The sequence below is a fragment of the Eleutherodactylus coqui genome, chromosome 12 (genome assembly GCF_035609145.1).
Source record: "Eleutherodactylus coqui strain aEleCoq1 chromosome 12, aEleCoq1.hap1, whole genome shotgun sequence".
Taxonomy (NCBI): domain Eukaryota; kingdom Metazoa; phylum Chordata; class Amphibia; order Anura; family Eleutherodactylidae; genus Eleutherodactylus; species Eleutherodactylus coqui.
In genome coordinates, this window is record NC_089848.1 from 110,360,200 (window position 1) to 110,482,095 (window position 121,896).

Here is a 121,896-nt window from a genome sequence, read left to right on the forward strand (position 1 = left end):
AAAAGGTTCAAGTTTGTGGGCGTTTGCTTGTCACACCCAGTCCTTGGGATATGCCATAGTTGGTCAGCAGGGGGACTCTTCTTAGAATCCCAATTGCTCCTGCAGCTGCTGTCCATACAGAAAGGCTTAGTTCCCACAGGTTGAGCTATGCCTTCCAACCCTCTTTTGGCTCAGACCACCAATGCTGCTCAGCTCTGCTGCACAACAGCAAGTGGCAGGCTCAATGCAGATTCGGAGGCACGGACCCCTGCCGATCAACATTGACGAGTCATCAGTAGTAAATGCCAGGAACCTCCTCATCTGGCCGAAAGCAGTTTCAGCCTCGTACATGTGTATTTCTTAACGCCTCTCCTGGCAGCGGGCCACCAACCTCCACATGTCCAAGCCTTATCCCCGCTACAAACACAAAAATGAACACCACTTTTAATCCCAATTTAAAGAGAAAAGACATCCAGTCCTCTTGAATGCAGCCCTTCTTGCTTCCCTTTCCCTGCCAACTTCATTGAAACTTCTAGACCCTCTTGTTCCCCTGCAATGTCCCCCATTAGGTACGAGCCTGAGTGGACTAACATTGGACGACCATCACGCCGCTGCTTCACCCAGGAGTTATCGATCAGCAAGTAGCGGCGACGCACAATGAAGGGCTTCCAGCTGCCCCTTCTATTCACTGTCAGCAGATTTTCGTAGATGGACTGCCAGTTTACACAGTGAGAAGCCACTTGTTAGTGAGCCGAAGTGACGCGACTACCGAGCGATTGCTCAAGTAAAGGTTTCAGCCATTAAAGCAGCCCCCATGCAAGAGCACCCAACATTAGTGTACCGTGAAACAGGGCGCTCTCCAGAACTCCGCGTCAATGGCTGATGTCACTTTTGACTTATGGTGGAGACTAGACGAGCTCCTCCTGTAACCGGTACCATCAAACAGTTGGAATTAGAATAAATCTCAGCAGGTTCTATTTTTTGAGCAGATTGTGAGGATGGCTTCGATTGAAGTCAATGCAAGTCGTCTAACCCACGGCCCTTCCACAATTATTACAGAAAGATTGCGGTTCCCACAGCATCGCTAGGCTATGACAGGAAAAGCAGGAGTTTAATAGATAAAAATCTGTACTGTGTACATCTGCGAGAGAAAGACCGGTATGCGCAGATGCCGCTAATGCCAGGGTTAGGTTCCACTGGGGGATTCCACATGAGGAATCAGCCTCTGCCATATGCAGGCGGCCTAAAGGATACGCTGCCCGTTCCACTTTTTAGAGGACCTTCAGAAAAATGAACCTACAACTTTTGGTTGCAAATAGTTCATTATATAGTAACAATCCCCTAAACCAGTGTTCCCCCAACAGGTCATGTTTTCAGGATTTCCTCAGTATTGCACAGGTGATGTAATTGTCAGTGCCTCAGACATTGTCACTGGTGGTCTTACTATAGGATATCCTGAAAACATGACCTGTTGGGGGTCCGTGAGAACTAGAGTTGGGGACCCCTGCCCTAAACTACACAAGTGTGAAGGGCTTCCAGCTACACATCAACCCAGCAGCTGCTACAGGATCTTTACAGCTTGAGCAAGGAATATTCATGGTCACAACTAGACGTTATCCCTCTGGTCTGCTCCATGGACCCCCAGATGGCAACACTCGGTGGTCCATGCTTCCATAGCAGGTTTTCCTTCTCAGTCAACAAAATGCTCACTATATTGGCAACAGTTACAGAAATTAGACAGTTTCTTACAGATGTGACAAGTTATTTCAGCAGGTGGGATATAATTTAGCACTCGGTGTATTGATTCTTCCTTCTGCAGTTTTAGGGTGCCAAGAGTGGATACAGTCCAGATCTTCTGGGGAAACCTCAGCATACTACAGGAGTAACAACCAGTAAACAGGATTATGGGAATTTGTTCATAAGATCCACAGACCAAGATGGCTGACAACATGGACTTTAAATGCTCAGCATGTTGATTTATGTCACTGACTTCACCTCTGGTGCAGATCTGCAGTGCAGTCACTATATGCGAGTGTAGCCTTGAGGGTTGTATTGTTCTGCGGGCTGGAGAGTGGGGACCCCACAAACACGTCACACTGCCAGGAGAGATCAGCCACTGGACCCTCATAAGGGCTTGTTCTCATCTGCTTTAGGACATACTGTAGGTTTTTTGTATTTCTGGAGCGGAGCAGAATTTTAAAAAAATTCATCCCCACCCCATTGATGTCTGTTTCTGCTGCAGATTTAATGGAACAAAGCTGAAGCCAACTGAAAGACCTTCATTTTTTGGAAACATTAAAATCAGTTTTTCTGCTCCCAAACCAGGAGAGAATGAATTGAAATCCTAATAACGATGTGACTGAACCCTAAATCCAATATCTAAGGGATGAAAAGTGGGACAGGGGTCTCCGAACAGTCAAGAGAATAGTTAGTGTTAACGGGGTTGTCCCAATTGTAGCTGTTTTCAGACAGCGCTGTCTACTCCACAGTGGCCCAGATTGGTACTGCAGGCCAAGTCCTATTAGCGTCCAGAGAGTTCAGCCTGCAGTAGCAAGCCTGGGCCACCGCACAATGTACAGAGCTGTCTGATACAACGAGAAGAGGGACAACCCTTTAAGGACCCTTGACATCACTGCCTATTTTCACAGAACATTTCTCTAATGCCCTTCAGTCTAGCACAGATCTATAGGTCTTCCTGGTATATACAATGAAGACCCTCCTACAGAAACCCTTCTGAGCAAGAGGAGCACAGAAATTAAGTCACATCAATAAGATTTCAGACAAAAAAATATATATATTTAAAAAACCTTCTTTACATTAAACATAGAAACATGTACATCGTACAGTTCATTCGATTACCAATATTAGCTCCCTAAACTTAAGAAAACATTGGTGACAGTGTACAACTTCTAAGAATACAGATCGTCCTCCGCGCCGCCCTTGTGCAAATAAAACATCTTTTGGAATCTTTCACAAGTAACATCGGACGTTCTCCGCGCCCCAAGACTCCATCTTCCTCCTCTTAGGATGAAAGTCTATGTAAAAGATAAAGTGCTTCTATCCAGCAAGTAAGGCCAAGTCTACTGGATCTTCATCCTCCTCCTCCATGTGGTCATACAAACTCCAGCTTCCCATGGCCGCTATACATCCCCCAATGAACCAAGGATATGATTTTGTCGTTGCCGAGGTCCGTATGCCTCATTTTATCACATGTTAGGCAGCAGTTTTCATGGCCCGTTACCGGCACCATGCACTCTAAGTCTAGCTTGGCCACTTGGCCCTTCTTCGAGTGGTGTCCGTGAAAGCTGTAGTGCAGTCTGGAGAGCATCTGCTGCCTCTGGTCCGCAAGTCTTTTATTCTCGCTGCGGAGCATCCGGAGGGCCAGCATTATAAGCAGCACCAATATCAATCCACCGGCTATCGGCACAGCGATGACCGCCGCTCTGAACCACAGTTCTTTGGACGAGGTAAGCTCTTGGACCTTCGTGATGAGGTTCCTTGTGCTTTCGTGTTGGTATCTGCTACCACCACCTGGAAAGGAAAGAAGAGATAGGCTTTAGTTTAGGCAGTAGTACATCAACTATTTGCCAACAAACAATCAAGGCTGGCTGTCCACGGGCGATAGTTCATAGCGTGAACTGCAGCGATAAATCACACACCAATTGCCTTGAAATGCTTTCCATAGGATAACTATGCCAAGGGCAGCCCGATGTACACAAGCAGGAAAGCCATCGCGATTTGCTGCATGTGTCTAAAAATTGCAGCATGCCAAGATAAAGCCATCGTAATGATAGGTTCATCACAGAAAGTCGCGGTGACTTTAAATGATCTCCCACGGCGGGAAGCCACTCATGAGAATCCACCCTGCCTGTGAACAGGCAGCCTAAAGAAAAGCTCTTTTGGAGTGGTGGGGAGAGGGGTGTTCAGAATCACTCCTACAATTCAAGGTAGTAACATTTCAGAAAATTTCTGCTATCTACTAGCTTGTGTCAGTCTCATCATTTCTGTAATATACTTGCATTTAAAACTTTGTTGCATTACCCTTTGTAAATCATGTTTGATGTGGCTGTCACTAGGGGTCTCTCTTACAACCTCTTTGTACCCAAGAGTGGATTGCAGAGTACAGGTGAGAGGGGCCGTCTTCACCTGCAGCTCCCCAACACTCACAGGCTGACAGATCTGCAGACACTGTGATAAAGCTCTCCAGTCTCTGCTTCCAATCCTGTTACAGCCTGTGGGTCTGTGCTCACATTTTAGGTTTACTAACCATTTGGCCAAAATGCTTAAATTGTTGTGGAAAAGTAGATACAGGGATTCGGCTATTGCCTTCCTGCTGCTTGGACCAGAGAGTGTGCAATGTAGCATGGGAAGGGAAAGGAAGTCAGGACAGTGAACTACTGGCAGAATGCCAAGTTCTCTACATACCCTCTGCATGAAAGTGGATGGCCAACGACAGAATATAAAAATGGAGATGACTACCTGAAAAATCAGAACTTTAACATGAGAACATGCTGTGTTGTAGAATATGTAGAACTCTGGGCACAAAGATAAAAACTAAAGCCAGCTGGCATTTAGTGACAGATTTCTCTGGTGCCATGGAGGCTTGACAAGTTCTACCTCGAAGGACCCGCACCCATCTTCCCCCCAGTCCATCCATATGCACACAATAGCTGGGAGTCACAAAAATAGCAGCAAATAGAAGTTATGAGAACAGTTAACCCAGCCACACTCGACAGGGCCACCTTGTAGATAGCAGTGTTTCCATTATGTTCATGCACAATGGGGACAGCCCTTTAAACATCTACCACCACTTTACAGGTGGTCTTGTTTAGAAAACTCATTTTCAAAGGTCTTATGAGGCTTTGAGTTGGAGGTTTTGCATTAAGGAGCTAAAGTGGAGGAGCGGTGAGTCTCACTCTGGAGGACCTGGCCTGACCATATTGACTTCAATGTAATGCTTTGTTTCTCCTGCGGAGGTGCTGCATTGTGTGTTAACATCCTGTAAATCAGACTGGGAAACCCTTTTAAGAAGCAGCACAAAACCCCTTTAAATTGGATTAAGGTTTAACAATCTAATGTGAACCTACAAGTCGAGGCTTTTAAAAAGGGGTTGCACCAAGTTTGCAATTAACCCCCATTCATAGGATATCCAGTGAGACCCCCGCTAATCTGCAGAATGGGATTTCCATGTCCCACTCTGCCACTGCAGGGGTCACTCTGCAGAATGAGTAAAGCGCTGTCCGAGCATGTGCATCAGCACGCCATTCATGGCACAGACAGAAATACCCAACTGGATGCCACTCAGCCGTCTCTGGAGTCCCACTGAAAGTGAATGGAGCGTTGATGCACTTGTGGGCAGCAGGTTATCCCATCCTGTGGAGGAGGTCCTTTGCAGTTGTAGTACAACTTATAAAGTCTTGCAATCTCATCTGAACCTAGAAGCTAGCTGGGCCTTTTAAAGTAATGGGAAGCCAAACTGAAACAAACTAAGGTTTTCGGGTCTCTTGATGGTCTGTTTGACAGATCTGACCAAAAATAGAACCATTGGCCTCCACTTGTGTCAGTTTGTCATCCGTTTTAACAGATCTGTTTGGTGCATTTGGGTGCGATCCCACATAGCAGAAAATGGTGCAAGCTTCCCACAATGGGAAATCTACACAAATAGTGTTGAAGAAAATGCAACATCCTCACCATTGCTGCAGTTTTTTAATGCAGATTCATAGCAGATTTTACCCTCAACTGAGCAGGTGAGTCTGCTGTGCAGCCACATCAAGAACGGGGCAATCTGCACTAATTGAGTGGATTTTAAGGCTTTTTTTGGTTGCAGTTTTGAAGCAGATTTTCAGCAATCTGCACCTTCTGCCGCTGTTTGTAAACTGAACACAAGTGGGGTTTTTTGCTAGTTTCCTTCTGAGCATCTGAAGACGGGAACCATCCCTTAAACAGGAACAAAGCGAAGGTTCTTGTAGCAGCCATTCTCCATTGACAAAGATGGGGGGATATGGAAGGCCGCTTGCCATGTGCGTTCCTGTATTTCGGTACCTTTGACGCAACAGGAACCCAGAAGGCAGATGTGACGTGACACTAGCACTTTTTCAACGGATCCAGTTTATTAGGGCAGAAATCATAAAGTGGAAGTGAAATAGAAAAAGGAGGAGGTGCCGCACCTGTCGGTGAATTGGTGCAGTCCTTCGCTCTATTACCTTGCAGTGCTGTAGTCAAGTCTCATCAAGAACAACTTTCAGAACCTTCATCCAGACATCACCCTGGAACCCTGAACCCCACCACTGCAAGGCAACAGAGCCATGGACTGAGCCACCATGCTTGTTCTTCCTTCTCAGTCCTTAGCACTATTGCCCAGCAGTGCTGGAGTTGTCGGTCGCAGTCTGACCATGGGTGATGTCTGGATGGAGTTTAGCAAAGTTGAGGTTACCCTTCCTTGAGACTTGAACCTAGGACCCCAGCACTGCAAGACAACAGTGCTAGCCACATTCATGGAAGAGCCACCACCACTTAATGGATAGTCATCCAGTTCTATCCACCTCCATGGAGAACAATGCAGTAAAAATTGGAGTTTTTAGTCAGTTTCCAAAACTGGAAAGAAAAGTGCTGCAATCGGCTGTTTTGATACATTGTAAAGAGCGAAATTGACAGAAAATACAGAAATGGGTTGAGACTGAAGACCTTCCGTCTCAATAAATTTTCTATGGGCTGGAAAAGGAGATTTGCAAAGGGGGGGGGGGGGGGGGGAAGTTTCCCAGGATGGAACAGAAAACCGGTGTGAATTTATCCCAACGTTTCTAAATATCCGCAGGACGGACGGCTTGTCACCCAACGCTCTAATATTAAAGCTACTAATGCTGAATGATACATAGTAGATACACAGGATGATATGGATACACTCATACGCCGCAGCGCTGACAGCTGCCCTTTAGCTTTGAACAGAGACTTCCCAGTCTGGGAGACCGCTACATAAAAGCAAAAGAACTGCAACATTGTCACAAATGGAACATTCTTCCAAACACTGGAAAAAAGGCACTAAAAGCCAGACAGGAGCCAAGCGAGCAGACAGACATCAAAGCTACCTCACAGAAATACATCTTTAACGCTCGCCATGCTTTTCCCACCGGTATCTCTAATTACATTAACAACAAAATCAATACCAGACACACAGGCCTCTGGCAGCCATCGCCTATACATCAAGGAAAAAGGGATTTACTCTTGAAAATTGCCCTCCGTACCTGATGTTTCACTCTTGGGGTGGGAGAGGACATCGTGAAGACCTCTGTAATTGCACATATCCTCGTGGCAACAGTCCAGTTTGGGCACAGTGGCGCCGCTTTTCTCTTCCGCGGTGGCTTTGCACATCTCGGTTGTCTTTGCCATAGAGTCCAGGCAGCCGTGTGTGAGAGGAGAGTTGCTGTTCTGCGGGTCAAGTAGCCGGGAAAAGCAGGCGTTCAGCTCCGACTTACACATGTATCCAGTTGCAACGCAGTGCGGCGCGTCACAGTAGCATCTGATTTCTCCTGCAAGAAAGAAAAGAATCATCATGAGCTGCAGATCTTCTATACCGCCATGTAGGCAGAAGCTACATGGCGACCCTTGTGCGATAAAGTCTCTGGAAAGTCATGTAACCAAGAATCTTTGCAACATTGTGTCAGGCAACTGTTTAAAAGCTGCAGTTTAGCTGCTAGAAGGCCCAACTGCAGACAGGTTGCAGGTAAGATGGTCACTTGTGACTCACATTGCAGGCTATGAGAAAGGGATTGTCCAGTTGCAAACTACTGATTGCCTACAGAATAAGTTATAAAAGCAGAGCAGAAGCGGTCCTAGGCAATGGATTCTGCCAACCAGCATGCTTTGCACAGAGCAGATTTCTGCAGGAAGCAGACAGCTCCGTTCTTACTGCAGTGGTCAGCCTTGGTATTGCAGGCAAAATTCCCATTCATTCCAATGGCTGCAATAAAGCCTGGCCACTGCAGTAAGAACAGAGCTGTCTGCTTCCTGCAATTCTGTTCTAATTTACTGGCCTAGCAAACAGCTGATTGGCAAAAAGCCTTGGCAACAAACTCTTCAATCTGTTGTGGATGATTTCTCCTAAGGACAGGCCATCAGTAGTTTACAACTGTACAAACCCCCTTTTTTTAAAGTCACGTGCTACTTGCAACAAGAAATCTAAGAGTTTGGGATTTTTTGCGTCAGTCACATTGCTACCCCTATTTATCATTAAATGTGGCATCCAATGTCACCCCATGGATTGAGAAAGTCCATCAGGCACTACTATTCAGGGGTCCTAAAAAGTTGGGGTACAGCCCATGATTGCTGCTAGATGCACCTTCATGTAGGAGGAACGTACATAAGAGAAGTGTAAACATGCATTTTAGGCTGAAGTCACACAGGCGAGTGCAACGTTGGTCCGAAAAACGTAATAATCATGCTTGTAAAAGGGAGATTTTCTCTGCAAGGGCAACGCGATAAGATCACAGCGCTGAACCTGCGCTTCTCATGTGTCAGTCGCAGGGTTATTCAATTTTTTAAAATGCTATCGCTCTTGCATGAAACTCTCGCCCATAGCAAATCGGCACATTTTCCAAAATCTCAACGAAAAATACGACACGCTGCGTTTTTTCCTTTTTCACTCAAATGCACAAGTAGACCTATTGAAAACAATGTGCTTTATTTCAGAGCGCTCGTAACCCCTGTGGCAGTGAAGAGGTTAACTGCAGACTGTCGGCTCATTTTGTGCACTCGGACAAGGTTATAAACCAGGAATCGTGCGGCTCACAATAAGTGCGGCTTTGCCAAAGTCAATTCCTTTCAGCTCAAATGGAAAGCCATAAAAACGGGTAAAACTACGATGCTGAAGCCACAACCCTCAACGCACGCGATCAGCGGGGACGGAGCCGCAAGACAAACAAAAGTTCAGCTTGTTTAAAAAAATAAACCCCAAAATGTTTACATCAAAACCAGATAAAGGCTAAATTATAAAAAGGAAAAGGTTCTCTCGAATGTCTTTAATTCAGTAGTCTGGACATGGAATATGGGGCGGCCATCTTGTCCGAGCTGCAGCCCCACTGGCCAGACACAACGGACAGGAGGGAACCAATGACTTTGTATGGGAGACTGTTTTATGCATGTGGTCCTTTGCAGGGAGGGGAGGAGGTGAGCTGTGACTATTGTGAATGGTGGTCCTATGTTATATAGAGGTCTATCAGTGTAATCCTGCCTGTGATGATAATGAGATGATGCCTGAGAAGTTCTCTACAGAACAGGAAGTGTCAGGCCATTATGAGGCCTAGTGGTCAGTGTGAGAACTGCAGGGTTTTAGGAGGATATATATAGATATACTTTGTCACAATCTGTATTTGTAACTATAAACTATGTATTTGATACAACACATCATATGATTACACAGAAAAGCAGTTTCTAGAAGCTCCAGCGGAAGCAAAAAATGCAGAACCAGAGAGTTCCCTGAAACACGACGTCTGTGTATAAAGCCTTCTATTCTATAGCATGTACATATGCAGCAGTTCCCTGCAGTCCTATGTAAAACCATATATCAAACTCCTGTCTGCTACATCTATGCATTCCCAACAACCTGCACAATTCCCCACAGCAGACAATCAGAGCCCCCAATGTTTGTCCACCTCAGATCACAAGGATTTGGCCCATCAGCATTATCAGACTAGACAATCCCCCCCTGAGATGTTGCAGCGCAGCCCACCTTGAGATCAGGTTTCACCTCTGAGCGCCAGGCTCCTTTAATAGCCTGGTTAATGGAAGTCAAATGACAGGGGGGCCGGAGGCATTGCATTAGCACCAGCAGATCTCAGAGGCCAAAGTGCTTCAAGGGAAAGAAGTCAACTTGTGCCCTCCAGCGGGGGCCAATCCAGAAAGATAGATCCATTAGACGCATTTCTGCAAGAAGCCCCTGAAATCCACGACCCCCTCAAGGAGATTCTCGCTTTCCCCCCCATTTCTGTGAAGTTTCTTCCACTATTTACTACGGAGCCAAAATGGTCCAGAAGTGTGAACAATGCCGAGTCTGTTCTCCCTCCATTAACCAGAAATGTCGCTTCTAGTCCGGATGGCTGCAAGAGACGCTGTAGAGACCCCTGCAACCACCAAGTCAGCAGCAGCCAGAAGTATGTGAACCCCTTAATTAGGTCATTACCAGGCACCAAGCTCCCAGATCTCAGGACTCCCAGCAGTCACTCCCTGATCTTTCCCGATGGGCCAGGGGGTTCTCTTAGGGACCTTTCACACGTGACGGAAGAGGCCGCAGCACGCACCGCAAGCCGCCGCAGATTCCACGCCAAAATCTGTAGGGCTAACTGCAGATTCTGATGTGGAATTCCGCAGATGCAGTTTGGTTGCGTCCCACTATCCGTGTGAAAGGTCCCTCGGGCCGCCTGCACACACCAAGTCCGGGCTGTGGAAGTTCTGCAGTTGATGAGCGTTGCGGAATTAGCTGCACTTTATGTTGCAAGTTTTGCATATGAACTTGCGTGTTTTGGTGATGCAGTAGTTCCTGCGCCGCTGAGGCCACACCAGCTAACTAGTTTAAAACATCCACAACTGCGGATTCAAGTAGATTTAGTTCATTTCTGCAGCGGAAAACCAGCAAAAAACTGCAACAAAATCACATTTGTAGATTCTGCTTCCGTTTTTATGTTCACCGATCCCCATGATGAAGATCCGCTGCATCGCCACAACAAAACTAAACGTGCCGCAGAGTCGGAATCTGCAGCCGGCTTCGAGTTTTTTTTGCGAATCCACAGCAGGAAAAAAAATCTGCAACGTGCGGAGATTTATAAGATCTCATTCACATCTTGTACTGGTAATGTCGCAGCGTTCCCTACCGGTGTGACGGCAGCGCAGGATCTGACAGATTGCAGTAAGTCAGACATAGCGTGAAGAGTACACATTAAATTGTTTATTGACGAGCGTTATTCTGCGGATTGATGATCCAGGATAGAAAAATCACAGCAGGTCTAGTTTTTTTTTTGGAGGGGGGCTGGGGTCCTTAAACCTGGCATTTCCAATAGGAGCTGGAAAAAGTTTGCATTCACAAAGAAAACTAAACTTTTACAAGTGTTATGTCTGTTTCAGTTGTCGCACGTGCCTTTTAAATACGGCCTAACGTGCAACACGATTTTTTGCCATTTTAACTACTGGCAGCACGCATGCAGGGAGGCGAGGAGTTTCTTGTAAAATGCATTGCAATCTCTGGCAAAAAGTTGCAGGTCTAAGAGTGCAAGAGAAGCGCAGAGCGACATCACACTCGCCCATGTGAGCACAGAAGCAGCAGGGGCCCAGAAAGTAGTCACAGACATAAACCTGCAGAACAGCCCAAAAAACCCAAGTTACGTGTTATTTATCATATATATGGATTAGTATATTCAAGTAAAGCCCCCGATCTGAGGATACACCCCCCCCCTCCCATTTCGCTACAATGTATCCACAATGTATCCCGCAGTCTCAGCCTTCAGCGCAGCGTCCTCTAGCGGCGGCTCTCACGGGACCGACAGTTCCTACAACTTGCATTAGTTTGCAGGCGGCCCCGGGAGAGCGTGCAGCCACTGATGCTGCGGGCGTACTGGGACTTGCAGTTCTCCCCGCTACATACCTTTGGTGAGCAGGACGGCCACCGCGCAGAGCTCCAGTTGCAGCCAGATGGAGAGGAGGCTAGCCTGGCGATCCATTTACAAGCCCCGTCCTCCTCCTCCCGGCTCTGCTCGTCTTCAAGGGGTCGTGCACAGAAAGAGTCACCATCCAAGAGCGCGGACATGCGGCTCCTGCGATCCCGGCCCTCCCCACAACACGGCGATAATCCCGGGCAGAGCCAATAATCCAGCCGCCGCACTGCGATCCGCACAGCACTGAGCGCCCCGCCGCCCGCACCGGCCATAAGAACCCGCAGCGCAGGCCACGCCCACCTGCCCTCTGATAGGCTGAGACATCGCAGGCACCGCCCGCACCCGCTGGGTCTCAGTGCCGCTGGGTTGTTGGGGTGTCAATCATCGAGCTCACCTCCGGCAAACTGCAGCAGTAATAGGACAGGAGTGATGGAGGAGCATGATGGGAGGAGTATGATAGGACTGATGGAGGAGGAGAAGAGGATAGGAGAAGTAGTAGGACAGGTCTGATGGAAGAAAGGATGATAGGAGTAGGACAGGACTGAGGTTTGCACCTATTGATGGAAGAGGGGAGAAGAAGATGATAGGAGTAGTAGTAGTGCTCATAGCACAATGTATAACACTGTCCATGCTAATCATCGTCATCACAAGATCCACAGTGACACTGCTGATCATATAGTCAACCGTCATTATAGCATAGCAGTATCTGCACTGACCATATTATAGTTGTGCTATCACTAATACTACTAGAAGAGTAATAAGTCATAATGCCAACAGTAATAATAGGGGCGGTGGTGATATTAGGACTAATATATGGAGAGCAGCAGCTGGATCACCTCTGTCTCTACCCCTACCGATGCAAGCAATTCGGATCTTCTTCTCCTCCGTCTGGAGCAGTAAGGAATATCATCACTACTACTAATAATAAAGATGTATCTACTAGAAGTAGTATTAATAATACTGATGCTACTGCTAATAATGGGATACATTCATTGTGGTGGTAGGAGCAAAAGCATCATGATTAGTAGCAGCAGCACTACTACTACTCCCATCATTCTTACTACTAACGATCATATATATGTAGTAGTATTACTCATAGTAATAGCGCAGCCACTACTACTCCCATCATTCTTACTAGTAACGATCATATATATGTAGTAGTATTATTACTACTGTTACTTATAGTAATAGCGCAGCCACTACTACTGCCATCATTCTTACTAGTAACGATCATATATATGTAGTAGTATTATTACTACTGTTACTTATAGCGCAGCCACTACTACTTTCATCATTCTTACAACTAACGATCATATATATGTAGTAGTATTATTACTACTGTTACTTATAGTAATAGCGCAGCCACTACTACTGCCATCATTTTTACTAGTAACGATCATATATATGTAGTAGTATTATTACTACTGTTACTTATAGTAATAGCGCAGCCACTACTACTCCCATCATTCTTACTAGTAACGATCATATATATGTAGTAGTATTATTACTACTGTTACTTATAGCGCAGCCACTACTACTTTCATCATTCTTACAACTAACGATCATATATATGTAGTAGTATTATTACTACTGTTACTTATAGTAATAGCGCAGCCACTACTACTGCCATCATTTTTACTAGTAACGATCATATATATGTAGTAGTATTATTACTACTGTTACTTATAGTAATAGCGCAGCCACTACTACTTTCATCATTCTTACAACTAACGATCATATATATGTAGTAGTATTATTACTACTGTTACTTATAGCGCAGCCACTACTACTCCCATCATTTTTACTAGTAACGATCATATATATGTAGTAGTATTATTACTACTGTTACTTATAGTAATAGCGCAGCCACTACTACTTTCATCATTCTTACAACTAACGATCATATATATGTAGTAGTATTATTACTACTGTTACTTATAGCGCAGCCACTACTACTCCCATCATTCTTACTAGTAACGATCATATATATGTAGTAGTATTATTACTACTGTTACTTATAGTAATAGCGCAGCCACTACTACTGCCATCATTCTTACAACTAACGATCATATATATGTAGTAGTATTATTACTACTGTTACTTATAGCGCAGCCACTACTACTCCCATCATTTTTACTAGTAACGATCATATATATGTAGTAGTATTATTACTACTGTTACTTATAGTAATAGCGCAGCCACTACTACTTCTGCTAGTAATAATGCTTGCACTACTCTGACTACTGACAATCATATAAGTAGTACTACTGATAGTAATATCCACTACTGATACTAATACTATTCATTGCAGTACTAATACTAAGATTGTATCCCTACCAGAGCAGTACAGTGCAGTAGGCTGCAGTGTATATCAGGAGGGTGGTGGCAGCAGAGCATGTATGTAGCAGCACTGGCAGGGTATATGTGTCATCAGTAGTGGGAGCACAGGGCAGAGGATATATACCATGGTACAGTGTGTTCACAGGCAGAACATGTATATAGCAGCAGGATGTAGGTGCATATATTATCAGTAGTTTGATCATAGGGCAGAATGTGTATATACAAGTACAGGCATGATATACAGTATATACCAGTACTAACGGTATATAGCAGTACTAGCAGGGTATACAGCAGTACTGGCAGGGTATATAGCGGTATAAAGCAATATATAGCAGTACTGGCAGGGTATACAGCAGTATATAGTACAGTATATAGCAGTACTAGCAGGGTATACAGCAGTATATAGCAGTACTGGCAGGGTATATAGCGGTATACAGCAATATATAGCAGTACTGGCAGGGTATACAGCAGTATATAGTACAGTATATAGCAGTACTAGCAAGGAATACGGCTGTATATAACAGTACTGGCAGGATATACAGTATAAAGCACTACTAGTAGGGTATACCACAGTATATAGCAGTAGTGGCAGGGTATACAGTAGTATATAACAGTACTAGTAGGGTATATAGCAGTACTGCCAGGATATACACTATATAGCACTACTAGCAGAGTATACAGCAGTATATAGCAGTACTAGTAGGGTATACAGCAGTATATAGCACTACTAGCAGGGTATACAGTAGTATATAGCAGTACTGACAGGGGGTATACAGCAGTATATAGCACTACTAGCAGGGTATATAGCAGTACTGACAGGGTATACAGAAGTATATAGCAGTACTAGTAGGGTGTACAGCAGTATATAGCAGTCCTAGTAGGGAATACAGCAGTATATATCACTACTAGCAGGGTATACAGCAGTATATAGCACTACTAGCAGGGTATACAATAGTATATAGCAGTACTGACAGGGGGTATACAGCAGTATATAGCACTTACAGCAGGGTATATAGCACTACTAGCAGGGTATATAGCAGTACTGACAGGGTATACAGAAGTATATAGCAGTACTAGTAGGGTGTACAGCAGTATATAGCACTACTAGCAGGGTATACAGTAGTATATAGCAGTACTGACAGGGTATACAGCAGTATATAGCATTTACAGCAGAGTATACAGCAGTATATAGCAGTACTGACAGGGGGTATACAGCAGTATATAGCACCTAAAGCAGGGTATATAGCACTACGAGCAGGGTATATGGCAGTACTGACAGGGTATACAGCAGTATATAGCATTACTGGCAGGGTATACAGCAGTATATAGCAGTACTATTAGGGAATACAGCAGTATATATCACTACTAGCAGGGTATACAGCAGTATATAGCAGTACTAGTAGGGTGTACAGCAGTATATAGCACTACTAGCAGGGTATACAGTAGTATATAGTAGTACTGTCAGGGTATACAGCAGTATATAGCATTTACAGCAGAGTATACAGCAGTATATAGCAGTACTGACAGGGGGTATACAGCAGTATATAGCACTTAAAGCAGGGTATATAGCACTACGAGCAGGGTATATGGCAGTACTGACAGGGTATACAGCAGTATATAGCAGTACTGACAGGGTATATAGCAGTACTGACAGGGTATACAGCAGTATATAGCAGTACTGACAGGGTATACAGCAGTATATAGCATTACTAGCAGGGTATACAGCAGTATATAGCAGTACTGACAGGGTATACAGCAGTATATAGCAGTACTAGTAGGGAATACAGCACTATATATCACTACTAGCAGGGTATACAGTAGTATATAGCAGTACTGACAGGTTATACAGCAGTATATAGCAGTACTGACAGGGTATACAGCAGTGAAGCTCACAGGAGGCAGCAGGACGGACTGGGAGTCTCCGGCAGACGCTTATAGTAAAATTAGCAATCCAAAAACTCCCTGGCGCCACAGCGGCGACCCAGACAGCCGGCCGCTCAATTACCCCGACAATAGCTGCATGCTGATCAATATCACAGCCGCTGATCTCTGCTGATATGCTGATCACTGGCCGGGGGCTCTGCCACCCTCAAAGGGTTAAACAAGTTGCCAAAACAGAGGAAGAACAACTGTGTGAGGGTGGATGGAGGTGCACCTCCTCCCCTGTCCTGTGCCTGGAGACACCTGGGAGGTTGGGGGACCCAACTGTCTACCTGGCAGCTACATAGTGTAACACTATCTGACAAGGTAAATACAAGCAAAAGTCTCAAAATCACCGTCAGGGCTTAAACAGATGGGCGGGAATTTGTCCCAATATGTGGCCATGAAAATCACGCCCGCAAAACGGGTAAAAATGATCCGGATTCTCACTATGGCAGTTATCGCGCGTTAATACCATGCGTGACAAAAGATTGGTCCTGCGCTCTCAAAACTCGTGTGAAATCGCATGAATCCCAATAGTGACAACTGAACCAGTGAAATCAATGGCTTCACTATGTGCCATTTTGTGTCCGTGATTTTCACGGCCGCCAAACGGGACAAAAACACGTCCACGTGCAGTACGTTGGGAAAATCGCTGCATGTTCGATTTTTTGGGTGATGTCGCCCATTACTTCCTGTTGGAGGCAAAATTTGCATCTTCATGCAAGTGCAAAACAATTTTTTCCTCCCATAGACAATAATTGGCGAGAGCGCCCAAAAAATAGCGCATACTGCAACTTTTTTACCTCCCAGCATCACTGCAGGAGATAAATGACTCCTGTGATTCCCCGCATTGTACATCGCGGCTTCGGTTTTCGTGCAAGTTTTGTGCATGAAGTGCATGTTGTACCAATAGTGAAATAGAGAAAATCGCATCCCACTTGCATGCGGCCCACATTTACATGCGAGTGCGATTTTTTTTACCCAACAGGAAATAATAGCTGATATTTGAACAGAATCACCCCAAAATAGGACATGCTGCGATTTTTTAATCTCGCACGATCGGCGCAGGTGAAAAGTCACTCGTGTGAATGGAAGTTATTTGGTCATTTCCAGGGCTGATATCGGACGGTATTGCAGTTGGTCAGATATTGCGCATGAAAATCACCTGCGTGAAAGCACGAAAACGTGAAACGTAATACGCTCGCTCCTGCGTAGGTTTCTTGCACAGTGAACAAGTGTATTTCACGCTCATGCCTGTGCAAACACCGGGCATATTTGTGCAGCTCTGCTTGTTTGCACGGGCAGGGGAATCACCCCGCCATGATTTAAAAGGCTGTTTTGCCTAGCAAGGCACCGGTGATCACGGGTATGCGCTGCGTTTAACACATATCCATGCGGGCAGATGGATATGTTTGTGCACCTCCCATGAACCTCTATGGAGGTCGTTGGTGCGCAAAACACATAAGGATAGGTCAACAGGCGCAAAAAAAGTGAGAATGAACCCATTGAAATCAATGGTTTCTATTCTCCACGTTGTAAGCGCGCCAGAATCTTGCGCACATTCATCTGCAGAAACCCTGAGCCTGTATTTACACGGATGACTCTCATGTGTGAGTTTCGTGCGTTGTGAGACGGACAGAACTTGCAAGTGACTAGAACCAATCATTTTTAAAGGGGTGGGGCTTCAACAGATGAACGCATTCGCTAATAGGCTTGCCGCTATGGAGCGTTTTAGCGCATGAATCAGGGCCTTTCGAATATTCAAACACCGCGCTGTTGTGTGCGAATTTGAAAAAAACCCGGTGAGAACAGAAAACTTTGTGCAATAAAGACGGGGAAGTCCTGTGTTTTCTTGCGCATAGTATTCATTCGCAAGAATTCCGCTAGTCAAAATGAAACCAGTGAAATCAAAGGTTTTTCATGGCCACAAAACGGGACAAAAGTGCGCCAATCTGTTTAAGCCCTTAATTTACACCAGCAATTTCCCTCTCACAGTGAGAGCAGCCTCAGACGAGCGTATGCGCAAATACGCTAGCCTCAACGCCATGTATCTGCGCAGTGAACAAGGTTAATGAGGTGGATTTGTGCGCGTGTCTGCGCATGGTACCGTACTTATTGCGCTAGTAGGGCCAGTTCACACGACCGCGTGGTTTAAAAGGCTATGTGGCCTAATGAGGTCCAGATGGTTTATTTCCCCGCGCTTTTGCGCAGTGCTTCACACATCCCCTGCGTATTTGCGCACCTCCCATAGATTTCTATGGTGCCCTTGTTGTGCAATTACACAGGAAAATAGCGCAGCTCCTAACTTTTTGCACACGCACAAAATGTGCGCAAAACATGCTATTGAGAATAAACCTATGACGTGTCAGTGGGTTCTATGCTCTGTGAATTGTGCCCGTATATTTGACTGCCTGTCAAGAAACCCTAATAGTGCAAGATCGAAAAATTCGCAGCTGGTCCAATTTTGCGTCGATTTCACCTATGGAGCGTGAAAAAAAAAATCGCATTGCACTTGCTATGCAATTCACATGAAGTGGAATGTGTTTTTACCTATTTCAGCTACTGGGACAACATGCGTTTTTTTCAAACACATGAGAACACTTGGCACAGCGAGGCGAATCACACGGTTTTAACACCATAGCGCAGCGCAGAAGCTTGAAAATCGCTTCCATGCTACATCAAGAAGCGACAGAGCGAGAAATAAAAAAAAAAAGTCAGACTGCGCATGCGAGCTCGCAGGAGATATGCCGTCATACACAGCCAAAAATCGCTGCCATATGCCGGCCAATACAGCCGTAAAATGGTGCGTTATACACGCAGCGCTTTACAACGTGCCGGTGTGAGCGCGGCTCTGGGGGAGCTGCATGCTTGCATTAAAAAAAATGGTCCGTGTTACGGCCACAAAAAATGGATGTTTTTGTTATACAAGTACGATCCCATGTGATCTCTGTATTCGGTCTGTGTGTCCGTTTTTCTCTGTATGCCAGCACATGGACTGTGATATCTGTTCCCTTTTATCTCCTCATTGGCTTGAATGGATGAGTCCCATAGGACCAGAATAGTCAGAGCCTGTGTGATAAAACTCAGTAGCGCATCACAGAATAACATGGGTGTCTGTAGGGAGTTTGATTTTTACGGACTGCACATGGATCAAAAAAATGCTAGTGCATCGGGGGCCTAAGTAAATTAGGTAGTTGGAAGATTTGCGCTAAATTCATAGGTGCGTGTCTCTTAAATAGTAATCAGATTTTGAGACAACTTTCACTTATCTGATAGCTGGCATGATAACTAGCAAAAGTGCAAATCACTTTATTTACCTAAAATTATTTTTTTATGTTGAAAAATTCCTATAAAGTGCTGACCACTAGGGGGCTCCCTTCAGAGCCTTGTGTGGCACAGAGGGTTAAGGTAGCAGAAATGCAGCCCTAAGCCCTCGCTCACAACCTGAAGGTTTAATCCCCACTTGGTTCAGGTAGCCTTCAAGGTTGACTCATCCTTCCAAGGAGTACCCAGCTTGGCGGGGGGTGGGTGGGGGGGGGGGGGGGGGGGGGGTAAAGAGATGTGCGGTTTATAGATAGCAGCAGTCTCCACCCACTAGCTCAGAAAAAACTGGAGATGGAGAAGGAGGCTGGTGATAAATGCAGGATCCAATCCATCTAATGGCCAGATATAGTGTTACTCCTCATCTACACAGAGCGGCTTATTCCCAGCAGCATCACCTGCGGGGGAACTTCATTAAATTTGGCACATTTTTACTTGTCCAACAGTCAGAAAATCCAATCTACACTAACAATGAGCAACAATGTACCAAAATTAGTGCCATCTCTACCTATTCTTGTAAACATGACCTGAAGCGCATCCTAAATGGCTTCATAAATGTGCTCATTGGGGACATGTTGGGCCAGGACTCCGCTGGTTGTGCTTTTCTTTTTGGCGCAAATTAACTTAGACAGATTTACTATTGCTTTACATCAAAAAGACCAGAAATTTCACCTCTCATCCCACTTTTCAAGTATCTAGAGAGGAGGGGGATGGGTGGAGGTTTTTAAGGCTTGTTCACATAAGCAGTTTGATTTCCATATTGAACAGATCCCTTTTTTTAATGGAGCGGAGACCAAAACAGAATTCGCGTGGAAACCGTAGTTCCTGGTTTTACGAATCCGGTAGATGAATCCATTAAAAAGAATCTGACGGTCTCTATCGGTTTGTTTCTCTTTGCCTCATCTCACATCCATTTACATCCTTTTTTATTCTTTTGTCTTTCTTAGCTTTTGCGCACGCTCATTTAAAAACTGTTTTGTTAAATCAATATCAAATGGAAACCTTTCTGCTCAGTTCTGACACCCATTCACTACAATGTAAGGAAAACCAGATCCGTTTGTTTCCCGTTTTTTAAACAGACATAATAGCGCAAAACTGCTGCGCCATTGTTTATTGAGATCAATGGAAATCAATGGAAACAGAATCAGAGATATCTCCCCCCCCCCCCCCCCCAATCTAACCCCCACCCCCCCACCTTCCTGCAATCAGTTACTTGAGAAGAGCGATGCTCGCTCATCTCTAATCATAATAGAAGCTCGGAAAATCTTATTGGAATCCATAGGACTTTTCATGGAACTGATTTTTTTTCCATTTTGCAGCTCCTCAGATGGAAATGGAACAGAGAAATCAAAAATAGTGACCTGAACCCAAAGTGAATCCTGACCAAACAGCACTTTTGGTCCGAGTAACTGGTAGCCCCCCACCCCCACCCCTCCCTCTGCAGGACAGACATGAATGGGGAGTAAAATACGCCGTAAAAAAGCAAAACAATTATAAATTTGGTTCTGTGACTTTTTAAGAAAGTTATTAGGTTTGTCGCAGTCTGACTGCTAGCGAGCGGACACACAGATCTCCACATCACTAGACACATGTGAGGATACAATGAATATGTGAACACTGCAACATTTGATATATTTGTCACATTTTAACTCTTTAATGATCATGCCACCCTTTTTTTCTCTATTTTCAGTCTTTCCTCCCCAATTAAAAAAAAATCCTAACTCTATTTATCCATCGACGGCGCTGCCTGACGGCTCGTTGCTTTTTGCAGGATGAGTTGTATTTTTCAATGGTAATATTTAATGTACTGAAAAACTTAAAAAAAAATCGTAATGGGGAGTGAAATGAAAAGATGGGTGGGGTTTGTTTCTACGGCGAACACACTGCTGCAAAAATGACTTAACGTTATTCTGCGGGTCGGTACGATTACTGCAACGCCAAATTTATAGTTTTTATTTATTTTTTGCTGTACTACTCTTCAAGAATAAAAAATATCTATGGGAAAAAATAAGATTATTTTCTGCCGCCATGGCTTTTTTAGTTTTCTGGTAACATAGTTGTGCAGCGGCTCATTTTCGGCAGGACGTCCTGTGGTTTCTATTGGCACCATTTTGGAGAACATACTATTTTTTGTTCCCTTTTTATTAAAATTTAAAAATATTTGGATACAATTGTGGCATTGTGATTTTTTTTTCTTCTGACGTTCACCTTGCGAGATAAATAATGTGTTACTGTGAAAGATCAAAATATGGTTCTGTTTTTTTTTTTTTTTAATTTTGATATTTTATTATAGATATGGGAAAATATGAAAACATTTATTACCTTTTATTCTTTTAATAAAACTTGGTTATTTAACTTATTTTGACTGTTTTAGTCCCCATAGGGGAATTGAACTGGCCAGTTTTACCTGGCAGGAAGTATATCAAGCCACAAACAGCCATGGCTTCATAGGCAATCTGCAATGGTAGCCCTGCAGCGGGTTTCATGTTTTTGCGCTCATTTTTGTGCGTGCGATTATATACGTGAGATGCTCTAATTTTGTGTGTATTTGGGCATCCAGAGCAGCATAGGAATTCCCATATGCAGTAAACTGTACGATTTAGTGGGGTTAATTGATAACACCGGCGACTAATTAGGCTCCACAGCGTGTGCAATCACGGTGTGGGTGTGTCCCGCGCTGATGTGAATCGGCCTGGCAGCGCAGGAAAGTACAGTACAATGTGCAGATAGCGCGCCCTTCACAGTGTATTTACATTGCGCTATCACAAGCGTATCTACGCCTACGTCCGTCTACAGGAGCTCTTACGCTGGGTTCACACGGGTTAGAATGCCGCAGGAAATCTTACAGTTTTGCTGCAGTAAAAAAAACGCAAGATTTCCGCCTGGAAAGCGCAGCGTCAAAACCTTAGCACTTAGGTGCGGGTTTTGGAGCATCTTGGCCGCATGCTTTTCCGTTGCGCCTGGATCTCCCATAGAGAGGAGCGCGGTGCAAAGGAAAAAAAATAGACATGCTGCAGCTGGGGAAACTGTGCCCCCGCCCTGGCTAACGCTGGCTTTGCCGCAATGGATTGACCGTCCAGTGTGAACGATATTTTTGACAAATCTCGTCCACATGGCTGCTAAACCCGGGATTAGCGTCCGCAGGTGGATTTTCCACATGGAATTTCTGCGACAAATCCGCCCTGTGTGAACCCAGCTTTATTGTTTGTCATTCGCTTTCTGCACGCAGTGTAAACAAACAATCGGCCCGAGTAAACAGACTGCCTGCTTACTGTGAATGGAGGAGGCTGGAAGGATCTCCGACCGCGCCACATCCATTCATCAGTGATGACCGTTCCTGTGTAAAAGCCCAGGAGTGATTATTGCTGGGACGACTGATGGGCATCTGGACAGTCGTACCGTGTAAAAGGGCCTCTGATGTCCTATAAGGCTGGGTTCACATTGGGCGGATTTGCCGCGGAAATTCCATGCGGAATTTCGCAGTGGCAAATCCGCATGCGGTCGCCAATCCCAGGATTAGCCACCCATGTGGATGAGATTTCTCAGAAATCTTGTCCACACGGGACGGCAAATCCGCTGCTGCTAAGCCGGCAGAAGCTGCGCCTGCGGCGCTGATTTGCCGACCGCAGCATGTCCATTCTTTTTTCCCGCTGCAGCCGCGCTCTCCTCTATGGGAGCGCCGGCCGCAGCGGAAGAGCGAGCGGCCGGGCCGCTTCAAAGCCGTGGTTCTCCTGGCGGAAATCTCACAGTTTTTCGCTGCGGCCAAACCGCGAGATTTCCGCCGAGAATCCACCCTGTGAGAACCCAGCCTCAATGTCTCAGTGACGGAGTCTAGCTCCTTTATCATGGGTGGGTGAATGGTTGGTATCAGCACAACATTGTACAAACTCAAGGTGATCCGGAGGACAAACACAATCTGATCAGGGATATATTCGTTTTTGTTTAGAATACAACAAAAACAAAAAGTTAAATCAAATATTCTGTATCAGGTTTCATGGCAACATAAAAAATAAACAAAATAATACAATAAACAAAGTTCAAGGTCCACATTTGGCATTGGTGCAGCTGTGACGTCTATTTTCCAGCAGTGAATATGTTGGATTTTCTTTTTAAGTAAAATGTATTGAGCAAGAATGGATTGTTACAATGTCACAATATTAAAGAATGATACAAAGTCTCATCAGAAGATTAAAAAAACCTCAGAAACACAACAAGATAATCTGGTGGATGTTTAACCTGCTATTCTGTTGTACATAAATGTGAGCTTTTACTCTATACTTTAGCACAACTCTATATACTACATACAGAATGCTGAAAAGTATTAGACAAACATAGAAGTGATGAAGTTGGATTTTACTCCCATTTTCCATGCGGTGTTGGGCCGCCTTTGGCCTCAATGACTGCAGTAATCCTCCTCAGCCGATCTATACTTCCCTTAGATGTGTGGAGGGATTTGCCTCCATTCCTGGAGGAGCTTTAGATAGTGATGGGGATGATGGGCATGTTGGGCGCTCACAGATACGGCGTTCTAGTTTATCCCAAAGATGCTCGATGGGATTGAGGTCCGGACTTTGGGCGGCCAATGAAGTTTGCAGACGTTCTGCTCCTCCACACTCCGTGCCGTATGACATGGCGCTCGGTCATGTTGGTGGAGACACGGAGCTGTACTAGAATATTACCACAGGGGAGGCGATGCCACATTGTCTGAGATGTCTCTGTACCCATTGGTGGTGAGGGTGGACCTCACTATAACCAATGGCCCCAGTCCTTCCCAGCCCTCCCCCTCCCCCCCACACACACCATAACAGAACCTCCTCCAAACTTCAGTGTTGGGACAATGCCGTCACGTAGAAACCGCTCTCCAGACAACCACCACACCCAAGTGCCGCCATCCGATCGGAAGATGGTGTACTGTGATTTATCTGTCCAGAACACTTACAGTCCGTCACTCCAAGCCCCATCGCAGGCGCTGCTGTGCGTTCACTGTTGTGATGTAGTGTGCCGCCGCTCATCCATGGTAACCCTTCGCATGCAGTTCCCTTATGGAACTAATGAATGTTCCAATGGCCTGTGAGACCCCCTGAGAGAGAGAAGACAATGTGTGTGATGTCTTCACAGCTCCTACAAGGCTTTGTTGTCTGCATTCTGTAAGTTTACAAGGTCTCCCTGAACGTGGCAGCACTGTACACACTGGATGCCCCCCCCCCCCACACACACACACACCACCACCACCAGACCCCATTGTCAGCTCTACACCTGGTGACATTCCCCACCAGATCCCATTGTCAGCTCTACACCTGGTGACATCCCACCACCAGACCCCATTGTCAGCTCTACACCTGGTGACATCCCCCACCAGATCCCATTGTCAGCTCTACACCTGGTGACATCCCACCACCAGACCCCATTGTCAGCTCTACACCTGGTAACATCCCACCACCAGACCCCGTTGTCAGCTCTACACCTAGTGACAGTCCCCCACCAGACCCCATTGTCAGCTCTACACCTAGTGACAGTCCCCCACCAGACCCCATTGTCAGCTCTACACCTGGTGACATCCCACCACCAGACCCCGTTGTCAGCTCTACACCTGGTGACATCCCCCCACCAGATCCCATTGTCAGCTCTACACCTGGTGACATCCCACCACCAGACCCCATTGTCAGCTCTACACCTGGTGACATCCCCCACCAGATCCCATTGTCAGCTCTACACCTGGTGACATCCCACCACCAGACCCCATTGTCAGCTCTACACCTGGTAACATCCCACCACCAGACCCCGTTGTCAGCTCTACACCTAGTGACAGTCCCCCACCAGACCCCATTGTCAGCTCTACACCTAGTGACAGTCCCCCACCAGACCCCATTGTCAGCTCTACACCTGGTGACATCCCACCACCAGACCCCGTTGTCAGCTCTACACCTGGTGACATCCCACCGCCAGACCCCGTTGTCAGCTCTACACCTGGTGACATCCCACCACCAGACTCCGTTGTCAGCTCTACACCTGGTGACATCCCACCAGACCCCGTTGTCAGCTCTACACCTGGTGACATCCAACCACCAGACCCCGTTGTCAGCTCTACACCTAGTGACATCCCCCCCCCCACCAGACCCCATTGTCAGCTCTACACCTGGTGACATCCCCCCCCCACCAGACCCCATTGTCAGCTCTACACCTGGTGACATCCCTCCCCACCAGATGCCGGTGTCAGCTCTACACCTGGTGACATCCAACCACCAGACCCCGTTGTCAGCTCTACACCTGGTGACATCCAACCACCAGACCCCTTGTCAGCTCTACACCTGGTGACATCCAACCACCAGACCCCATTGTCAGCTCTACACCTAGTGACATCCCCCCACCAGACCCCGTTGTCAGCTCTACACCTGGTGACATCCCACCACCAGACCCCGTTGTCAGCTCTACACCTGGTGACAGTCCCCCACCAGACAGTATTCCAAATCCCAGAACAGCAGTAAATATACAAGATTAGGGTTGTAACACATGGACATGTTTTAGTCCCATAATGCAGCTGTGATAATCATATCACACATTAATATAGAACATATCTGCCCCATTCCATACACGTAACTATAGGGGATGCAGTTGCACACGGACCTACGAACCTTAGGGGGCCCATAAAGCCTTTCTTTTCCATATAGGGAGCCCAGTACTATGAATAAAGCAATATATTTGGGGGCCTCGTTACAGGCTTTGCATTGGGGTCCAGGAGCTTCATGTTACGCCTCTGATTCCATCTACTAGTTCTAAAGATAATTGTAATGGAGCAAAATTAAGGTACATTCATGTTTGCCCTCCTGAAAAGCTCTCATACATATTAGATCTCTACCGGCCGCTTTAACTTTCACCCATGTCTGGGGCAGAAGGATTGGGATTCGACTGATGATTGATGCTGTAAGACGGCTGTGAGGTGTGAATGGAGCTTTCTATGTGGTTGTCAGAGTTGTTTCTTCCCTGTAGTGCTGATATGTTAGTACATAAGGAGGCATTTACACATCAGCGGAGGCTGCAGTGTCATGCTAATCTACGGCCACATACAGGAGGGGCCGCTGCAGACCTCCATTATAAAGAGCAATTACTAAGAACAGTGCTCCCTGTCTGGAGTCGCTGCAGTTTATCAGTCATGTCCGGTGGTTTTGGCTTGAGGCTCGTTTACTCCAAACAATTATTACAATTTGTTATTCCCCCTATATGATTCTGGTCCAATCAATTAGCCAGGTAAAGCCCTATTTAGATGGGACGACCATTGGGTAAATGATGCCCGTCACTCGTGCCCACATGTCCCCCTCACATGCTGTTATACAAGTTGACTATCGGGGCGGCTGCAGGAGATTTCTCTCCTCTCGCTTCCCTGCCCCTCTCCATTCGTTTAACACAGCTGCCGTTCAGTACTGACCAACTGCTGTTTACACCGTGCGATCAGCTGATCGTCCATCTTTTAGGTTGAATAAAACTCTGAGCGATGATCGTTCAGTGTAAATAGCAGCTGCTCAGTACTGAACGGCCGCTGTGTTAAGTGAATGGAGAGGGGCGGGGAGCGAGGGGAGAAATCTTCTGCAGCCGCCCCGCTGTGAAGCAATAATACCCCCTCCTGTGCAACAACACGTGAGCTAGTACATGCGGGTGCAAGTGTCGGGCAGTGTTTGCCCGACAGTCGTCCTGTCTACATGGGGCTTTAGAGAGGACCGGCGCTGTGGATCATTCTGTTGGGAATGTCCATCGGCCCTTGTTGCACGACTTGTCAAGCCAACAATTGTGCACATAAAGGGGCGGTCTTGGTGTATCGGACTCTACTAAGTGGTTCCCTGTTAAGTGGCAATACTATATAAGATGGGTACACAAACTAGTCTATAGCGATGCCCACTAGGCACTCGGCCCATCCCTTTGGAGCCCTTTAAATTCTAAGTACAACCTTGAAAGATGTCTCATGAGTAGAGATGAGCGAGTAGTGCTTTAGCCGAGTAGCCTCCCGCTCGTCTCTAAAGATTCGGGGGACGGCGGGGAGCGGGGAGCGGCGAGGAAGAGAAGGGAGGAACGGGGGGGGAAATCTTTCTCTCCCTCTCTCCGCCCCACTCCCCCCCTGCTTACCGCCGCAACTCACCTCTCACCCGCGCCGGCAGCCGAATCTTTACAGACGAGCCGGAGGATACTCGGCTAAGGCACTACTCGCTCGAGTAGTTAGCCTTAGCGAGTATACTCGCTCATCTCTACTCATGAGTCATGATAATGGTCTCTAATCACTCCAAGCATGTAAAATAGGAGCTCTGCTAGTTCTGACATTGTCATCAGGACTGACTTCAGGTTTACATGGGCTCTTGGGTGACAGCATCACAGTGGGCCCCCTTAGTAATTTATATAATTTCACAGGAGCAGGTAAGTCTATAGTATTTACAAATTGGGCCCTTCACAGTTATAGACTAAAATAATAATTTTTATTAGATCCTTTTTAAAAAACAATTATGGGCTATAGAAACTCACAAAACAAAAACACAAAGGGGTGTGACATTACCCCTTCCACACAACGAATCGTATAGTCAAGAGAACCCACTGAAATTAGGAATAGTGGGAATATCCCATAGACTTATTATACAATAAGGGTGATCAAATAGGTCTGATCAAAGGATGGATAGACCATATGATTAGGACTCAGACCCCCTTGATTTAGTCTAGGGAATACCAGTCCGAGCTCGTATTTAGGCTCGATTTGGGTTCTCTTGACCAATGGTGCATATGATTGGGCAGATATGGTCAGAAATTCGATAGACCCATCTGATTAGACTCAGAACCCTATCATGTGGTCTGAGGAATAGGAATGAGTCTATCAGTGTGAGCTCAAGTTCTGGCTCAATTCGGGCTCGACGCGTTTCCCCACAGGTGCGTGGTTCATCAGGAGCAGAGCCTATATTGGGCTGTTTACTTATGTATAGATGCACACTTTTTTGTTGTGTGACAAATAGAAATCGTTTTCTCAACCACTGATACTGGATAATTTTTGCATATGATATGCAGACCTCTCGGCGGTATATGCTGTTTCTCTAATCGACCTACAAAGAACAGAGAAGGGCTAGATAACCTCTCCCTTTCTTAGGTGAGACCTAGTTGGTCTTAAAGTATATCTTTAGAGATGTGAGCAGAAGACTGATGGCTGAACGCGTAATAGCGATCACCTACATGAATTATCAAGAGGTGCAAAAATCAGCGATCATGTCTGTATGGCTCATAACAAATCCAAAGCATATTCAGAACTGCAAGTTCTGAATATTTGCTATTAGGACCAATGTATGCGCCTCCGAGAGAAATAAATTCTCATAGGAAAACAGTCTATAACAGACGCACCGCATCCATTAACCCAAGAGTTGTAGCTTGGATTGGATGCAAGGTCAATAATAGCATAGATGGAAGTCAGCCTCAATAAGATATAAATAAAGCTGAACTTTTTAAGCTAGTGCTAGAGAAAGTTAGGTTGCAAGATACGCCAGAAGTTCTGATGCCTAGCGATATTTTTCAGAGTATCAGGGTTTGAAAAGAATAAAGAAATAATAAAAAAATAAAAATAAAAAAGATGCAGCGCCTGTAGCATCTTTTTTATTTTTATTTATTATTTCTTGCTTGGATTTGTTATGAGCCATACAGACATGATCGCTGATTTTTGCACCTCTTGATAATTCATGTAGGTGATCGCTATTACACGTTCAGCCATCAGTCTTCTGCTCACATCTCTAAAGATATACTTTAAGACCAACTAGGTCTCACCTAAGAAAGGGAGAGGTTATCTAGCCCTTCTCTGTTCTTTGTAGGTCGATTAGAGAAACAGCATATACCGCCGAGAGGTCTGCATATCATATGCAATAATTTGTTATGAGCCATACAGACATGATCGCTGATTTCTGCACCTCTTGATAATCCATGCAGGTGATCGCTATTACGCGCTCAGCCATCAGTCTTCTGCTCACGTGTCGGAATATATGCTATAAGACCAACTAGGTCTGACATAAGAAAGGGAGAGGTTATTTAGCCCTTCTCTGTCCTTCGTAGGTCAATTAGAGAAACAGCATATACCGCCGAGAGGTCTGCATATCATATGCAAAAATTATCCAGTATCAGTGGTTGAGAAAACGATTTCTATTTGTCACACAACAAAAAAGTGTGCATCTATACATAAGTAAACAGCCCAATATAGGCTCTGCTCCTGATGAACCACGCACCTGTGCGGAAACGCGTCGAGCCCGAATTGAGCCAGAACTTGAGCTCACACTGATAGACTCATTCCTATTCCTCAGACCACATGATAGGGTTCTGAGTCTAATCAGATGGGTCTATCGAATTTCTGACCATATCTGCCCAATCATATGCACCATTGGTCAAGAGAACCCAAATCGAGCCTAAATACGAGCTCGGACTGGTATTCCCTAGACTAAATCAAGGGGGTCTGAGTCCTAATCATATGGTCTATCCATCCTTTGATCAGACCTATTTGATCACCCTTATTGTATAATAAGTCTATGGGATATTCCCACTATTCCTAATTTCAGTGGGTTCTCTTGACTATACGATTCGTTGTGTGGAAGGGGTAATGTCACACCCCTTTGTGTTTTTGTTTTGTGAGTTTCTATAGCCCATAATTGTTTTTTAAAAAGGATTCAATAAAAATTATTATTTTAGTCTATAACTGTGAAGGGTCCTTAATAATGTATAGGTCCTGCTGTGCTCCCTTAGTTATTTAAAAGTTTTGCTGTGCCACTTTAATAAATTATGGGCCCCGCTCACCCTTTAGTAATTTATAGACTTCACTGTGACATATTAGTAGTTTATAGGCTCCACTGTGTTCCTTTAGTAATTTATAGATCTCACTGTCAACTTTAGTAATTTATAGGGCCCAGTGTGCCCCCTTAGTAATTTATAGGGCCCAGTGTGCCCCCTTAGTAATTTATAGGGCCCAGTGTGCCCCCTTAGTAATTTATAGGGCCCAGTGTGCCCCCTTAGTAATTTATGCATTCCACTCCACACCTTTAGTAATTTATGAGCTCTGTTCTGCGCCCTTAGTAATTTCTAGGCCCCGCTGTGTTCCCTGAGTCTGCTGTTGCTGGAGTGTGTCCACGCCGCTTCTCAAGCAGCTGATCCTCAGCCTGTGGATGATTTGCATGGGACTACAGGAGCACTTGGGGAATATCCCTGATGTATTTTTTAAGAATGTTATATACATTAAAAATCCATTGAAGAGTCGCAGGCTTGTGTGCTTCTTGTATACTGACCCACTGTGCAGAACAATAATAAGCTCACTCACCTCCATCATGCTCTCATGATGTCCACCATCCCTGCCTCTTCTAGCCAGAATAATGTGGAATGACATAGGCAGCGTAATGACATCACCGTGCCGCCAGGGTGACAGAGAAGGTGTCAGGAAGCGTTCAGCTTTCGGCAGTGCCGCTCTCATAGTCCTTGAATCCATCATCACGCAGATACAATTGATTTCAAAGAACACGGACCGGACTGATGACACCCCTGAGTGGCCCCACCAGGCTCAGTGGGCCCTGGCACCTACGCGGGCTTGCCATGTACTAAACCCCGCCTGTCATAGAGGAGCTGCAGAATTCTCAATTTAGAGATTCACAGAATATCACATTGGAGACGATACAGCCGATATATAGCTGACAGTATATAGCTGAGACTATACAGCCGATATATAGCTGAGACTATACAGCCGATATATAGCTGAGACTATACAGCCGATATATAGCTGACAGTATATAGCTGAGACTATACAGCCGATATATAGCTGAGACTATACAGCCGATATATAGCTGAGACTATACAGCCGATATATAGCTGACAGTATATAGCTGAGACTATACAGCCGATATAAGGCTGAGACTATACAGCCGATATATAGCTGAGACTATACAGCCGATATATAGCTGAGACTATACAGCCGATATATACCTGAGACTATACAGCCGATATATAGCTGACAGTATATAGCTGAGACTATGCAGCCGATATATAGCTGACAGTATATAGCTGAGACTATGCAGCCGATATATAGCTGAGACTATACAGCCGATATATAGCTGAGACTATACAGCCGATATATACCTGAGACTATACAGCCGATATATAGCTGACAGTATATAGCTGAGACTATGCAGCCGATATATAGCTGACAGTATATAGCTGAGACTATGCAGCCGATATATAGCTGAGACTATACAGCCGATATATAGCTGACAGTATATAGCTGAGACTATGCAGCCGATATATAGCTAAGACTATACAACCGATTTATAGCTGAGAGTATATAGCTGAGACTATACAGCCGATATATAGCTGACAGTATATAGCTGAGACTATACAGCCGATATATAGCTGAGACTATACAGCTGATATATAGCCGACACTATACAGCCGATATATAGCTGACAGTATATAGCTGAGACTATACAGCCGATATATAGCTAAGACTATACAACCGATTTATAGCTGAGAGTATATAGCTGAGACTATACAGCCGATATATAGCTGACAGTATATAGCTGAGACTATACAGCCGATATATAGCTGAGACTATACAACCGATATATAGCTGAGACTATACAGCCGATATATAGCTGAGACTATACAGCCGATATATAGCTGAGACTATACAACCGATATATAGCTGAGACTATACAGCTGATATATAGCTGACAGTATATAGCTGAGACTATGCAGCCGATATATAGCTAAGACTATACAACCGATTTATAGCTGAGAGTATATAGCTGAGACTATACAGCCGATATATAACCGAGACTATACAGTCAATATATAGATGAAACTATATAGCTGAGAGTATACAGCTGATATATAGCTGAGACTATACAGCCGATATATAGCCGAGACTGTATAGCCAATATATAGCTGAGACTATACAGCCAATATATAGATGAGACTATATAGCTGAGAGTATACAGCTGATATATAGCTGAGAGTATACAGCCGATATATAACCGAGACTATACAGCCAATATATAGATGAGACTATACAGCTGATATATAGCTGAGACTATACAGCCGATATATAGCTGAGACTATACAGTAGATATAGAGCTGAGACTATACAGCCGATATATAGCTGAGACTATATAGCCGATATAAGGCTGAGACTATACAGCCGATATATAGCTGAGACTATACAGCCGATATATAGCTGAGACTATATAGCCGATATAAGGCTGAGACTATACAGCCGATATATAGCTGAGACTATACAGCCGATATATAGCTGAGACTATACAGCCGATATATATAGCCGGGACTATACAGCCGAAATATATGCAAGACTATACAGCTGATATACATAGCCGGGACTATACAGCTGATATATAGGCGAGACTATACAGCCAATATATAGCTGAGACTATAAAGCCGATGTATAGCTGAGACTATACAGCTGATATATAGCCGAGACTATACAGCCGATATATAGCTGACACTATACAGCCGATATATAGCTGAGACTATACAGCCGATATATAGCTGACACTATACAGCCGATATATAGCTGAGACTATACAGCCGATATATAGCTGAGACTATACAGCCGATATATAGCTGAGACTATACAGCCGATATATAGCTGAGACTATACAGCCGATATATAGCTGAGACTATACAGCCGATATATAGCTGAGACTATACAGCCGATATATAGCTGAGACTATACAGCCGATACATAGCTGAGACTATACAGCCGATATATAGCTGAGACTATACAGCCGATATATAGCTGAGACTATACAGCCGATATATAGCTGAGACTATACAGCCGATATATAGCTGAGACTTTACAGCCGATATATAGCTGAGACTTTACAGCCAATGTATAGCTGAGACTATACAGCCGATATATAGCTGAGACTATACAGCCGATATATAGCTGAGACTATACAGCCGATATATAGCTGAGACTATACAGCCGATATATAGCTGAGACTATACAGCCGATATATAGCTGAGACTATACAGCCGATATATAGCTGAGACTATACAGCCGATATATAGCTGAGACTATACAGCCGATATATAGCTGAGACTTTACAGCCAATGTATAGCTGAGACTATACAGCCGATATATAGCTGAGACTATACAGCCGATATATAGCTGAGACTATACAGCCGATATATAGCTGAGACTATACAGCCGATATATAGCTGAGACTATACAGCCGATATATAGCTGAGACTATACAGCCGATATATAGCTGAGACTATACAGCCGATATATAGCTGAGACTATACAGCCGATATATAGCTGAGACTATACAGCCGATATATAGCTGAGACTATACAGCCGATATATAGCTGAGACTATACAGCCGATATATACCTGAGACTATACAGCTGATATATATAGCTTAGACTATACAGCCGATGTATAGCTGAGACTATACAGCCGATATATAGCTGAGACTATACAGCCGATATATAGCTGAGACTATAAAGCCGATATATAGCTGAGACTATACAGCCGATATATACCTGAGACTATACAGCCGATATATAGCTGAGACTATACAGCCGATATATACCTGAGACTATACAGCTGATATATATAGCCGAGACTATAAAGCCGCTCACCTCCTGGAAGACACAAATCAAAAATGTCATTAGCGGTTTTAAGGCCCATTTAGACACAACGATTATTACTCAAAATTCACTCAAAAGCCATCTATTGAGCGATAATTGTTGTGTCTAAATGTGCCCATCTTTAAGTTTTTTGCCGAGGAACGGTGCTCAGTTCTGCTTGAAAACCATCCTTTGGCAGAACAGCTAATAAGCAGGAGCGCACGCTGTGTCTGCTGTCCAAGGTGCTGAAATCTTCACGGTGAGCTAGAGATTGCATTGTTTTCTCTTAGCAGCCCATGGCTGAACAATGGAGCTAATTACTGAGCTCAGGCCTCCTGCTTAGTTCTGTAAAGGTGGGTTTACACGAGACGAATTTCAGGCAAACAATGCCTGACACTCATCCCTGTGTGCCCTCGCTCCCATGCTCTAGTAGTGCTCGCTCGCTCACAGAGCAGCCAGCAGGGGGTGGGACAGCTGCAGGAGATTTCTCTCTTTGCTCTTCCCCATTTCTCGCCAATGACATAATGGCCGCTATTTACACAGAATGATGAGCGAAGCAGCATAAATGATGGTCGGTGAGCTGATCTCTGATCGTTCAGTGTAATAGCAGCCTTCAGTACTGAACGACTGCTCTGTTATGTCAATGGAGAGGGGCAGGGAGGAGAGAGGAGAGAAATCTTCTCCTGCCGCATCACTGTGAGCCATCAATACTAGCTCCTGTAAGGTGCACAGGATGAGTGTTGGGCGTCATTTGCCTGACATTCGTCCCGTCTAAAAGGGCCCTAACAGCTCCCAGAAGCTCATTTGAATGCAAATGAAGCTGATAAGGTACTAATAGCAATCAGTGTCTATTAGTACTTTATGCAAAACGATCACTGATCTTTCAATCTTTTGAAAGATTATCTGTGTGTGTAAATGGGCCTTTAAAAAGGTTTCATCCCTGTGATAAATACGGTTCACGTCACCTGAGAGATTTGCATTAGAGCACCCTGCAGCTGATTTTCGGAGCAAAGAAGAAGGAGACATGAAGTCTGATGGGTGATTTCTGCTTTGCATAGAGCATGTGCTTTCTGTTGACCCCCCCCCCCCCACACACACACACACACACACCCTCAGACACTGACTCTGCAGTGGGGGTCATTCAGTGAGGGAAAAGATAGTATGTAACAGATAGCATCATTTACAGATGGTATCATGGAGACAGAATATCATACACATTGATAACCAGGTCCCATTATATTCTGGTTTATAATACTCCTCTCCCTGCATACAAAAGAGCTGACAATTGCCAGCATGTTATTTGGTGTGTTTAGAAATCAGATGGCTGCTATCAATTTGCCTTGAAACTGATATACAATATATTTTACTTAGATAAACCAGGAATCCCAGGGATTAAGTATTAGCTAATGATTGCATTATTAAAAGGGAGACCTGCACAGTGGTGCCTATAAATTACTAAGGGGAACAGTGGGGCCTATAAGTTACTAAGGGAGACAATGGGGCCTATAAATTACTAAGGGGAACAGTGGGGCCTATAAATTACTAAGGAAGATAGTGGAGCCTATAAATTACTAAAGGGGACAGTGGGGCCTACACATTTCTAAGGCAGACAGTGGAGCCTATATGTTACTAAAAGGGACAGTGCGGCTATAAATTACTAAGGGAGACAGTCAGACCTATAAATGACTAAGGGAGCACAGTGAGGCTTATAAATTACTAAGGCAGACAGTGGGGCCTATAAATTACTAAGAGGGACAGTGGGGCCTATACATTTCTAAGGCAGACAGTGGGGTCTATATGCTACTTAAAAGAAGACTGCGGCCTATAAATTACTAAGGGGGCACAGTGAGACCTATAAATGACTAAGACAGACAGTGGGGCCTCTAAATGACTAAGGAGGACAGTGGGGCCTATATAAATTAATGGGGCACAGTGGGGCCTATAAATTAGTAAGCTTTTTTGTGAGGTTTGAACAGAAACATCAATGAATACTTATAACATCTTCATGCACTAATAGGCTCTGTATTTGCGCACAGGCTCGTCTGTTTAAGCCCTAAACGTTATTTTCTCTGTTATGAAGGGTATGAATAGCGCCGAGGTCTCTGCACGCGTCCAAGTGCTCTACTGAAGGTTTGCAGCGGTTAGACGCCATCATGTTGATGAGGACTTCCTTCACTATGCCTAGACAATTCCCAGATCCCTTTATCACCCCCTTATCTTGTATTTCCCGGCTTGCTTCTGCTTATTGCACATTGTCACATCATTTAGGTTTCCTGTCTCTTTAAAGACTCTCGTACGGCCTGATGTTCTTAGGCTAAATTCTCATCCATTAGGCCGCTTCACACGGAAATCCTGTATGCAGTTTTAAAAGTGAGACTAAGCAGCAAAGTGGATGAGATTTGCAAAAAAGTGACAGGAGGCGCGGAATTCCGCGACGTGTCAATTTTGGCGCCATTTCCGCTGCGGACTTTCTTCTCTCTATGAAGACAGATTTCCGCAGCAGAATACAGGCTGAAAAGCTGCTTCAAAACCCGCGCCAAATGGCATAGGTTTTGGTGCAGCATTTCCGCTGTGGAAATCTCATGGAATTTCCGTGTGGTTCTGCTGCAGACATTCCGCAAGATTTCCACCCCATGGGAACCCAGCCTTATGGGAGCAGGAAATCGAAATCCCCTGGATAAGCGGATCCATCTCCAAACTGTGCTCAATGGACCCCATTGACTATAATTGTGTCCGTTCGGTTCTGCACCAGTCCAGTATTTTTACCGGATGACGAAGTTTTGCATGCACGACTTTTCCGTACGCCGTTCCACGCCAGATCTGTGCCGGAGGCTCTGAACGAAGACCCCGACACAGTTGTGATTAGAGCCTTATCTGTTGCTGCACAAACACTGTGTTCCGGCAATGACCCCGCGGCTCCACATACAATCTCACTTCTGAAAGCTCAAGGACCTGTAATCCGTTATCTTGCGCCACCGTCCGCGACTCCCACATTTCATGTCTTTTGGTTTGAAAGGTCTAATTCTTGTAATAAAATGGTTTTTAAGTCTAACAATGTGCTGGTTGTGAGGAGCGGCCGCCATGCCTGTCAGCGGCACCTACTATCAAGGGTCGTGCGGGTTATCAATCAGGGGGGATCTGCTAACGATCTAACATTCATGAAGGCATTGCCTGACCCATGCAGACTTGCTGCCACGCTGGGCACATTAGATCGGCCATGTTAGATCTCACTAGATGGCTCTATTATTTCCTGAACCCCCCATATTACCGGCACTAGAACTGCGCAAAACCCTTAATGGGATGGAGTGCATGTCAATGGAGAGTCAGGGGTATTAATTGCCAACTTTCTGACAATTCCTGCGGATACTGAGCTTCCCATACACTTCTCAGAGCTGTCAACTGACAGCCCTTTTTCCCGATGTCCGATTCACATGCAGACTTGGCTGAGAGGGGAATATGGTTGGCAGGACTCTTTAGATATCTGTCGGGTGTACACTTGTTCAACCGATAGCCATTCCTCCAAGACATCCATACACATGCTAACTCTATTCATCAGGCCTTTTCCGCTGGTGCTTGGTACTGAGGTATGCAGGAAGCAGACAGCTCCGTTCCCACTGCAGTGGTCAGGCTTGGTATTACAGGTCAAGTTCCTATTGAAGTGAATGGCCTGCAATACCAGACCTGGCCACTATAGCAGGAATGGAGCTGTGTGCATCCTGCAGAAATCAACCCTTGCACAAACATACCAGCCCAGCAAACAGCTGATCAGCGGGTGTATAAAACTCCCCACGAAAAACTAGAGCTCATACAGGTATGTCAATGGAAAAATAAAATGATTTTTTTTCAAAGTGGGAAGGCGGCAGCAAAATACAAAAATGAAAAAAAAAAAAAAAAATGGCTGCTCCCTACGGGGCTGATCTAAAGATTTTCTATAGAATGTACTCCAATAAAGGTTGTGTACTACAGCACCCATCATCCGTTACATTGGGCTGCTGTCCGCTATATGCTTTTCTGTTGCAGAAAAACATGACATTTGATAAACGGTTTTGAAATCTGCAGCTCGTCTATTTCTGCTGCGGATCATCTTCGCAGAGACCAATGGAAGAGATAAAATAGAGTTTTGCCGCAGATTGTGAGGCGCTCGTGCTGCGGGAACTTGAAACTGCTTGAAAATCTGCATTCGTGGATATTTGAAAATTAGGTTTGCCGATGCGACCGCGACGCCGAAACAACCATATCACACAAACACAACACATCCAGCGGCGGAAAAACCACATAGAAAAATGCAACTCCGTATACAAAATCCGCAACAAAACCGCAGTCAGTTCCGCAAAATTTGTTAACCCCGGCCATCTGCAGAAATGCAACAGAAATTCCGCAGCTCAGCTGTCGTGTGTGAAGGCGGCCGGAAGGCAGATTCACAAGGGCGCATTTGTGCACGCAGCATGTAGAGAACAGAACCCATTGATTTCAGTGGGGGAGCTCAACTCCCTTTTTGCACACGCAGAAAAGAATGGCGCATGCTCTATTTTTCTGCGCATTTGCGCACCAAAGGTCCCCATAGACGTCTATGGGGGAATGCGCAAATGTGCGTACGATACGCAAGGAGGTGCGCAATTCCACTGGTACAAGAACACATCTGAAATTCATTAGGCTAGATGGCCATTTAAATCAGGGCGTGTCCCGTGCGCAAAAAAACATGCCCTGCGGGCGCAAAACGTGCTGTCATTACATCGATATATGTACAAAAAGGCATTGTTCATAGCGCAAATACATTGCGCTGAGTTATGCACAGTTGCGCATACTCCCGTGTGAGGGATGTATACATAAAACAGTAATGCGTACATAAAAGCATGGCGGTAGGTGTTGTGTTCCATGCATAGCGCTGTACGCACAGGCGGAATATAACCCGCATTGTCTAGGACACATCACGGGGAGGGTATATGTATTTTAATGAAGCGATTGTTTTTCGTGTCGCCGCGGTTTAACAAGGTATTCATTTGGACAAATCCCTCTGTACTTTCAAAGGCATTCTGGCCTAATTATAAGTTGAGCCGGTTTGCAGATAACCAGTAATAACATTTCTCTTTGTTGGGATCCCTCTAGGCTTCAGCGCTGCACTTTAATTAGCCGCCTCGCGCTCTAACGGCGCAGCCGGATTTGGTTATCATCATTTAAAAACAACAATTTATATCAGAACCGAACTGAGAAAATGAAAGAAACAATCTAAGACTTTATGAAGACAACATGCTGCGAGTCCTCGGGGCGTCTACACGCCATCACACAGGAAACGCTCCGCGCACGCTCCCCACTTCTCTGTTTGCTGCAGTAACAAGTGTCATTAACCCCTTGGATGCCACCTGGATCAGAGCGGTTAGAATGACATGTCTGATCCCAGCCAACCCAAACACTCATCTCTGAACGAACCCTTGGATGGGAACGTTTCTGCCGGCGACCTACAAGCCATTATACATTACTGCACCCATCAGTGCTGCGAAGCCGAATCTTTGCTACAGAATTCATGATCGGATTTCAAGTATTTTTTACTTGAGTGCTGAAGTCAGGACCGATGCCAGTACACTGCAAGGAAAGGTGCCAGGGCCCACTGTGTATGTGGGGCCTATGGTGCACAGGGCCCCAGAAGGGGAAGGGAATGTGGCGGCTGGGTCAGGTGCAGCAGTCGGCCTCCATCAATACAATGTCTCATTAATAAAATAAAAATATACTCACCTCTTCTGGCGCTCCCCATCAGCTGTAGTCAGCACCACTGTCCCCCGGTGTAGTCAGCACCATTGTCCCACGGTGTAGTCAGCACCACTGTCCCCCGGTGTAGTCAGCACCATTGTCCCACGGTGTAGTCAGCACCACTGTCCCCTGCTGTAGTCAATGTTAAGGACCGTTACACATGACCGGTCACATTAACCTTTCAAGCCTTGGGTTCCAAATTAGTTCATACCTGGATGCATCAGAGAGGCCAAAAACTCAGCGCAGAGAGAATAATCATTTGAAGGACATTTCACATATTTATTCTCACTGCGCTGATTGTTCAACAAAGCACAATTCTTGATGTTTTTTCTAACCCAATAAGATTAACCTCGTGACTAATGACGTATTGCTTTCAACTGTATTAAGAACTATACTCAGTCAATAAAGATTCAGTGTGTACGCGCCTTAAGCAGGGTGGGCTGAATACTTGCCGCGGCTCATCTCTACATATCTGTGAGAGCTAATTACTATAAATCATATAGTTTTTGGCCTCTCTGATGCATCCAGGTATGAACTAATTTAGAACCCAAGGCTTGAAAGGTTAATGTGACCGGTCATGTGTAACGGTCCTTAACAACTGGCGAGCCAGCCAGGAGTCGAACTTAGAATCTTCTGATAGCGGATCAGCGCAGTGAGAATAAATATGTGAAATGTCCTTCAAATGATTATTCTCTCTTGTGAGTTTGGATGATCGCAGCGTCTTATCAGCACGATTTGCTCTTTTCCCAAAGCTCAGGACATGGGGGAGTTTTTTCTGATAGCGGCTGTACCAGGCAAATGTTCTCGGATGAATAGAAAGAAAAAAAACATCATTAGACAGTGCACCGAATACCCTGCTGTAAAGTTATTTTTGCAAATTTATTGTTTCACTACACACAAGCTTATTTACATCTTATAATGCTCCATTTTGTATCTAGCGGCCATTTTGAGACAGATTCTTCCATTTTATGGACCTGTACCTTCTCAAATCCCCCTAGAAACTGTCTCAAAATAAACAATACCTTATAACTTCTACTGGGCGCGGTAAGGTTTGCTTTCCCTATCTCTAGTTTATTATCTATGCCCTACCTATCATTGTTGGTCAGCTGTCCAAGGGCTAATCCCTTCCCCGACAACTAATCCTAGCTAACTAAACACGAAGACCTAGTAGACACAGAAGGGATCTACAACACACATGCTACTCTATTCTAATGGCTGGGAGACTAGAGTGGTCACCCCTGCTTCTGCTGAGACAGCTCCACAAGGGGACAAATCGCTCTGTTGTATCATAGGCATGTAGCCTGGGGTCTCTACATTTACGTATACGGGGGCGACAGGTACCATCTGATCTGTAAGCTTAGCACAGGAGCGTCTTATGTAGGGCACAATACAGATAGAAAGTAGCAGGAGTATGATAAGAGTAACCAGAATCAATATTCCTATCTGCATCAAGAATTGTTTCCATTGTCCGGTCCATGCAAACCACTCATCCCAGGGGTTAGTTATCCCAGAATTACGCTTCAGCTCTTCTGACAATGTGGCCAATTTCTTTATTGCGATAGTCACTTTACCTGAGGGCCCCGTGTTATCTGGAATACATGTACAGCAAGTTTCACCAATCATTTTACAAACACCACCTTTCTCGGCTAGCATCATATCCAGAGCCACTCGGTTCCGGAAAGCCATGGTGGCCGTGGGGCCCAACTGATCAGCAAGCCCCTAAAGTGCATCTCTTGTATAGCTCACGAACCCCTGCTGGTTGTAATATATATATACAAACATTCTTATTGATGGTTACTATTCCAAACAGGGACTCAAATCCGGCCTTAACTTGATCCCTGGCTTTAAACTCATCTGGCACCCCCCTTTGGCACTCTGATTGCATCTATATATATATATATATATATATACATGTGGATCAAACCTGCCACCTGGTTTCAGATTGTGACGCTCGTCTGTGGGACCTGAGAGAGAAGCAGAGACCACAGAATGCGTTATTGACAATTCCTTGTAGAGACCTATGAGAAAATTAACAAGAGAATCATTTCCCAAACTTGGCTACTGTGGCATGTATCCTCCGGAGAAAAAGAAAAACTAATGGAAGACACTCAATTCAAGATTTACCCGTTTCCTTCATTGCCCATGGATCTACTTTCCCACTACTCTGTGGACGGTAGGGTGTGTGAAAAGCCTGGAATATACCCAAAGCAGACATGATGTATTGCATTATTTCACCTGTGACATTTGTACCTTTGTTAGACTCAATCACTTACGGTACTCCATATCTGCGGATTACCTCATTCATGAGCTTCTGTGCGGTTACCTGCTTATTTACTTTGGTAACAGGGTAGGTCTCTCCAACCTGAAAAGAAATCAACAACAAGCACGTATTCATACTTCCCAACAAGTGGGAGCTGAGTGTAGCCAATTTGCAATCCCTGAAATGGGTAGAGTGGTCTAGGCAAGTGTTATGTGGCAAATTTACTTCTGCCCTGTTGCTTACGGCAAAGATCATGCAAAATTGGACAAATGATACAGCAGCTACAGAAAACCCAGGAGCCACCCGTCCTCGTTCAAGCATTGACATCATTGCTGCTTTGAACGGGGTGTTGGATGAGGCGAGCATCGCCACCATGCTGAAGGAGGTGCTGGAAGGCCTGGATTACCTGCATAAGAACGGCCAGATACTCAGGGATGTTAAGGCTGGAAACATCCCCCTGGGTGAAGACGGCTCAGTGCAGATCGCAGATTTTGGCGTCAGCGCATTTCTAGCCACAGAAGGCGACATCACCAGGAATAAAGTCAGAAAGACCTTTGTGGGCACGCCATGTCGGATGGCACCAGAGGCGACGGAGCAGACCAGAGGACACGACCTCAAGGCGGACATCTAGACCCCCGGTAGGTGTGTCTTTCCGTGCATCAGCTGGGCCATCATGGGGAACAGGGACCATGGTAGGTAACTTCTGTTGACTGTCCGCCATACACCGTCCCATTTCTGCTGCTTGTAACTGTAAAGTCTTTAGCATATCAAAGTCCAAAGTTTGTATCAAAGTCCAAGTTCATATCAAAGTCCAAAATTATTGTTAAATTCCTCTTTTCTTCTTTTCTTCTACGGCTTAATGGCCGCTGCCTTTGCTGTGTGATCTGTGATGGCGTTGCCTCTTGTTTCTCTGCTGTAGGAATTGGTGTGAGCTTTCCACTTTGTCACCGCTGCACCATTCTTACAAACTGTCTGGCCTTCCATGTTAGGCCGTTGTCATGAGCTATGCCAAATGCATACCGGGAGTCAGAAGTGGGATCATAACCTTGTTGTAAAAAGAAAAAGAAAAAAAAAAAATTTAAAAATAGCTTTGGACTTCCCCTGCTGTAGTCAGCACCACTGTCCACTGGTGTAGTCAGCACCACTGTCCCCCGGTGTAGTCAGCACCACTGTCCCCTGCTGTAGTCAGCACCACTGTTCCCTGCTGTAGTCAGCACCACTGTCCCCCGGTGTAGTCAGCACCATTGTCCCACGGTGTAGTCAGCACCACTGTCCCCCGGTGTAGTCAGCACCATTGTCCCACGGTGTAGTCAGCACCACTGTCCCCTGCTGTAGTCAATGTTAAGGACCGTTACACATGACCGGTCACATTAACCTTTCAAGCCTTGGGTTCCAAATTAGTTCATACCTGGATGCATCAGAGAGGCCAAAAACTATATGATTTATAGTAATTAGCTCTCACAGATATGTAGAGATGAGCAGCGGCAAGTATTCAGCCCACCTGAATACTCTGCTGTAGGAATTGGTGTGAGCTTTCCACTTTGTCACCGCTGCACCATTCTTACAAACTGTCTGGCCTTCCATGTTAGGCCGTAGTCATGAGCTATGCCAAATGCATACCGGGAGTCAGAAGTGGGATCATAACCTTGTCGTAAAAAGAAAAAGAAAAAAAAAAAATTTAAAAATAGCTTTGGACTTCCCCTGCTGTAGTCAGCACCACTGTCCACTGGTGTAGTCAGCACCACTGTCCACCGGTGTAGTCAGCACCACTGTCCCCTGCTGTAGTCAGCACCACTGTCCCCGCTGTAGTCAGCACCACTGTCCACCGGTGTAGTCAGCACCACTGTCCCCTGCTGTAGTCAACACCACTGTCCCCTGCTGTAGTCAGCACCACTATCCACAGCTGTAGTCAGCACCACTGTCCCCTGCTGTAGTCAGCACCAATGTCCCCTGCTGTAGTCAACACCACTGTTCCCTGCTGTAGTCAGCACCACTGTCCACAGCTGTAGTCAGCACCACTGTTCCCTGCTGTAGTCAGCACCACTGTCCCCTGCTGTAGTCAGCACCACTGTTCCCTGCTGTAGTCAGCACCACTGTCCACCGGTGTAGTCAGCACCACTGTCCCCTGCTGTAGTCAGCACCACTGTCCCCGCTGTAGTCAGCACCACTGTCCACCGGTGTAGTCAGCACCACTGTCCCCTGCTGTAGTCAACACCACTGTCCCCTGCTGTAGTCAGCACCACTGTCCACAGCTGTAGTCAGCACCACTGTCCCCTGCTGTAGTCAGCACCAATGTCCCCTGCTGTAGTCAACACCACTGTTCCCTGCTGTAGTGAGCACCACTGTCCACAGCTGTAGTCAGCACCACTGTTCCCTGCTGTAGTCAGCACCATTGCCCCCTGCTGTAGTCAGCACCACTGTCCCCTGCTGTAGTCAGCACCACTGTCCCCTGCTGTAGTCAACACCACTGTTCCCTGCTGTAGTCAGCACCACTGTCCCCGCTGTAGTCAGTACCACTGTTCCCTGCTGTAGTCAGCACCACTGTCCCCCGGTGTAGTCAGCACCATTGTCCCACGGTGTAGTCAGCACCACTGTCCCCCGGTGTAGTCAGCACCGTTGTCCCACGGTGTAGTCAGCACCACTGTCCCCCGGTGTAGTCAGCACCATTGTCCCCCGCTGTAGTCAACACCACTGTCCCCCGCTGTAGTCAGCACCACTGTCCACTGGTGTAGTCAGCACCACTGTCCCCCGGTGTAGTCAGCACCACTGTCCCCTGCTGTAGTCAGCACCACTGTTCCCTGCTGTAGTCAGCACCACTGTCCACCGGTGTAGTCAGCACCACTGTCCCCTGCTGTAGTCAGCACCACTGTCCCCGCTGTAGTCAGCACCACTGTCCACCGGTGTAGTCAGCACCACTGTCCCCTGCTGTAGTCAACACCACTGTCCCCTGCTGTAGTCAGCACCACTGTCCACAGCTGTAGTCAGCACCACTGTCCACAGCTGTAGTCAGCACCACTGTCCCCTGCTGTAGTCAGCACCAATGTCCCCTGCTGTAGTCAACACCACTGTCCCCTGCTGTAGTCAGCACCACTGTCCACAGCTGTAGTCAGCACCACTGTCCCCTGCTGTAGTCAGCACCAATGTCCCCTGCTGTAGTCAATACCACTGTTCCCTGCTGTAGTCAGCACCACTGTCCCCTGCTGTAGTCAGCACCACTGTCCCCTGCTGTAGTCAGCACCACTGTCCCCGCTGTAGTCAGTACCACTGTTCCCTGCTGTAGTCAGCACCACTGTCCCCCGGTGTAGTCAGCACCTTTGTCCCACGGTGTAGTCAGCACCACTGTCCCCCGGTGTAGTCAGCACCATTGTCCCACGGTGTAGTCAGCACCACTGTCCCCCGGTGTAGTCAGCACCATTGTCCGCCGCTGTAGTCAACACCACTGTCCCCTGCTGTAGTCAGCACCACTGTCCCCTGCTGTAGTCAGCACCACTGTCCACTGGTGTAGTCAGCACCACTGTCCCCCGGTGTAGTCAGCACCACTGTCCCCTGCTGTAGTCAGCACCACTGTTCCCTGCTGTAGTCAGCACCACTGTCCACCGGTGTAGTCAGCACCACTGTCCCCTGCTGTAGTCAGCACCACTGTCCCCGCTGTAGTCAGCACCACTGTCCACCGGTGTAGTCAGCACCACTGTCCCCTGCTGTAGTCAACACCACTGTCCCCTGCTGTAGTCAGCACCACTGTCCACAGCTGTAGTCAACACCACTGTCCCCTGCTGTAGTCAGCACCAATGTCCCCTGCTGTAGTCAACACCACTGTTCCATGCTGCAGTCAGCACCACTGTCCCCGCTGTAGTCAGCACCACTGTTCCCTGCTGTAGTCAGCACCATTGCCCCCTGCTGTAGTCAGCACCACTGTTCCCTGCTGTAGTCAGCACCACTGTCCCCTGCTGTAGTCAACACCACTGTTCCCTGCTGTAGTCAGCACCACTGTCCCCGCTGTAGTCAGTACCACTGTTCCCTGCTGTAGTCAGCACCACTGTCCCTCGCTGTAGTCAGCACCACTGTTCCCTGTTGTAGTCAGCACCACTGTCCCCCGCTGTAGTCAGCACCACTGTCCCCCGCTGTAGTCAGCACCACTGTCCCCTGCTGTAGTCAGCACCACTGTCCACAGCTGTAGTCAACACCACTGTCCCCTGCTGTAGTCAGCACCAATGTCCCCTGCTGTAGTCAACACCACTGTTCCATGCTGCAGTCAGCACCACTGTCCCCGCTGTAGTCAGCACCACTGTTCCCTGCTGTAGTCAGCACCATTGCCCCCTGCTGTAGTCAGCACCACTGTTCCCTGCTGTAGTCAGCACCACTGTCCCCTGCTGTAGTCAACACCACTGTTCCCTGCTGTAGTCAGCACCACTGTCCCCGCTGTAGTCAGTACCACTGTTCCCTGCTGTAGTCAGCACCACTGTCCCTCGCTGTAGTCAGCACCACTGTTCCCTGTTGTAGTCAGCACCACTGTCCCCCGCTGTAGTCAGCACCACTGTCCCCCGCTGTAGTCAGCACCACTGTCCCCTGCTGTAGTCAGCACCACTGTCCCTTTCTGTAGTCAACACCACTGTCCACAGCTGTAGTCAGCACCAATGTCCCCCGCTGTAGTCAGCACCACTGTCCCCTGTTGTAGTCAACACCACCGTCCCCTGCTGTAGTCAACACCACTGTCCCTGCTGTAGTCAGCACCACTGTCCCTGCTGTAGTCAGCACCACTGTCCACAGCTGTAGTCAGCACCACTGTCCCCTGCTGTAGTCAGCACCAATGTCCCCTGCTGTAGTCAGCACCACTGTCCCTTGCTGTAGTCAACACCACTGTCCCTTTCTGTAGTCAGCACCACTGTCCACAGCTGTAGTCAGCACCACTGTCCCCTGCTGTAGTCAGCACCACTGTCCCCTGCTGTAGTCAGCACCACTGTCCATGCTGTAGTCAGGTCAGCACCACTGTCCCCTGTTGTAGTCAGCACCACTGTCCCCGCTGTAGTCAGCACCACTGTCCCCGCTGTAGTCAGCACCACTGTCCCCGAACACAGCTGTCGGGGAGGGACAGAGGAGACGAGTATAGACTGTCTTTATTAATTAGCATATACATGTATAAGGGGTAAAAGGTGGCATATCTAAAAGCAGGCAAGAGGAGACATTATATTTAAAGGGCGTAGAAGTGTGTTATATCTAAAAGGGACAAAAAGGGACATTATTTCTAAAAGGGGGCAAGAGAAGGTATTACTGACGGGCATAACGAGCATTAATAGAAAGAGGGGTCCACTGAGACTGTATCACCCGAGGACCCGCATGAATCTGGTGCCGGTCAGGACTTCTTTTGCCACTGATCTATTCAAGCCTTATAGATTTTTCTAGCGACTCTGCTCACATTATATGGCCAAAATACATGAGTCTGAGTCTGGTCATCTTGTCCTCTGCGATCCTAAGCCCGGCCATTTTGTCCTCCGTGAGTCGTACTCTGGTCATCTTGTCCTCCAGTGAGTCTGAGTCCGACCATCTTACCCCCCAGTGATATATCGGGTCTTATGATTCAGGATATTATTATTGTTCCTCTCGCCATCCAGGGTATAGACAACAGCTTTCCTCAGCAGCTCCAACGCATCAATCCTCCTTCTCTCGGCCTCCCTCGCAGTCCAGCTCTCACATCCATACACGGCTCTGGTGAAATGGTTTGCACTATCCTGCATTTAGTTGCTATACCGATATCCCTACTTTTCCAGATTTTGTCCATGTTTAGCATCACGCTTCACCCCAATGCTAGCCTACGTTTTATCTCTGGCATGGATTCTCCAGCCGGGTCAATATTCGCACCAAGGAAGATGGAGTCTCCCACGCATTGTACGGCCCCGTTGTTCAGGCCCATTTTTTCACTTACCTATCAGCTGCTTTAGACCAGTCATTTGCGAAACGGAGATTGTTGATGTTTCTGCCACCTATTTTCACCCCGATTTCCAATCTGTTTCAGTCCATTTTCCACATGATCACTTCCGCACATTGGTTAAACAAGAAGGGTGAGAGGATGCAGCCCTTTCAGACGACTTTGCTGAACCCAAACCAATCTGTGACCCCATACTGTATTCTCACAGCGGCCTCTTGATTGGTATAAAGTGATTTTATCAGCTTGACTAGATGTGCCGATACGCCCGGCTCTGGTAGGGGGCGGCATAGGTTGTCATGGTCGATGCAGTCAAAGGCCTTGCTGTAGCCGATGAAGCACATGTAGATATTCTTTTGGTATTCTCGAGCTTTTTGCATGGTCCATCACTAGTTTGCAATATAGTTGCGGGTGCCGCGTGCTCGCTGGAATCCTGCCTGCGAATCAGGGAGTGTTAAATTAGTAAGTCTCCTAAATTGCTCAGAAACGTGCAGATTTTTTCAAATGCGCTGTGGATGTGCCGGCTTGCGTGCCGCCACTCATGTGCATTGCAGAGCCGTCGAGCCAGCGATGACGTGGATCTGCAGTGACTTGCCCCGAAATGGCCGGCTTTGACGGCAATGGAAGTAGTCTGTGCGAGCCTGTGCAAGGCTCACATTAGAATAGGACATACTGCGATTTTCCCCTTGCGAGCAGAAAATCGCAGTTGATTTCCGCTCGTGGGCATGAAAAAGCGTTTTGCTTAGCATGTCCTATGCACAGTATTAACTGTGGGATCCGGAAGCGATCGCTCGCTCTGGATCCCGCAATGGAAATACGCCGTGTGCATTGGAAGTTATTTTTATAGAAAGAGAATGTGCCGCCTTTGCCTTGGGCTATCATCATTGTGCCATCCTGAACCTGTGTCGCACTGCCACCCGCGACCAGTTGCACCCACCCCATTTCTGACTGATAGTCAACTTACCGCTGTTAACTCCTTACATGCCATCATCAATGTTGATGGCGGTATGTAAAGAGTTTCATTGGCTCTCCACCATGTAATCACGAAAAACTGATGGGTCGCCATAGCAACCGGGTGCCAGTCAATGGCGTCTTGGTCTGCCATGGCCTGTGATCACTATGATTAACGATAATGCATTGCGGTACAGACATACGGTAATGTATTATCCCAGCAATTATAGCATCGCAGGTTCCAGTCCCCTCTAGGGATTTAAAAAAATGTAAAAAAAATAGTGTAAAAAGTTTTTAACATACTTTCACCTTTTGGCTTAAGAAAATTAAAACCCCCACGTTTGGTATTGTTGCATCCATAACGACCGTACAATAAATTAAACACAATTTTTATCCTGCGTGGCAAACACTGCAAAAAAAGCTAAAAAATGGAGCCAATTTTTTTTTTATTGTTCATTTCGCCTCCCAAAAACACAATAAAAGTGATCAAAAAAGTTATATGTACCCCAAAATGGAGCCAATAAAAGTTACAGCTCGTCACACAACAAGCAAGCCCTCATACGGCCGCATCGATGGAGAAATAAAAAAAGTGATGGCTTTTGCAAAGTGGAGATGAAAATCCCCCCAAAATCGTCTCGTCTTTAGGACCAAAATAGGCGGCGGCACTAAGGGGTTAATCCTGAAGAAGCGATATGAAGGCTTGTTATCTTACAACCATATTCAGACCTGCAGCCAAAACAAACCACATTTGATCCGACATTAAATTTCACCTTTAGAACTGTGTAAGTCATTGTTAGTAGAAGGAAATGAAGCGTCGCTGCCGGCTCTCCCGTCGCCAGCGCTTCCAACAAATTGTAACAAACCCGTCGGTTTACAGACATCGCAGCCAACTCTACCTCATCCAACAAGTAGGGAGTGCAGGAGGGTAGAGAATAGCAGAAGTATCCCGGCTCCTTACGTAACACAAGTTGCTGATGTTCTGCTGACCTTCTTCAGGCATTTCCTTGCCGTTTTGTTGCTGCATGCAGAATATGAGGCCACGCATAGATACATTACAAGGGTCTGATAGGGGGGTCTCACCTCTTCCAACCCGCCAGAAGTCATGGTAACCCCCCACTAGGCAGTCCAAAGTGGCGGACGAAGGGAAGATCAATTACAGTCTATAGGAGTTTTGGAAACAGCCACACCACTCTGATGGCCAGTGGGGAAATTGGGATGACTTTTGCAGAATTGGATGGGATCGGCCCAACCTTTGTTTTAATGAAAGTTGCTGATAAATTAGTTTTCACTTAAAGGAGTTGTCCAGCCGTGACAAATGTATGTATAGACTTCTGTATGGCCATTACAAAGCAGTTTGTAGTATAGTGTGTGCTTTGTAAATAAGCCATACAGAAGTTATATATTCTTACCTAACGTTTCCCCCCCCCACCCCCCCGCTGTTTTTAGGGTGTCTGTTGTTCTTGGATATGACAAATTCTGCAGACATTTTTCTTATTTTGTCGCGCAAGCACAGGCTACTCATAAACGAGCGTCTGATCCGTCACGCATGCACAGTCCATTGACATCCTGGTTGCGGCTTCAGCATTGTCTGCCTGCTCCCACTGACAGTCCGGAGCTGAAGCCGATCCACAACAGTGGCCACCAGGCTGATGGAAGGGTAAGTGGGGGAGTCACTATTTCTACTGGGGGCAGTATCGACGGCCACTATTACTCGTCCTGCCATGGAAGGGGGGACGAGTCAGGTGCGGGGGTGGGTCGTGTCACTATTACTACTGGGGCAACTATTAGGAGTCACTGTTACTACTGGGGCAACTATTGGGGGTCACTTACTACTGGGGCAACTGTTGAGGGTCACTATTACTACTGGCGCAACTGTTGGGGGTCACTATTAATACTGGGGCAACTATTGGGGGTCACTATTACTGCTGGAGCAACTATTGGGGGTCACTATTACTGCTGGGGCAACTATAGGGGGTCACTATTACTGCTGAGGCTAGTATTGGGGGTCGCTATTAGTGCTGGGGCAGCTATTTAGGGTCACTATAAGTGCTGTGGCAACTATTGGGGGTCACTATTAGTGCTGGAACAACTATAAGGGGTCACTACTAGTGCTGGGGCAACTATAGGGGGTCACTATTACTACTGGGGCAACTATAGGGGGTCACTATTAGTTGTGGAGAGACTATTGGGGGTTACTTTTACTACTGGGGCAATTATTGGGGGGTCACTATTACTATTTGGGCAACTGTTGGGTGGTCAGGGCAGGTAGCAGGCAATAACGAAGTCTGGGACCAATTACTTAGGCATCCACCATGTAGCAGGAAGTGGCTGGTGGTTGGTGGGGGAAATGATAGAAGTGCTGCACTGGCCCTTTAAGTAATTGTTCTGTTGACTAACCTGTTTTTTGTGTCTGGCTCTCTGAGAGATTTGGACCCCCCATCATAAAAATGTCTGCACCCTTTACCCACCCCTAATACCATGATGCACTTGGTTTGGGATTATTAATTACATTTCAGGTTCAGTTATTATTAGAGGAGTTTTCTGGGACTTAACAGTTGGTGACCTATAGCATCTGACCACCACATTTTGAAGTGGCAGACCCCCGCTGATCAATAGTTAAAGGGGTATTCTGGGCATTTAACCCCTTAGCACTGGTATCCTATCCTCTGGATAGATTATCAGTAGTTGATTGGTGTTGGTCCGCCTCTCGGGACCCCCAGCGATCACCTGATCCCAGCCCCCATGCTCACTACAGCTGGTCAGAGCTGGAAGTGCCATAGAAGGCATAGCTCCCATTGATTTCAATTGATTTCTTCTATTACACTTCTGGGGACGGAAGTGAAGGGGCATAAGTGTGCACGCACCCAACGGGTGCCAGTGGTAGAGCAGACATGGCATGTAGGATGACGGCATCTAACCCGGTAGCAGGTGAGCCAGGGGAGCAGCAGCCACTCCCATGACACAATCCCTTTAAAGGAGTTGCCATGGGTTAGAAAAAAAAAATGTTTTTTTTCTAAACACAGTGCCACTCTTGGCCTTGGGTTGTGTCTGGTATTGCAGTTCAGCTCCCATTCACTTCAATAGAACTGAGTTGTAATAGCACACAGAACCCACGGACTAGGGTGGTGCTGTGTTTGGAAGAAATCTGCCGTTTTTCTAAGCCTGGACAACCCCTTTAAGTTTTATTAATGGTCTTTAAAATGCTGTAACTATACTGTACACCACTTTCTGGGATATCGTTTTTCCATTTAAGGAACTCGAATTTACCCTACTTTGTCCAATAAAGCAACTACCAAGCTTAACATTATGGGGGTCAAAGGGGTATTCCAGTACTCTTTAACTGATGCTCTATCCCCCGGATAGGTCACCAGTAGTTGATGGACGGGGGGTCCCTATTAAACAGCTGATCGTCTAGCCTGCTGCCGTCATCAGGGGTCAGAGGAAGTATGGGGGAGTGCCGGCTTCACTCCTGTTGAAATCAATGGGAGCTCCTGCACTTCTAGCTCAAGACGTCCTGACCATGAAAGGAGCATGCGCTGCGCTTCCGTGGATTTCAATGGGAGTGAACTTGGTGCTCCCCCTGCTTCCTCTGACCATTCATGACAGCAGGCTGGACGATCAGCTGATAGACAAGGATCCAAAGTGGCGGACCCCCAGCCATCAACTACTCATCACCTATTCAGGGGAAAGCTTACCAGTTTACAAAGCCCAGAATATCCCTTTAACTTGTTTATCTGGGCATTATTAAAAGGGTTTTCTGAGACTAGAATAAAAGAGATTTGCAGTTTTGTCCCACAAACAGCGCCACTCTCTTCCATGGGTCGTATCTAGTATTGAAGGTCATCCCAAATCACTTGAATAAAACTGAGCTGCAATACCAGACACAACCCATTAACCAGGGTGGCGCTGTTATTGGAAGAAAACCATGCAGACCTTCTGTTTCTGGGCTTGTAGAATCCTATAAAGGGTAAACCAGCAGCATCGGATTCTTCCCCCTCTATAGTAATTGGTATTAAAGCTGACAAGCGAGGCCCGGCCTCTAAACAGCGACTAATAGCAGCCCTCCCTGCGACAGCGGGTGACAATACGACGTTTGTTCCGCCCTTCCCCACAGCCTTTATTCACCATAATTACAATGATTCAGAGAGTAAAATATCGGGCAATCTTCTGCAAGGCTTTGATTCCTTTTTTTATTGTCTTTTACGATCGCCATCCCTTCATTACAATAAACGGAACGCTCCCTGTTCGCGGCGCTCGCTGTATAATTTTCTGTCTGGCAGTGAATTAATTTCAGGGCAGCTTAATGCAGGCAAATGTTCAGACCCTCGAGTAGAAAAAATTACATGTTCCTCTTCCAGAGTCAGACGTTGGAGGAAAATGAGTGGAATGGCTAAAAATCACACGGTCGGCGTGGAGACAGTCACCGGATTCCCAGGCAGCGCCTCGGGCCGTCTGTCATGGACGCCACAGACAGTAACAATTTAAAGAGGGAGGAGAGTTACAAAGTCTCCTTGGCATGAAAGGGCTGTAAATTCAGCGTGTCTCCACGTACAGGTAGATAATAAGTACTTTCACGGCGCAGCGGCTAGTAAACACTTAATAACAGCCCTCGTAACGCAAGAAGCAGAGCGAACGCCTCGCAGGTGCAGAGCTGCCCGGGAAGGCGCTCGGACTGCGCATATAACTGTGAATATGGCGAGCGGCAGTATACAGCGCCGAGGGACGACTCCTTGACCATAAGACATGTCATGTGCGCTCAGCCGAACGGTAACGTTTACACGTAGCGAGAAATTGTTCGCCCTTATGGGTGCGTTCACACCTTGCGGAAACGCTGCCGATTCTCAGCCGCAAAATCCACAGGAGTCAAATTCCGCATCATTGGTCTGCTGCTGACTTCAGCCCGCCGCTCCTCTCATTTGGTAGCTCCTCCTTGCCCTCAGATCCCTCACCTGGCAAGAGCTACTCAGCGCCGTGGTCGCCGCACCCACTTCCGCATCCCCTGACTAGCGGGCGCAGTACTTAGTAGCGGTGGCCAGATGAGGGCTGCTCCATGCTGAAGGTCATCAGTACTAACAGGGGATAAATGGCCGGAATCTCCTGTTAAGGGCGGTTTCAGACGGCCGTATGCACAATTAAACTCGATCTTACGAAGCATAGCTGCGCATGAACAAGGTTTTTTTTTTTGATCGGCCGTTCAAACTCCAACCCATAACGCAGCGAGGAGATAGGTCCGCCCGATCATTCCCGCACGCAGTTAATCCTATATTTAGGGCAGGTCCCATCTTTTATCGCCCGTACAATTAATGATAGTGAAAAGAAATCTCTGAAATCAATGGTTTTGTTTCATCCCGTTATGCAGCCGTGATTATCACGGTCGTATAACGGGACAAAAGCGCGTTCCTCCGCTCACGCCTTCAGGCTGTAACCACATGGGTGCGTTTTGTTTTATCGTGAAAAACCGATCCATTTTTTCACGCAATTTCCTTGTATTTTTGCCGTCTTCGTGCGCAGCCTCCATCCATTTTGCATCTGTTTTTCATACGCCTAAAAGATGCATGAATGTTCTGTCTCTCATGTTTTTATGGTCTCCATGGTTACACGCATTACTAACGGATCCTGGGAGCGCAATCTGTATTGTTTCTTTCTTTAGAGAATTGCACAAAAATAAAACAAGCTGCGGTTTTTAACCTCGGACTGTTCCGTGATTACCGCCATCTATTTCTGTGCAACTTCGTATCTGTTTTTTTGTATGAAAATTGGATGTAAAAGTCGCGGGTGTGAACGTACGCTCGCTCGGCCTTGTAAATGCCCTTTCAATCACAGGGAATGTTGGCGGCCATCGGCCGGAGCTGTAGGTCCTTCCTGCTCTCCTCTTGTTCCTCGCTCCTGCGCTCCTCTCGTTCCTGCGCTCCTCTCGTTCCTGCGCTCCTCTCGTTCCTGCGCTCCTCTCGTTCCTGCGCTCCTCTCGTTCCTGCACTCCTCTTGTTCCTCGCTCCTCTCGTTCCTGCACTCCTCTTGTTCCTCGCTCCTCTCGTTCCTGCACTCCTCTTGTTCCTCGCTCCTCTCGCTCCTGCGCTCCTCTCGTTCCTGCGCTCCTCTCGTTCCTGCGCTCCTCTCGTTCCTGCGCTCCTCTCGTTCCTCGGTACTCTCATTCCTCGCTACTATCGTTCCTGCGCTCCTCTCGTTCCTTCGCTCCCTTCGTTCCTCTTGTTCCTGCGCTCCTCTTGTTCCTCGGTCCTCTCGTTCCTGCGCTCCTCTCGTTCCTCGGTCCTCTTGTTCCTCGGTCCTCTCTCCTCTCATTCCTCTCTCCTCTCATTCCTCTCTCCTCTCATTCCTGCGCGCCTCTCGTTCCTCGCTCCTCTCGCTCCTGCACTCCTCTTGTTCCTCGGGCCTCTCGTTCCTGCGCTCCTCTCGTTCCTCAGTCCTCTCGTCCTCAGTCCTCTCGTTCCTCTCTCCTCTCGTTCCTGCGCTCCTCTCATTCCTCAGTCCTCTCGTCCTCAGTCCTCTCGTCCTCAGTCCTCTCGTTCCTCTCTCCTCTCGTTCCTGCGCTCCTCTCGTCCTCAGTCCTCTCGTCCTCAGTCCTCTCGTTCCTCTCTCCTCTCGTTACTCTCCTCCTCGTTCCTGCGCTCCTCTCATTTTTCGGTCCTCTCTTTTCTCACCTGACGTTTCCTTTTGTGATCTCTGTGAAGTTGTTACAGGCGGATAAATCATGGAAGGGGAGCGTCTAATGAAGGCTATACACAGGGTGAAATTGCAGTAATGGAGCCACTCGACTTTTTTTTTTAACCTTTGACCTCAAGTTCCTAATGCTGCCTGAGATTAGAGCGTGACTGATTTAGTAGAGCCAGTGGCCACCTAAAAGGATGTGAGTTAATTACCCTGGGACAATAGTGTAATAATGATACTGTAGATGGGAAGATGGAGCAATGCCTCTACAGCGCCACCTATTGGACAGCAGCTTTCCTGAAAGTCAATGTCAGATCTTTAAACAAGCCTGGTAAAAATGACTGGGAATACGAGCCAAAGCCAGAGTCTTCATGCATGGGGATTAGAGATGAGCGAATATACTCGTTTCGAGTAATTACTCGATCAAGCACCGCAATTTTCGAGTACTTCCGTACTCGGGTGAAAAGATTCGTGGGGGGCCCGTGGCGGAGCAGGGGTTAGCAGCGGGGAGCAGGGGGGAGCCCTCTCTCTCTCCCTCTCCCCCCCCCCCCCCACTCACCCACGGCGCCCCCCGAATCTTTTTGCCCGAGTACGGAAGTACTCGAAAATCGCGTCGCTCGGGCGAAAAAGGGGCGTGGCCGAGTAGGTTCGCTCATCTCTAATGGGGATCTTTTCCTTCTGGAGAAGACTCTGGCTTTGGCTAATATTCCCAGTCATTGTTACCAGGCTTGTTTAAAGATCTGACATCAACTTACAGGAATACTGCCTTCCAGTAGGTGGCGCTGTAGAGGTATTATTCCATCTTCACATTTGCATATTTCCCAGAGAAGCATGCATCGCCTTATAAGTGTCCTCACACCTTCTAGGTGCTCTCTAGGGTGACTACCCACTAGCGTTTTTTTTCACTGCGAAATTTGCAGCGTTTTTTTTTTCTGCAGGGGATCTATGGGACTTGTAATGTTAAAATCACACAAAATCGTGATTTACCGCAAAATCGCGATTTTAGCTTTACAAGTCCCATAGCCCAAAGACCCCTGCAGAAAAAAAAAACGCTGAGAATTTCGCAGTAAAAAAAACGCTAGTGGGTAGTCACCCTAAGGGCTCCAACTCACTTGCGTTTTTTCACGCGTTATAGCTTGCTTTTATTTCATGCTATATGGGCTCCTGCACACTTGCCTTTTTTTCATGCTATATTGCTGCTTTTTTTTCCACGCAATTGTCAATGGGACTTTCTAATGCTAAAAACGCACCAACTTGCGATGAGTTTTTAACATTAGAAAGTCCCATTGACAATCGCGTGAAAAAAAAGCAGCGATATAGCATGAAAAAAAGGCAAGTGTGCAGGAGCCCATATAGCATGAAAAAAGGCAAGCTATAACACGTGAAAAAAACGCAAGTGTGCAGGAGCCCTAAGGCCTCATGTCCACGGGGAAAATCGGGCCCGCTACGGATTCTACATGTAGAATCTGCAGCGGGTCCCTCCTGCCCCGCGGACATGAGCGCTGAAAATACGAATAAAAAGGAATTTACCTATCCGTAGCGGGCGGCGAAGCTCTGCTCTTCCTCACGGTCGGATCTTCTTTTTCGGCCGGCAGATGAATTCCTGACGCCGGCGGCACATCGCCGGCACGTCGTCGACGTGCCGCGCGCATGCGCCGGGCACATCCGCCGAGCCGAAGCAAGGGAGATGCGGCCGTGAGGAAGAGAAGAGCTTCCCGGCCCGCTGCGGGTGAGTAAATCCTTGAAATTCCTATTTTAGGTCTCCCGCGGATCCGGACGGCTTCCATAGGCTTCAATAGAAGCCCGCGGGAGCCGTCCCCGCGGGAGACCCGCATGAAAATGGAGCATGGTCCAGATTTTTTCATGCTCCATTTTTTTTTAAATCCCTTTTATTGACGATCCGCGGGTATTTATCTACCCGTGGGTGGTCAATGCATCCCTATGGGGTGCGGATCCGCACGCGGGAGATCCGCTGCGGATTTTAAATCTCATTTTGCCCGTGGACATGAGCCCTAAAGGAAAGATGATACCCTGCCTGACCAATGATGCTGGAATAGGTTTAAAAGGAAACTTTTACCTCCCAGACTTCCCTTTGGATTATTCTTTGTCATTAAGACTTTCAATACTTTTTTCTTGCATAGATGACAGAAGGCTGAGCAGTTTTATCCCACCCATATATGATATCTGCCCCTCAAGTCTTCCCACCTTCAATTACCACAATGTAGATCATCAGACCAAAGAGTATATTAGTCTTCATGGAGGGGGAGCAGCTGCCAGCCCCTATAGTCAGAGAAGACTCAAATATATAGAAAACATGGCAGATTTGTAGATCCCTAGACTGTAGATGCCAGGGGGTGTCTGACCGCCTCACCCTTGTGAGATCTCCAGCATAGCAACAACAATGTATGGAAGTTGCCAAACACTGAGCTGCCCATCCACTGCCCAACTGCCCCACCCTCTCCCTGACTGCCCCATCCTCTACCCGACTGCCCCATCCTCTGCCCAACTACCCAACCCTCTGCCCAACTGCCCCACCCTCTCCCTGACTGCCCCATCCTCTGCCCGACTGCCCCATCCTTTGCCAAAACTGCCCCATTCTCTGCCCGACTGCCTAAACTACCCCACCCTCTGCCCGACTGCCCCATCGCCTGCAAAGTGCAATCTGAGCAACAGAATCCTTGATTTCGTCTTCAGTGCAGCTGCAGAAAAAAATCGGAACAGCGGCTGTTCGGAATACAGCTGATTACTGGTGATCCAGGCAGTAGGGCACCCTATGATCAAGGCTCACATGATGGCGTGGCGATGACAGGCGGAGGCGGAACACGTTTTTCCACAAAATAACTTTTACTGAAACATATGATTCGCTCCCTAAGATTCTTCAGATATTTAAATGTTGCGTAATAACTTGTCATAGCATCATACCAGGGGCGTGGCTAAAGGCTCACGGCCCATGTGCAAAAGTTTATCTTGGGGCCCTCTAAACTTCCCTTAACCCCTTAACGCAAAGGTGTAACTTGAAGCTTCTGGGCCCCAATGCAAATCCTGTAACAGGGCCCCTAACTATAATGCTTAATTCATAGTACTGGGCTCCCTATATGGAGAGGAGAAGCCTTATGGGGCCCCTAAGGCTCCTGGGCCCGGGTGCAACTGCATCCCTTATAATTACGTTAGTGCATCATATGTTATTATTCTTGAAGCGACAGTAGCTATTATCTATTATGTGTTCTATGTGTCCACGGGAACCCAGCATAACACACCAGTACTGACACCAGCTTCACAGCTCCCCCTACTGGCAGCGGCAAAACACCGGACAATTTACATGAATTTGTGGCATAACCGTTACTTGCGTGTGCTATTCCGTAGGCTCAGACCTCTCACGTTCTGTAGAGCTACATCCGTAGAAACTGAACGCTACCACATTGTAGACACAATCTTACAGATATGTCTTACAATAATGTCCTACCTTAAGTGCCTTGCTGCTCCATTACACCCTTTGTATTAAACATTCTGTATAATATCATACATCCTGTGTCATAACTTTTGTAGCATTGCCACAAGATGCAAGACCTTGCATTTACCCCATTAACCATGGTGCCAAACTCAGTCACATATGCTAGTGTTAACACAGTCCCGGAGGGAAGATACTCCTGCAGTCCACATCCCCCACCATGGCCAGGGATTTTACGTTGTCCTGGGGAATAAGTGCACTTAAGCAGACACTGCTCTGAACCTCTGCCATTGTCATCCCCTTCAGCCCCCAAGTCATCAGGGCTCACTGATTTGGCAGCTTCATCTTCTTATCCTGCCCCTGGGTCATAAAGGCTTGTTGATGGTCTCTCTCGATCCAGGGGCCTTGTTGCTCAGGCCCTCTTCTTGGAGCTCCCCAACATGAGGAGACTGTCTGTTGCACTGGACTGGGGTAGGCCTCCGCCACTTTAAGAGTCTTTGTTGATGGCTGCTGCTTTGACTCTGCTCCACATTGCTGCTCTCTGATGTCTTTCTGGCTGACCACACTGTGATCCAGCCCCTTCCCATATATAACAGGAGCCTAAGAATGTACCTGCAGATTCAAGAAGGTGGGCGGGGACTAGCCCTGTTCTCTGTTCCCTGACAGTGATTTAATCTGGGGGTGGAGCTAAAGGTTCTTTCAGTCCCCAGCTACAAAACTCACAGTGAATAAAATCATGTGACCTCTCAATGAAGGTCCTTGAACATACACAAGTCCATGCATGTACAAACAGGCACATCAAAGGGGTTTAACCCCCTTACACTGCATTGCATACAAAAAAAGTCAACATTTCCAACAAATACATTGAATTTAGAGGTGCACCTAAGCCGTGTCTGGAACAATTACAGAAACAGAAACATACGCCTCAGCACTCATACATCTAATATCAGATTAAACTGCACAACTCTTGTTTATACTAACTACATAAAAATGCAAGGCTCTTCGCCCGCATTTTAATCAAAGCATGTGTGCCCATCCGCCATGTCCAGACGAGGTTCTTAGCACATACTTTAAAAGGGGTCACCCGGATGTAGTCGATGGGCCATGTTATTCAGATGTTGAATGTATGAGCTGTATGTTTCTGAAACTGTATGTGTCGCAGCCACGGCTTACATGCCTCTTCATTATCAATTTATTTGTTGGAGCTGCTGACTTTTTTGTATGCTTTGCATTTGTGTAGGAGTGGCTGCCTAAATGTGCTGTACACTCCATACTTCTATCTGTCTCAGGGGGCCTAATGAAGGTATATAGCCATATATCCTACTTTCCTATTCAATTGGAGCCTTTTTGCACAGAGGTTTCCATATAGTTAGGAAGCCATCCAATAATGTTTGCCTAGATGTGGCAGATGGGCCCACATGCTTTGATCAAAGGATGCACTAAAAGCTTTGCATTTTTATGTGGTTAATGTAAACAACAGTTATGCGATTGAATTCAGATATTATAGGGGTATTCCTATCTCTGGAACCCCATTACAATGTGCTGCAGTTCTGAAAATAAAGTACTCAAAAATTACATATGCCCCAAACCCTGGGGCATATGTAATTAACAATGTAATGAAGAAGAAAAAAATAGCAACCACGCTCTTAAAGGATCCTATTGAGGAAATTAAGGGACTTTCATAGGGAGGAAGGGGTTAAACCATAGTTAAACCCCTTCCTAACGGCCCAGAAGTTCTGCAAGTATCAAGAGGTCCCATGCAGGATAATGATCCACTATCCTGCTCTGTGATGCGGAGAGTTGAATTATATATGGGGGCATTATTATTGTAGGGTAGACGAGGTGGCATTATTACTTGTAGGGCAGGAAAGACAGCATTATTACAAGCAAAAATGCACCAATCAGGGTGCTTACAGGGCAGTCTCTTCCTGGTTAGTTACGATGGTAAATTACAATTTAAGTCCGATATATGAAGTGACTTGCTGTTCTGAAATCGATATAGATGTAAGTGTGACTCATAGAATGATAGAATGGTAGAGCTGGAAGGGACCTCCAGGGTCATCGGGTCCGACCCCCTGCTCAGTGCAGGATCACTAAGTCATCCCAGACAGATATTTGTACAGTCTTTGTTTGAACACTTCTATTGAAGGAAAACCCCCCACCTCCCATGGCAACCTGTTCCACTCACTATCTAATATCTAATCTGTGTCTCCTTCCTTTCAGTTTCATCCCATAGCTTCTAGTCTTTCCTTGTGCAGCTGAGAATAGGGCTGATCCCTCTGCACTGTGACAGACCTTCAGATATTTGTAGACAGCTATTAAGTCTCCTCTCAGCCTTCTCTTCTGCAAGCTAAACATTCCCAGATCCTTTACCCGTTCCTCATAGCACATGATTTGTAGACCGCTCGCCATCTTGGTAACTCTTCTATGAACTTGCTCCAGTTTGTCTATGTCTATTTTAAAGTGGGGTGCCCAGAACTGGACCCAGTATTCCAGATGAGGTCTGACTAGGGAAGAGTAGACGTGGATAATGACCTCCCGTGATCTAGACTCTGTGCTTCTCTTAATACATCCCAGAATTGTGTTTGCCTTTTTGGCTCCTGCATCACATTGTTGACTCATGATCTATTAGTATGCCCAAGTCATTTTCACATGTGCTGCTGCTTAGCTCAATTCCTCCCATTCTGTATGTGCTTTCTTCATTTTTCTTGCCCAGATGTAGGACTTGGCATTTCTCCTTGTTAAATACCATTCTGTTAGTCGCCACCAACTGTTCTCTCTTCCCTAGTGTTAGCTATCCCTCCTAGCTTTGTGTCGTCTGCAAATTTGATCAGTTTCCCCTTAATTCCCTCCTCTAGACCACCAATAAAAATGTTGAACAACACTGGGCCCAGGCCAGAGCCTTGTGGTCCCCACTTGATACATTCTTCCACTTGGAGTTCACGTTAAAATCCGTAATTCTTAAAGAGTACCTGCACTTTCACCTTGAGAGCGTTTCTGCTCCATCGGCTGTTTTTGACTACTTCCGGCAGCTGAAGATGCCCCCATATAATGCTATCTAAGCACTACATGGGGCTATATGGGCCCGTCTTCAGCAGAAGCGCTCCGAAGGTGAAAGTGCAGGTAATGTTTAAGTATTATATACCCTCCTATGGAGTGAAGCAAGCCACGTTTCATGTTAAGGCTGCTTGCAGACTTCAGTTCTCCTGGATGAGCCCAGATCTAAATCCACCTTCTCACTCCTAAGAAGATTTATTAAGACATTAGGGTTCCTTCAGACATTTCTTCTTCTTTAGCTTCCATTAGTCTCATCATCTCATTCATAGACAGACGCTTAATATGATAATCCCAAAAATAGGCTTCTTGCTGTAGAGCCTGACAATCTCTACCGCAAAAGTAAGAAGCTGACGACCCTGAAATGTTCTCCATCTGCTTATACGTCTTCAGGAAGATTTACCGAATGCGACCTCTCAGGTCGTACTAAGTCCTCGCCGTTCCTCTAAGATGTAATTGTAACCACTAAAGAGACTCTTGGACTTAACTGCGCATTCTGGTGACACGACACCTCCGAGAAAACACTTTGATGATGGAGCTAATTATGATTCTGCTTCTTTTTTGGTTTCCTTCTTTTGTCATTTTGATCTTGAGCCGGAGAAGCAGCGCAGGAAGCCGTCATTAGCTCTGCCTTTACGATGATGGTTTATAGTCTCCTCAAGCGCTCTGCTTCATACACATTATTTTTATTACATGGCATCATGAGTCAGTGGAGCGCAGTGTGTCATCTCGGATGTGGCAAGGCATATGTTCAATGCATGCAACATCTGACGGTGGCCTCAGATACATTCTTACTGCCCGGACAGAACTATCTTCCTAGGAGCGTGATGTTGGAAGGTGACCTGCTGCATCATGGGTGCCGCTGATAACCTGCTGTGGGCAGAAATACCAAGACAGAAAGTCAGGAAAAGATGAAAATAAAGAGTTAATAAAACCAGGCCGATTCAGAATGTATGGACGCAGATACGAGCGTTCATCCCCATACGGTTTTCTCAATGTCAGCAGAATACCGCTTCTATCAAGCGGGAAAATGCGCTGCGAACGGCGATGATTTTTTTTTTTATCTGCATGAAAAATGTGACCAGCCAATTAACAAGTGTTTATTCGTCAGCTGATCAGATTGAACATCACACAGCTGATGATCACGCAAATCAATATTTTTGTACGAACTTCTATATATATATAAAAGGTCCTTAAAGGGGAAGTGTCATAAAAAAAAGCAAGTTAATGTTAAATATATTTTTTAAGGATTTTCAGTGATTTTATTTTTTAATGTCACCATCTCTATTTAAAAAATATCCTGAAATCATGCAGTTTTCACATTGACCACTAGGCCTAATAATAGTCTGACAATTCCTGTTCTGCAAAGAAATCTTCTCAGCTGTCATCTCATTATCATAACAGGCAGGATTACACTGAGAGGAGACATCTATATATAGATAACACAGGATCCACCATTCACAATAGTCACAGCTCCCCTCCTCCCCTCCCTGTACATACAGGATTACACTGAGAGGAGACCCCTATATATAGATAACACAGGATCCACCATTCACAATAGTCACAGCTCCCCTCCTCCCCTCCATGTACAGACAGGATTACACTGAGAGGAGACACCCTTTATATAGATAACACAGGCTCCACCATTCACAATAGTCACAGCTAACCTCCTCCCCTCTCTGCACACTGACCAATAAGCCAAATAATATTTTGACACTTCCTGTTCTGTAGAGAAATCTTCTCAGCTTTCATCTCGTTATCATCACAGGAAGGAGTACACTGAGAGGAGACACCTATATATAGATAACGGGATCCACCATTCACAATAGTCACAGCTCACCTCCTCCCCTCCCTGTACAGACAGGATTACACTGAGAGGTGACACCTATATATAGATAACACAGGGGCAATCATTCACAATGGTCACAGCTCCCCTCCTCCCCTCCCCCCCTGTACAGACAGGATTACACTGAGAGGTGACATCTATATATAGATAACACAGGACCCACCATTCACAATAGTCACAGCTCACCTCCTCCCCACCCTGCACAGACAGGATTACACTGAGAGAAGACACCTATATAGATAACACAGGACCCACCATTCACAATAGTCACAGCTCCCCTCCTCCCCCTCCCTGTACAGAGAGGATTACCCTGAGAGGTGACACCTATATATAGATAACACAGGACCTACCATTCACAATAGTCACAGCTCCCCTCTTCCCCTCCCTGTACAGACAGGATTATACTGAGAGGTGACACCTATATATAGGTAACACAGGAGCCCCCATTCACAGTATTCTCAGCTCCCCTCCTCCCCCTCCCTGTACAGACAGGATTACACTGAGAGATGACACCTATATATAGATAACACAGGGGCCATCATTCACAATGGTCACAGCCCCCCTCCTCCCCTCCCCCCTGTACAGACAGGATTACACTGAGAGGTGACACCTATATATAGAGAACACAGGATCCACCATTCACAATAGCCACAGCTCCCCTCCTCCCCTCCCTGCACACTGACCACTAAGCCTAAGAATATTGTGACACTTCCTGTTCTGTAGAGAAATCTTCTTAGCAGTCATCTCATTATCATCACAGCAGAATTACACTGAGAGGTGACACCTATATATAGATAACACAGGACCCATCATTCACAGTAGTCACAGCTCACCTCCTCCCATCAGTGTAGAGACAGGATGACACTGAGAGGAGACACCTATATATAGATAATACAGGATCCACCATTCACAATAGTCACAGCTCACCTCCTCTCTGCACACTGACCAATAAGCCAAATAATCGTCTGGCACTTCCTGTTCTGGAGAAAAAACGTCTCAGCCATCATCTCATAATCATCACAGGCAGGATTACACTGAGAGGTGACACCTATATATAGATAACACAGGACCCATCATTCACAATAGTCACAGCTCACCTCCTCCCCTCCTTGTACAGACAGGTTTACACTGAGAGGTGACACCTATATATAGATAACACAGGACCACCGTTCACAATAGTCACAGCTCACCTCCTCCTCTCCCTGCACACTAACCAATAAGCCTAATAGTCTGACACTTCCTGTTCTGTAGAGAAAACTTCTCAGCCATCATCTCATCATCATCACAGGCAGGATTACACTGAGAGGGGACACCTATATATAGATAACACAGAATACACCATTCACAATAGGTGATGTCACAGCTCACCTCCTCCCCTCCCCCTCTGCACAGTTCACAAACCATGCCCAAAACAGTATCTCACAGAAGTCAATGGATCCATTCACAACATAGGGAAAATCTGTACCAGGGCCCTCAGCTCTAATGTTTCATTTATAGTACTGGTCTCCTTACATGGAGTAGAGAGATTTGATAGGCCCCTTAAGGCGCTAGAGCCCTCGGCACCCACTGTAGTTCGTGCCTACTGTTGTGAATAGGTGAACACCGGCCAGGCTGTGAAGAAGCAGCTCAGTCAGTGGGGAAAAGCAGGGGCATAGTGCGGTGTCCAAGAAGCAGGCCCACAGTCGAGGAGATGGCGGGGAAGATAAGGATTACTTTGGTCACATTGGCTCTACCATCTCCTCCCCTGGGGGTAGCACAGGACCCGTCCAAGTCACTACAGGGGAGGTCACAGGGAAAAGTAACCAGGAGTCACCTTAATGTCCTTTTGTCACTCGTGACACCACTGTTCTGTCCTCTGTGGTGAAGCTGGATGCCATTAATAACTCAGTCCACACACAGGGAAAACTATAGACAAGCTGGGAACGGTCGGTAATGTCCATTTATTGTAACTGGTTGAACCTTCACAAGATCAACAGGCTGGCACAGATATAATAAATAAAGTGGTGTGACTGGGAGGAACTCTCAGGGTAATCCGGATGATCCACAGTCCCAGTTATCTGTGTGATGGCACTCCCGACAACTCTCTCTCTATTACTCTCTCCACACTCACATTTACTAGTCCTTGACTTCTGGCCATGCAGCGGTCCTTCTCTCATACTCAGTACTTAAATGTAGTAGTGGAACACTCTGGGGGAGCTAGTCCCAGACCAAGCACTAGGAATCGCTCCGCTTCCCCCATTCTCCACACACCAGACGATCATTGAAGTGTGAATGTCAGACTTCTCTCACTTTTGCAAGCAGACAGCCCCTTGCACTACACCTTGCAACCACATATATATAACTCAGTCACATGACATACAACCAGATACATTTCTCAGACATAACCCATACATTAACCCATTCAGTAAGACACTGACAATACAAATGCATGAGAGAAACATTTAACATTATGGAGGGGCCCCACTAACTTTGGCCTACTACTGTTGCTACAGGCTCCTGGATCTGGGGGCAGACTTCAGTTTGGGCCCCTACTGTGAACCTTGAACCCTCCTCACCCCAGCTATTTTTCTTTAGTAACCTCTTTATCAAGGGTCTCAAACTCATTTTCACTGAGGGGGACATCAGCCTTATGGTTGTCTTCAAAGTGACAATTGCAATTGTAAGACTGTATAGTAAAGGTGATCCGCATAGTGGCCCCAGTATTAATAGGATCCCTGACAGCGGCCCCAGTAGAACTGCAGACCCCTCATAGTTGCTACAGTAATAATAGTGACCTCCATAGTGGCCTCAGTAGTATCAGAGTCTTCCATAATGCCCTGTAATAGAGACCCCCATAGTAGCCCCCGTAATAGCGACCCCTCCCCATTGGCTTCTGGGCCGAACATAATCCCTAAGGGCATTCCACTCACCCAGCTTGCAGATCCGATCTGGTGGCAGCAGCCACTGCTACCTCTATGAGTGCTACCTCTCCCCTTTATGATGTGTATAGAACAGCACATGCAAACACCAGAGGAAGATGTCAGTGGTCACATACTCAGCAGCACCCCCCTGACTTAGCAGAGATGCCTTTGTGTCACCAGACCTGATAAGTGGCCCCTCTGTGTCCCCAGACTTAAGTGCTCCCAGACTCAGTAAGTGCTACCCGACTTATTAAGTTGCGCTTCTGTGTCTCTGGATTTAATGAATACCCCCAGATTTAGCATGTGGTCCCTCTATGTTCACAGAGCTAATAAGTGGCCCTTGGTGTTCCTAGACTTAGTAAGTTGCCTCTCTGTATCCTCAGATCTAATAAATGGCCTCTATGTCCCCAGTCAGTAAGTAGCGCTTGTGTGCCCCAGACCTAATACATTTCCCCCTGTGCCCACAAACTTAGTAAGTGGCCCCTCTGCCTCCCATACTTAAGTGTCCTATCTGTGTCTTTACACTTAATAAGTGCCCCCAGACTTAGTAAGTAGATGCTCTGTGTCCCCAGACCTAATAAGTGTCCCCTGTGAGGTCCCTTTTTACCCCCAGAGTTAGTAGCCCCTCTGTGCCCCCAGACTTAGTAAGTAGCCCCAGCATGTCTGCCCACTATCACATTGTGCCTGCCATCCTTTCATCCACATTGCATGCCGTAGAGCAACGCGTGCATCTTAAATCATCCTCCTCTGTCTTCGTTATCTTCTCTGAGCTACTGCGCCAAAGTGCAGCAGACGGAAAAACAGTGGATTCCTATGCTGCTGCATAGCACGCTGTAGTCAGAAGTAGGGAAACCCAGGATTATGTGACAGTCACCAATGTGGCGAGGGGAGTCCACAGACCCCCCTGTCATAGGGGCCCGGTCACAGGCTGTGACCACTAAAGCTACGCCACTGCAGAAGAAGAAATGTTTAGGGAAGGGAGAAAAATATACGTTGCCCAGTGCTGATATCTACTAAAAATGGGTTTCCAGTGTAGAATTTGTCTATGCTGCTAATTTTTGGCTATGTTCAAGTTGGTCGTGTGAAGTTTTGCACATTTTCCTACAGCGATAGGTTATGTTCTTACTTGATATTTGCTATGTTCCTTTTATTAGCGGTTTGAAAAAGGGAAATCCAGTGGGAGACCCCGTAGCGTAAGTGGGCTGCAGCAAGAGGGCGCAGCTATATAGAAGGGTGGGGCCAGTAGGTCAGGGTTTGACGATATATTCCCTGTATATCACACCGCTGCCATGTAAGTAAAGGATACCAGGAGTTGTTGGCTGGATGTTTTATAACATGCCCCGACAAGGGTGATAATCGTAAATTCTTCTCCCTCTACTTTTCCTTTTATATCTCACTTTATGACGTTGCTTACTACGTTTTACAAAGAATACCTAAAAGAAATATATTTTTTATATGCGGCCAACAGCCTATAAAGCCATTATAAATGTAAGCACAATTGGCACCCGACCTCTGCGGGGAATTTACAATGAGAGAATTACATGTTTTTAAGTTATTTTAATGTAAAATATATTTTACTGTTTAATTTCTGTGCTGTTTTTATTAGCTTTATTAGCTTATGATTTTCCATGTAAAATCATTCAATCTAACAGTTTTCCTCCCATCTACCTAGTTTTCTGCCACTACCTTGTACATCTTATAGGTGCATTCAGACGACCGTATATCGGCTGGGTTTTCACGCCCAGCCGATATACGGCGTCTCTCTCTGCAGGGGGAGGAGTCTGGAAGAGTAGGGGGCAGTGCTCTGAGCTCCCGCCCCCTCTCTGCCTCTTCTCCACCCCCTCTCCGCCCCTCTGCACTATTTGCAATGAGAGGAGTTGGAATGTGGGCGGGGCTAAGTTGTGGGAGTTAGCTCCGCCCCGCCCCACCTCTCCTCATTGAAATTAGTGCAGGAGGGTGGAGAGGAGGCAGAGAGTGGGCGGGAGCTCAGAGCACTGCTCCCGCCTCTTCCAGCCTCCTCCCCCTGCAGAGAGTGACGCCGTATATTGGCTGGGCATGAAAACCCAGCCAATATACGGTCGTCTGAATGCACCCTCAAGCACAGACTGAATGATAATGGGAGTAAAGGCCCATTTAGAATCAACGATTCTTCATCTGTTGAGCGATAATCCTTGTGTCTAAACATGCAGCCATTGTGCACCTATAAGCCTTATCAGCGCTGCACACTGAGTTCTCAGCGGGATACCGCTGATAGTATTGCTTCAGTTGGTATCCCTCTCTGAGAACACAGGAGAAGCCTTCATTTACACACTAATAAGCTCTTAAGTAGATAATTAGCTACTTAAGAGTTTATGCAAAGTGAACGCTCACAATTGTCACTCAAGCTGCCTTTTGAGCAAATTTTGTGCGATCATCTTGCCATGTAAATGCACACAATGATTATCGCTCTAAAGATGGCTTTTAACCCCTTAGTGACGGCGCTATCGTAAAACTACGTCCTGCTGTTGCAGGACATGTATGGAGGGAGGTAGCGGCGCTATCTCCCTCCATACAGCGCGGGCGTCAGCTGTTTATTACAGGTGACACCCGCGGGCAATAGCTGTGCTCAGCCGTTCGGCCGATTGCGGCTATTAACCCTTTAAATGCCCTGAACGCTGTTTGGTGCAGGTGTCATGGCAGCTGGGGGCCTAATGAATGGCCCCAGGGCTGCCTTAGCAGACTGCCTATCAAGCCATCCACACAGGGTGGCTTGATAGACTGCCTGTAAAAAAGCAGTATGACGTAATGCTATAGCATTACGTCATACTGCAGGAGCGATCAAAGCATCGCATGTTAAAGTCCCCCAGGGGGACTTCAAAGTAAAGTAAGAAAAAAGATCAATAAAGTTTTTTAAATTGTAAAAAAAAAAAAAAGTTTAAATCACCCCCCTTTTGCCATATCAATTACTAAAAAATCTAAATCATAAAATAAAAATATATATTTGGTATCGCTGCATCCATAAAAGTCTGATCTATCAAAGTAGTGCATTATTTTTCCTGCACGGTGAACGTCGTCCGAAAAAAAAAAAAAGAATGCCAGAAATACACTTTTTTAGTTACCCTGTCTTCCAGAAAAAATGCAATAAAAAGCGATCAAAAAGTTGTATGTATTCTAAATTGATACTATCGGAAACTACAGGACATCCCGCAAAAATTGAGCTCTTGCTCAACTACGTCCATGGAAAAATAAAAAAGGTATTGCGTGCACAAAATGATCGCAGAAAATAATTGAAAAAAATTAAATATCTTAAAAATAAAATACAAGTACTACAGCAAAAGAAAAACTATATAAGTTTGGTATCGTAGTAATCGTACTGACCCATAGAATAAAAATATCAGGTCGTTTTTGTTGCAGTTTGTGCGCCGTAGAAACAGGACGCACCGAAAGATGGTGGAATGTCGTTTTTTTCCATTTCTCTCCGCTAAGAATTTTTAAAAAGTTTTTCAGTAAATTATATGGTACAATAAATAGTGCCATTGAAAAATACAACTCGTCCCGCAAAAAACAAGCCCTCATACAGCGACGTCGATGGATAAATAAAGGAGCTACGGTTTTTTTAAAAGGGAGTAGGAAAAAACAAAAATGGAAAAAAGCAAAAAAAGCTCCGTCACTAAGGGGTTAAAGGATAATCGTTGTGTCTAGATAGCAGCAAAGCTTACTGGCGAAGATGCTGAGGACTGGAGGGGAGGGGTCAGGAAGAAAGGAAGTGACCAGGGGTAGGGGTGGAGTTAGCAGGGTTTACAGGAAGAAGAAGGAAGAGGAAGATCATTCTGGACCGGGAGAAGAAGAGTGAAGACGGACCCAGAACAGCTGAAGAATGGAGGAGCTAATGCGGATGATCAAGGACGTGGTGGCCAGCCAGGGCACAAGCTGGCTCGTGAAGATGGCTGAAGACCTTTCTGGGACGACAGCGGCGGAAGAAGGAGCAAGCACCAGCCAGCCGGTTTTGCCCAGCAGCGAGGAGCCACGTGGAAGACCAACCCGGAGAAGAAACCCGCCAGCGCGACTGAGCCCCAGCCCGGTGGCGAAGAGAGGCGGACGTAACAGCAGCCCAAGACCGGAGCGACTCGGAGGGAACAGCGCCGTGCGGTCTCAGCGCGGTAGGGAGGAGGCGGAACCAGCGGAACGCATGGGAGTCGGTGAGCCAGAGGTAGCGGAGAGGATAGCACTTACCAGTGGAGGTACGGCAGCATCCAGGTCGGGTAAGTCCAGCACGGGAGGAGGTATCCCCGCGGCTGACGGCAGAACAAGGAGCGAGGTCCCGGAGCGATCGCCACGTGCAGCAGCAGGCGCGCGTAGGGTTCCGCGCACAGGATATAGATCCGGCCGCAGAGATGCAGCGACCGTTAGGAGGGAGATGCCAGAGAGTGCATCTCCCTCATCGTGCGCCGCGAGTAGCGGGGGGGAGAGTGGGGGGGGAGGGAGGGAAACCATAAAGGGCCAGTCAAATAGAGGGCAGAATATTCGCCACCAGCACTTGGGGGGGGATAGGGGGGGGGCAGCGGCCAGAATAGAGGAGGTGGACGAATTTTGTGCTACAGCGCGGAAGGGGCGATCATTTCATCGCCCAAAAACAGCGACATTTCGCACCACAGCGCGGTATGGGGCGGTCGCCGGGAGCGAAAAATCAGCGCATTTTCGCACATCAGCGCGGAGTAGGCCGGCAGACAGCGAAGAAGAGGCGGCGAATTTTCGCGCCATAGCGCGGGGGGGCCAGGGGCCTCCACCAGTGACTTTATCCAGGCGCAGGGAGTTCATGATTTCAACCAGCAGCAGTGTAGAGAGGGACTCCCCGGAGCATTGCGCAGCGCACAATAGCTTAAGCCGCCCCCATCATAGCAGCGGTAGAGTTATAGGGCAGGATAGGTGCAGGCAGTTAGAGGGGGCAAAGAGCAGACGTACAGCTAGGGCGCGAGAGGAGCGCAGCTGCTCATCATCTTCAGCAGAACGAGAGGAGATGAGGAGGAGCAGATTCGTACGGGGTGGTCAGGCAGAAGCGGTGACTTGGAGGGAAGGGCAGAGCAACCGAGAGGTGGAGATGCAGGTCATGAGGAATTTGTTTTCACGGTCACCGGCTTCTTCTGCAGATATCAGACAAGGAGAGCGTGGGAGCAGACCGAGTAACAGGATGTCAGCCTGCGGGGCTACAATGTCTAGGAACCCGAGGAGCCGGTGTGTCCCCCAAGAAAGTGGCACGGCACGATACGCACGGGAATACCAACAAACATCACTGCCCGCCCCTAACGTTCCCTTGGCTATGCCGGAGGTCAACGAGGCGGGTGAGTCGTTTCAATTAAATAAAGTTTGGGATAATGTGTCCGGCACGAGCCGGAAGGATGAATTTATGGTGGCTCTCAGAGCCTTGGTGGATAAATATGAGATGGACAAAGGGCTTCTAGTGTCCTATGATAAACCGGGGAGGGCGGCCTCGCCCGAGGTTGGTGGTGCAGCACAAGGACAAAGGTGCCTGCCCTCGGTGGCAGGGGTGAGCGAGGGTCTGAAATTAGCAGACTCGCTTTTTTGTGGAGTAGCCCCGTTGGATGCGGGGCTGGAGAACGAAGTGGTAGCTAAAATTATAAATGGTAACTACGTGGATATATGGTCGCTGTTATCAGTCGAACACGTGTCAGTTGACAGGGAACGGTTCACTGAACGTGGGAGTGAGAAAAAACCCAAAGTAGCCAAAACATTTGGGAATTGGCTACAGGCCTTTTTGATTTTGGCACATGTAGTGTGCAAGCAGCAGCCGCAGAAGGGCCCGGAATTGCTCGTGTACATCAACACGATCCACAGTGCATATAAGTTGCACGGGGGATCGGCTTGGTGGCGATACGACGAAGATTTTCGTCGCAGAATTTCGGGTTCACAGCATATCAGTTGGGCGTCAAAGGCGACAGACGTTTGGATCCAGCTGATCCTGGCGCAGAAACCCGTAAAACATAACTTTCAAGGATCGGCCGCAGGAGCCAGTGGACAGCAGGCTGCTGCGGCCCCCAAACCGTCCGGTTCATGCTGGGCCTTCAACGAAGGCCACTGCCGTTTTTACGCATCGTGCAAATTTCGGCACGAATGTTCGGTCTGTGGAGGTTCGCACACGGCGTTGCGTTGTTTCCGACGCCAACGAGCGACGGGAGTTCCCGGCACAGGGGCGAACGCCGGTGAGCGTCCAGTACCTGGAGCCGTGGCTCGACCGGTACCCCCGGAGACTGGAAGCAAACCTGCTTAGATCAGGGTTTGCTGAAGGTTTCTTTATCCCGCATTCCCCAGTTTCGTCGGCGTCTTTTTGCCAGAATTTAAAGTCCGCTCGCGATAATAAACAGTTGGTGATGGAGAAGTTGCTAAAGGAGGTAGAAATGGGTCGAATGGCGGGCCCTTTCCGGGAACCGCCTTTCGTGAACTTGCGGGTTTCCCCTTTGGGACTGGTACCGAAGAAGGAAGCTGGCAAGTTCAGACTTATTCATCACCTTTCCTATCCGTCGGGTGAATCAGTCAACGACGGAATATCGAAAGAGCAAGCGGCGGTGTCTTATGCGTCTTTCGACTGCGCGGTTGCATTAGTTAGACAGGCGGGAAAAGGCGCCTGGTTGGCAAAGGCCGATATTGAATCGGCTTTCCGGCTTCTGCCGGTGCATCCGCAGTGTTTTCATCTGCTGGGATGCAGCATCGAGGACCAGTTTTTTGTTGACATGTGCCTACCGATGGGTTGCTCTATCTCCTGTTATTATTTTGAGGTTTTTAGTTCATTCTTGGAATGGATGTTAAGAGTGGAGACGGGCATCTCATCGGTATTGCATTATTTGGATGATTTTCTTTTTGTTGGTCAGGCAAATTCGACGGCCTGCGAGTTTTTACTTTCGTCGTTTCGTAGTTTGATGAAAAAAGCCGGGGTCCCCTTGTCGGACGAGAAGACGGTTGGCCCCGCGTCGAGGCTCGGTTTTTTAGGTATAGAAATCGACACGGAGGAAATGACTTTCCACTTGCCGGATGAAAAAGTGGCGCGTTTGCGCCAAGTCGTGGAGTTGGTGGGCAGTTCTCGGAAGGTAACACTGCACCAACTTCAAGTATTGTTAGGGTTGTTGAATTTCGCGTGCAGGGTCATTCCGATGGGGCGAGCCTTTTCCCGGCGGTTGTCACTAGCAACGAAAGGGGCAAAGGAACCCCATCATTTTGTCAGGGTGACAAAAGGGATGAGGTCAGACCTGCACATATGGAGAGTTTTTCTGAGTTCGTTTAACGGTCAAGTAATATGTCTGGAGGAGGAGAAGCAGAATGAGGAGATCGGTTTGGTATCGGATGCAGCTGGTTCATACGGATTCGGAGTAATATTGGGTGATCAATGGTGTTGTGCTGCATGGCCTGATACATGGATAGAAAGAAAATGGATAAAGAACACAGCGTTATTGGAGATTTTCCCTTTGGTGGTGGCAATGGAAATATGGGGTCAGAGGTTGGCCAACGGTAATATTTGTTTTTGGTCAGATAATCAATCGGTGGTGCAAATGGTCAACAAGCAATCGTCATCTTCAACGTTGGTGCTGGCAGCATTACGCCATTTGATCTTACGGTGTTTACAGCACAATGTTAAGTTTAAAGCGAGACATGTACCAGGATATTTGAATGCTACTGCTGATGCTCTTTCTCGTTTTCAGATGTCACATTTCAGGGAGCTGCACCCGACGGCGGAGGTCGAGGGGGTATGTTGCCCTGCTTTCTTGTGGGAAGTGATAGAGGAGAGCTGTTAGCTCTCGTAAAAGCGTCAGTAACAAGTACCACATGGAATCGATATAACAAAGTATGGAAAGAATGGTTAGCAGCGGCGGGTGGAATTTTTCCAACAGAAGAAAGAGCAAGGGCGGTAACATTAGATGTCCTGTCCGCAATGCGTAAAAGCGGGTCATCAGCGGATGCGGCGAAAAAATGACTATCGGCCATAGCATTTTTGTTGCGCTTACACGGGGCAAGAGACGTGACGAAGGACTTCGTTTTTGGGCAAATAATAAAAGGGTGGAAGAAGGACAGGGTGACCAAGGACGGCAGGCGCCCTATCACGTTTGAGTTATTAAATGCTATTCTCGACGTGGTGGAGTCGGTCTGCACGGATGCTTCCGAAGCAGAGCTTTTCCGCGCGGCTTTTTCCATCGCCTTTTTTGCTGCATTACGCATAGGGGAGTTAGTATCGGCGTGCAAATCAAAGCCCGGGGGGCTGTTTTTCTCAGACGTGGTAATTGACGAAGACTGTATTAAGATAGGTGTCAGAAGATCAAAGACAGACATATACGGGATGGGAGAATGGATCAGGGTAGGAAAATTGGGGACAAAGTGGTGCCCGGTGTTACTGGTAAAGGAGTTCGCCAAGAGACACTGTGGGACTGGTCCGTTTTTGTGCCATGCGTCGGGTTTTCCTCTAACTAAATACCAATTTACGGCGGTCATGCGGAATAGCATTAGAATGCTAGGCCTTAACCCCTCGGAATTCGGATCACATTCGTTTAGGATCGGAGCTGCGACGTCCGCCTTTGCGTGCGGCATGGGTATCGAGGGGGTTAAGAAGGTGGGTCATTGGAAATCAGATGCATATCGGTCATATGTTCGGCCGGATCTGAGAGTTCTATAAATATTGTTTATGGTGTTGCGATTTCTGCTTTGGTTTTGTTCTTTTATTTTATTCACAGTGTCGGATTGGACAGTATGGGTGGTGGGCCACTCCTATGTATACTGGGCGGAAAAGAGAGCCAGAAATAGGCCCATTGGCGTGAACTTAGGCCTTAATGTGCAAGTGCGTTGGCTTGGTATTAGAGGATTACAATGGCCCAGGCTGCTCCAGGAGGTTCTAAAAATCAGCAGCTGGAAGAATGACAGAGTGATATTAGTTATTCACGCTGGAGGAAATGACCTTGGGAAGATAAAGGTTGCTGAGTTGATAGCATTGATGAAAGCGGACATTTTTCGTTTCAAGGAATTTTTTAAGAGGGTCATAATTGTTTGGTCAGACATCGTGGCCAGAAGAATTTGGAGAGAGGCAAGAGATAATGAAGCCATCGAGAGAGTGAGGAAGACCGTTAATTTTAGGATATCAAAGCATGTGCGAGCGTTAGGTGGGATAGCAATACGTCATTGGGAGCTGGAGAGAAGAGAGCGCGGGATGATGCGAGGTGACGGAGTGCATCTTAGCGACATAGGGCTAGATACCTTTTTATTTAGGTTGCAGGATGGGGTAGAGTCGGCTCTTTTGCTGGCATGTGGGGGGCGGAGTGCAGCATAGTAATATGCTGCATCCTTCGTGGCGGAATTTGAGGACTTCAATGCCAGCAAGAAATGGAAGGACTTTTTCAGGCCGAGAGGGGCCTTCTTACGCCTCAGTTTTACGGAAGACGTTAGAATCGGACATTTTTATTTTTGGCATGGAAGGAGAAAAATAGAGGATTCGTTAAAAGGTTTTATACAGTTAAATAAAGGCTGTGGCTTACCCACAATATGCCAGCATATAGTCGTATGGTGTCTTTGTTTAATGGGGAACGGGGGTTAATGGGTAAGTCCCTCCAGTCTAAATAGCAGCAAAGCTTACTGGCGAAGATGCTGAGGACTGGAGGGGAGGGATCAGGAAGAAAGGAAGTGACCAGGGGTAGGGGTGGAGTTAGCAGGGTTAGAGGAAGAAGAAGGAAGAGGAAGATCATTCTGGACCGGGAGAAGAAGAGTGAAGACGCCCGCCCTCGGAGCTGAGGGGGGGGGGATGAAAAGAATTATTAGAAGGGGTGGGGGGAATTAATGTTACAGGAAGTTGTCACAGCCGGTTAGGCGGAATTTGAGGACTTCCATGCCAGCAAGAAATGGAAGGGCTTTTTCAGGCCGAGAGGGGCCTTCTTACGCCTCAGTTTTACGGAAGACGTTAGAATCGGACATTTTTATTTTTGGCATGGAAGGAGAAAAATAGAGGATTCGTTAAAAGGTTTTATACAGTTAAATAAAGGCTGTGGCTTACCCACAATATGCCAGCATATAGTCGTATGGTGTCTTTGTTTAATGGGGAACGGGGGTTAATGGGTAAGTCCCTCCAGTCTAAATGGGCCTTTACAGCACAGACTGAATGATAATGGGAGGAAGTCATCGGAAAAATCCTACAATCCTCTCAGTCATCGGCTGATCATTCCATAGAAACACTCACTGATTGGCTGTACATCTCCACGTGTGAACAGGGTCAAACGATAATGCAAATTTTCAATAATCCCCATAAACTGATTATCTGCCCATATAAAAAGCAATTAAAAGGGTGTCAATTGACTTCTATCTCATTAGATTGGACTGAGAATTTGGCCACTCTACAAGGACTTCAACACTTCCTGTTCTGTAGAGAAAATTTCTCAGCTGTCATCTAATTTTCATCACAGGCAGGATTACACTGAGAGAAGACACCTATATATAGATAACACAGGACCCACCATTCACAATAGTCATAGCTCACCTCCTCCCCTCCCTGTACAGACAGGATTACACCCAGAGATGACACCTATATATAGATAACACAGGAGTCACCATTCACAATGGTCACAGCTCACCTCCTCCCCTCACTGTACAGGCAGGATTACACTGAGAGGAGAAACCTATATATAGATATCACAGGAGCCACTATTTACAATAGTCACAGCTCACCTCCTCCCCACCCTGTACAGACAGAATTACACTAAGGGGAGACACCTATATATAGATAACACAGGGTCCACTATTTACAATAGTCACAGCTCACCTCCTCCCCTCCCTGTACAGGCAAGATTACACTGAGAGGAGACACCTATATATAGATAACACAGAATCCACCATTCACAGTAGTCACAGCTCACCTCCTCCCCTCCCTGCACAGACAGAATTACACTGAGAGGAGACACCTATATATAGATATCACAGGAGCCACCATTCACAATAGTCACAGCTCACCTCCTCCCCTCTCTGCACAGACAGGATTACACTAAGAGGAGACACCTATATATAGATAATACAGGATCCACCATTCACAATAGGCACAGCTCCCCTCCTCCCCTCCATGTACAGACAGTATTGCACTGAGATGTGACACCTATATATAGATAACACAGGATCCACCATTCACAATAGTGACAGCTCCCCTTCTCCCCTCCCCTCCCCTCCCCTCCCCTCACAGACAGAATTACACTGAGAGGAGACACCTATATATAGATAACACAGGATCCACCATTCACAATAGGTGATGTCACAGCTCACCTCCTCCCCTCCCTGCACAGGCGGGATTACACTGAGAGGTGACACCTATATATAGATGACAGGGGACCCATCATTCATGATAGGTGATGTCACAGCTCACCTGCTGCCCTCCCTGCATGGGCCACAGAGCATGCCCACAACACTCTCCCATAGAAATCAATGGTTTCCCTCCTGTCCACTGTGTCTATGGCTCATATGTGTGCTGTAAAGCATCTCTCTAGATGTTGTTAACTGCGACTCAGGCAAAATGGCCGCCCACATAGTCATGTGTAGACAAAAGAATAAAAACCCTCTATCAGAAAATAAAAACAGATTAGAAAAATGGAAAATGTTGCACTATCTGGTTTATATGAGAAAAAAATATAAAACTTATGGTTATGTAGAACCATATGTTATATAAAAACGCAGCGCACTCTATTGTTGTGCCTCATAGAAGTCTCAATACGCTGCGCAATTCTGCTGGTAAAGTACAGATCTGGACCTCATTGGGCTAAATAGCCTTTAAAATCACGGTGTGGGCGCGTCCCGCGCTCATGCGAACTGCTCTGCAAGCGCAAAAAGTACAGTAATATGTGCAAAAATGCACGCATTGTTCACGGCGCACATGTGCTGTGCTTACTTGAGCGTTTTTGCGCATAAGCTTGTGTGAAGGGGTCCAATACGGACAACATAAACCCCAATGATTTGCATCGGGGTATTTCACGCACACAAAGTCGCAGCGTGCCGCATGTTGGTCCGCATCACAGAACAAAATCACCCATTAAAGTTTATGGGATCATGTAAAAATGCAACAAGCACGCAGCGGCGCGTCTATCCGGGGTTTCTCCGCATGTTGGCAGCAGACAGCGGTTACGCAAATAGTGACATCGACTCGGTCTTCTTGCTAAATTAATTTTTCTGCGCGTGTGAAAAATAAGCATACGCACCAAATAGGTGTATATAGACGCAGTAAAAACGCTGCGTATCTCATGGACCGTCATCGCATCCGCCCGTGCGAACGAGGCCTTGTAATCCGCTTCAGAGCAGCAGAGATAGAATCGCAGCGGGATGGGAGACGCGTCCGGAGAGAATCTGACTATTGTTAGGTGACAAGTCTGGAGCCTCGCTGAGAGGAGAGACAGCAACGCAGAGAGGAACGATCCCCCCGGGGAGAACGCTCAAACTGGATAGGCAACAATTACTGTAATTGAAGGTAATGACGCTCCGGCGCCAGCCCAAGAGATCTGCTTTGCATCAGTCAATCCACAGGAAAGAAGGCTTCAAAAGACGGCGCTCTCGTCAGCGACTGCGCCGCAAGAAGGAGGAAATGCACTTTATGAGAGCGGATCATGTGATTAAGTGGGGGACGTAAAAGTTCACCAGAAGAGAAGATGGAGAGATAAGGATGATGCACAGTGATATATGCCCACACCGCGCTCCGGGCCTTCTGGCAATGGCACACCGTGCTCCGGGCCTATTAGCAGTGGCACACCGCGCTCTGGGCCTTCTGGCAGTGGCACACTGCGCTCCGGGCCTACTGGCAGCGGGACACGGCGCTTCTGGCAGTGGCACATGGCGTTCCAGGCCTTCTGGCAGTGGCACACGGCGCTCTGGATCTTCTGGCAGTGGCACACGGAGCTCTGGACCTTCTGGAAGTGGCACACAAGGCTCTGGACCTTCTGGCAGTGGCACACAAGGCTCTGGACCTTCTGCAGTGGCACACAAGGCTCTGGACCTTCTGGCAGTAGCACACAAGGCTCTGGACCTTCTGGCAGTGGCACACAAGGCTCTGGACCTTCTGGCAGTGGCACACAAGGCTCTGGACCTTCTGGCAGTGGCACACAAGGCTCTGGACCTTCTGCAGTGGCACACAAGACTCTGGACCTTCTGGCAGTGGCACACAAGGCTCTGGACCTTCTGGCAGTGGCACACAAGGCTCTGGACCTTCTGCAGTGGCACACAAGGCTCTGGACCTTCTGGCAGTGGCACACAAGGCTCTGGACCTTCTGGCAGTGGCACACAAGGCTCTGGACCTTCTGCAGTGGCACACAAGGCTCTGGGCCTTCTGGCAGCGGCACACAAGGCTCTGGACCTTCTGGCAGTGGCACACAAGGCTCTGGACCTTCTGCAGTGGCACACAAGGCTCTGGACCTTCTGGCAGTGGCACACAAGGCTCTGGACCTTCTGGCAGTGGCACACAAGGCTCTGGACCTTCTGGCAGTGGCACACAAGGCTCTGGACCTTCTGCAGTGGCACACAAGGCTCTGGACCTTCTGCAGTGGCACACAAGGCTCTGGACCTTCTGGCAGTGGCACACAAGGCTCTGGACCTTCTGCAGTGGCACACAAGGCTCTGGACCTTCTGCAGTGGCACACAAGGCTCTGGACCTTCTGGCAGTGGCACACAAGGCTCTGGACCTTCTGCAGTGGCACACAAGGCTCTGGACCTTCTGGCAGTGGCACACAAGGCTCTGGACCTTCTGGCAGTGGCACACAAGGCTCTGGACCTTCTGGCAGTGGCACACAAGGCTCTGGACCTTCTGCAGTGGCACACAAGGCTCTGGGCCTTCTGGCAGCGGCACACAAGGCTCTGGACCTTCTGGCAGTGGCACACAAGGCTCTGGACCTTCTGCAGTGGCACACAAGGCTCTGGACCTTCTGCAGTGGCACACAAGGCTCTGGACCTTCTGCAGTGGCACACAAGGCTCTGGACCTTCTGCAGTGGCACACAAGGCTCTGGACCTTCTGCAGTGGCACACAAGGCTCTGGACCTTCTGCAGTGGCACACAAGGCTCTGGGCCTTCTGGCAGCGGCACACAAGGCTCTGGACCTTCTGGCAGTGGCACACAAGGCTCTGGACCTTCTGCAGTGGCACACAAGGCTCTGGACCTCCTGCAGTGGCACACGGAGAGACGCTTCTTGGCAAATATAGAAAGAGAAAAACTGGGAGGTTTATATACGTTATGTGACAGAAAAAACAGCACAGACGGACGTGCCCTCATCTACTGATCCGAACCAGAAAGGGAAACACTCAGATGTTTTTAATCTGTTTTTATTTCCTGACTGTCGATTTTTCATTCTCTTGTCTGTACATGAATATCAGGGCGACCATCTTGCCTGTACATGACCATGGGGGCGACCATCTTGTCTGTACATGACTATGGGGGTGACGATCTTGTCTGTACATGACTATGGGGGCGGCCATCTTGTCTGTACATGACTATAGGGGCGGCCATCTTGTCTGTACATGACTGTGGGGGGCAGCCATCTTGTCTATACATACCTGTAACTATGAAGGTGGCCATCTTGTCTGTACATAACTATGAGGGGCAGCCATCTCGTCTGTACATGCCTATTGGAGCGGCCATCTTGCCCGTACATAACTATGAGGGGCGGCCATCTTGTCTGAACATGACTACGGGGGCGGCCATCTTGTCTGTACATGACTATGGGGGCGGCTATCTTGTCTGTATATAACTATGGAGGTGGCCATCTTGTCTATACATAACTATGGGGACAGCCATCTTGTCTGAGCTGCAGTTAACAGCGTTTAAAGATATGCTTAACAGGAGTCTCATGGGCCATAGACACAATGGGCAGGAGGGGACCCTCTCCCTTCTATTTGAGAGTGATGTGGCCATGATCTGTGTAGGGGAGCTGTGACTATTCTAAATGGTGGATCCTGTGTTATCTATATATAGGTGTCACCTCTCAGTGTACTCCTATCTGTACAGGGAGGGGAGGAGGGGAGCTGTGACTATTCTGAATGGTGGGTCCTTTGTTATCTATATATAGTTGTCTCCTCTCAGTGTAATCCTGTCTGTACAGGGAGGGGGAGGAGGTGAGCTGTGACTATTCTGAATGGTGGATCCTGTGTTATCTATATATAGGTCTCTCCTCTCAGTGTAATCCTGTCTGTACAGGGAGGGGAGGAGGTGAGCTGTGACTATTCTGAATGGTGGGTCCTTTGTTATCTATATATAGGTGTCTCCTCTCAGTGTAATCCTGTCTGTACAGGGAGGGGGAGGAGGTGAGCTGTGACTATTGTGAATGGTAGACACTGTGTAATCTATATATAGGTGTCTCCGCTCAGTGTAATCCTGCCTGTACAGGGAGGGGAGGAGGTGATCTGTGACTATTGTGAATGGTGGGTCCTTTGTTATCTATATATAGGTGTCTCCTCTCAGTGTAATCCTGCCTGTACAGGGAGAGGAGGAGGTGAGCTGTGACTATTGTGAATGGTGGATCCTGTGTTATCTATATATAGGTGTCTCCTCTGAGTGTAATCCTGCCTGTGCAGAAAGGGGAGGAGGAGAGCTGTGACTATTCTGAATGGGTGGATCCTGTGTTATCTATATATAGGTGTCTCCTCTCAGTGTAATCCTGTCTATGCAGGGAGGGGAGGAGGTGAGCTGTGAGTATTGTGAATGATGGCTCCTGTGTTACCTATATAGGTGTCACCTCTCAGTGTAATCTTGTCTGTGCAGTGAGGGAAAGAGGTGAGCTGTGACTATTGTGAATGGTGGGTCCTGTGTTACCTATATATAGGTATCTCCTCTCAGTGTAATCCTGTCTGTACAGGGAGGGGAGGAGGTGAGCTGTGACTATTGCGAATGGTGGTCCCTGTGTTATCTATATTTCGGTGTCTCTTCTCAGTGTGATCCTGTCTGTGCAGGGAGGAGAGGAGGAGAGGAGGTGAGCTGTTACTATTGTGAATGATGGGTCCTGTGTTACCTATATAGGTGTCACCTCTCAGTGTAATCTTGTCTGTGCAGTGAGGGTAGGAGGTGAGCTGTGACTATTGTGAATGGTGGATCCTGTGTCATCTATATATACATGTCACCTCTCAGTGTAATCCTGTCTGTGCAGGGAGAGGAGGAGGTGAGCTGTGACTATTGTGAATGGTGGATCCTGTGTTATCTATATATAGGTGTCTCCTCTCAGTGTAATCCTGTCTGTGCAGGGAGGGGAGGAGGGGAGCTGTGACTATTGTGAATGGTGGGTCCTGTGCTATCTATATTTAGGTGTCACCTACCAGTGTAATCCTGTCTGTGCAGGGAGGAGAGGAGGTGAGCTGTTACTATTGTGAATGATGGGTCCTGTGTTACCTATATAGGTGTCACCTCTCAGTGTAATCCTGTCTGTGCAGGGAGAGGAGGAGGTGAGCTGTGACTATTGTGAATGGTGGATCCTGTGTTATCTATATATAGGTGTCTCCTCTCAGTGTAATCCTGTCTGTGCAGGGAGGGGAGGAGGGGAGCTGTGACTATTGTGAATGGTGGCTCCTGTGTTATCTATATATAGGTGTCACCTACCAGTGTAATCCTGCCTGTACAGGGAGGGGAGGAGGTGAGCTGTGACTATTGTGAATGGTTGGTCCTGTGTTACCTATGTATAGGTGTCTCCTCTTAGTCTAATTCTGTCTGTACAGGGAGGGGAGGAGGTGAGCTGTGAATATTGTGAATGGTAGCTTCTGTGGTATCTATATATAGGTGTCTCCTCTCAGTGTACTCCTGTCTGTGCAGTGAGGGGAGGAGGTCAGCTGTGACTATTGTGAATGGTGGGTCCTGTGTTACCTATATATTGGTGTCTCCTCTCATTAGCCTAAGTGATCAGTGTTAGAACTGCAGAATTTTAGGAAAAATCCGCAAGATGCATTCTGCAGTTAAAAATGCAACAAAATCTGTACTACCTGACAAAATCCACATGTGGGCTGCAGACAATTGCATCCTGAACGCAAGATCCCAAAGGAGGTTTTCGCACAAACAGCACATATCTGTAATCCGTACCACAACATCTAGCAAATTCTGCATCAAATTCTACAGCTTCGGGATCTAAAGTGGAGGAGGTGAGCTGTGACTATTATGAATGGTGGACCCTGTGTTCTCTATATATAGGTGTCACCTCTTAGTGTTTTCCTGCCTGTACATGGAGAGGAGGTGAGCTGTGACTATTGTGAATGGTGGACCCTGTGTTCTCTATATATAGGTGTCTCCTCTCAGTGTAATCCTGCCTGTGCAGGGAGGGGAGGAGGTGAGCTGTGACTATTGTGAATAGTGGATCCCGTGTTATCTATATATAGGTGTCTCCTCTCAGTGTAATCCTGTCTGTACAGGGAGGGGAGGAGGTGAGCTGTGACTATTGTGAATAGTGGATCCCGTGTTATCTATATATAGGTGTCTCCTCTCAGTGTAATCCTGTCTGTACAGGGAGGGGAGGAGGGGAGCTGTGACTACTGTGAATGGGGGCCCCTGTGTTATCTATATATAGGTGTCACCTCTCAGTGTAATCCTGTCTGTACAGGGGAGGGAGGAGGTGAGCTGTGACTATTGTGAATAGTGGCTCCTGTGTTATCTATATGTAGGTGTCACCTCTCAGTGTAATCCTGTCTGTACAGGGAGGGGAGGAGGTGAGCTGTGACTACTGCGAATGGGGGCTCCTGTGTTATCTATATGTAGGTGTCACCTCTCAGTGTAATCCTGTCTGTACAGGGAGGAGAGGAGGTGAGCTGTGACTATTGTGAATGGTGGCTCCTGTGTTATCTATATATAGGTGTCTCCTCTCAGTGTAATCCTGTCTGTACAGGGAGGGGAGGAGGGGAGCTGTGACTACTGTGAATGGGGGCCCCTGTGTTATCTATATATGGGTATCATCTCTCATTAGCCTTAGTGATCAAAAAAGCAGAATTCAGCCACGCCTACAGTACGTATTGCGGAAATATTCTGCTTGTGAGAAAGCCCCCCAAGGCCACTCTCACACACACCGTCGGTAAAACAATTAAGAAATATGTGAGACAGGAGAGCGCCAGAAAACAAATATCAGGTGTTATCAGACGTGAAGGAGTAAAGCTATAACTCACCGGGTGCTCAGATGAGACCTAGCTGGAAACATAAGTCTCACCGGCACCGAAGTCCTGGAAGGCGTATATAGATATGAAGCTTGTATCCCCTATCCGTAGAGAGCCGCACAGCATTAATTACGAGCACACCGAAATAATAATTGGGGCTCGTCATATAACATGAACAATAAAAAAGGAAAAAACAATGCTTGCGCTCACGGGAAAAAGCAGGAAAATTTCAATTGATTAATTATATCTTAATCAATTTATTTAACATTTATAATATACAACACATACAGTCTGCTGAGCGACGCGTTTCTGCGACTTACTTGTCGCCTTTTTCAAGCTCCAATAACATATATTTAACACGATGTATTTATACCTAAATTTAATTAAAAAGTCTGGCTTAGCAGTCAGCGTGTAATTAACGGTGCATGCCGTTCTCTCATAGTCTTTGGGCGGGGATCCCGCTACCCGAGAGGATCAAATTGACGTAATCACGTCATTCTTTGACTCGCTTCATTGCGTGTCAAAAATTTTTTTTTACAATAAACTTTATTAACATATGTCCAAGGGTTCCGACAATAAATACCAATCTCGGTACATATACCAAAGGGATCAAACCCGATTCAGTAGTTTTCATCTATTAATTTATATATCACCACAATTAAAATATAATATATTAAATAAAAATAATAATATTTAATATGTTTCTCTATAAATAGCCTATAACTTAAAATATTATACGATAATCAATAAATAGACTATAAATAACCTCTAAATAAATTAATACACTAATAAACGAACATGATCTTTAAAAGCAGAATTCAGCCACGCCTACAGCACGAATTGTGGAAATATTCCGCTTGTGAGAAAGCCCCCCAAGGCCACTCTCACACACACCGTCGGTAAAACGTTGGGTTTTACCACGATTTTGAACGCATCTTATGGCGTTCACAGCATTTTTTAACACACACCATAATTGTAATGGCTGATGAGGTCCGTTAAAAAGCGCTTAAATACACGAAAATAGAGCAGATAGCGCTCAAGAATCGCTGCGTTCAAACACTAATCTGCGAAGCCCCATTGAAATCAATGTAGGTGTTTACAGGATTTACCGCGGCGCCTTGAATGCTGTAAATAGCGCTGTGTGGGGGAGGGGCCTGAAGGGGTGTGGGGGAGGGGCCTGAAGGGGTGTGGGAGGGGCCTGAAGGTAAAACTGACTGAACTAAACAGCTTGGACTGCGGATACATTGTAGGAAACGGAGGTCTCTTCCCACATCAGAGGCGCCACGAAAATAAGACAGGAAGAGAACGCAGCATGCGGCGCAAAGTGTTTTCTGTAATCAACAGGCGGCCCTCGGACGCGCTAATGGGCGTTTACACCGGGCGATTATCGGTCAAAATGTGTTCAAACGGACGAATTTGAGCGATAATCGTGCAGTGAAAATACACAAAAATCGCTCACTGTTCATTCGCAGATTTTTAAGCTGACTTTCCATTGCTGGATCGCAGGAGCTGAGCGAGAAGCTCGTGATCCAGCGGTGATCTGCCGGTCTAGACCCTCCGCACGAGCGCCAACGACCTTAGCGTTACCCAACTGTCGGCCAGGGACATAACTGATGGCAGAAATCATGATGAACCATCGACAGACCCCATTATAGTAAAGGGGTCCATCAGGTGGGGTTGGCCTCCGTCCTCCGATGAATTTGGCGCTGCCGTCACTTTCATTCTTTTTTTAACTATAACAGAAGAGAGAAACGGAAGTAAGAGCGCAAAAACCCCACAAACCAAACGCCTGTGCTTGTAGATGTGCATCCAATACTCGGCTACAGACTCCACTAACGTCCGGCTGCAGCATTTCTGAGCAGGGACCCGTTACACTTGGGCAAATTGTTAAAATAGAGGCCTTTGGATGCAAGCTATTGTCCCTGTTATCAGCCAGCGATGTGATGGAGTGTGATTTTCCATGGGATGGCTTGCCAAAAGGCCACATAAGTCTCTGCCTCATTATGTTGTTGCTGTTTTTGATTAGTTTGAGTTGCTTATACAGTGGGAATGTGATTCTGCGGTGTTCAGCTCCAGATTGCCATCTCATTTCAGTATTAGGGGGGCGCGTCAGTTATTTGGCAGGAGACTCGTTAATATATAAACCTAACGATTAACCTTATTAGCAGTAGCAGTCTGTACAGGCCCATGCGGGTGAGAGCAGTGCAGGAATTCTACCTGAACTTGGACCTTTATCTGTTTTCTTTTTGAGTCTTCTGCCCCCTAGTGGTAGGAAACCAAGAAAAGGGCACACAGGCAGATTTGCTATTGAGCCTGGTATAAGAATTTCGTGCAGCTGGCCATAGATTGCGAGATACACAGAAATCTCACATGAAGAGAATCTAGGATTTGGAATGGGTAGAAGAGTTCACCGAGAGTTCACAATAGAAAAATCGCAGCAAGTCCTACTTTTGGGTGATGTCGCCCATTATGTTCTATTTTCACCGGCCCCATTGAAAACAATGAGCGATGTCACAAAATGTTCTTTGCGCTGCGAGGCTTGATTGTAAAAATCGCATATTAGTGGGAAACCATTGAAAATCATTGCGTTTTCACTCGCTCTCGCATCACAAGAAAACCTAGGTAGGCGCCCTGAGATGGAACTGCATGCCGAGTTCTGCAGCAAAACCACAACTCCTCTGCAGGCGGGCTGCTTACACATCAGCAGCAGCTGCACAGATCTGCTGGTAGTTTGCTACAATGTATCAGCGCTTGATGAATGTATCAGTCTGGAGACGTTTAGGCCTCCTTCCCACGAACGGATTTCCGCCGCGTAATTCGCGGCGAAAATCCGCTGCGTTGCCCGCAGCTATTAGGTTCTATTGAACCTAATAGCACAATGCTCACGATGCGTAATTCCAGCGCGGAATTACGCACCGCGATTTCTCCCGTCCTCACCCGCAGCATGCTCTATTTTCTGCGGGTGAGGACGGGCTGTACGCACTGACGGCTTCCATTGCAGTCAATGGAAGCCGTCCGTTCACGCTATCTCCCGCTGTAACCAGCGGGAGATAGCGTGAAAAAACGCTTTCCCGCCCACCGCCGCGCGTCATATGACGCCAAATGACGCGGCCGGCCGCGTCACGTGACACGGCCGGCCGTGCACATGACACGGCCAGTGACGCGGCGGTGGTGGGCGGTGACGGGCGGTGACGCGGCGGTGGTGGGCGGGGAAGCGATTTCACGCTATCTCCCGCAGGTAAGTATAGGGGCTCTGGGGGGCGCCGTGACCGGCTTCACTGCGTAATATTACGCGGCGGACCCCGTCACGCTCGTGGGAAGGAGGCCTTAGGCTTCACATGAACTCAAAAATACAACAAATGGAATTGTTACAGTTATTGTTTCTTTGCCATTTAACCCTTTAACTATCAGCCATTTTGGGGGGGTTTCTTTTTTTCATCCCCATGTTCCAAAAACTATAATTTTTTTGATTTTCAGTTGACAGCCGTATGAGGAATGGCTTTGTAAGACAAGTTGTATTTTTTAATAGTACCATGTAATGCATGTATTGTGCGAGGTTACCTAACAACGCCACATGTAGGCGCTCTGTAAATGCTTTAGGCCTCATGTCCACGGGGAAAATCAGGCCCACCGCGAATTCTTCATGGAGAATCCGTAGTGGGTCCCTCCTGCCCCGCGGACATGAGGCCAAAAAATAAGAATTAACTCACCTCTCCGGACGCTGCGGTTCTTCCTTCCTTCCCGGCCGGATCTTCTTTCTTCGGCCCGGCGGATGTGCTGGGCATGCCGGCAGCGTGCCGCGCGCATGCGCCAGGCACATCCGGCGGGCCGAAGAAAGAAGATCCGGCCAGGAAGGAAGGAAGAACCGCAGCGTCCGGAGAGGTGAGTTTTAATTCTAGTACGGGTGTTCCACGGATCCGGACGGCTTCCATAGGCTTTAATAGAAGCCTGCGGGAGCCGTACCCGTGGGACACCCGCACAAAAAAGGAGCATGTCGCGTTTTTTTTTCCTGCACGCGGATCCGCGCCTGATGGGAAAAATGACATCCGCAGGTATTTAACTACCTGTGGGTGTCCAATGCATCCCTATGGGGCGCGGATCCGCGTGCAGGAGAAACGCTGCGGATTTTAAATATTAATTTACCCGTGGACATGAGGCCTTAGGCTTAACTGCATTCATGAGTGATGCTACATGTAGATATAGTACCGGGGTGGCAAGGCGCTCTGTAGTAATGGCGTTCTGTGCTGACGAAAGTGTGCGTGAGACAGGATTGTATTTGTGCGTGTTTGGGACAGCAGAATCCGTGCGCACAGAGAACAGAAGCCATTCATTTCATTGGGTTCACTTTCACCAGCGTTTTTTGTGTGGGCATGTTGCGCAAAAAAAAAACGCAGCGCACTCTATTGTTGTGCCCCATAGAAATCTCAATACGATGCGCAATTCTGCTGGTAAAGTACAGATCTGAACCTTATTAGGCTAAATAGCCTTTAAAATCACGGTGTGGGCGCGTCCCGCGCTCATGTGAACTGCTCTGCAAGCGCAGAAAGTACAGTAATATGTGCAAAAATGCACGCATTGTTCACGTTTTTGCGCATAAGCTTGTGTGAAAGGGTGTGATATGGACAGCATAAACCCCAATGATTTGCACCGGGGTATTCAGACCCGCTTTTTTTATGTGTGTATTTTATGCAAATAAACAAAGTCGCAGCGTGCCGCGTGTTGGTCTGCGTCACGGAACGAAATCACCCATTAAAGTCTATGGGATCAGCTAAAAATGCAGCAAAAGTTTTAAAACATTTTAAGTGGGGAAAAATTTAAAAATGCACATTTTCTGGGTGTTTTTTGCTCGTGTCGTGTTTATGGTAAAAATGCCGTTAACTTCATTTTATGGCTCAGTGCCATGACGACGATGCTATGCTGATAGTTTTTTATGTTTTACAACTTTACAGAATTCAAAACCCGTTTATTAAAATAAAAAACATATTTTTGTTGGCATATTCAGAGCCCCAGAACTTTTTTATTTTTCCGTCGATAGCGCGGTGGGAAGGCTCTTTTGAGTTTTTTGAAGGTCGGGTTGTTGTTTTTCTTGCTACCATTTTTTGTTATGAATTTTTGATAATTTTTTATTACATTTTGAGGGTCCAATCAGACGACCGTATATCCGCTGGGTATTCACGCCCAGCCGATATACGGCGTCTCTCTCTCTGCAGGGGGAGGAGGCTGGAAGAGGCAGGAGCAGTGCTCTGAGCTCCCGCCCCCTCTCTGCCTCCTCTCCACCCCTCTGCACTATTTGCAATGAGAGGAAGCGGAATGGGGGAGGGGGCTAAGTTCTGGGAATTAGCTCCGCCCCATCCCGCCTCTCCTCATTAAAAATAATGCAGGCGGGTGAAGAGGAGGCAGAGAGGGGGCGGGAGCTCAGAGCACTGCTCCCGCCTCTTCCAGCCTCCTCCCCCTGCAGAGAGAGACGCCGTATATCGGCCGGGCGTGAAAACCCAGCCAATATATGGTCGTCTGAATGCAGCCTTATTGGGAGACAGGGTAACAAAAAAAAACGCAATTCTGTCCCTTTTTTTAGAATGTGAGATAAATAACACGATACTTATGATAATTCAGGCTTTTTCTAACATGGAGATAACAATTATGTTTATTTTTATTGTTTAGATTGTTTGTGAGGAAAAACGGGAAGCGGAGTTTTGGGACTTTTTAATTCTTTTAATTTCTATATTTTGAAAACTTTTGAGTTAAATTTAACTTTTTTTTTTATAACTCCCCTTAGGCCACAATCACACAAAAAAATCTTGTAAAAATTGTGCATTACGAGACATACAAATCTCGAACAACTATAAACCCCATTCTTTTGAATAGAGCCATATACATGAGCGATTTGTGGTGCGGGGAAAAAATTGCGGCATGTTCTATTATTTTGGGTTCCTCAGAACGTATCCCCTAGTGTTTTGATTGGGACAGAATAACACATTGCACGGCGTGCGATCTGAGGTTTCCCATTAAAAACAATGGGAGACCTTGCCGATCCTTCGACAAGGCTGAAAGCCACATCAGAGGATTGCAACGTTACTGAAGCAATGAGAGGCGTTTTTACCAATTGGTGAGCGCTATATCGGGCCAGGTTTCTCGGCCTGACATCGCGCTCGCCTGTGTGTAGGTAGCTTTAGAGGACTTGAACTGGCAACCATTTGATGGCTTCTACAATATATTGCAATACTTGACATGTACATCACAGAGGGAGAAGGGGTTAATGGTTGGCATCTGTTAAACAACCAAAACTTGCAAATATCATTGGCCATCTGAAAGGGCTCATTCAGTAAGCAAAGAGTTTTTTTTCAAACAGGCCCTGATTGGTGAAGTAACATTAAAAAAGCCCTCCCCCACTCTCGTTCTGCCAGTGCCCGTCCCCCACGGCCCATCACTTTCAGCTGCAGAGCAATGACATGCCAACAATGGGACATGTGACAACTGCAAGTAATCATGAGCCAAAGTATCACTGCCCATATGGGTATGCTTGTCATGGAGTGACTACTGCCAGCCATTCATAACAATCATATTCATCATGTCGTCAATAGTGATGAGGGAACTTTTGAAAACGTTTGGTTCCGCTGATTTGCAGAACTTTTTCAGAAAGTTAGGTTCAGTCCAAATTAGTTCACCAAACTGGTGTATAAAACGAAAAACCATGAAAGTCCTGTAAAACACTCTCAGAGAGGCTCTTAGACAGTGCTATACACCAGTGCCCGGGACTAGCATTAAGTGAACCCAACCAGTGGAACCGTGTTTTGGGTAAAACTTTGCTAAGAGCTCTGTACAGGTACATGCCAAATCAAACTTTTAGGAATGTGCAACCCAAAACAACACTCTGTTGGTTCGTTATGCTCAACATTAGTTCTCAAGTAATTAAAGGAGTTTTATGGGACCTAAACTAAAAATTGACAGGCTTAGAATTATGTAAAAAATGGGAAAAAGACATACTCACCCACTGCAACCACGGTACTACAGTGTACTAGGGCCTCCATGCCCACCCATATCACATCTTGTATCCAAGCTAGAGGGGTACAATAGGGTACTAGAGCTTCCATGCCCACCCATATCACATCTTGTATCCAAGCTAGAGGGGTACAATAGGGTACTAGAGCTTCCATGCCCACCCATATCACATCTTGTATCCAAGCTAGAGGGGTACAACAGGGTACTAGAGCTTCCATGCCTGCCCGTATCATATTTTGTATCCAAGCTAGAGGCATCCAACAGGGTAAAATAGAGGGGTTCTGCAGGGTACTAGAGCCTCCATGTCTGCCCATATCACATCTTGTATCCAAGCTAGAAGTGGTACAATAGGGTACTATAGCCTCCATGCCCACCTGTATGATATCTTGTATCCACTCTAGAGGGGCACTGCAGGGTACTAGAGCTTCCATGCCCTCCCGTATCACATCTTGTATCCAAGCTAGAGGCGGTACAACAGGGTACTAGAGCCCCCCTACAAGGGGTCAGTTCTCCACAGTAAATGGTCCTTTTGCTCTGATTTTGTAATCACTTCTATCAGTATTATGATCACGCAGAGAAAGTTTTATCCCATCTATCAGCTCTACTGTATATATATATTCACACACAGTACAGATAAGTGGAGATACACACTATGTTGATACAGTGTAATGATCAGCAGAGCCCCGTCTGATGGTCAGGAGCCCGGCTGACGGAGAGATAAGGGTGCAGCCATCTGTAGTGACAGCTGGAGCCATGAGGCATCTCCCATGGTCTGTTGGTGTGTTTAGCGCAGGACACACGGAGACAATGATATGTACACAAGGCCAAAAATATGTTTGCCTTCCTGAGCAGTTAGTGCGCTCTGTCACCATCGGATTGTTTACACGGCCGGTCTGTCACTATAGAACAGTCACAGAGATTACTAATACCATAATGGCATTGTGCACACACACCACGGGCAGACGGGGAACGCCTTGGCCCTCCATGCTGGACTGGTGGCGCTTCCATCCCATGAGGCACGCTGCGGCATAGTTACTTAGATCTGAGTCATATATCCGCCGGCGCAAGAGCGACAAATGTAATAGGAGCTGCAAGCATTTCCTCCTGATAACACTGGTTGGATTGGATCACAGCGCCTAGACGCACGCCTGTTATGTTCGTATGGGGGGGCAACTACAAGCCCCCCACAAACATCAACATGTCAAACAGCAATGCAATAATGTCCAGAATAGAGGGACATATAAGACCAAAACAAGGACACATCAAAAGGCAGGAATGGGAATGCCATCCCGAATCAACATTGGCTTAGAGGACCCTGCCTAAAACTAGTGTGACCGCCCCACGTCACGAACCTAGGGCATCTAGCCTGTCCTTAGAAAGAGGATACAGAAGGACGTACAGCAGATGGAAATGCCAATAGGGCTCAGCAAAAGCACAAAGCAGACAGGAGTCCACAGCCACACCAGACACAAGAAACAGCATGATACTGAGTCCACACAGCAACAGAGGGAGAGGATACAGGGGTCCGCACAATAAACAGATGGAGGGGATTCAGGGGTCCGCACAGCAACAGACCGAGGAGATTCAGGGCGTCTGCACAATAAACAGGTGGAGGGGATTCAGGGGTCCGCACAGCAACAGACCGAGGAGATTCAGGGCGTCCGCACAATAAACAGATGGAGGGGATTCAGGGGTCCGCACAGCAACAGATGGAGGGGATTCAGGGGTCCGCACAGCAACAGACCGAGGAGATTCAGGGCGTCCGCACAATATACAGATGGAGGGGATTCAGGGGTCTGCACATCAACAGATGGAGGGGATTCAGGGGTCCACACAGCAACAGACCAAGGAGATTCAGGGTGTCTGCACAATAAACAGATGGAGGGGATTCAGGGGTCTGCACATCAACAGATGGAGGGGATTCAGGGGTCCGCACAGCAACAGACCGAGGAGATTCAGGGCGTCCGCACAATAAACAGATGGAGGGGATTCAGGGGTCCGCACAGCAACAGACCGAGGAGATTCAGGGCGTCCGCACAATAAACAGATGGAGGGGATTCAGGGGTCTGCACATCAACAAATGGAGGGGATTCAGGGGTCCGCACAGCAACAGACCAAGGAGATTCAGGGCGTCCGCACAATAAACAGATGGAGGGGATTCAGGGGTCTGCACATCAACAGATGGAGGGGATTCAGACATTCGCTCACCAACAGACAGAGGGGATTCAGACATTCGCTCACCAACAGACAGAGGGGATGCAGACAGGACATATACCTCAAACATCCGACCACTATCAGATCAAGGAAATAAACAGAAGTAGACTCAGACGTCCAACCACCATTGGACAGGTGGAACCAGAGGCGTAACTTGAAGCTTCTGGGCCCCAATGCAAAACCTGTAACAGGGCCCCTAACTATAATGCTTTACTCATAGTACTGGGCTCCCTATATGGAGAGGAGAAGCCTTATGGACCCCCTAAGGCTCCTGGGCCCGGGTGCAACCGCATCCAATGTAGTTATGCCCCTGGGTGGAACAAACAAGACAGAATGCAGGCTTCCAGTCAGTCGCTCAAACAGGACAAGACTTAGACCAAACATAGTAACACCAGACAACTAGAAAACTGTCCAAAAGAGAGCATGCACACAGCAGAATACCCAACGTATCTGCCCACTTTTTTTTTCAATCTTGCACACAATGGCGCGGAGTTTGAATAGTCAAAAAACCCCACTGGTTCATATGCTAATACGCTTCGTAGAGGCGAGGTTTTTTTTGCATGCTCCCATCTGTTTAAGCTTGAAGGGTTAAAATGGGGACAGTATCCACTATACAGGATCTATGCATTTCAATGGTTTTTTTTAGGACAAAACACATGAGCGCATGCGCTAATACACTCACCGCTACGGAGCATATCAGCGCATGACCCGGGTTTTTTTTTTAACTTTTCAAACTCTGTGCTATTTGGTGCGAGTTAAAAAAAAAACAAGAAGATCCGTCCTGCCTGCTTTTTCTCGCAGGTAGAAAAACTACGTGCAAGAATGATACGGCAAGTCCTATCTTTACCGTACGTAGTATTAACTGCGAGAATCCCGCTTATCAAAATGAAACCATTGAAATCAATGGTTTCATTTGGTCTCGTTATGCGGCTGTGATTTTTATGGGCACGCAATGGGCCACCTATATAAGCCCTCGGCATGATAGACAATTACACCATACTGATTAAGGCAGTAGAAATGCAGTCCTAAGCTCTCACCTACGACCTGAAGGTTGCAGGTTCAATCCCCACTTGGGTCAGGTAACCGGCTCAAGGTTGGCTCAGCCTTCCATCCTTCTGAGGTCAGTAAAATGAGTACCCAGCTTGCTGGGGGGGGGGGGGGGGGTAAAAGATGACTTGGGAAGGCAATGGCAAACCACCCCACAAAACAATCTGCCAAGAAAACATCATGATGTGACATCACCTGAGGAGTCGGTCATGACTCGGTGTTTGCACCAGGGGATTTTACCTTTACCTATTTGTGCAATTTTTCTTTGGCAGCGCTGCAAGAAGCAATGCAAAAAGAAAAGCTTGTCCGTTTTTTGGCCAAATCGGTTTAAGAATCACCCGTCCTTCACTAGGGGAATTCTTGTGGTGGGTATTAGGGGATAAATATAAGGGTGCGTTCACACGTGGAGGATTTGGTGTTGACAGATTCTGGTTGTGATTTTCCACAATTCTGTGTGAACGTACGCTTACTGTATTGAGGCTCTATTACTTTGCAGGGCACAACAGGGGGCACTAGTACAGTTTGGGATATAAATGCTAGCACTATTACTATGGGAAGGCACTGAGGGTAGCGGCCGGATGAGGTGAGAGCACAGAAATGAAATGTTTTTACAAGAAGGGAAAGTTAACAACAACAATCAAAGGAGACAACAACAACTGTGATCACTGGAGGTAGCTGCACTGTAATCACTATCACTGCGTAGAACTGCTATCTGATTATATATTGACTGCATTGTTTAGAGCTGTACTAGAACTGAGCTGCTGTATTGGAACCCACAGTGTTAAAATAGCTGTTTTATCTGTCAAAAAATGTGTATATATATTGTTTTTTGGGAGGGAAAGTGGGGTTAAGGCAAATGTTAGCATCACCCCTGGGTGCTAGTGCTGCATGAATGGGTCACTTAAAAGACCCAGTGACACTGCCTAAAGTTCTTTGCAGAGTTTTTTCGTCAGCCATGAAAGGAAGTTGTGTGAGGGGGCGGGGGGAATATGAACCTTTAGCTACACCCATGAGGAGTAACTGATCTGCTTTCCTTTACCCTGTATTGTGCCCTGCCTCCCCGCTTTTGACAGCTTCTACCACCTGACCACAACTGAAGATCACTCCAGATCACAGTGATGTCTTCGACACAAAATACGAATGTGTTCAGCCATCAGACTTCTTGTAAGCACGGAGCTCCAACTCTTTTTTTTCAGGTTTTCACCCATCCGCTGGATAGGTGAAAACTGATAGATCAGTGGGGGGTCAGACTGTTGAGACCCCCACTGATCCCAAGAATAGGAGGTCCCATTTCTCCATTCCTCTTACCTGCAGGTACGCAGTGAGGAGAAGACTGAATGGAGCACTGTCCGCGCATGCACAGTACTGATAGTACAAAGCATTCAGCTATTTCCGTCAGCTACATTGACATGAATGTCAGCCTGATGTTGCTAGTAGCCGGACCAGAACCCCCTAGTCCATCCGGTGAGCCTGCAGTCAGCTTACACGACCACAATCAGACCCCACGAATCAGGCAATTTGACCATATCCAACAGATATGATGAGAAATCCATTTAAGTAAAAAGTTCTGAATATGACCCTTGACAACGAGAAGATCTCCAGAGCTTTGAAATATTTTGCATCGCAGTATCAGTAACGGCGGACTATTGCTGAGTCGGGCCGAAAGCAGAAGAGAAGTTTGTTTTGGCCTCTTGAAAGTGAGAATTCAAATAGGCTGGTAACATTGTCGATACAAACATCCCCCTAGCCGGAGACTCGCGTGTTGTGTGGTCTCCTGGAAGAGCGGATGTGCTTCTTCTAGATCACGTCAGACTAAATCCTGCACCCAAGCATGGAAATTAGGAATCACTTGAATTGTTTTTCGCTGCTTTCTAGTAAGTCGAGGTGAGTAACGGGAATAAGAAGGAATTATCGTACCGCTTCATAATAAAGGTGGACCCAGGATCGTCGCTATTGGCCACCTGGAAGAAGATCCATGTATTCCAAGTGAAACGTTCCTTCGGAAGTTCAGCCGTGGAGCCTCTTCAAATATTATGGTAGAAACTGACAGCCATCCCTAATACAATGCTGTAAGGGCGGCAGATGTAGGGGGCTGTAATAATAACTGCGAGCATCTCCGGCTGACAGGCTTACTGACTTATGCTGATAAGAGTTGGCTACTTGGGGTCCTTTCACATGGAACGATTATCCTTCAGGTCAGCATTGGATCATGCAAAACTGAATGATAATGGATCAGTGTGAACACGGCCAACGATCAGACGTATTGTTCACCGTTTGTTTTACGCACACCTAATAGCCGAACCACCACTCTGTGTAAACAGGCAGCCTATCACTTCTGAACGACTGCCTGTTCATTCTGAATGGAGGCAGAAGAGCGATTAGCAGATTAGCACTTGTATGTCAAAGCACAGGAAAAATTTGTTTCAGATGGTTCACCAAATTTTGGTAAAACTTTGAATCCAGTCCAAAGTGATTCAAACCAAAGCAGAACTTTACCAAGACCCCCAAAACTGTTGTATAACACGGTCTAAGAGCCATCCCTGTATAACACTCTTAGGTCACCTAGAAGAGTATCTAAGGACTGCTGGGCTGTTTTAAGGCAAAGTTAATGAAGAAGGAACCAAGAAAAAGAGGAGGAATAAGAAAGAAAAAGAATAAAATGGAAAATTTCTTCTTTTTTTCCTCCTTTTTTTCTTCTTTTTCTTTCTCGTTCGTTTTCTTTCTTCCTTTAGCAAAGTTTGACCCGAAATAGGGTTTCTCTTTTTTCAGTTCACTCAGCGCTGCACACAAGCGATAATCTTCGGGTTGACTGTCAGGCATGTAAACAATCATCCAAAGGACTCTAACACGTCAGTTCTTGGTGGAGAAACACTAAAGAGATGGATTTTTTGCCTGATTGAAGCATCTTGACTAGCACTTTTAATTGGGCAGCTTCACCTCCTGGCATTGGTAATGGCAGAGCTCTTTAGAGGGTCTCTCTCTGATATTGTTAAAGGGGGCATTGTTTAAGAGTTTCTCCAGTTAGTACTGTTAGGACTCATTCACACAAGCGTGTAAATCGTACAGAAGTTAGCCGGGGGATTGCCCCACTATGAAGTCCCGAGCTTAATTAGCCGTGAAATTGCCCATTCACACAATTAGGAGCTGTGTGTCACTGAAAACAAGCGCTGCTGCTCCGGGAGGAGAGAGAGAAAAAGGAAAGCCCCACAGGGCTTTCCTTCATCACTGGGGACTCCCTTCATCCTTGCATGGCTGGAGGAATAGCCCTACTGTGGGGAGAGAGAGGTTCCGCTGCAGGGGAGAAGGAATCTCCTTGCAGCGTGATGCCGGGGTTACCCTGTAGGGGAGAATAAGGAAATCCCCCCCCCCCCCCGCAGGGTAACCTCAGCATCGTGCTGCTACGTTTCGACCCCAAGCTTGACAAAGACCCCAATGGGGTCGAAACGTAGCAAGATTTTGGAGGAATAAATTACTGCTTTGCATTACGCCCAGGATGTTGCCATTCCTTTATTGAGACATTGGAGTATATTTTTTGGGGGGGTTCTAGAGCTCTTACCCCTGCATGTTTGGCCTGCATCCTATTGACTTGTTAGTCATCTTTAATAGGTTTAAAAATCCTGAGGAGTGCTGGGAGTTAATCGAAGTAAAGTACAAGAACCAATCACAGCCAGTGCTTCCTGGAGCGGGGATTTTGCACCTCCAACCAGGAAGCGCTTGATGAAAACTGCAAGCAAGTCTGCCGGAGATGCAGCGGAGACACGCAGCGGAGCGCACAGCGCCTCTTAAGTGATGTTTTTTTTTTTATGGCAGTCAGGGCTTATTTTTGGGTTATATTTCAAGCCACCCTGAAAATCCTGGCAGATGAGCGCTACAAAGGCACTTAACATTGTAGTAGCACAAAATCGCAATATCGCTGCAAAAAAAACGCAGCGATATCACAGTAAACACAAATGCGATATTGCTGTGATTTTCTCGCGGCGATACCGCTGTTGTCTGTGTGAACAGACGTACCGTCCATGAGCAGGGAACTGATGGCAGACGAGTACCTCGATGCCCCCATTTACACGTCTACAACCACAGCTCTTCATTACTTGCTGTCTTTACTCTTCCCGCTACTACTGAGGAGGCAGAAGCTCCTAGAAGCACAGGCACAGCAAACACCGCCATTAACTAGTGTCAATATTGAAGTTTGTCGCTGTCATCTTGTATGGGCGACCACCCGTGTAAATATATGCAGTATCTACGTATCCCAAGAGCGAGCAAACACTTTGTAGTTCGTTTTGTTTCTGTGTTTTACGATTTGCCATTAAAAATTCTAATTGATGGTCCAAAGAAAGAATGCTACATAAAGGGAACGGAGTACCAGGTTCATACTGCCAAACCACAAGCAGCATGTCCCGGGACACGTATGTACGCTGTGCACATGTATGTCTTACCATAAACATAGATTGAATCTGAACGGAGCTCCGAGTCACGTGGGCCGGGCAGATTGGCCATGTATTGAATCGGGCAAACGTCCCGGTTGGCCACCCGCTGTCTGGGCCAGCCGCTGCGGTTCATTATACACAGGGCTGGCCGCTGGTACTGACTTGTCTTTGACTGCAACCAAATTTGGGTCGTTTTATGTGTTTCGACTTTCCAACAATAAAAACAGTTAAAAATGATTATATTTGCACTCAAGACCAAGAAAACTCTTATTTTTCCGCCAACTGAGCTGGGTGAGGTCTAATTTTTTGTGGGATGAGTTGTAGTTTTCTTTGGTACTGTTTGGAGGTAAATTGAACTTTTTGAATTTCACTTTTTATTGTACTTTTTCGCGTGCAGATGAGTGAAAAACAGGAATTTTGGCATCGTTTCTTTTAGTTTTTTAATAACGCTCACCATCTGGTATAGATAATACATCAACTTTATTTCTTGGCCTAATGCGATTATATATTTTTTTTTTTTACTACTTTTGCACTATAAAAACGCCTTTTTTTTAAGGAAAAAAAATGGATTTTTTGCATTGTCACATTCAACAACCCAGAACATTTTTATTTCTTCGCCTAATCAGCTGTTCAACATTTTTCACAAGATAAGTTGTAGTTTCCATTGGTGCCGTTTTTACTTTTTAGTGTATTTTTTGGGAGGCAGATAAATTAAAAATAATATGTAATATGTTTTTTTTTTCTTTTCATAAAAAGAGGGGTTTGTAGGGAAAATGTGAAAAATGTGTTTCATCCTTCAAGGGACCTTGAAGATGTGATGGTTTGATCATTAGGATAGTACACTGCACTACTTATGCAGCACGATATAGTATACTCTTGACAGCTCTCTCAGACGCTACTGCCAGAGGTAGGAGCCTTGATTAGGCATCTGGTTGCCATGGTTACCCATAAGTGTTTCGCAACCGCATTGCTGATGGGTTACAGAGGAATCCCTCTCCCACTGTCATCTACTTCCGTACCTCGATTGCAATTGACCATGGCATATAAAGAGTTAAATGGCTGGGTTCAGAGTTTTTTCTGGCTTCTGGCCATTAGAGCAGGAGTCTGGCTGTCAGTAGACAGCTGGCTATGGCTCTGTACCAGCACTGGATTGCCGTATTGGCCTTAACTAGGTCTATACTGTTGGTGTTTATGATGGTTGTCTTACCCCACCTACTTGTGTTTGCCCCAACATTTGCCAATTTATACCCACTTACAAATGTACACCACACACTGCGTTGGCATGCTCCAGAGGCAGCATGGCGCAGCTACCCTATTTACACAGCATAGCCAGCCGTTCAAACTCAATTCCAATGGCCATGCTGCGCAAATACCGCAACACGCCTACTCAATTAATATACCGTGCCAGCCGTTGTGCTTGGCGCTGCTGCATTGGCACAACAAGAGGCCACTTTTACATTTTTTTCCAGGGCCACTTCAAGTTCTCCATCTGCCCCATGCTGGCTTCTCCCCACCCACCTCATCAGTCTCCATTGACAGGATTCTCCCTATACACCATCAGCAAGAGCGCTGTCACTCTATGCAGGGGATTTGGAGCTCTGTATCAGGAAAACATATTAGGAGACATTGAGAAATGAATCAGTGCAGAATGCTGGACCGATCTTGTGTTTTTCAGATGGACGTTCACTTTGACCGAGGCCTGTCACCGCTGTGGTGCAAACATTTCCATAGATAAAAGTTTATAGCTTTACCTCGAGCCCTTTTTGACCACCCAAGAAGCCCAAGTAAGACGACAAGCCGGTGACCTCAGGCACGCAGTTAGAAATGCTAGTCGACTCTTTTTCCAAGAACTTATCTGCTGCCTGGTCGCTCTTTCTCAATACTTAGACTGACCGTATATTGAAGCTGTTTAAGTGACGCTAGCCGTCCCGAATGTCTGATACCTTCCCAGTTGTAACTTTCACAAACTCTTATAAGACTAATTTAGGTCTGTTTCACACGGACAACATAATATTGCTGCGAGAAAATCGCAGCAATATCGTATCGGTGGTCCGTGCGGTATCGTTGCGTTTTCTCGCGATTTTGTGGTGCCACAAAGTTGCACATGGTGCTACAAAGTCGTGCGACTCTGTAGTACCACGTGCATGCGAGGATTTTCAGGGAAGGGGGCTTGAAATATAAGCCATACTCCAAAAATAAGTCCTAGCTGCATAAAAAAGTTGGAATTGGAAAATACCCGCCTCCAGGAAGCGCTGCCTCTGATTGGCTGAGCACTGTGATGCTCAGCCAATCAGAGCCAGTGCTCAATGAACCAATCATAGTCATTCATTGCCTGTGATTGATTGATCAAACGCTGGCTCTGATTAGCTGAGCTGCGGTCCTCAGCCAATCAGGGGCAGGGCTTCCTGGGGACTGGCATTTTCCAATCCCCGACCAAAAGAGATGCTGAAGATGAGTGCCAGGGACGGGGGAGAAGACAGGCTGGAGCCGGACAGCGCATCTTAGGTGATGTATGTGTTTTTTTTCTTACTTTTTCCTGCAGCCAGGGCTTAGGTTATAGCTTTGATAGTAGGATTTCCTACTGTCAAAGTTAAATCGAACCGCACGAAAACCACGTTTTCATGCGATGCGATGCAACAGAGAGGAAGGCTCCATAGGAAATCATGGGCTACAAAACCTCGCATATCGCGAAACCCGCAAGGTTTTTGACGCACAACGTCGCATGCTACAATACATCACAAATGTGAAGGAGCCCATAGGAAAGCATGGGCTTCACATACATGCAATTTGTAGTATTGCCGCATCGTGAGAAAATCGTGTGACTTTGTCACTCGTGTTCCCCAGCCCTTAGAGGGAGATCCGTGTCTACATTTTTGTTTAGCATAACATTATTTTCATGGGTGAAGCTTTGTACCCTTAGATGCAAATACCCAGGATGCACAGCAGAGGTCTCACGAGAGGCGAAGTTAATATATAAGACAGCTAAAAAATTGGACTGCATAGCTGCAGTTAGTGGATGTTGCCATGGGGCAGACCTGTGACTAACTGAAGGTTCACAGTAGGCCGCATCTACAGAAAGCTAGATGGTTGCACATCAAAGTTGAAGAATGTATCAAGTGGGGACCACAAGGCTCTGTCCTGGGCCCAGTGCTGGTCAACATTTTTATAAATGATCTGGAGGAGGGAATTGAGGGGAAACTGATCAAATTTGCTGATGACACAAAGCTAGGGAGGGATAGCTAACACTTGAGAAGAGAGGGAGAGGATTCAAAAAGATCTAGAAAAGCTTGAACAGTGGGCAGCAACTAACAGAATGGTATTTAACAAGGAGAAATCCAAAGTCCTATATCTGGGCAAGAAAAATGAAGAAAGCACATACAGAATGGGAGGAATTGGGCTAAGCAGCAGCACATGTGAAAAAGACTTGGGTATACTAATAGATCACAGACTGAACATGAGTCAACAATGTGATGCAGCAGCCAAAAAGGCAAACACAATTCTGGGATGTATTAAGAGAAGCATAGAGTCTAGATCACGGGAGGTCATTATCCCCCTCTACTCTTCTTTAGTCAGACCTCATCTGGAATGCTGTGGCCAGTTCTGGGTACCCCACTTTTAAAAAGGCATAGACAAACTGGAGCAAGTTCAGAGAACAGTTACCAAGATGGTGAGCAGTCTGCAAATCATGTCCTATGAGGAACGGTTAAAGGATCTGGGAATGTTTAGCTTGCAGAAGAGAAGGCTGAGAGGAGACTTAAAGGGGTGGTCTCGCGAAACAAAGTGGGGTTATACACTTCCGTATGGCCATATTAATGCACTTTGTAATATACATCGTGCATTAAATATGAGCCATACAGAAGTTATTCCACTTACCTGCTCCGTTGCTAGCGTCCTCGTCTCCATGGTTCCGTCTAAATTCGCCGGCAGCTTGCTTTTTTAGACGCGCTTGCGCAGTCCGGTCTTCTCCATTCAGCACGAGCCACTTCAGTGTGCTCCCAGCTACAGCTCTTCTGCGCATGCGCAGACGAGCTGTCACTGCTCGGTAGCGCGCTGGAGCGGCCATTCTGTACCTTCCTCTGTTAGAGGAAGGTGCAGAGCTGCCGAGCTGTCCGGAGAAGCCGCCCAGCTGTCCCGCCGTCCAGCTGTCCTGGTAAGTGATGGGCCGGGGGGGCTGCCGCTGCGCCGGGCTGCGCCGGGGTGGGGGGCTGCCGCTGCGATGGGGGGGGCTGTCGCTAGGCCGGGGGGGCTGCCGCTGGGCCGGGGGGGCTGCCGCTGCGCCAGGGGTACTAGCGCTGGGCCGGGGGGGGCTGTCGCTGGGCCGGGGGGGCTGCCGCTGTGATGGGGGGGGGCTGCGCCGGTTACCTTCTGCCTGGCGGTGGGTGACAGGTCGGCCGTGTTCACTCCAGGGGTCCGGTCGGCGGCTGCGGGGCGTCTGGTTGCCATGGAGACACAGCTGGTAGCGTCTCGGGAGCGCGCACGTCGGGCTACAGCAAGCGATGCGAAAAGAGCTGGCGGCCATCTTGGGAAAAAGTTTTATAAGTTGCTGAAACACTGGAACGGTAAGTAGAAACCAGCTAGGAAAGTAATTTACAGGGGTAATTAGTAATGTATGTTTAATTAGGGGGACTGGGCAAAAAAAAAAATTCACTGCTTCCTCGAGACATCTCCTTTAATAGCTGTCTACAAATATCTGAAGGGCTTTCACAGTGCAGAGGAATCAGCCCTATTCTCATCTACACAAGGAAAGACTAGAAGCAATGGGATGAAGCTGAAAGGGAGGAGACACAGATTAGATATTAGACACTGAGGGGGATCAATGAGTGGAACAGGTTGCCACAGGATGTGGTGAGTTCTCCTCAATGGAAGTCTTCAGAGGCCAGACAGACATCTGTCTGGGATGATTTAGTGAATCCTGCACTGAGCAGGGGGTTGGACCCGATGACCCTGGAGGTCCCTTCCAATTCTACCATTCTGTGATTCCATGAAAGCCTGAAGGTGTTCTGCCAGGCTGTCATGCCCAAAGTAAACCTCGGCCACTACTGTCAGGGCAGATTGTGCCAAGTGAGTTACGGTGCTTTTGAAGGTTGAGATTCGAGATCCGAAGTTATGAAGTGCCACCGCTTGCATCCCAGGTATTAGCGAACCTGGGTGCCAGAAACAGAGTTGTGCCATTACTAAAGAAAAGGGCCGGAACGTGCCGCGAGGGGCATATACGTGTAGGCCCTGCATGACAGGGTTTGCCGGGAACGAGAAAGTTAGGAAAGGGTTAACTGTAAAGGTGAGGGGAGTGACTGTTAGGAAGGAGTTTAAAGGGATTGGGTAGTGAGTAAAGAGGGGGGGGGAGTTGCAGGGGGGGGTTAGTTATAAAAAGGGGCATTTGGGCGGGAGCGCCATCTTTTGAAAGTTTCAGAGAGAGAGAAACGTTTCAGAGAGAAAGAGAGAGTGAGAAAGAAAAGTAGGAGCCGGTAGAGAAGTTTTTATCGGCAGCGGAGCGGAGCTAGTGTTTGCGGAGGACCCAGCAGGGAAGAGCGGTAGCGGAGTGAGAGCCGAGTGCAGAGAAGAAAACAGGTTACCGGGATGTCAGCGGTGGAAGCGGCGTTAGCGATCCTCCGGGCAGCGGCGGTGAATCATCCCCCGGGGTGGCTGCAGGCTCAGATGACAGGAGCGGAGAGAGGTGAGCCGGCAGCAGGGAGCGGAGACGGAGCCCCGGCAAGGCGCGCGCGTGCGCGCAGGACACGTCCTCCGGCTAGGTTGATAGCCGAGGAGGTGGAGCCCAGGACCCGGCGCAGGGTTAGCAGCCCCTCCGGGGACCCTCTGGCCGGTCGCTCATCACCCACAGCCAGGGTGGCTGGGGACAGACCGGCCAGGAGGAATCCGAGACAACGCCCGGGTCCAACGGCCGGCCGCAGGTCTCGCTCTCCTCGGGGGGCGGGGCTTGCCCGGCCAGACGCCATCTTAGACGGACAGGACACGGTTACCCCCCAGGGTGAAGTGCCGGCCCGGGGGGGGGGGCCAGACAGCGAGAGAGAGGTCGAAGCGCGGTAGGAGCCGTGCGTCGCTTTGAAAATCCGCCCAGGGCAACGGGGAGCTCGTCCGAGCGCCCCCAGGTTTCGGACGTGGAGCAGGGAGCAGGATCGTCTCACCAGCAGGAAGATCCGCCGAGGGCTACGGGGAGCTTGTCGGAGCGCCCCAGGGATCTATTTCCAGGAGTGCATTGCGAGGTGGCAGGAGGTAGTCGGCAGGTCAGGTCGGCTATTTTTGTGCCACTACCAGACGGGCGCCAAGTGGGCCCAGAGCAGTTAAACGATCCGGAGCAACGGCAGCGAGAGAGCCTTTTTCCCTACCAGCGGGACGAGCCGGCGGCTGGCGCAAGCCGGGCGCAGAAACGACGACCGGATCCGCGGATGACGGCTGATGGGATCACAGCGCCCATGCGGCCCGGTGAGCATGAATGTTTGACTCAATGCTATAATTTTGATGATGTTAATTTGCCTAGAGGGAGCGGGGAGTTTATGTTAGAGGGGAGCGGGGGAAGTGCAGGTGGAGGTCAGCGGGAAGTTGAATTACGCTCGTTGTTAGGTAATATGCGGGAGATGTTGGTCCGCTGTGAGCAGGGCCTGGGTTTGGGGACTCAGACAGTTGCATCGCCAGTGGCGGCGTGGTTGTCTGCAGGGTCAAGAGGCGTTTCACAAGGAAGTGGCGCGGTAGGTGGGAGCCAAGGGGTGACTACAGGATCCGCGGTGTCGGGGGTGACGGTAGGAATTCAGACGGAGAAAGATGGGGACGCGATCCGACTAGACGATAAGGCCAGGGGTGAAGTCTATGTCTGTTTTGAGGGGCCCCTAGGGGCCCATCTAAAGAAGGAGGTTCGCAAGAAAATCTGGAGAGATGAATATGTAGAGATTTTTTCCCTCTTACCTTTGGAAAAGTTTAACTTGGACAAAGGGAAAAGGACTGATTCTAAGAAGGAGGACGAGGAAAAGAAACGGTGGCGGTTGATTCCGCAAACGTTTCAAAACTGGTTGCAAGCTTTTGCGATTTTGGCAAGTGTTATAGGCGAAAAAGCCCCGGAGAATTGTTCGGGGCTTTTTTGTTATCTGGATGCGATAGCGGAAGCGTATCGCACGTATGGCGGGCAGACATGGCTTCGTTATGACGAACAGTTTCGTCAACGAAAGGCGGTCAGGCCAAGCATACGGTGGGATAATAAAGACATTGGTCTTTGGTTAAGGGTGATGGCCCCGGTCAGGTACGGGCATCCTTTTCAAGGGGGAGCCGGCGGGGCCGGCGTTGGATCAGGGGGAGGAACGGGACAGCAGATGGGCCAACAAAATGTTAAGAAGCCCGGCGTGTGTTGGGCATTTAATGAGGGGAGATGTAAGTTTGGGGCCACCTGTCGATTTAAGCACGTCTGCTCAGTTTGCGACGGAGTGTCGCACGGAGCAACACGTTGTTTTAAAAAAGACAAGGCCAGAAGTGCCGGTAGTGGTGGAAAAAGGGATGACGCCGGTGATGCTACAAAGGATGGCCCCTTATCTAAGTAGATATGGGAACCTGGAAAAAAGTTCTTTATTGTTTGATGGTTTTGATGTTGGTTTTCGTATTCCCCCTCCGGGGCATGTAGTTCCGGTTACGTTAAGGAACCTGAAGTCAGCATTGTTGCACAGGGAGGTGGTAAAGGAAAAGTTGGAGAAAGAGGTACGATTAGGGAGAATGGCGGGCCCCTTTTTAGCTCCACCATGGGACGATTTGATTGTATCACCGCTGGGGGTGGTGCCGAAAAAAGAGCCGAACAAGTTTCGGCTTATTCAGCATCTATCCTATCCAAAAGGGGCGTCGGTCAATGATGGGATTGACCCCGAGCTGTGTTCGGTGGATTATACCTCATTTGACACAGCGGTTAAGTGGGTTCAAAAGTTTGGTAAGGGAGCTTTGTTGGCCAAGACCGATATCGAATCGGCTTTTCGTTTGCTGCCGGTTCATCCGGAAAGTTGCAAACTGCTAGGGTGTTTTTGGGAAGGGCAGTATTACGTTGACAGATGCTTGCCCATGGGTTGTTCTATTTCTTGTGCGTATTTTGAGATGTTCAGCACATTTTTGGAATGGGTGATGCATGAGGTGTCAGGGGCGCGTTCTATTATCCATTATTTGGATGATTTTTTATGCATTGGCGAGGCAGATTCGCCCATGTGTGGCAATTTGTTAGCAACGGTTCAATGGGTGGCCAATCATTTTGGCGTCCCATTGGCCCCTGAAAAGACGGAAGGACCAACAAAATCTTTAAGTTTCCTAGGGATTACAATTGATACCGAGGCTATGGAATTTAGGTTACCAACGGAAAAGGTAGAGGTCTTAAGGGAGGAATTGCAGAAGGCAAAGGCGGGGAAAAAGATTACATTGCAGCGGTTGCAGTCATTGTTAGGAAAGTTAAACTTTGCTGGAAGAATTATGCCCATGGGAAGAATATTTGGTAGAAGAATGGCACGAGCGACCTTAGGAGTTAAAAAGCCTCACCATTTTATAAGGGTGTCAAAGAGTTTGAAGGCTGATTTGGAGGTTTGGTTGTCCTTTCTGGAGAAGTACAACGGGAGGACCATGGTGATTGAGGAAGTGGTCGATAGTGCAGTATGTGAGTTGTTCACTGATGCAGCAGGAAGCGCCGGTTTTGGCGCATTTTTCAGGGGTCAGTGGTGTGCGGAAGCTTGGCCAGAGGAGTGGGTGACAGCGGGTTTAACAAAAAACCTAACGTTGCTTGAGTTGTTTCCGATTGTGGCTGCGGTAGTTATTTGGGGTGAATTTTTCAGAAACAAAAAAGTGATTTTTGGTTGCGATAACCTGGGAGTAGTGCAGGCTATTAATAAGGGATCGGCGTCTTCGGCGCCGGTTATTGATTTGTTGCGGCAATTAGTTCTGTCAGGGTTAACATTGAACGCTTGGTTTGTGGCTGAACACGTTCCTGGGGTAAAAAACTGCATAGCTGACTCACTCTCTCGCTTTCAGTGGGAGCGCTTTCGGACCCTGGTGCCAGAGGCGGATACGGAAGGACGACTGTGCCCTCCAGAACTTTGGCGATTGGTCGACGTGCGGCGGAGCACCTGATCAGGGGGTCGCTGGCGGCCGGCACATTGAAAGCTTATTAGGCAGCTTGGGGAGAATGGATGTAGTGGACTGAAAATATAGGGGAGGTATATTCTGAGGAGGACCAGGTAGGGGCTTTGTTGTTATTGATAAGTGAGGCGCACGGAGCTAATTGGTCGGTGGCCAAGATCGACAGATTAATGGCGGGTTTAGCATTTGGCTTCAAACTTAGGGGTACGGAGGATATTACAAAGCGCTTTATTATATCCCAGACTTTGAAGGGTTTCAAGAAAGGGAGGAGGGTGAAGGATAGGAGGAGGCCAATTTCTTTTTCGATGTTAGAAAGGATTGGTAGGATATTGGAAGATGTTTGTTTGGATGATTCCGAAGTTGCGCTATTTCAATCGGTTTTTTCGTTTGCATTTTTTGGGGCGTTTCGTATTAGCGAGCTGGTGTCACCTAGTAAAACGACAGCTGGCGGTTTACAAAGGACAGACGTCAGTTTGAGGGAAGATAATGTTGTTATTTGGCTGACACACTCAAAGACAGATCAGATGCGAAAAGGGAAGAGGATTGTATTGGGTAGAGTGTCGGGTGCTAGGATGTGCCCCGTAACGTGTTTCACTAACCTGATGGAAAATGTGCCGGGTGACCAGGGTCCTTTATTCCAGCATAAGGACGGGTCTTTTGTATCTAAGTTTCAATTTGGCGCAATGCTGGGCAAAGCGTTGCAAGAATTGGGTATGGAGCGGATGGGATTTTCTTCGCATTCGTTCCGAATAGGGGCAGCTACCGAGGCATACGAGCGAGGCCTAAGCCCGGGAGTGTTACAAAAAATTGGCAGATGGAGATCCAATAGATACCGGCTGTACGTTAGACCGGAAGGATGGTTTGGAAATGTATAATACGTATAGATATAGTTTAAAAGTAAAAAAAAAAACCTATGTTATGAATTGCATTATGATGATAATACGTAAAAGTTATCCTGCTTAACCCCCCCCCCCATTTTGTTTTCCCTCTTTTTGTTCCTTTTTTCATTGTGTTTCTTGACAGAGGGAAGCCCGGCGCTCGTGTGGATATTAGGGCATTCTTTTGTGTTTTGAGCAGCTGAGCGGGCACAGGTTAGACCAGAAGGAAGACAGCTGGGATTTTCCAGAAGGGAAGCCATAATTCGCTGGATGGGTACTCGGGGTATGATGTGGGGAAGGGTCATACCAGAAATCACGTCCTATGCAGAGCTTGATAGGGCTCCAGACGTTCTGGTATTACATGTAGGGGGAAATGACCTTGGGGGGCGTCCAGCCAGAGAGGTTAGGCGGGACATCCAACATGACTTTCTGCGGCTCCGTAGGGCATTCCCAGCCATGGTAATTGTATGGTCCGAAATTTTGCCCAGAAAGTCATGGAGGATGGCCAGATCAGTTCTAAAAATTAATAAAGCAAGAATAAAAATAAATAGGCATATTTCAGCTTTTGTTGTTAGAAATGGAGGGGTAAAAGTTAGGCATGAGATTTTGGAAGGTGGGGTAGGGGGGTACTGGTTAGAGGACGGCGTACATTTAAATGACGTCGGCTTGGATATGTGGTCATTGCGCATACAAGAAGGGATAGAAAGGGCGTTGATGGTATGGAGGGCGGCGCAGACTTAGGGGGTAAGTCGTGCTGGCTGTGGCAGTCGGGGGGGGGGGGGGGTCCTTGGAGGCAGTTTATATTGGGTGGAAGGAGTTACGGTGGGGACGGCCTCACCTGGAGTGATTATCACCCTAATGGTTTTGGTTGGGTCTGGCGCGGTGGTAGCAGGCCAGGGAAGGGGTCCCGGGTGGCCTACAATTTTATATGTTGATTGCCTCCCAGAGGGGGTTTTTTGGGCATCCGAGCCGGGTGACGGTTGGAGGCCAGGTACAGTTTTGTTTCATGGATTATTATACGCCAGACCCTTATTATTATTATTATTATTATATTGGATGGGACTCCAAGGGCCTCCTTTCCCGTATAGTTTAATGGATACGGTGTTTAATTTTGTGTATGTTTAATAAAGGCTGCTGTGGCCAAAATATTCCAATTAAGAAGTGGTTCGGAGATTTATTAACAAAAAAGAGGTTGGATTTATTTAATAATGGGTGAGTCGGCCATACCCTGGTCAAGAAAAGGGCCGGAACGTGCCGCGAGGGGCATATACGTGTAGGCCCTGCATGACAGGGTTTGCCGGGAACGAGAAAGTTAGGAAAGGGTTAACTGTAAAGGTGAGGGGAGTGACTGTTAGGAAGGAGTTTAAAGGGATTGGGTAGTGAGTAAAGAGGGGGGGGGAGTTGCAGGGGGGGGTTAGTTATAAAAAGGGGCATTTGGGCGGGAGCGCCATCTTTTGAAAGTTTCAGAGCCCACCCACCCTCCCGATTTGGGTTGGATAGGTTGATAAATATATATTAAATTAAAAAAAAATAAAAAATAAAAAATTTTTCTGTTGAATAAGTGAATATATTAACTGGTTTAGGCGGGTAGTATATTTATGGAAAGATATGAGTAAAGCTGTTGATTATATAATTTATAGGTATTTACCACGTCATGGCAGCTGGCTGTGGCAGTCGGGGGGGGGTCCTTGGAGGCAGTTTATATTGGGTGGAAGGAGTTACGGTGGGGACGGCCTCACCTGGAGTGATTATCACCCTAATGGTTTTGGTTGGGTCTGGCGCGGTGGTAGCAGGCCAGGGAAGGGGTCCCGGGTGGCCTACAATTTTATATGTTGATTGCCTCCCAGAGGGGGTTTTTGGGCATCCGAGCCGGGTGACGGTTGGAGGCCAGGTACAGTTTTGTTTCATGGATTATTATACGCCAGACCCTTATTATTATTATTATTATATTGGATGGGACTCCAAGGGCCTCCTTTCCCGTATAGTTTAATGGATACGGTGTTTAATTTTGTGTATGTTTAATAAAGGCTGCTGTGGCCAAAATATTCCAATTAAGAAGTGGTTCGGAGATTTATTAACAAAAAAGAGGTTGGATTTATTTAATAATGGGTGAGTCGGCCATACCCTGGTCAAGAAGTTCCCAGGAAAGAATCTGGTTGTCTGTGAGATGCCTTGCCAGGCAGCCTATGCTCGGTCTTGTCACCAGGCCCAGTTTTGGAGCCAGAAAGGTCATTCTGCTTGCCTGCCTACGGTCATAAAGGTATAGGTGAGCAGAGACCTCTATGCGGTTAACTCCTCTGCGCCAATGCCTGAACCCTGGTTCCCCCTTCCCGACACCCTGGGGTACCACATAACCACAGTAAGCAATTATTAGCTTTCATCTACAAGATGCCAATCAGAGCCTGAATGGAAGGCCCGGCGTCAAACATATTATTTAATAAACCTTCCCCGTCTACTGTTTTCCCAGTGAGCTCAGCACATAGACTCCAAGATCATATTTAAGAGCATAATAGCACTATTTTTACGACATTATATTATATCACTCCAGGGTCGTGATTGCCAAATGTTATTTTCCACCAGGAACGCAGAACCTTTTTTTTTTCCGGAATGATTGCACCATTAAAGTGGTTAATAGGCCTTTGTTCACGTGGTCTACGCGCCAGGCTGTACGGCTGTAATGGGCTCTCCGAGTTTCTACTCCTCTGACACAAATAATTATGGGGAGTTATTTTCCTTCACTTACTCTGCAGTTCACAAAGCTCTTTACAGAGGCCTCCAGGGATATTTCGCTCTTGACCTCTCCCCTTTCCTCTCCTTTGCTCAGCAGGTAATTAAATTACATTAACACAAGACTGCTCTCATTTAATGGACAGCTAACTGACAGGTAAAGCAGTTGTTACGTTTGCAAACCATCTGGCCACTTTTGCTCGATACAATATCAGTTTTCCTAAAAATCCATCTAGGGAATTGCATTATAAACCCGGCGGGCCGACATGAAGTATTCTCCCACGTAACTTCGTTAGCCTCAGACCTTTAATCAGCAAGTAAACTTCAGCCGTGCATTATTTTATTTACTCTCTACGCCACTGTTTTCTTTTCATTTAAGAGGGTGCCGGGTGAGGAACGGCAGCACTATAGAGTCGTAAGGCATGAAAGTGCGATGGCGGGGTTATTGGATCGAAGGCCGGAGCTCACAAGTGCATTGCTTACTTAAATAACTTTTACTACAACTCCCTACCAGGGGGAGCAAGACAAGAGACAATGGAGGAACAACATACATAATAACATTGCCACTAGAGTTGTCGCTGACCTGCTAATTCCCATGAACCTTGCCATTATACATTAATCACCGGTCTCTATAATGAAGACGTAAAGGATGGAAATGGCACCGGGCCAATGGAATTGGTCATGCAAACAGCACGATTCTTTCCCATTACAATGTTTAAAGGGATACCCTAAAGGGTTAAAATGTTGCCATGGTTATGGACTGTGAAATGCGCCAAAATGATCACGTATGCCAGAACATGGGGACTGAGCATGCTCAGAGGATGTATATTGATGAACTGAAGCTTGCAGAAAAAAAACAGACAATTTCGTGCTGCGCAACAGGAAAGCACAGAGACTGTGAGCAAAAGGTGCTGCTGGAGCTTCAGAACGAGGCGCAATAGCCTGCAGAGGGGCTGTGAGCAGAGGAAGAGCAGTGGGAGCACTGCATTCTCCTGTGGGAAGAGATGCATGGAGAGCGCAATGGGTGCTGCAGAGAGGGACCTGGTGTGTCGGCTGTCTGGAGCCCAAGAGTAAAAAGTGGCCGTACTATTATCCCAACCCAGTGGGGCATCTGCACTGCAATCAGGAGCAAAAAGGACAATACAGTGGAGCTGCACTTCTCACTTAAGGCAGCCTGGGTCAGTGGAAGTGAGAATTCCCACACAACACAACTGTAAGTGAGGCCAGCCTTTATTCTGACATTGGGTGTGCACACCACAAGACTAACTTCACAAAAAGGCCTGTTATGTAGGAGGATACTGTATTAAGGTACTTGGCTTATTTACAGAAATGTCATTGTTTGCAGTTTCAGACTGAGATAGGATACCGGTGTGCAAGGCTGCATAATAGAAACATTACCAGAGTTCATATACCAGATTTCCAATGGAATGGATGGATACGAGTAGAGTGTTAACCCTGCCACAAGCAAATGTGGGGTACATTATGCAACTGTATCTCTTGGCAACGAGACTGATAGTCTTACAGCATCTTTGTTACTATGTTTCCTGATGTTGTTGTTGCATATTGCATCCAAAGTATTATTAAACCGAGGATTTAGTTAACCGTAGCTAGCGTTGACTAAATATATGGAGTTTATTAGCTTACTTGCCCTTGTACCATTATTTATTAGCATTACTTCTGCAGCATTATCTTTTAGTCTACACTGTAATACCACCACCTGCGGTATAAATGTGGGAAGGCAGGCTGCTTAGCAAAGTGAAAATCAGCACTCCTCCCGCGAGTACGTGCCCTGGACCACTAGCTACTGTTCACTTATGCATCCTGGATCGGTCTAGCTCTCCTTACCACTCGAGAGTGGCATCACGGTTCGGGATATGAAGGGAATGACCAGTTCGATTGCTACGGTGGTTTAAGTTTGGTTCCGTAAAACACACAGTTGTAATTTGGGTTCTAAACTGAGCCCACTATATGACCATCTGACAACTGGTCAGAACGGTGCTGTCCGCTTGATGTCTAGCTAGAAGTAGTAGGCCCCACATCCACAGGTTTGGTAGACTGTGAGGCACAATGGTGATTTCCACTCTTCTGTGTAACAGGGACTCCAACAACCCAAGTCCTGGGTCAGGCCAGATCAGGTCTATGGGGGGGCTCAGGAGCAGGGACCACCAAGGGGAGAACACCATTGCATGTGGGTGAAAGGCTCATATAAAGGCTCATAGCTCATGCCAACAACCAGGAACATTTAACTCCTTAAACGATAGTCCTTAGCAGTTTCACCTTACCCCTACACCAGAGAGTCGGTGGAACTGGGATGCCTAAGAGCTGGAAAGAGAAGAAGGATTCTTTTGTACAAAGTCCTGTTGCCCGGTGTTCATTGGCTGCAGAGGAGACACTTTTCTTATTCCCTTGCTTTTTTTTCGGCCTGAAGGACCTTCTTCTACAGATGCGTCATCATGCTGCTCCTGGGAGATACTCCCTAACACCACATCCATGCCTAACGTTCCCCCTCCACTCAGTTTTTTGCATAAACCTTACTGTCTCCTCCATCCTCGCCCCTCATTAAAGTCACAGTAACAAACTTTCCAATGCTTAACTGCATGAGAATACCTTAAACTGGAGGACCCCCCTACACCTTCACCCAAAAAAGTCTTTCAAAGTCTCCGACAGCAGGATGGCAGCCATTCATCCATAAGAAGCATGCTTAAATTTGGGTAGGAACGCTGCCATGACCAGTATTATCCAGTGCTGCTTACAACGGCATAACATTCGGCCAGCCAATCACTTGCTTATGTCTCCCCCATGGGAGCTCGAGTCGTCTAAGGGGCCGGGAAAATCCTTAAGAAACCTGAAACCAATCCGCAGCATAAATTGACGTTCTGCAATGTAAGGTCTATGGAACCAATTTACCCTGCAGACGTCTTTCCTCTGTAAGTGGATAAGATTTCTTGAGATCTCTTCTACTTGATCTGTAATCCGCAGCAGTAAATAGTTCACTTCTGCGATAAAACGGGTCAGTTCAGATGGGAGCAAGGGCGTAACTATAGAGGATGCAGGGGATGCGGTTGCCTTAGGGGGCCCTAAGGCCTCTCTTCTCCATTTAGGGAGCCGAGTACTATGAATTAAACATTATAGTTGGGGGCCCTGGTACAGGTTTTGCATTGGGGCCCGGAAGCTTCAAGTTACGCTTTTAGATGGGAGATTCCCTACGATGATGTAGCAAGAAACGGAACCCCCTTACACAGACGTGAGCAGAGCCGACGGACACTTTTGTAGCCAGCGTTACAGACTGACAGGGATGGAAACCACGTATCCATCTCATATGTTGCCCCCTGAGGTTCCTTCCCAGTTCTGACCTTGTTTCGCTCAGTACAAAGTTTTCTGCATAGCGGCAGGATAATGGAGCCAAAGTCTCAGACTTTTAGGGCGGCTTCACACAAGCGTATGCGCAAAAACACACCTCAGCGCAGCATATGTGCACATGAATGAGGTTGATTTGAGCGCGTGCCTGCGCATATTACTGTACTTTTTGGGCACCCAACGCTTCTTCCCAACACCCTTTCCGTGGATGAGGTCCAGATTATCTTCTTTGCCCTGTGCTTTTGCGCAGTGTTTCACACATCCACTTTCGTATTTCCGCACCTCCTATAGACTTCTATGGGGGTCTTTGTTGGGCAATATCCAGAAAGCTAGAGCAGTTCCTATTTTTTTCTACGTGCTCGAAATGCGCACAAGCCACGCTCATGGCAGCGAATCCATTGACATCAATGGGTTCTATTCTCCATGTTTTACATGCGTATATTTTTATGTGCGCAAAAATATGCGCAATTGCGATGATGTGAAGAAGCCCGTATACCTAGTTTTATTGACTCTGGATTCTAGATTCAGAATCTAGAATGTTAGAAATACTTTGATAATGGCGATTCCAGCAGAGAGATGGCGCTTTGGAAGCTGCAGGGTATTATCAGGATGGAGGTTTTTCCCACGCAACAGAACAATGGCGGCAGTGTACGAGGCCCGCGCCTGACTTTCTTATTTCATGATTATTTTTTTCTATTTTCCCTTTCATTTTCTGCACAAGTCTGCCAAAGTAGACATGGCCTGACTGTAATATGGGGCTTCAGTATCTATATGCCAGAAGGAGCCGCGCGGCAGAACAAATATACAGAGAAGATGATCCTTTGCTTGTCTTAGAGAGCTCAAAGAAAACCGCAGCGAGTCTCCTGCAAGGAGTATATGAGATCTATGATGTGTGTGGGGCAAGAATATTATATAACGCACCAGGAAAGAGTCTGCCGGCTGCACAGCGTCAGGCATGATTGTGCCGTATGCAGGTAGACCTGTGCACTGCCACATGGAGACCGTCCTGACACTGCGCCCTCTGTCACCCCTAGAAGCAACATTTCTAAAACAGAAGACCTCAATAATGTGACATCTGATGGAGCGTGCCACGTTTTTCTGTAGGGTTTCATATGAGTATGGCAAAAACAAATTACCATATGCCCATGTGGGCAAGATGGAACAATGCCTCTACAGCGCCACCTATTGGAGGGCAGCATTCCTACAAGTCAATGTCAGACCTTTGAAAGGGAACCTGTCATCAAGTTTTTACAATCCAATCCACTATAAACCTTTATCAACTATGCAAATGAGATTTCCTTATTTGGTTCTGTAATCCGGCCCCACTACCTTTACAATCTGCTCTTCAAGTTTTCCTACGCCGTATTCTTAGGAGCTGAAGAGAGTCAGGTTGTTCCCTTGTAGAGGCCCGGAGTTAATGGTGCCCCTCCATAATGTATGAATGCATTTGTCTCGTGCCTATGTGTTGTCAGCGTCTGAATATGATGTGTATTGCATGACTGCAGCACTGAATGGGTTAACTGTCTGGTATGTGAGATGTCTGGAAAATGTATCATGTTGTATGTCACGTGATTGTGCTTCATATATGTGGATGCAACGGGTGGCTTGAGTCTTTTGTTCTGGACTTGCAAGGGAGAGGAGTGTTTGCGGAGCTGCAAGTAATCCACACAGACACCTTCAGTTCTGTGTGGGCCGGAATGGAAGAGGCTGAAAGGTATCCCCAGCCTTCCCTGGGTCCGCTTTGCCCAGGAGATGCTAGTGGTATCCCGAACCACTTAGGAGAAGAGTGAGAGTGAAACCGCCATGCAGCGTGGAGTGTATGCCAAATGTGAGTACCGGCCGGTAGAGAGCTGGCGCGAGTAAAAAAATGTTTGTACCGGGACTAGAGCCCTGCAGATAACTAGGACTGTGTATTCCTCTGTGAGCCTGGGATTACCTCCCTGTCGCACCACTTCGTGATTTATGCACCGTTTTCCTGCTGGTGTGAGTTAAAAACTTGTAACTGGACTGTAAATAGTTTTCTACCAGTAAAAGAGCTCTGCCGACCGTTCCCGGATTTGCTATTTAAACTGGCCCTGAGAGTGTGGACCAGTTATTTCACTATCCGGATTCACCACAGAGGAAGGAACGGTGGCGTCACCCGTGACAACAGATCGCCAAGGTAAACCACGTATTGGGTTACCCATTTGAAAGGTCTACCTTTAGTTACTTGGACGGGTCCCGTGTTACCCTCAGGGTGGGAGATGGTAGAGCCCCATGACAAGGCCCTAACTCTACCCCACTGTCTCCTAGGCTGAGAGCCTGCTCCTTGGACACTGCACCCTCAGCACTGCATCAGGCTCACCCCTGTTCTTGATTGGCATGCATACTGCTTTTGTCCCCGGAATGCCGCGCAGGCGCTGTACAAACCCTTCCCATGCAACCTCAGTTCCCTTTTACGAGCTGTAACTGCAGCGGTGCACTGCGCATCCACCCTAAGAATCATTACTCCCACTGTGTCCAAAGTCAGATGACTCTTGCCATGCACTGCGGGGCCCTTCACTCCAAAGGTCCAGCTAGGTCTCCATTAGGCAGCACTTGTCAGTCACCCAGATCGTCAGGACTTGCTGATGGTCTCTCTCATGGTCTCTTCCGCAGTCTCCACCACTTTAGGTCAGGCCTTTCTGCTGACACCCCTGGTGGTGATGCCACTGACTCTCTCATCTTTTGCTGCTGCTGGGCTGCATCTCACTGAACCTTATAAGGTCCCTGCTGCCCCCACAATCTTCCAGCAGCTTTTCGAGGGGGTGGGCTTAGCGGCCTAACATCATGGAGTTCCAGGGCTTCCTCCAGGTATTTCACAGTGCCTCTGTTAATTCTTTGCACTGGCAGGAGAGAGGGGAATCTAACAGGTGCCCTGAGTTCTTCTGACAGCTCCTCCATTTGCCTGGCTGGATCTCGGGCCGGACTTAGCATGGCCATTGGCTGAACATCACAGTGGCTGTATGCTGCTACACAGTGTAATGAGAGGTGCAGCAGCACTACCCCCTTACACAGCTTCACACCGGCTGGCAATCAGGCAACCAAGCATTCCTGCAAACAGTCATGCTCAATTGTCGGCCCATGTAAAATAGTCTTTAGTCCTGTTTACATACAGAACATGGCTGGGTTACCCCAGGAAACAATAGTAGGGGATTCCAGGAGATATTGTGGCCTCACTACTTCATTTCAGCGCTGTTTGGTGGAATGAGATCACCATCAGGTCGGCTCGGATACTTATTTAATCTTATTAGGGAATCAAAGCTAAATCTGAGAACTCCTTATTTGAAGCCCTCTGCTGTAGTCTCCTTATCTATCGGGCATTTGTCTTCTCTTGGAGGCGCCCGCCCTACTTGCTTACGCCTGCTTCTTGTCTCAGTCACCAGCATGGATCTGCGGATCTACTACTATTTCTCCTTCTATTCACCAAGGCCTCCTCATGGTAATCTGGCATCTGTGTGCAGTGTCTCTGTGCTCTCTGTAATTCTTGTGGCAGCTTCTAAGAGTCCAAGAAGTCTACATTCGAGATGACTTGTCATCTGAGTCCATTACATCGTGGACATATGTTTACATCACAAAACCGCACTAACATATGGCAGCTCAGCGGAGACCCCGTTGAACTGAGAAAGTATGAATTCTGAGCTATCATCTTACCCCGTGCTGGTGGTCCTTGCCGTGTGCAGCAGGAACATCCATATGGGGGCCGACGAGGGGCGTCCGTGCGCCGTTGTGTGTATTCTGGGTCATGATTGATGGATAACTGGAGTCGTGTTAATGTAACGACAACTATTCATGTTGGTTTAGACAGAGTGATTAAACACAGAAGGGTTGTTACACAGCAGCCGTGGACCCTGTGTCACTGGCTGATTTGACTCAGAGTCTTTTTACACAGGACGATCTGTTGGGGGCAGATGTCCGATAAGTCATCCCACCGATAATCATTCTGGAGCTTTTACACAGAAACAAGCATCACTAGTGAATAGCGGTGGAGCGGTTCAAGGAACATTCCAGCCGTCCATCTCCATTTACAGTAAACAGTGTGCCTACCCCTCATACAGTTATGTAGAAACTGAACAACGCTATACACGTTGTAGCAAATCATGATGGATGGATGCAATGACTTCTAGGATGCCGCAGATCATGGTGGGCGGTATGGGGGACATGTGAACTCTAATCACAAGGCGTAAGGTCCGGGGAACGTGAAGTTAACTATTGTCACATCATCTGTTTGGTGGTTGCCTACTGAGCTGACGCCGGACTTCATTGTGAAAGTGTGGGCGGTGGGGGCCGTCCTGTTGGAAGAAAAAACCTGGGATTTCCTTTTCCGGCTGCGGCAGTAGCCACATCTGTAGCATCCAGGTATGAAATCCCCAGGATTGTTTCATCGTGGAGAAAGAAGAAGCTTTACACTTACCTGCAGATAATAGCGCAGAACATGTTCACCACCAGGGAGTCACCTGTACGCTCCATGTAGATCGATGGGTCCCCACATTCTGACGTTACGTTTGTTGCTCGAAAGCTGGAAGGTGGCTTCATGACTAAGCACTAAATATTCCATGAAACCATCACTTTGTATCAGAGTTTGCATCCTCTCACAGGATGAACGTCGCCTCGTTTGTCATCCGGTTTCAGGGCCGGTAACAATTACAATTGATGGCAGGATGTCCAGTTCTCCGCTTGCTCTGACTGTGGATTTCGGAGGACTTCGTGTGAAACTTGCATGGATGCGCTCCACTGTTTTCATGCTTACTGGTAGATGACTGGATGATTTTCGCTGGAACCTTTTTTTCTTAAAATCAAAGTCCCACTTACAAATTGCGCGGCCGCTGGGCGGAGCTTCACCAAACTTTAGTAGGCATGAGAATCAAGGGCACAAAACGCTCTTCTGTCTTCATTAGTAGCCATCTTGTATCATATCCCCCTAGCGACAACGACCGCAGAATAAAACTTTTTAGGCCTCATTTAGCAAAACTGTAACAGTAAGATGATCTTGTAGCAACCAATCACAGCGCAGCATTCATATTACCTCAGCAGCTTGAGAAATGAGTGCTGTGCTGCAATTGGCCGCTCTGGACAACAAGAGTGTCTTATTGTTACACAGTTTTGCAGAATTAACCTTTTACATTTCTGTTTCCAATTATATCAAATGTATGTCTCTGAGGGTCATTAAGGGGGAGTTATGGGGGCTTCATATCAGGAAGATCATTTATAATGATGCTGTGTATATAAAGGTTATTTTTCAAAAAGGGTGTTTTATTGCAAAAAAAAAGTTAAAAAACCTAAAAAGAAATATAATTTTGACATTGTCGTAATCGCACCCACCTGCAGAAAAAAAGTTATCTTGTCATTTATACCAAGTGAACATCGTAAAATAAAATGATGGCAGATTTTAGGTGTTTTTTCACCATTTCCCCCCAAAATTATTAAAGTTACACCATGCGTATGTAGCTCTAATTTGGTACCAATAAAAACTACATGTCGCCTTGCAATGAACAAGCCCTCATGTAGCTATGTTAACAAACAAAAAAAATTAAGAGTTATGGTTTTTGAAAAGTAGAGATAAAAATCCCCAAAAATGATTGCATCTTTGGGACTGAAAGAGGCGGCGTCACTAAGGGGTTAAAGGAGTTGCATTAGATCAGAAAAACATGTTTACTTTCTCCTCCAAACAGTACTAATCTAGTTAGTAAATAGGGTTGAGCTGCAATACCAGGCGTGGCCAGGAGGGGCACTGTTTCCTTTTTATAAACCCCTCTAAGCACAGAATTGTGGGCTGATTTAGATTAACGATGCAGAATTTTCTATAGTTGATCCTAATAGCTTGAACTTTGAGTCATCGGGCTGCATAATCCAGGCTAATGAAAAATTGAAGTCATTTATTGACCTTTTTACCCCCAACAGTCAGGATGGAGTATCGGAGGATCAGTTTATATTCCGCATAGCGCCAGTAGCTCCAGCACTACTGGAATATTTATTCTGTCTCAACTTCTTTGTTAAATAAACTTTTCTAACACATTTTTTGCTTATTTTCATCTGGATTGCTTACATACGATGAGACTCCAAGATATCGCTGCGAAAATAAACCCTTCCTTATAAAATATAGAAATTCAACAACTATTCCACAAGTTAGAAAAACAGACCGGTATTATCACATAGTGTAATAATTAGGACTCAAAATAGGATTGTGGCAGCAATTCAGAAGTCCAGACATCAACTTATGGGCCACGGATGATGTAAAAATGGTTGGGATACGACTGGTACTCACCTGATCCACCGTGAATTAGCCGCGCCGGCGGATGGACTCTTGCAGGAGGTCCTCCAGTAGCTTCTTGTGCGGCACATCGGATCTATATTAATGCGGGCCACGTATGATATGTGACAAGTAGTTCTGCCCATCGTATT

At 47.0% G+C, this 121,896-nt stretch overlaps 1 protein-coding gene and 2 long non-coding RNA genes across 3 annotated transcripts; 1 reads left to right on the forward strand and 2 right to left on the reverse strand.

Moving 5' to 3' along the window:
- Positions 1 to 2,753: 2,753 nt before the first annotated feature.
- On the reverse strand, positions 2,754 to 11,874 carry BAMBI (BMP and activin membrane bound inhibitor). The gene is made up of 3 exons (XM_066584782.1): positions 11,609 to 11,874; positions 7,221 to 7,505; positions 2,754 to 3,510 (listed from the first exon to the last, which is right to left on the reverse strand). Exons 1-3 carry the CDS (start codon positions 11,682 to 11,684, stop codon positions 3,092 to 3,094), a joined length of 780 nt encoding a protein of 259 aa, XP_066440879.1. The 5' UTR covers positions 11,685 to 11,874; the 3' UTR covers positions 2,754 to 3,091.
- A 50,182-nt stretch (positions 11,875 to 62,056) lies between these two features.
- Positions 62,057 to 119,978, reverse strand: LOC136586922 (uncharacterized). The gene is made up of 2 exons (XR_010787354.1): positions 119,909 to 119,978; positions 62,057 to 62,750 (listed from the first exon to the last, which is right to left on the reverse strand). It is a non-coding gene; the product is annotated as an uncharacterized lncRNA (long non-coding RNA).
- LOC136586429 (uncharacterized) lies at positions 71,848 to 75,838 on the forward strand. The gene is made up of 3 exons (XR_010787290.1): positions 71,848 to 71,941; positions 74,312 to 74,356; positions 75,335 to 75,838. It is a non-coding gene; the product is annotated as an uncharacterized lncRNA (long non-coding RNA).
- Positions 119,979 to 121,896: the final 1,918 nt, after the last annotated feature.

Coding starts and splice junctions, on each gene's coding strand:
- BAMBI (XM_066584782.1), bottom strand. CDS start 11,684: ATGGATCGCCAGGCTAGCCTCCTCTCCATCTGGCTGCAACTGGAGCTC. Junction 7,506..11,608: donor GGCCGTCCTGCTCACCAAAG/GTATGTAGCGGG, acceptor TCTTTCTTGCAG/GAGAAATCAGATGCTACTGT. Junction 3,511..7,220: donor CCCCAAGAGTGAAACATCAG/GTACGGAGGGCA, acceptor TTTCCTTTCCAG/GTGGTGGTAGCAGATACCAA.